Here is a 133,582-nt window from a genome sequence, read left to right as displayed (position 1 = left end):
AGTATAGACGGAATTTCGCCATGTTGGCCAGGCTGGTCCCGAACTCCTGGCCTCAAGCGATCCACCTGTCTTGGCCTCTCAAAGTGTTGAGATTACAGGCGTGAGCCACTGCACCAGGCCTGGGATACTTCTTTCATTGTAACAGAAGGGAAAGAAAATAAGAGGGGTGGAACTACAGGTAAACGTGTAGGTGTGGAGCCACGATTTCTGAAAGTTCCTGGCTGATAACTTCAATTTTCTCTGTAAAGTAGGAGGAACCATCACCTACTCAGAGAAAGAGGAAGGTAAGTGAGATTCAGAAGATCCTGTGAGAGGAGGCAATATTAACAAACCCAATCAGGGCTATTTTATTCTCCTGGTGGAGAAGTGTTCAGCCAGTATGGCCTTTGGCTGAAACAATTCATACCTCTTAGGCATTCAAAAAATGGCAACAGGCAGCCGGGCGTGGTGGCTCACGCCTGTAATCCCAGCACTTGGGGAGGCTGAGGCGGGTGGATCACCTGAGACCAGACTGACCAACATGGTAAAACCCCGTCTCTATTAAAAATATGAAAATTAGCCGGGCATGGTGGTGTGTGCCTGTAATCTCAGCTACTTGGGAGGCTGAGGGAGAAGAATGGCTTGAACCCGGGAGGCAGAGGTTGCAGTGAGCCGAGATTGTGCCACTGCACTCCAGCCTGGGCAACAAGAGTGAAACTCTGTCTCAAAAAAAGAAAAGAAAAAAAAAAAAAAAAAAAGGGCAACAGGCCAGACACTGTGGCTCATGCCTGTAATCCCAGCACTTTGGGAGGCCAAGGCAGGATTGCTTGAAGCCAGGAGTTTGAGACCAGCCTGGGCAGCAAAGCAATACCTATTTTTAAATAAATAATAAATAAATAAATAAATAAATAAATGTCTCTAATTTAAAATATATATATTTAACAGCAGCTCCTTCTCCCTCTTTGCCCTCCTTCTCTGTCTCACCTTCTACATCTTACCTAGTCAAAAAATTTTTTTCATTCATTCAACAAATATTGACTGACCCTTCTCCTCTCTAAGTGTCAGACTCTGCACTGAGGTCAGACAACAAACAAGATGAACTCTCTGGTTTCATGGAGCTTAGCCTGATGGCCAGTAAGCAGTTAATGAGTACATAGACAAATACGTGACCACTAACTGGAATAAGTCACATAGGAACTTACTGGGATGATTAAAAATGGTCTTTTTAATGGTCTAATCATAATTAGGGTAATGGCTATTTGGTTTTACATTTGCGAAAACTGACCTGTGCATTTTACTGTGTGTAAATTATGCCTCAGTTAAAAATAAAATGATTTCAAATTGTGCTTACTGCTACGAAGAAAAAATAAAGAATGCTAGGCTATAATATTGGTTAAAGGATCTGGGAAGGCTTCTCTGAGGAACGGACATTTAAGGTAAGAACCGAAGAATGAGGAGTTACCTATGTAAAGGAGAGAAGGAAGAGCACTCCAGGCAGAGAGAACATTCCAGCGGGAGAAAAGATCAAGGTGTATTTAAAGACCCCAGAAGCCCAGTGTGGTTAAAGTGTAGAGCACATGGGGGTTAGGAGGAGATGAGGATAGAGAAGTAGACCAGGGTTGGCCCATACAGGGCCTTGCAGTCAGTGATTTTAGACTTTTTTTTTTTTTTTTTTGAGACCAAGTTTTACTCTGTTGCCCGGGCTAGAGTGCAGTGGCGCAATCTTGGCTCACTGCAACCTCTACCTCCTAGGTTAAAGCAATTCCCTTGCCTCAGCCTCCTGAGTACTTGGGATTACAGGTGTGTGCCACCACACCTAATTTTTGTATTTCTAGTAGAGACGGGGTTTCACCATGTTGGCCAGGTTGGTCTCGAACTCCTGACCTCAGGTGATCCACCCACCTCAGCCTCCCAAAGTGTCGGGATTACAGGCGTGAGCCACCGCGCCTGGCCATGATTTTAGATTTTATAAGCACATCAGGCACCATTGGTAAGCACCTGGCTAACTCCTCATTTCTCAGGTCTTCTCTTAAATGTATTAGTTCCTCAGAGAAGCCTTCCCAGGTCCTTTAATCAACATCATAGCATCCTTTATATTTTCTTCATAGCAATGAACACAATTTGAAATCATTTTATTTTTAACTGAGGCATCATTTACATACAGTAAAATGCACAGGTCAGTTTTGGCAGATATAAAACTGCCAAAGGATTTTTTTTTTTTTTTTTTTTTTTTGAGACAGAGTCTCACTCTGTCACCCAGGCTGGAGTGCAGTGGCGCGATCTTGGCTCATTGGAAGCTCTGCCTCCCGGGTTCACGCCATTCTCCTGCCTCAGCCTCCCAAGTAGTTGGGACTACAGGCGCCCACCACCATGCTCGGCTAATTTTTTATATTTTTAGTAGAGATGGGTTTCACCGTGTTAGCCAGGATGGTCTCAATCTCCTGACCTCATGATCTGCCTGCCACAGCCTCCCAAAGGGCTGGGATTACAGGCGTGAGCCACTGTGCCTGGCCGTTTTTTGTTGTTGTTGTTGTTTTTGAGACAGAGTCTCACTCTGTCACCCAGGCTGGAGTGCAATGGCACAATCTCGGTTCATTGCAACCTCCGCCTCCCGGGTTCAAGCGATTGTCATGCTTCAGCCTCCCGAGTAGCTGGGATTACAGGTGTGTACCACCACGCCTGGCTAATTTTTTGTATTTTTAGTAGAGATGGAGTTTCATCATGTTTCCCAGGCTGGTCTCAAACTCCTGAGCTCAGGGGATCCACCCGCCTCGGCCTCCCAAACTGCCAGGATTACAGGCGGGAGCCATCATGCCCAGCCTGCTGAAGGTTTTAAATAGGACCTGATTTGCAAATAATACCACTCTGTGGAAAATGGACAAAGGTAAGAGAGGGAACTGCAATGCTGCCTTGAACTGGACAGGAAATAGGTTCAAGACTTACTTTGGAGGTAGGATCAACAAGCCTTGATGGTAGATTACAAGAGGGGGTTAAGGAGCGTTGTTAAAGATAACAAAGGTTTAGGGGCATATGCAGCTGGGGAGATATAAATGGCACTTACTGGAGATGTGGAAGATGGGAGTAGAGTTGGCTTCTGGAGGCAGTGAGAGTGTTAGGATCAAGAGTACTCTTAAGAAGCTTGAAATGTCAATGGGCTACCTAAATAGAGATGTTCAGTAGGTAGTCAGATCTATAGGTCTGTGTTATAGGTAGTCAGATATACAGGTTGTCTAAAGTGGTCTGGACTGGGATATAAAAGAGGGAGTTGTTAGCACACAGCAGACATTTAAAGCTCTAAGAATGGATTATTACCTATTCTTTACCTACGTAGAGAACACAGAGCAGAAAGAGATGCTAGATGTGTCCACTGGATTCAGTCACGAAGGGATTATTAGTGATCTACGCCAAAGTAGGTTCTATAATGTAGTGGGGACAGGGAACAGACTGAAGAGTATTCAAGAGTGAATGGGAGATGAGGAGGTGTAGACAGCTCTCTTGAGGAGGTTGGTTATGAATAGAGAACAAAGTGTAGTAGCTGGAAGGAAATGTGGGCTAGGGAAGTGAATCCAAATTTTCCAGCTCTCTTTGAAAATCCAAGAATCTAACAATGGGCCTGCATTTCCCCCAGGCATCAATGGGCTAAAGGTAGATGATTAATATCTTATATGTGAGGCTTGAGCTTTCCAGTTTGCCATTTTCTATCCCTACCTATCCCCTATAAGTATTTGCAATTCCCCCATTCTAGAACATGTCTGATGGGAAGGATCCAGGAGAGAGGGGGTTGAAACTGCTGATCATACCTCTGAACTACTCTTTCCACTCTTCCTGTCACACTCCCGGCTTAACTCCACATTTTTTCCTCCTTAACATATCCCCAAACTTTCAAAGAGTCCCAGTGTCTCAGATGATACACCAAGCCTCATCACCTTATGTTATTTCATTCTCTAAGACAATAGCTCTTAACTGAGTTTGGGAAGAGTTGATTTTGCCCCCCAGGGAGCATTTGGCAATATCTGGAAATATTTTTGCTTGTCACAACTGTGAAGGGAGGGAGTGCCACTGGCATCTAGTGGGGAGAGGCCAGGGACGCTGCTAAACATTCTACAATGCACAGGACAGCCCCCACCCCCCACCCCCCACAACAATTATCCAGTCCAAGATATCAATAGAGCTGACGCTAGGAAACCCTGCTCTAAAACGTGATCTCCATGAGAACAAGGGCCTTGTCAATCTTGTCCTAGAACAATCTCTGGTAAGTGCTCCATAAATATTCCTTTGAGGAATGAATCTAGCCCCTGCTTATTTCACTCATATCCAACTCTCTTCCCTCCTCTCATGCATTCTAAGCTCCAATCACAGAGAACAGAGGGCTTGTACGTTCTCACATGGGCCAGTCTTTTAGAAATTATGAAAGAGTGACTCGCTGCATCTTTACCATTTCTCCTGCCAAATCCAATGCTATCACATGGCCAGCTCCCACAAATCTCTGTCCATCAATCCCACTACACCCAAATATACTAAAACACTACTCTCACTGCAGCACTTTCCCCTACAGTCTGGTTCAACAAGCCACCCTGGGCAACAACACTTGGCAAACTAGCAGCCAGAAGGTTAAATCAAAAGTATTTTTGGCGGGGCACGGTGGCTCACACTTGTAATCCCAGTGTTTTGGGAGGCTGAGGTGGGAGGATCACTTGAGGCCAGGAGTTCAGAGACCAGCCTGGGCAACATAGCAAGACCCTATCTCTACAAAACAAACAAAAAAGCAGGTTTTTGCTTGGTTGACATACTGTTTTATTAAATTTTACTATTACTATTAAATAATTAAATGCTCTAAAGCAACGCAGGCACTCTCTAGTGGCTCTGAACCCTATCTCTGGCCTAACACATCTGAAGGATCACACTACTTTCCAGAGTCCTGAGGCATGTGAGTCTGTGACTGCTCCACGCATGACGTTCTTAGGCAAAGGTGTCCGAGCGCCACTAGCGCCGGAGGGAGACGTACCTGGACCTCGTCGTCCTTGCGGATGGGCATGGAGCGGACATTGTACTTCTGCCGCAGCTCCTTGGAGAGCGGGGATGACATGATCTTCCTGCGCACGTGTGAGGGGGCATTGAAGTGACGTTTGCGGTTTTTACTGCGGTCCGAGGTAACGAAGGGATTGAACTTCATGGTGACCCTCTACAAAGGGCGGAGAGAGACGGAATGAAGGGGCGCTCAGTGGGTTACAGGGGCCTGTTCTCGACCCAAGACACTCCTCCTCATCCCCCAACAAAGGCTCTACAGGGGAGGTAGCCTCTGAAAAGGCAACTGAGGGAGGACAGAGAGATGCGACTAGTCTGACTATCACATAAAGTGAGACGAGTGTGGAGGTCGCATGCCCGTCTGAAGGGGTCGTGGGGGAGAGGGTGGCACTGGGACCTTGAGGCTGAGGAAGGAATGCTAGGGTTAGGCAGGAATGGGTGGTCGGGAGGTCACTCAAAGAGAGCTGTGGGGTGACATGTGTTCCCGCGACACATAGGGCAGGGTCTCACGGGGCAGTAGGGTTCACTGTCCGAGAAAACTCCAGCCTCCACTCACCCGGCTACTAGATGCCTCAGACCCTGAGTGCGCAGGGCCGGAAGTGAGTTTCCGTGCCGCGCAAGCGCAGAAAGACATCGAAGCCCCATTTCCGTAGGAGCGAAATAGAATGGCGCCCCCAGCGGCTTGGGGTGGGATCTCAGCGCCTCATTCCTAGGGGCCCGGGGAGGGCGATGCCAGTGAGTACAAGGGCCTGCGGTAGAGGCTTACTGGTGTTCTTTTTTTTTTTTTTTTTGAGACGGAGTCTCGCTCTGTCGCCCAGACTGGAGTGCAGTGGTGCAATCTCGGCTCACTGCAAGCTCCGCCTCCCAGGTTCACGCCATTCTCCTGCCTCTGCCTCCCGAGTAGCTGGGACTACAGGCGCCCGCCACCACGCCCGGCTCATTTTTTGTATTTTTAGTAGAGATGGGGTTTCACCGTGTTAGCCAGGATGGTCTCGATTTCCTGACCTCATGATCTGCCCGCCTCGGCCTCCCAAAGTGCTGGGATTACAGGCGTGAGCCGCCGCGCCCTCCTACCTCTACTTTTTTCTATCTCTGGGACTAAACGGCGGCCGGCGGCGTGCCTGCGGGTTTGTGGCCGCCGCCCCGCCCCTCTCCCCTAGACCCCGCCCCTCTCATCCAGTCCCCGCCCACTCCGGCCGCTCCGCGCCCACCTGTGGCCCTCGTGGCCCTTCTGCCCGTGCCTGGCCCCGCCGGGTCGCTCCCGAGCTCCGCGTTTCGTTCGCCGACCCCTGGAAGACTGCCTGGAGGCCCGGGCGCCACCCGACCACTGGCTAGGCCGACACTTTGCGCGGACCCTGGGTGTAAAAGGTCCCCGGGTCTCTGGTCCCGACGGAGCTGTGAGGGAGATCAACCACGTCCCCTCCGTGGGCACCGTGGCGGCAGGGAGGGAAAAGGGCTCTGGGTCTCGACTCTCTTCAGGTTAAGAACCGACGGGGTTTATTCTATGCAAGGTGTTATTAACTCCAACTCTCCCTTTCGTTCATTCATTCCATATATGTTGAATGACAACGTAGTGCCAAATGCCGGCGTGCTGAAACTCAGAGAAGAAGATGTCTTGCAAGTACAGCAGCCACACCCAGGCAGGTCCCGTGCTCTCTCTTAGTTTATCAGTGTTCCCTGACATGTAGTGGTGACATTGTTAAACACCTGCGTTTACTAATACTAGATTTTTTTTTTTTTTTTTTTTTTTTTTTTGAGATAGAGTTTTGCTCTTGTTCCCTGGGCTGGAGTGCAGTGGCACCATCTCGGCTCACCGCAACCTCCGCCTCCCAAGTTCAAGCGATTCTCCTGCCTCAGCCTCCCCAGTATCTGGGATTATAGGTATGCGCCACCACGCCCGGCTAATTTTGTATTTTTAGTAGAGACGGGGTTTCTCCATGTTGGTCAGGCTGGTCTTGAACTCCCGACCTCAGGTGATTCTCCCGCCTCGGCCTCCCAAAGTACTGGGATTACAGGCGTGAGCCACTGCGCCTGGCCTACTAATTCTAAGTTTTATTCCGGGCCCTTCACAGTTAATGTTGGAGGCCTCTGGAGGATGGCCACACCTGGGCTATTTGCAGAAGCCTGGACAGCACAGCAAGCAGAGTTAAAGCAGTTAAGGCAGTATCAGCTGAAGGGCCACCCAGCTGTGCATGTGCCCAGGCTCCAAGAATAAGGAGGTTGGGGGGCGGTCCTAAGAAAGGATGTCATTACCCATCGGCAACCCAGGAGCAGACGCTGGCATAACGGTGCACACACAGTAAAGGTCAGAGGTTCTTCTTAGAATAGTCCTTAGGTGTTAGTCAAACCCATGCCCTGCCCCAAGGAGTTCATTCATTCACTCATTCACTCACTCACTGGTTCTGTTTATTCACTCATTTCTCTATCACATATCCATTTATTGTCATTCACCCACTTATTTACTCATACATTCATTCATTTGCTCATCAATTTATTTGGTACCTACATGGAGCCAGGTACAGGTCTTGATTAAAGAGATCTGGGGAGGAGTGCTCCCAAGAAGTTCAGAGCCTCACTGGTGAAGGAAAGCCATGTAAAGACAGATCTTGAGAACCCAAGATCATCAAGGAGTATCCATGATCAAGCAGAGCAGGGAAGGCTTTTTGTTTTGTTTTGTTTTGTTTTTAACATGCTGTGTGCTTCAGTAAAATTAAAACAGGCACAATGATATCCTGGATGACAAGAGCTGGAGGCTGTCATTCTAACAATGTAGTGGGACTGGCTGTCTTGTCTCATGCCCACCCCTGGAAACATGCGCAGGAACTCAAGCACCTAGCACAGAGGAAGTGTCTGGTGAGTCTTTTTATTTCTCGAGGCAGTGGCTGCATGGGGAAGTGCTTGAGCCCTGGCACCCGAATCGCCTGGGTTTGGATCTCTGCCACTGCCTGGTTCTTTGGCTTTGGAGAAGATATTCAGCCTCTTGGTCACTCACTTTATTCCCATCTGAAAAATGGGAATAATGATAGTACTACCTCATTGGTTTGGTGTCAGGATTTTTTTTTTTTTTCGAGATAGAGTCTCGCTCTGTCGCCCAGGCTGGAGTGCAGTGGCGCAATTTCGGCTCACTGCAACCTCCACCTCCCGGGTTCAAGTGATTCTCCTGCCTCAGCCTCCTGAGTAGCTGGGACTACAGGCGTATGCCACCACGCCTGGCTAATTTTTGTATTTTTAGTAGAGACAGGGTTTCACCATGTTGGTTAGGCTGGTCTTGAGCTCATGACCTCAAGCAATCCACCTGCCTCAGCCTCCCAAAGTGCTGGGATTACACATGTGAGCCACCACACCCGGCCTGGTGTCAGGATTAAATGAACCCTTAGCACAATGGTACAGAGGAAGAACTTAATAAATGTTGGAATTTATTTATTTATTAGATGAATAATAATGGCTCTTCTTAATGGGCTGAGCATTTACTGTCAGGCATTGTGCTAACAGGTTTACAAGCATTACCTCATTTTAGTCCGTTAAATAACAGTATGAATTGTCCCTTTTACAGGTGAGAAAACTGAGGCTCTGAGTGAGATGGGAACAAAGGATGGACATAATCTACCATTAGATGCTCAATATGGTTATTATTTATCTTGCAGCCCATAAAGATAATAATGCGATCCGTATTTATTAATCTAGGAAGATGTCTGTTAAGTGAGGGCTAAGCTATACAATAATATGAACAGTATGATCCCATTTTGCTTATCAAAAGGCATCGCTAAAATGTTATCATTAAATGATCATCTCTGATTAGTGGGATTACGGGTGACTTTCGTTTTTCCCCTTTTACTTTTTTTAGTATTTGATAATTTTCCTCCAGTGGGCTTATGAGCCTGTGTTATTTGTGTAATTAAAATTACATTTTGAAGATTTAAAAAGTTGTAAGAACGCTGTCCCTGCGAATGTTTAATTTAGATTTTCTCTGCACGTTGTTTTAAAGGAAAAACAAAACCAAAAAAAGCACCTCCTGCTCTGACCACCCCTATTTCCAGTTTTCCCTTTTGGCACAGCAAAGATGACCTTGGGACTGAGGTGGAACCATGTAATTCTTCGTAATCCCAGAGTCAGGCAGACCTGGGTATGAATTCCATCTTTACTAACTGCGTGACTCACTGTGTGGCCACGCCAAGTTACGAGGTCTCTCTGTTTCCTCCTTCCTAAAAAGGAGATAACATCCATCTCGAAGGAAGATCTGGCCTGAAGAGCAGTCACTCTTGCCTGGCATGCAGAGAATGCCAAATCATATCAATGACTGGCCAGAATGAAGTGCATGACCTCATCACTCCATAATTGACAGGAAACAACTGCTAGGGCAAGAAAAAAGGGTCTCCAGTGAGTATTCTTGTCCACACACATCCCCACTCACGTTCCTGGACCACTGCATCTAACTGCCGCAGCAGCTAATGAACCTTCTGGAATAAAGGACCAGTTTCTTAAGAAGGGATTGAGACCTCCAGTGGCCTGCCACATTGTTTCCGGCAAGAATTTAAAAATTATTTGTAACATATAGTAATAAAAACTAACCACAGGCTGGGCGCAGTGGCTCACGCCTGTAATCCCAGCACTTTGGGAGGCTGAGGCAGGTGGATCACCTGAGGTCAGGAGTTCGAGACCAGCCTGACCAATATGGTGAAACCCCGTTTCTCCTAAAAATACAAAAATTAGCTGGGCATGGTGGTGGGCGCCTGTAATCCCAGCTACTCAGGAGGCTGAAACAGGAGAACTGCTTGAATCTGGGAGGTAGATGCTGCAGTGAGCCGATGTCGCGCCATTGCACATCAGCCTGGGCAATGACTCCGTCTCAAAAAAAAAAAAAAAAAAAAAACTAACCACAGCTACTATTTATGAACTCTAGTGCCACACCCCATTTCTTCCCAGGTTTCACCCCCTCTTCCCAGGTTTCACCCACCCCAACCAGTGTTGTTTGCAACACTTCAGCTTCTCTCCTCACGAAGCACGTCTCCAGAGACGCCTCTTCCGCAGCACCTTCCCAGGGAAGCCATTTCTGCCTGGACCCACCGCAGCTCCCAACCTGTCACGCACCCCTGGAGGGTTCTGCTCTGTAATCCTGATTTAGAAATCCTCTTACATGAAACCACTGGAATCCACATCTGGTTAGACAATTGGAAAAGTTCATTGAAAGGAGAAATAATAAAAATGGCATCCATCCCTTAAATGTTGTATGCCAATGTCAAACACATTGGACAATGACCCTGGGCTAAGGCTCTACCTTACAGAGAAACCTGTATCGGTGTTCCCCTCCATTTTCCTTACATAAAGCAACCAGAAATCTTCAGTTGTTCCTTTCTCTGTCTCTCTCCCTTTCCACACCCGCCTTCCCTCTCCCTCTCTCCCTCCCTCCCTCTCTCTTTCTCTCTTTTTTGAGACAGAGTTTCACTCTGTCACCCAGGCTGGAGTGCAGCAGCTAGATCTTGGTTCACTGCAGCCTCCACCACTCCCCCCACTTCCCCCCCGCCGCCCCTGCCCCCACCGCAGCCTCCCAGGTGGCTGGGACTACAGGCCACCACGCCCACTAATTTTTGTATTTTTTCTATAGAGACGGGGTTTCATCATGTTGCCCAGACTGGTCTCAAACTCTTGGGCTCAAGCAATCCTCTCACCTCAGCCTCCCGGTGCTGGGATTATAGGCGTGAACCATCACGTCCGGCCTCCCAAATCTTTTACAGTTGTCTTGTTCACTTCTCATTCAGCAGCATTTTGAGTTGGGAGGGGTAACAACTCACCTTAATCAAGTCTCTCTAAAGCATTCAACTTAGTTTTACTAGGTTCATTTCTTGTAGCTCATTGGTTTAACTAATAGTTCCCCAAATCACATCCTACCAGTATAAAAGCACAACTAGTATAAACAGGTTTGGGAACACACATAACTCAAGTATCAGGATGTAAGAGCGAGAGCATGGGGAGAGTTAAGAATTTCTCACAGACTGCTTCCCTCCCACATTCATCCCTGGTGTGTTTATCCGTGTTAGGGCTGTTCTGATGAAAGTCTTGTAGGACTCGGCAGCAAGATGGGAAAGATCCATGGAAGTCCATTGCTCATAGCTGATGATGATCTCTCATTGCTGAGCTTAGGGTTGAAAAAGGAGTGCCAGGTCCTTTGAAATCAAGAAGAATTTATGAATCACCTTTCATTTATGGAGCCCTTAGCTCAAAGCTCTAAAGTTAGTATTTTCTCAAGATTATATCCTATTTGGGAATGCTCATAATGGTCCAATCACCATTTTTGAAAACTTACTGTGTACCAGCAATAAACACTCTTCTACATAGACAATCTCATTCTAATATAATTTCTGTGCACGTTATAGATTCTATTTCTGAAACAGCCCTATGTGGTAGTTTTATTACTGTCCTCATTTTCACCCAACAAATCTGAGGCACTGAGAGGTTAAGGACCTGGACTGAAGCTGCACAGCTAGAAGGTGACAGACCCAAGAACATTCTGTAGGGACTCAATAAAGGAATGACTTAATCTAAGGGGGCTTGACTTACTTTCTTCTTTTCTTTTTTTTTTTTTTTTTGAGACGGAGTCTCGCTTTGTCCCCCAGGCTGGAGTGCAATGGTGCGATCTCAGCTCACTGAAACCTCTGCCTTCCAGGTTCAAGCGATTCTCCTTGCCTTAGCCTCCTGAGTAGCTGGGATTACAGGTGCCTGCCACCACGCCCAGCTATTTTTTGTATTTTTAGTAGAGATGGGGTTTCACCATGTTGGCCAGGCTGGTTTTGAACTCCTGACCTCAGGTGATCCACCCGCCTCTGCCTCCCAAAAGTGTTGGGAATACAGGTGTGAGCCACTGCACCTGGCCAAAGGGGGTTTCACTTTGTTTTTTTTTTGAGATGGAGTCTCGCTCTGTCGCCCAGGCTGGAGTGCAGTGGCACGATCTCGGCTCACTGCAAGCTCTGCCTCCTGGGTTCACGCCATTCTCCTGCCTCAGCCTCCGGAGTAGCTGGGACTACAGGTGCCCACCACCACACCTGGCTCATTTTTTGTATTTTTAGTAGAGACGGGGTTTCTCCATGTTAGCCAGGATGGTCTCGATCTCCTGACCTCCTGATTGGCCCACCTCGGCCTCCCAAAGTGCTGGGATTACAGGCGTGAGCCACCGCGCCTGGCCGGGGTTTGACTTTCTGATCATCCTCACAGATCTCCTTTTCAACTCTTCTACCTTCTCTCCTCTAGAAGTGAATTCCATTCTGGCTGTGATTCCAGCCTTTGGGTCACCCAGCCCCAGTCAAGGTAGAAAGAATCACACCATAATATTTCTGAAAATCAGCCTTTTAATCTAGTTGAACCCAATGAGTGGGGAAAGAACTAAAACATTTTTTTCCCTTCAGATTTTGATTATAAGAATAACGGGTCAGAGGTGTCTCTTCCATAGGAAACTGACATCCCCTATGTCCTCAGAGTTCTTTTTTTTTTTTTTTTCAAAAAAATGCATAAAAGAATTTCAACTCATGTGCATGCCACACATTTCCATCCCCACCCCACCCTGCCCCACCCTCTACAGGCACACATATTCACACACCAAAGGGACTCCTTCCTGTAACTGGGGAACAGAATGTAAAAAAAGAAATCCATCCAAGTGGCCACCGATACCAGAAATAACCAAATGCATTTACACTCACAACATCAGTCAACTCACATGCACAAGGAGAAGCGTCTCCAATCGGAGCTTAGAGCCAAAAATTACAAATGGCAGAGACTTGAGCTATCCATAAGATAATTTTAAAAATCCTTCCACTGGACACTCCCCTTCATTACAAAAGTATGCAAACAATCTTGCTATAAATGGAAAACAGGCGTGTGGCTCTCTCCCTGGGACATGAGGGCATAGCTAAAATTCCCTGGGTGGAATTAATGCCTGGACCATTGCTCCTCCCTTTCAGGACAAAAGGGAAAGGATGAAGAGGAGCAGCAGGGTAGGGACCCACCTCAGGAGCAGGTGGGGCACCCTGGAGCTGCCTCAGGGGCTGGGAACGTGTTGGCATGTGACCAGCTGATGGAGGAGCACAGTGTCAAGTGGGCCACGATGGCTGTAGAGAAACCCAAGTGCTCTGCACCCGTAGGGAGTCCAGAAGGTAGAGGTCCACGGACAGGACAGGGCTGGCCTGCTTTGCTTCCTCCACCTGAGGCCTTGGGACCGATGGCGTCCGTCCGAGAGGCTGCATGATTATTTTAGGGTTGCAGGAAGGATGCTTCCCATCTGGACATAAGTGCACAAACCATGTCTATCTGGATCTCAAAAGATGACTTCCCCGTCACACAACCCCCACTCCCTGCCACTGCAGATCCCAGCAGAGTGGTGGGAGATCTTGGCAGTGGGAACCAGCCCCTTCACCAAGAAATGCTGTTGCCACACAGCACACAGGCTGAGGCACATTGGTGGAGGGTTCAGAGGAACGAGGAGAAGAGAGGAAGAGGAATCTGTGACCCGCCTTGTGACTGGTGGGCAGATTCAAGTCTCTACCGCTGCTGCTGAGCAACTGGGCATCTGCTTCTTGGAAGAACAAGAAAGGGGTGGGGTAAAGACTTGAGGCCTGGGTTCTAGGTTGGGCAGGAAGGGATGGGGCAGAAGTCAGGGTTCCATCTATAGTGACAAATCATAGGGGCTTGCTTGGGAAGTACCATCTTTCGTGGAAGGTGCCGGGTGTATAAAGGAGTACCTTTGGGCAGCCTGGTCCCAAAGCTGAAAGCCCAGGTCTGGTGCCTCTGGGGCAGGTTGGCTGCCCAGGGGAGAAACCAAATCATTAATGTGTCCACATAGTGGGGGCTGCGAGATTGTCGAAGCCTGGCTGAGAGCTGATCGATACGCATTCTGGGATGTTCCCCTGAAGGAAGAGACTGCAGCTCTCCTAGGAGGGGTCCCCAAGATCCCTGGACTCCCCACCCCTTGGCCTGACTCTGTTCTTGGGGCTCCCCAGGGAAAGGGGAACTGCAACTTCAGGCAGTATAATTTGTCTAAAAAGAAACATGGGGAAAAGAGGTAGCTGCAAAACATCGAGCCATCCTCTACTTTCCCCCCATTTCCCACACACCCTTTGGGACACAGCCAGATTTGGGACCAGATTGAGGGCCAAAGGAGACAGGGCACTGGAGGCAAGGCTGGCGATGCCCAGGGTCCTCGGCCTTTAGGCTGGGTGTGGCGTCAATGCATCTTGCCCAGCTGGATCTTCTTCCAGGCCTCGGAGGCTGTGAAGATGCATGAGTCCAGGATGCCGGCGACGGTGAAGGTCCCGCCAATGATGGCACAGATCTGCAAGAGGGCAGGGGTGGGGTGGGAGTGTCAGAAGTCAGTGCTGGAGGATGCACCAGGCCAGACCCCTCCCACATCATGAGATGATGGGCTCTGCAAGGCAGACATTGCCCGTTAAGCCCATAATACCCACTACATAGTCACCAAGTCCGGAACATACTTAGGGCTCAAAGAAAACCAGTTGTTGGATGGTGGATTTAATAATAATAAAATAATTTTCACCATTATGAGCTCCTTTAATTCCCATATTCACCCTCTGAATGAGGAAGGGAATTATTAGACCCATTTCACAGGAGAGGAAACTGAGGCTCATCGGGTAACTTGCCTAAGTTCAACACTAGCAGAGATGCAACTTGAACACAGGTACGTCTTAACCCTGGAGCCTGTGGTCTTAACCTCAACTCTGAACTGATCACATATTTACAATCCCATTTGCAGATGAAGGAAATGGAGGTTCTGAAAGGCAGTCCCAGGGGCCCAAGGTCACACAGCCAAGAAATGGCATCCTGGGACTTGATGGGTAGTAAGCAAATAATCATACCAATAAATGCAAAATTATAACCAAGGCAAGTGCTACAAAGGACAGAGAGGCCTTTGGTGCTACCAGAAAGCTTCTATTAGAGCAAGGTTTCTTTTTCTTTTCTTTTTTTTTTTTTTTTTCTGTCTCCCAGGCTGGAATGCAGTGGTGTGATCTCAGCTCACTGCAAGCTCCGCCTCCCGGGTTCACGCCATTCTCCTGCCTCAGCCTCCCGAGTAGCTGGGACTACAGCTGCCTGCCACCGCGCCTAGCTAATTTTTTGTATTTTTAGTAGAGACGGGGTGGGGGGGGTTTCACCGTGTTAGCCAGGATGGTCTTGATCTCCTGACCTCGTGCTCCACCTGCCTCGGCCTCCCAGAGTGCTGGGATTACAAGCATGAGCCACTGTGCCTGGCCAGGGGAAGGTTTCTAATGGCACCATTGACATTTGGGGCCAGAGAATTTTTTGCCACAGGGGCTGTCCTTTGCAGAAGGATTTAGCATCCCTGGCCTCTACCCAGGAGATGCCAATCATCCCCCCTCCCCCACGCTGTGACAACCACAATGTCTCCAAACATTGCCAAATGTCCCCAGAGGTCAAAATTGCCCCTGGTTGAGAACGGCGGTAGCAGGGGGATAATGAATGTCACCTGTTATGTCTGTACTTCCTAACTGTCTGCCACATCATAATATACTAACCACAACAAAATACACAGTACTTATACAGCACCTTCCCTGGGCCAGGTGGGTTACAGTGCTCCATGCCTACCACCCCAGTGAAACCCCAGCTCAACCCTAGGCAGTAGGTACTATTCTTAGACTATTTCACCGCCAAAGAAACTGAGGCACAGAGACCCTGAATCTCTTGTCCAATGCCACAGCAAGTGGCTGAATAGGGGTTCAAAACTTTGGAGTCTGTGCTCTTAATGTGACACCCTGTTGCTTCTCAGGCACAAAACACCCACCTGATTGAATCACAAAGCTTTGCAGTTGTCAGAACACCATTTGGGACTAATCAAACTAACATTATGTTTTACTCAAAATGTTATGGCCTACAAATTGCCTTCTGATGACTTCAGAGAATCAAAGCATGGATGATGGAAGACAAATGAAGTTCACGGAAGGTTTGCAAGGAAACTTATTTATTTGTAGGGACAGGGTCTCACTCTGTCACCCAGGCTGCAGTGTAGTGGGTGATCATAGCTCACCACAGACCCCAACTCCCAGGCTCAAGTGATTCTCCTGCCTCAGCCTCCGGGGTAGCCAGGATTACAGGTGATGCCACCATGCCTGGCTAATTTTAATTTTTAATTTGTAGAGGTGAGGTCTCGCTATGTTGCCCAGGCTGGTCTCGAACTCCTGGACTCAAGTGATCCACCTGTCTCAGCCCCCCAAAGTGCTGGGATTATAGGCATGAACCACTGTTCCAGACCTTGCAAGAAAACTTTAAACATATTTTCCTCTTGAGCATCTAATTTATGTCATTCATAAGAACCAACACCTCCCATCCTAGGAGCAGCCATAGGCCTCGGAGCAGCAGGAGCCCTACAGCCCATGAAGGAGATGCCTCTTCACTGAGGTACCCATGGGGTACAGAGAGGGAAGTAACTTGTCTGAGGTCACACAGTGCATGTGGCACTCACTCTTTCCCCCATGCCACATTTAAGGGGCATTTAAATGACCACAGGACTCAGAAGAAATAAACAGTTGTGTGGCCCCAGAGGACATTAGCAGCCCCAGAGGCACCACAGGTGGACGGCCAGCCACTGACCTGCAACCTCTGGGGGACTCTGGGAGCCAAGAACACCTTAATAGATGAACTGGTGCTCAGTGGTGGGAGGCTGGGAGACATAGCAAAGGCGAGAGGGAAGTGCGAATCAAACCAGTGTTTATTTTTTTAAATGATATTTCCATGAGATGCGCTAAGCGGGGGCCTGTGAGGCCCAGGATGGACAGACCAGGTCTGTATGGATGGATGGCAGGGGAGCAGCTGGTCCTCCAGTAATAACAGCCCAGGAAACCGGAGCGGCCCCCCAGGGAGTGGAGAGGACCAGGGGCGCTGGGGGGATTATGGTGAAGTGTTTTAAGTGGGCAAGGCCCCTCCCTGCCGGCCTCGGAGCATGACGCAGGGGGACTTTTCAGGGAGGATGACGGCAGGGGAGCTGGTTTATTTCGGTAGAGTGGATCAGATGATGGGAGATTTTATACCACAAAACGCTTTTAGAGCTTGGATCAGAAGATAGGAAAATGTGACTTATGTGCAATGAAGCAAAAAATAAAAAATAACCACACACACACACACACAAAACACATCTGTATTCATCTACACACAATTTGGAACCCAAATGCTTATGACTCACAGACACCTGGCACCCAGTCTCAACTCTCCTTTCATGGGGCTGGCCCAGACCAGAGGGAGACAATGTGTGTATTGAGGTACACAGGAAAGCACATCGCCTGAGGGGAAACTGAGGCCCTGGGGCATGGAAACTGCTATGCAACTGGCTCAGTCACAGGGTGAGTGACTGCAAGCCTGAAGGCTAAGGGGGAACCCTGAGGCAGACTACCTATGAGTATCTACTGATTTCGCTCAACGTGCCCCCATCACCCCGCATCTGTTGAAGGGGCTGGTCACTGTTCACCTGAGGAGGTGAGGGGAGGGGAAATCCTCACACATTCCAGGGGGGTTTCCTCAAAGCTGAGATAACTCAGCTGGGCACAATGGCTCATGCCTGTCATCTCAGCACTTTGGGAGATGGAAGGGTTGCTTGAGTCCAGGAGCTTGAGCCCAGCCTGGGCAAAACAGTGAGATCCCCATCTCTACAAAAAATAAAACAATTGGACAGGTGTGGTGGCTATAGTCCCAGCTACTCTGGAGGCTGAGGCTGAGGATCATTTGAGCCCAGGAGGTCAAGCCTGCAGTGAGCTATGATTGCACCACTGCACTCCAGCCTAGGTGACAGAGCAAGATCATGTCTTTTTTTTTTTTTTTTTTTGAGATTGAGTCTCACTCTTGTCGCCCAGATTGGAGTGCAATGGGGTGACCTCGGCTCACTGCAACCTCCACTCCTGAGTTCAAGCGATTCTCCTGCCTCAGCCTCCCAAGTAGCTGGGATTACAGGTGCCCACCACCATGCCCAGCTAATTTTTGTATTTTTAGTAAAGACTGGGTTTCACCATGTTGGCCAGGATAGTCTCGAACCCCTGACCTCAAGTGATCTGCCTGCCTCGGCCTCCCCAAAGTGGTGGGATTACAGGTGTGAGCCACCATGCCTGGCCCTGTGACTTTAAAGGAAAAAAAATGCTGACAGAACTCTAGTGGCCAGGCCCACATTGCCACGGCCCTGTTTTCATTATTTTATCTTTCATCCCTCAGGCCTCCCTGACACACTGGCAGTCAGTAGGAGGTGACTGGCATGAGGTGACGTAGAGTCACAGGAGAGGGTTCTGGTGCTCCCAGGACTGGCACTTCCTGGATTCTGACATATGGAAAGATTCAGAAATGCCCAGTGTCAGGGCGTTCTCACACCTGAACTCGCTCAGGGAAGTGGCTGGTCATGGCTGTCCCTCGTCTTAGAAGGTCACCATACCTTCTGGAACATGGGGAGATGCAGCCACAAGGCTGTGCCAGGTGGTGTGTCTGCCTTGGAATTCAGGCCCTACATGGGCGGCAGCAAGATGACAGGCTTTGCCATTTAGGATACCTGGGATGATGTGGGAACAATGGGATCCAACAGCAGATATTCTGAACCTGGAGGAGATGCTGGCGGGATCTCAGGAACTCACGGAGGGGAGGGCAGGGGTGCCGCTGGCAGGAGGGAAGACGGTGATTGGCATTTCCCTGGGCTGTGGGGATGGGGCCTGGGAGGAACACTAATGAATGAAACTGAAAACAAAGCAAATTGCAGTCGTGACACTTAGTTCCCACAGCCTGTTGCTGTTCACACAGAGGAGCGAGGAGAGCCGGGCCTCTCCAGGGGAGTCCAGGACAAAGCTGGGGCTGGGAGGTGTGCACCTCCCTGCTGGACATGGTGAGGGTGGCATGAGGTGAGGGCTGGGGAGTCCACCCGCTTTCCTGCCATGGCAGCAGAGAGCACCCAGCCTTTGGAGGCTGCGTTGTGGCATCACTTACTAATTCTAGCCGTGGGAGAGCCTTTCTGGGCCTCAGTTTCTTCATCTATAAAACGGGAAAGCCAGCCGGGTGCAGTGGCTCATGCCTGCAACCCCTGCACTTTGGGAGGCCAAGGTAGGAGGATCACGTGAACTCAGGAGATTGCGACCAACCTGGTCACTTGGTGAAACCCTGTTTCTACTGAAAATACGAAAATTAGCTGGGCATGGTGGCAGGTGCCTGTAATCCCAGCTACTCGGGAGGCTGATGCATGAGAATTGCTTGAACCTGGGAAGTGGAGGTTGCAGTGAGTCGAGATTCAGCCACTGCACTCCAGCCGAGGTAACAGAGCAAGACTCTGTTGCCAAAATATATACATAAAAATAAAAATAAAACGAGAAAACCCCTGCGGCTCTGCTGAAAATACATCTGGAGCACCTAGCACCTAGTAGATGCTCAGTAAATGAAACCTGATCTTAATCTTTCAGTTCACTGGAAGGCTCTAACCTTATGGCTAAGAAATGGGATTGTCTCAACCTGAGACCCACTTTAACCAGAAAAATCAGTAAAATATTACTTATTCCCCAGAGCACGCCTTTGGGTCTCAACTTCCATTCTCTCTCTGGCACTTTTAGCAGAAGGCAAGACGAGTCATACAGGAACAGGACTGCAAGAGTGTCCCAGCACCGCAGGCAGATTCTTTGTGGCCGCCGGGGGCCCACGCACTCTAAGGGCCCTCTGAAGTTACACAGCAACCCATTCAACAGAACAGGTAGCTGAGGCCCAGACAGGGTGTCCTGTTCCCTCAGGCAGTTGCCAAGATGTGTTTGTGATGAAGAACATCCTTGTGGGGCAAAGCACCTTAGGCCAGAGGTGGGTTCCATCCTTTGGCCAGTGAGGGAGCTCCCTGAATCTCACCACCTCAAGCCTATGGGGAAAACTCTCATTTTCCTGAATGCCCAAGGGAGAGAAGATAGCAGACACAACTGACCACATGGGAGGTGCACAAGATGTGTTTGTTGAATAAATAAAGGAGTGAGAGAAAGAATGAGGAGCCGATGGGTGGGTTCCAGAGTGAGGGAATGAATGACTACTCAGGAAAGGCACAGAGTTCCACACCCAAGGCAGCGGCAAAGGTGACTCGCTCAGGGGTGTCAGCCGGGGGTGTGGGGAAGGCAGTGCTGATGAAAAGGTGGGCCTGGAGGGGGAGACCCCGGACGGGGCAGGCAGCAGGTGCCCCTCTCCACTAAGTTGCTGTGCCTGGAGACCCTGCACCTGGAAAGCGATGCCATAGAGGGACTGGGCTTTGGAGGCTGGCAGAATTGGCTTGGACTCCTCCCATCCATGTGCTCTTGTGCCACCCTAGCTCCCAGTGCCTCAGTTTTCTGGCTTTTAAAAATGGGAAGACTGGCTGGGTGCGGCGGCTCATGCCTGTAATCCCAGCACTTTGGGAGGCCGAGGTGGGTGGATTACCTGAGGTCGGGAGTTCGAGACCAGCCTGGCCAACAAGGCGAAACCCTGTCTCTACTAAAAATACAAAAATTAGCTGAGCGTGGTGGCAGGTGCCTGTAATCCTAGCTACTCAGGAGGCTGAGGCAGGAGAATTGCTTGAACTCAGAAGGTGGAGGTTGCAGTGAGCCAAGATCGCGCCACTGCACACCAGCCTGGGCAACAAGAGTGAAACTCCGTCTCAGAAAAAAAAAAAAGGAAGACTAATCCTCACCCCCTAGGACTGTGGTGGCATTGACTGAGAGTGGCTTGGTCCCTTGCCACTGCCACGCTCTTGTATCTCCCAACCAGGCCTCAAGGCTCAGAGACAACCTAGGGTGGGATCTTCCCCGTCGGGGATGAGGGAGCAGGGCCGCTGAGCCAGGGAGGACCACCTCGGCCAGTGCATGCACCACTGCTCTGGGCAGCAGCCACAGCTCCAGAAACAAAAACAAGGACAATACCTGGGCCCCAGTGAGTCTGAGGGCAGTGCAGGAAGTGGCATTCATCAGACGTCATCCGATAATGCCCCTCTGTTCCCACCAGCAACTTCCTCCCAGGGGTCCTGTCAGCTTCTTGGCCTTCCACTGTGACCAGAATGAAGTCAGCTTGTCTACCTTTAAAAGGGGTGCGTGTGTGTTTCCCTTACATTTTCATTATGGTTCTTAATTCCTTATAATATGAGAAGGATGTGTTCCAGCCGCACTGGAGGGGGAGCTAAATGCCTGTTTTTCCACCAGCACGAACGCCTTCCCAGTGCATCATTACTCCCCTCCCCATTACTCTCCCATAGCGTGCAATGGAGAAGCACCATACACACCGCCGTGGGAGGCGAGATTGTGGGCTTTGGAGTAAACACTCCTGCGGTCCAATCCCAGCTCTGTGGCCCTGGCTGGGAAAGCCAGTTTACCTCTCTGAGCCTCAGTTGCCCCATCTGTAGAATGGGGCCCACTGCAGGGACCGGGATGACACTGTCCAGCTGCCTGCTGTACCCTAAGTGCCCAGGAACTGTTCAGTCACTTTCCCCGTTCAGTCAGCACTGCTTTAAAAGCGTGTGGAGGAGGCGCCGCATGAGGAAATAAATAATGAATTGGAGTCTCATCAGGCTCCAGCAGCGGCAGACAGGCTGGAGCCGGGGATGAGAACACCAAAGTCGTGGAGGAGGCAGAAGTGGGGGCTGTAGTCGGGGAAGGGAAGTGGTTGACTGGGCCCTGGAAAGGCTGGGGGTGGGGGAGGAGAGAGTGTGGTATCAGGCCTTCCAGAGCTCCGGGGGCCTGGGGAGAGGCCTCCCGCTGACATTTTTACAATTCCTATGGACTGCAAAATACCCATCCACCCCACCTCGAAAGAACCTCACTTTGGTTGAGCACCTATTATGTGCTGGGTCTGAGATGGCACCTTCTCCTCTTTTCTCATTCAATCCTTGCCACTGCTAGGTGACCCTCATTTCACAGACAAGGACACAGAGGGTCAGAGAGGGAATGACTTGTCCACAGTCACAGGGCTACCGAGTAAGCAAGGATCACTAGAAGCCAGGTTTGGGAGGCTGCAAAGGGCCTGCTTTTTCTGTTAGCCCACCTGGCCTCATTCCCAGCCGGAAGACTCTTCCTAGCCCCTCTCTTCATGTACAGATAGCTTCCATGCAGGGAATCTGTCTTCTCAATTCTGTTAAGGTTTACATAGCAAATATCCTGACGTAAGGGGTCCCCGTCAGCAAAGTGTTGGAAGTCAGAAGCTCTGCAACTATAAAAACCAGCCTGGTGTGCAAAATGGAGCCCACTCGGTCTCACGTTCCTCTTCCGCCTCCGAACCTGCTCTGGGAACGCACGCGCCAGGAGGCCCCTCTCTGTGTACAGACCCAGTTTGGAGCAATCTGTCTCTGGAACACCTTCTTGAAGATCTAGTTCAGCTCGGAATACCACGGAAGGATCTGAACTGAAGCGTTCTGCACATTTCCAGACCTGAATCACCAAGCTCCTAATATGGGTTCTGTTCTGTCCCTCCAATAACAGAAATCTTCTTGGTTGGGGGTGGACCAAGGCGTACACCTCTCCTTCTATGTGCTCATTGTTTGACACCTATTTATTACCCACATTGATGCACTGGATCTGGAGACCAGAGATGACTAAACCTGGAGCTCGTGGAGCTTCCCTGGAGCTCGTGGTCCAGGGAAGAGAGACACCGAGGGAACCCTGAGCAGGGTAGCGGGGGCAGAGAGGAGAGAACCGAGGCGGCATATGGGAGCTGGAAAGGCTCTCCTGCCACCCCAGGGCCAAGATGGTCATTTTTCCAACTCACATCATCTTAGTGGGTAGAACCTTCTCAGTTTGAAATTTGTCTCTTGTCAATTCTTTTTTTTATTTATTATTATTATTATTTTTTGAGACGGAGTCTTGCTCTGTCGCCCAGGCTAGAGTGCAATGGCACGATCTCGGCTCACTGCAACCTCCTGGTTCAAGCGATTCTCCTGCCTCAGCATCCCACGTAGTTGAGATTAAAGGTGTGCACCACCACGCCTGGCTAAGTTTTGTATTTTTAGTAGAGACGGGGTTTCACCATGTTAGGCTGGTCTCAAACTCCTGACCTTGTGATCCGCCCACCTCGGCCTCCCAAAGTGCTGGGATTACAGGCGTGAGCCACTGCGCCCGGCCTTGTCAATTCTTCTTAATGCCCCTGCCCTCTTCCCTGCCCCCAGCACTTGCTGCCTTAGTTTCTGGCAAATGTTTGCAGAAGCCTAAACAGATGAACAAAAGGTGTTAGATATGGGCAGGAAAACTTGCAAACTATCAGCCAATCTGCCTTAGATGGACGTTGGCTTTTTTAATGGTTTGTGTGAAGTTGTGATTTCACCATGCATATTCACAATAAAACTTTGTTTCCTGCTCTAATAGTTCTTCCTGATTCCCAGGATGAAAGTCACTGTATCAAATGATCCTGATATCTGTCCTACCAAGAGTTCTATGACTTCTGGGGGCTTTGTTGCTGCAACACCCCTGACAGCCCTTGTTTTGGAAGATAGAGGCTCCTGAGACAGTGCTGGGGGGTAGGGGATGTTGCAGAGGCAGGCACTGGGGTCAGGTCCGAGCCTTGCCATTTACTGGCTGTGTGATCTTGGATGAGTTTTTTCACCTCTCTGAGCCTCAGTTTAATCCATTTATAAAACAGGAACAAAATCGTCTACCTTGAGAGGTTGCTGGGAGGGCTTAAAGGAGGTAACTATGTAATTACTTGGCACATAGTAGGTGCTTGATAAGGGTAGCTATATGATCACTTTTTTCCCTCATCCTGTCTGGCTAGGGAAAATATGATCACCTTTTTTTTTTTTCTTTTTTGAGACAGAGCTGGAGTGCAGTGGCACGATCTTGGCTCACTGCCAAGATCTCCTGTCTCAGCCTCCACAGTAGCTGGGACTACAGGCGTGCACCACCACACCTGGCTAATTTTTTGTATTTTTAGTAGAGACGAAGTTTCGCCATATTGGCCAGGCTGGTCTTGAACTCTTAGCCTCAGGCGATCTGCCCACCTTGGCCTCCCAAAGTGCTGGAATTACAGGTGTGCGCCACCGCGCCCAGCTGAAAATATGATCACTTCTTTAGGCAGCTGCCTCTTACACATTTCCGAGCACCTGTGTCCAGGCCAGGCCCTTCACTGGATGCTGGGGACACAGGTAAGTCAGACCCGGAGGTCATCATCAGGCCTGACAACCATGCAGGGCAATCTAAAGTCTGGGGGATTAGTCCCCAGGTTAGAAAGCATGAAAGAGGGCAGCAGAGAGGAACGTCTGTGGGTGGGGCTCCCTGTAGCAACTCTCCCTCATACTCAGGTTAAGCCCTGGCCAAGGGCCCTGAGCACCACTTGAGTTAAGTGAGCTGCGCAACTCTTCAAGAATGACAGGTTTTGAGTAGCACGCAATGGGAGGGTGTCATCGCCATCCGGTACTTCTTGGTGGGCAAAAACCATCCCGGCCATACTGGCCCAACTGGCACTTTGTGACTTCTGGCTCTTCCTCCAAATTAAAATAAACCATGCAAGGAAAGAGATCTGACACCTCTGAAGCCATCCAGTCTGTCACCACAACCCACTTGAAGGCAATCTCAATCTCAAAAAGGGAGCTACAGCAAGTGGCAGAGGACAAATGTGTGTGTGGGAGGGGAGCACTTTGGAGGGGATTACTTGCATGTTGTCAAACACGATCTGTTTATTCCCTTGGCGCTGGAATGTTCTGATATAGCACAGAGCATCGCTCTGAGCAAGGTGCCCCACGTGCCGAGAGAGAGAAGCTCCAAGAAGCCTGGCTAAAGACTTCCAGGAGGAAAAACTGCTGTAGGCTAGGGATAAACAAGCCCTTTTGGGACAATGAGATCCTGGAGGGGGCAACCTGGAAGCAGCCAGGTACTAAACACTTGGCAATGCATCTGGGAGGCCCCACCTGCCTCTACCCTCCCTCCAGCCCACCCACAGCTGCCTCCCAGCCCCGCAGCCACCACATGACGACATCCCGACCTAAGCCCCTCTTCATCTGCAGCCCCTCTAAGGAGCTATTTGCAGAGGCCCCCATTTGCCGTTTAGGGGCTTTGCACGCAAGTGTTTGATTTTAAAAAGAGAGAAAGAGAAGCCACAGCAGGTGCCTCCACTTCCATCCCGGCCCCACCCCGCCCTCCGAGGGCTCCCAGGGATCTTTGTGCCGTGTGTGTACGTGTGTGTCTGAGTGCTGGCGTCATCCCCACATCTGCTGCCCTGTGACAAGGGCCTTTGAAGCTCCACAATGACGCCATCTGCCAGGGACAGCCGGCCGGCTGGCTCCTTCAGAGCTGACCCCACGGTTACCATGGCAACCAAGGTGGTGGCACAGGGCCTTCAGAAGAACCACCAGGCTAATGATGTCAGGAGGTTCCCTGCAGCAGTGTGGCCCACAAGCCCAGGGCTTTGCCAGCCCACGCTTGAGCAGAGGTGGATGGGGCAGAAATGGAGGACAGGCTGGTGGCCAAGGATAGGAAGAGAAGGAGGAGTCATAGAGGCATTGGGTCTCTGACGAAGGAAGGGTCTTCCCCGTGGCTTCTTGGAGCCTCCTGCTCTCAGAAGGTCAGCGGCTCACTGGGGAGTTCGTCACCTGCCAAAGGGGGTGGCATGGCCTTCATAGGACATGTTATACTGGGCACCTCTGCGCATAGCATTCCCTTTCCCGGGCCCTTCCTCCTCAGCTCAAGGCCCATCACAGGGTTCCATTCTTAGAGTTCCCAAACAAAGGGGATGGCGCCCTCTTGTTTGCCTGCAGTGTCTGGCGCACATCTCCACTAGAGCCGGTCACAGCTCCCTGTGCTCACTCATCTGCCTCTCCAGCAGGGGGCTCCTTCAAGGCAGGGACTGCGTATGATTCAGCTAACCCTGGTGCCTGCTACAGGGGCCGGAACATAGTGAATTCTAGCAAATGTTAAGTGAATAAATGAAGTCGCTTCATTTCTCAGCCACTTGCCAAGTGATTTCTTTTCTTTTTTCTTTTTTTTTTTGAGATGGAGTCTCACTCTATCTCCCAGACCCGAGTGCAGTGGTGTCATCTCGGCTCACTGCAACCTCTGTCTGCCAGGTTCAAGCAATTCTCCTGCCTCACCGTCCCAAGTAGCTGGGACTGCAAGCATGTGCCACCATGCCCGGCTAATTTTTTGTACTTTTAGTGGAGATGGGGTTTCACAATGTTAGTCAGGCTGGTCTCAAACTCCTGACCTGGTGATCCGCCCACCTCAGCCTCCCAAAGTGCTGGGATTACAGGCATGAGCCACCGTGCCCGGCCGATTTCTTTTTTTTTTTTTTCTTTTTTTTTTTGAGATAGAGTCTCGCTCTGGTACTCAGGCTGGAGTGCAGTGGCATCAGCTCAGCTCACTGCAACGTCCGCCTTCTGGGTTCAAGGGATTCTCCGGCCTCAGCCTCCCGAGTAGCTGGGACTACAAGTGCCCACCCCCCATGCTCAGCTAATTTTTGTATTTTCACTAGAGATGAGGTTTTGCCATGTTGGCCAGGCTGGTCTTGAACTCCTGACCTCAAGTGATCCCCCGCCTCAGCCTCCCAAAGTGCTGGGATTACAGGCATAAGCCACCATGCCCGGCCATTGCCAAATGACTGTAATGCCCAGAGTCTCAGCTGCTTTCCATACAGGAGCAAACAGAAACGGGGACAGAAAAGAGCCTTCTGAACCCTACTGTGAGGCATGGCTGGAGGGGGTTTCTCTGCTATAGTCAATGCTACAGACCCTAGGGCCTCTGAGGAGTGGTCTAGACCTTCATGGAGGCACCAGGGAACCTACTTGTATCTTTGTGTGTGGCTTATCGTGGGTGTGGAGTAGGAGAGCTGCAGTAAGAATCAGCACCAAGACCCACTTGGGGTGTGCTACCCTGTGGGGTCTTGGGTTAAATCATTTGCTCACAAATCCCCTGATTTTTTGGGTCCTGGGGTTTGTGCATCTCCCCTCAGGGTAGCTGTACCCATGTCCTTGCACACCAATAGCACATGTGGGTTCCCAGGGCTTCACATCTTCCCAATCTTTGTAGTAGCAGGTTTTCAATTTCTTTCTTTCTTTCTTTCTTTTGAGACGGAGTCTCACTCTGTTGCCCAGGCTGGAGTGCACTGGAGTGATCCTGGCTCACCGCAACCTCTCCCTCCCAGGTTCAAGTAATTCTCCCACCTCAGCCTCCCAAGTAGCTGGGATTACAGGCGCCCACCACCATGCTCCGCTAATTTTTGTATTTTTAGTAGTGTTTTGCCATGTTGGCTAGGCTGGTCTTGAACTCCTGAACTCAGGTGATCTGCCCGCCTCGGCCTCCCAAAGTGCTGGAATTACAGGTGTGAGCCGGGCAAGTTTTCAATTTCTGTCAGTCCAATAGGATTCAATTGGGTCTTTTAATTTTTTTATTTTTCTGAGACCGGGTCTCACTCTGTTGCCCAGGCTGGAGTGCAGTGGTACCATCATGGCTCACTGCAGTGTCAACCTCCCACGCTCAAGCAATCCTCCCACCTCAGCCTCCCAACTAGCTGAAACTACAGGCATGCGCCACTATGTCTAGCTAATTTTTTAACTTTTCTTTTGTAGGGAGGGGGTCTTGCTGCGGTGACCAGGCTGGTTTCAAACTCCTGGCCTCAAGTCATCCTCCTGCTTCCACCTCCCAGAGTGCTGGGATTACAGGTGTGAGCTACCATGTCTGGCCTGAATTGAGTCTTGTTTTAAATCCCATCCCTCCAATTTCTAGTGAACTTGGCTTTTCACATCTGCAAACAGCTTCTCCTTTCACGATCTCCTCTGAGTCCCACAAGGCCCTGGGAGGTGGCAGGAACAGAGATGATCGTTCTTACTTCACAGATGAGAAGGCAGAGACCCTGTCACAACATCCCACTGTTCTGCCTCCTGGCACCCACTCTTTCCTCTTCCAGTAGCTGGCCCCTGCCTTTTCTCTTGAGAAACCTCATTCCTCACAATCTGTGTCCCTGCGGTTTGGATGGGGTTGACACCAGAGAGGGTACAGGGCCTAAGCCTGGCCAACCAGAGCATTTGATTTCCCAGGCCACAAGGATGGCATGAGGCATGAGCTGGGCCAGTGAGAGCTCTGTCCTATCTAGGACTTGGTTAGAATGACTGAGAAAGAGGCCATTTCTACTGGTAAATTCTACTTGAAGATGAAGCCAGTATAGCGGAAAGCAGATCCGAAGATAGAGACCTACTCCTGGCAATGTTCAAGGCTGGATCCAGCCATGCCTGAAGCCTTCTACTCCTCAGGCCAGCTCAAGGTCTGGTTCTGGATCTTCGGTAACAGAGTCCTGACTAATACTGACCTAGTTATTGCGGGAAATGAAAGAGCCAAGGCCCTTGATCTTGAACCATCATTACAAGCATGAAGAAGTACAGAAGCATAAGGGCCTCCCAATGCCATATTTATCTTTAGGTCTCAGTTTCCAAATCTGTGAAGTAGGGATAGCCACCCTGTCTCTTCCACCTCAGCTAACTCTGGCTTCTTCACTACCTCCTGGGCCTCTTGGGTGAAGAAGGGCACCCTGACCCTCCTGTTCTGACCCCAAGGACCTTCTGAATGGGAGGCCAGGAAACAGTAGACGTGATAGAAATAATCAGCATAAAGGAAAACTAACATCAGCTTGAAGCTGCCCTAGAGAAAACTGGATGTGGTAGAGACCACGGCAAAAAAGAGAACAGAGAGGAAGGAAAGGGAAAAATCGGACCCTATCAGCAGCTGTAACTGGAAATTAGACCTGGAAAAAAGTGAGTTAAATCTTTGGTGCAAAATTTACACATTAAAGGATAAGCTCTGCTAAGAATAATTTCCGTAACAATAAAAAGCTGGAGAAATCCTAAACATCTAGTGGAACCATATGGAGATCTGCTTCAGGAATTAAATGGATTTCAGGGCATTCCCCTCTGGAAAATACTTTCTAGACAAAACGTCATTGATACTGATGTGTTTCTGACAACATTTCTCAGCATCCTTGGGGTCGAAGCCTCCTGTGCCCAGCCAGAGCCCCTAGCCCTGCAGGCTGCCTCCTGTTTCAGCGAGAACAGGTGAGGGGTGCCAAGGAAAGGGGCCCAGAGCAGGCGCGGGGTGGCTGGCTCAGGGCCCCACCCACTGCCCCAGGCCACTCACCGTGGTGATGAATCTGTACAGCGGCTGCCGTCTCTCTGTGTACTTGACCGTGATGGGGCTGAGGTCGTAGCGGAACCAGATTGCAGGGATGATGCGGCCCGTGTGGCTGTAGGCGACGTATTCCTGGGGTAGAGGATATAAGAATCAGAAGTACAAACTGTGTCTCAGGGTGGGCGGGGACTGGATTGCAGAGGGCCCCCCAGCAACCCTCCAGAAAGGACTTTCCTCCCTCTCTGCCCCACGAAGCCAGACTCCCCCACTCCCTCTCTCACATCCCTTCCCCTGGAGGCCCTAAACTCTGCCGTGCACAGCTGGGCATTTTTGACCCCCTTGGTTGTTTAGAAATTGACCATGTGAGCTGCAAGCAGGACCAGAATCAGAAAATACATTAGAAAGCAGAGCTGTAAAAGGAAAAGTGCAATTTTTGGCTATTGCCTCCTTCAACCTCTGGGCCACGCGAAATCCATTCATTTATTCAACAATGGTTTGCTGAACGCCTCCACTGTGGTGGCCCATGGCTGGCTGCTGGGGACCCCGAGGTGAGCAAGTCCTGCCCTTTCCCCAGAGGGAGTCACAGTCTGCAGAAGGAGGAAGACATAAGAATATCCCTAACACTGCGACATCACGCATGTGGGATGGAGGGACATGGAGAGCTGAGGGGAATGAATGAATGACCCATTCTCCCGGGCGGCATCTGGGAGACTGGGGAGGGGACATTCTGAGCCACACATGATGAATAAGCAGGAGTCCCAGTGTGTGTGTGTGTGATGGGTGTAAATGCCGTGTGGGGAGTGGGCTAGCTTCTTCAGAGGAATAGACTGAACTGCAAAGCCAGAAGGCCCCGCCCTGCCACCAACCTTCCTGAGAATGCACACAGCAGGGACTAAGGATACTAAAAGGCTGAGCTAACAGTGCATCCTTGGGCCAGCCCCTCCCTCCCTCAGGGACTTGGCTTCCCCATCTAAACACGGATGGGCCTGGGATGATGACCCCTGGGATCTCTCCAGTTTGGGCACTTCAAGGTGCTAAAGTCTGCAACAACTGGAGGCCAAATCGAACCACTGGGGTACCCCCAACCCCACATGCTGAGCCTGAGGAGCCCAGGCCGCTCCGGGGGTAAGTAACACTGAGCCCTGACCTCCCGCTGGGTCGCTGCTGCCTGCTCCCAGGGCAGAGTGTGGTTGCAGCCACAGAGAAGCTAAGCAAGCTGTATTTGGCTGCTGGGCCTTGCCAAAGCATTGGGAAAAGGAGCTTTGCGCAAGGGAAGACCAGCTTTCTCCAGGAGAGCTGCTGGGGCAGGGTGACTGTCTGGGTCACAACCCAGAGCTGAGGGACAGAGAAAAAGAGTGAAAAATAGCAGCAGTCAGTATCACTTACCTAAAGGCTTTTTTTTTTTTGGTGGGCTAGGCATTTTTGAAAACATTGCCTCATGTGACAGCACTCTTATAAAGTATCATCTCCATTTTATGAATGAGTAAACTGAGGCACACAGTGGCTATGTGACATGTCCGGGGTCAATAGCTAGTGAATGACTGAGCTGGAATTTGAACTGCAGCGTGGTCCTGAGCTTGCATCTGTGCTTTTCCATCTGTTAGCTGCTATGAGCATGTGAGGGTTACAATGAGATGCCCCCTGTGAAACAGTGAATAAAAGAAACAGGGCTCCCGGGAACATCAATTTAGGGTGAGTCAGAACAGAGGGACTATGTCATTGGACAGAGAGCAGCTCGCAGGTGGGCAGACTCACAGCCCCTTCCTCAGACTGAGGCGTGAGGTGATCAAGAAGCCAGGCTCTGGAGCCCAAGGAAAACCTGTTCTAATCCCCACTCAGCCACTTTATAGCTCTACAACCACCTCTCAGTGCCTCAATGGCCAAATCAACAAAATGGGCTCAATAACAGTCTCAATATCAGAGCTGTCAGATGATCGAGAAGACGGAAGAAGAGAGCTTAGCATGTCTAGCCCCCAGGAAGTACTCAATGAGTGACAGCTATGCCTCCTACTATTGTTATAATTAACTGAGCTAAACAGGTATCACTTATAAGGGGTTTGGGCAGCCTTGGAACAGAAGAAAAAGGACAGTCCTGGTGGTAAGTGGGAAAAACCCATCCACCAGGGTCTAGCAGGGGCATTTCAACCAACAGGTTTCAAGTATTCATGTCCCATTGGTGGGATACCCCCGAGGAAGCCCAAGGCTGTCTTGTCTTGAGACCACTAATTGCTGTGTCATCCCACTCTGCAGACTCTGACCATGCTCTGCTGCCCACTAAGGCCTGGCGTCTTCTCCATGACTTTGAGTGTTGGGGTCCTGGGGACACCCCTGTCAATCAACAGCAAATTAATCAACAGCCATCTTGGTGTGACTCAGTAGCCTCATGAGTTTGGGTAAAGTGCCTGTGCCCTGAGAGCAGGAGTGTCTGTCTGTGTTGAGCACCCAGGGGTCTGTGTCTAAAGGACTCGGACCAAATGCAGGGCTGTTTGAGACCTGCAACCCCAGGACCTTTGTAGGACGGAGACTACCTGCTCTTTGTCAAACGCATCACACCCTATCTCCTGGTTAGATCTGTTCTCCTTGACTCTGAGACTGCCACATGGGCAGGGACTGGGCCTTTCAATTTTACCCAGGGACAGCGCCTGGCCCAAGCTAACCCCCAGGAAAGGCCTCCAGAAAGGAACCAGAAGAAAGTGCGTCGGTGCAGCCGCCTGTCATCTCTGCTCTCCGTCAGCAGAGGGCGCCGCCGCACACAGCTCGGCCCAGCCACCGCCCGCGCACCTTGTTGGCCACCGTGTACTGGTAGGAGTACCGCTGCTTGCCACTCTTGTCCTCATAAACCGTGGGCACAATCTTCAGGATGTAGTCGTGGGAGGCCAGGGCTGCGGGAAGGACACAGCAGAATGAAGCAGGGGGACGGGCACTGCCCGCTGACAGCTCTATGTCATTTCAATCCTAAGCCTAAATTCCCTGGGCACGGCAGGGGGCTCATTCCCCAGTTTTACCACCAACCAACTGCTCTTCATCTTCTCCCCTTGGATACCGGGAATTGGGAGACTCTATCCATCAGGATCTTTCCTCCTGCACTGTGCACATTATTAAAATTCTGGAAACAACCCAAATGTCCATCAATAGAGCAACCATGAAAGAGTGAGTGTTGGCCGGGCGTGGTGGCTCACACCTGTAATCCCAGCACTTTGGGAGGCCGAGGCAGGTGGATCATCTGCAGTCAGGAGTTCGAGACCAGCCTGCCCAAGATGGTGAAACCCCGTCTCTACTAAAAATTCAAAAATTAGCCAGGCGTGGTGGCAGGTGCCTGTAATCCCAGCTACTCAGGAGGCTGAGGCAGGAGAATCGCTTGAACCTGGGAGGCGGAGGTTGCAGTGAGCTAAAGTCACGCCACTGCACTCCAGCCTGGGCGACAGAGCAAGACTCTGTCTCAAAAAAAAAAAAAAAAAAAAAAAGTGTGGGTGCTAGCAGCAGCTATTCTCCAACAGGGAAAAGAACCAAGTCATGGGACAGGATACACATGTGTCCATGGATTAGGGGAGGAGGAGACACTCTCTATCCATGTAAATATATAGGAGAATTATCTGGAAAGATGCCCAAGGAACCAAGGGCAGCTTTAGCTTCTGGGGAAGAAGGCAGGATTTGAGAAAGATCCCATTTCATTGTACATCCTCTGACACTGTTTGAATAGTTTTACTTTTAAAACAAACTAGGTTTCAGTATTAAAAAGAAAAGAGCCTATCAACCAGAAAAACTGCACCAATGAAGCACTGATGAACTGAAGATGGGGAAAGAAATCAACGGCAGATCAGTTCTTCCTGGATGGGGGAGCTGCTGAAGGCAGGGATGGAGCCTTACTCATCTCTGTGTCCCCACAGCCCCGTGCAGGGCCTGGTACCAAGTGGACCGCGGCACATGCTTACTGAATGAATGAACGGATGGAATGATGACTGGACAGGGGCATGAATGAAAGCACAGATGAATCAGCTGCTGATAAGCATGAGGTAACTGGAGTCCAATGCTGGGCTGATAGAATGCTGGCCCAGAGCTGCCAAATATCACTCAGGAAAGGTATGAACTCTCCTGGGCCTTCTGGGATGCTTACAGGAAGCTCATGGGCCTTCCAGAATCTCGGGTCACGGAATACAGAGCTAAAATAACACAGAAATTTAGGCCTGTGGGTTCCAAGCCTGGTCGCAGAGTTGAGTCAGTCCTCTTCTGTAAGAAGGCTGGGGATGCAGACAGCATTCACTGCCCTGACACTCCCTCCCTGCCCCTTCCTGCCAAAGCCATATCTCAGTAAGCAAAGGAAGTGCTTCTTGAATTGTTTTGAGTAGGTTCCTCTGAAAACCCGAGAAAAGTCCTGCAGCCGCAGAGCCCAGTCCATGAAGACTCCAACATCCCTCTGTTCAACCCTGTAATGGTTCTCAGACGTCAGAAGCAGTCGAATCATTTGGAATAAAAAGACACCTGGACCTCTTTCCAGGAGCATCCCGCTAAATGGGTCAAGGGTGGAGCTCAGAATTTGCATTTTTAAAACAAGAGCCCAAGACCACGCTTGATAGTGGTGTCCAAACGCCTATTGCCCTAGGTTGAAAACTTGAAGGAATGAAAAAGTGAATGCCTTATCAAAATCACACCTGTAATATTTCTTGTTAAAATTTGTACAAGGCCAGATGTGGTGGCTCATGCCTGTAATCCCAGCACTTAGGGAGGCCGAGGTGGGAGGATCACTTGAGGTGAGGAGTTCAAGACCAACCTGGCCAACATGGTGAAACCCCATCTCTACTAAAAATACAAAAATTAGCCAAGCCTGGTTGCACACACCTGTAGTCTCGGCTACTAGGGAGGCTGAGGCAGGAGAATCGCTTGAACCCAGGAGGTGGAGGTTGCAGTGAGCCGCCACTGCACTCCAGCCTGGGCAACAGAGAGAGACTCCATCTCAAAAAAAAAAAAAAAAAAAAATTGTACAAAACACAGGTGATCACCAAGGACAAAACAAAAAAATCACCATAAATTCACCATCCTCAGAAAACTATGGCTCACATTCTCACATATAAACTGCCAGACATGTTTATACATATATTTATATTTTCCTAAAATAGGACCATACTGTATCTTTTTTTTTTTTTTTTTTGAGACGGAGTTTCACTCTGTCACCCAGGCTGGAGTGCAGTGGCACGATCTCGGCTCACTGCAACCTCCACCCTCCAGGTTCAAGTGATTCTCCTTCCTCAGCCTCCTGAGTAGCTGGGACTACAGGCGCCTGCCACTGCGCCTGGCTAATTTTTTGTATTTTTAGTAGAGATGGGGTTTCACCATCTTGGCCAGGCTGGTCTTGAACTCCTGACCTCGTGATCCACCCGACTCGGCCTCCCAAAGTGCTGGGATTACAGGCGTTAGCCACCGCACCCAGCCATCTTTTTCTAAGAACTGAACATCATGATCAACTTTTCAGGTCTAAGACACAGAACGTAAGGTCCGCAGAGAGTTTGTTTTATTCATCTCTCTATCCCCAGAACCTAGCCCAATGCCCAGCATATAGTAGGTGCTCAATAAATCTTTGCTGCCTGACTGCCAGTAAGGTCCTGACACACCTCGCTCATCTTGGGCAGTTGCCATGCTCAGTCAACCCCCTATGGCTGGACACTGACGTGGCTCCTCATTTTCAATTTTATAAACAATGACCTAATGAACATTATTTTCCTAGATTTTTGTACACTCTCTTAATTATTTCCTTAGCTTACTCTCCTATGAGTACAATTGATGACTCAAAGACAATGACCATTTTTAAGGCCTTTGATACAATTTGCCAAATGCCCACTGGAGACACTGCAGTTAATTACACCCATGTGGATTCCTTGTGAGCTGACCATTCCTAGAGACTGCTGGCTCCAACCTGGTCTAGGCCAGCCCACATTCCCTTCAAGCTCACTCCCTCCTCCCCTACCTGCAAAATCTTCTTACAGAAAAATTCAAACCTAAAACATAGGGAATTGTATAATGGACTCCCACGTACCCATTTCCCAACTTCAGCAATTACCAATGTATGGCCAATCTTGTTTCATCCCTATCCCGCCACTGGAGTGGGGCCCAGAATCTGCATTCTTAAAACCAGCAGCCCACATATATGTATGTGTGTGTATACTTATATACACATACACACACACACACACACACACATATATATATGACAGCCCATATTATGTGTATACATATACATGACAAGCTGGTTTCATCCCAGTTATATCATTCAGGACCAGTTAAACAATTCAGTACCACAATACAAGATACAATTTGATATAGGAAAGGTTCTCCTTAGATTCTGCCCTAGGGGATCTCGTTCCTGAAGTTAGCTGCTGACGATAATGAAGAGAACGGCCAACATTTATTGAGCACTCACAATGTGGCAGGCCGTGTACTAAACTCTGTACACGCATCTCATTAATCCTCATAGCAAGGCTTAAGGTGGAGAGGATTCTTCCCACTTTACAGATGCAGAAACTGAGGCTTAGCAGAGTTAAATGACTTTCCCAAGACCACAGGGCTGGGAAAGAGTGGAGCGAGACACTGGAGGCCGAGGTCCTCATGACCGCACTCCACCACCATGTGGCAGGAGCTCTTCCACAGTGGCCTCCAGGCCTCTTATCATCGATCATATACCCACTATACCTTGGGTACAGGGCTGGGTCCTGGGGACAAAGCAGTGGGCAAGGCAGAGTGCTATGTTATAGCTGGTGCAACAGCCAAGGGCAGCAGATGACTGGGAGAACAAGGTGATTTCAGAGAGTGGTCTATGCTAGGAAGAAAAAACAGGTTTGTCCTTAGGAGTGAGGGTTACTTTAGATAGGGTGACCAGTGAGGGCTTCTTGGAGATGGTGGCATTTGAACTGAGACCTTAATGCCAAGAAACAACCCCCATAGCAAGACCTGGGCACAGAGGGACCTACAAAGGCAAAGGCCCAGTGCCAGGGACTGAGCTTGGGAGCTGAGGAAATAAAAGCCAGCCCTTCCCCAGCTGTCCATTGCTTGATCTCATGCTTTTTTCTCTCCACTTAAGCCAGCCTGAGATAGCTTTCGTCACTAGCCCTGGAGAAGGCAAGGTTTTCTGTCCACACCCTCTCGCTGCTTGCACACTCTGGGCCTTCTTAGCTTGATCCTCTTTCCTGTCCAGCAGCTGAGGGTCCATCGTAGCTGCAGACATTTGTGGACGGCCGACGTCGGATGACATGTTACCATGACACAAAACGACAATGACCACAGCACCACACCAAGAATCATCTACCTCTATTACAACCAGACATTTGCACTCAAATAAGGAGGTGCTGCCGTATACTTATCCGTTGCTGGAGGCAGCATGAATGGGAACCAGACACAGCTGGAAAGCAATCGGGTAACAGAGCGCCAACCCTGTACATATCAGAGGCATTATTGCCACAGTGAAACACAGGAAACGACAGACGCTTTCGGTGAGAAGACAATGACTTAGAAAAGCAGAGCAGAGTGGGGACAGATCACCTGAGGTCAGGAGTTCAAGACCAGCCTGGCCAACATGGTGAAACCCTGTCTCAACTAAAAATACAGAAAATTAGCTGGGCATTGTGGCGGGCACCTGTAATCCCAGCTGCTCGGGAGACTGAGACAGGAGAATTGCTTGAACCCGGGAGGCTGAGGTTGCAGTGAGCCGAGACTGTGCCACTGCACTCCAGCCTGGGTGACACAGTAAGACTCAGTCTCAAAAAAAAAAAAAAAAAAAAAAAGCACAGCAGAGCTGCAAGATGGACAACTGTGCTCCCATTACAACTGGAAAGTAAAGAAAATCGTGGCTATGTAATAAGGTCAAGTACAAAAAGCAGACGGTAAACTGCAATCCATGCCTTGGAAAAAAAGAAAAGTGAGTTCTGCTTATGGACAAGGACTCACAGGGACACAGAAAAATGAGGTTCGATTTGTCGGGGGGGCAGGACACAGAGGGATGTTTTCTTTGCCTTGGATCCCTGACAATGGGAGAGCAAACGCATTTCAGGAAATAATAAGAAAAGATGTGGGTTAAAAGGTGAGCTCAGGTGAGGAAATAAGAAAAATCCAGGTACCCTGTGCAGCAGTGGGTCTGCAGGTCTGCTTGAGCCCCGGGCCCATTCTGTGCATGTGTCTGGGGCCATGTGAGCTCGTGTGTGTTGGTGTGCACGAAAGGTATCCATGCTCTCCTGTCTGCGTGTGGAGATGTGCTGTTCTCTTTGATCTGGGCCAAGGTGCCAGGGAGCTAAGGAGGGCGAGGACTCTAGGAGGAGCCACTGTCGATGGGAGAAGTCTGAGCAGGAGGAGAGTGAGGTGTGGGGGAGGCAGCCATGTGGTCAGAGCTGACTGGGCCACCCACAGACCTGTTCTCACGGTGCGACCTGGAGGCAGAACAGATCCTGGTTCTGCCATAGCTCCCTGTGGGATCTCAGGTAATTAGTTCAACTAAGGATGATGATGTGGCTGTGATGACAGCAACAATAATGGTAATAGCTGGTATCCACTGCGTGCGTGTGTCTGCTGTGCCCCGGGACAAGCCTTCTTCCTTCTCCATCAGGGTCTGGGTCTGGACGGGGCTGGGTCCACCTTCCCACTGGTTAGCTGTGGGAATGGAGTGTGAGCAGCAGCCTCCCTGCCTTGGAGTGGGTGCTGGACAGGCACCCCCCCCCCCCCACCTCTCTGCCATCCCCCCTCCACCTCTCTGCCCTCCCCCTCCCTGCCTGCTGTACTGGGCATCTTGGAGCAGAAGGCTGTTCCCAGCAGGGATACATACGGTTGGAGGTGAGTCTGTCTGCTCCCCCGAGAGCATTGAAAGCTCCGTGGATGTTCTGGACCTGTGGAAAAATGCAGTGAGGGGATGGTCCCCAGGACACCTCCACCTCCAGGCCTGGCCCTGGTTGTGGGGGATGGCCAGGTACCACCTGGTCTAGGAACCCTACCAATGTGTAAAAGGGGGCTCCAGCGGATTTGTGGGGAGCAAGAGGCAGCAAGGGCCTGGCACACAGTAGGCACAAGCTTGTTTCCCATCTCTAGCCCCTACCATGTGCTGCTCCATCCTGGCCCCTTCATATAATTTCATTTCATGCCCCTAATGATGTATTATTGGGCCCATTTTACAGAAGAGCAAATCAAGGCTTGGAAAGACACCAAAACTTGCCCGGCTGGTAAGTGGCTAAGCTAAACTCTGAAATCAGGTCTGTCTGACACTAAGCTGGACTCTTTCCATGAAGTCACACAGAAAATTCAAGTGAACGTGGATTCTGGGTCCCAGAAGATTTCTCCTGAGATCCCAGGGTCCTCTGAAAGGCCCATAGAGGAGTCCAGGCAGGGATGCCCCAGAGCTGTGGGCCCCCCATCATGTCTGCTGCAGAGAAATATAGCAGATGTGAAGAGAACCCTCCTCCGGGCAGTGGGGTGGGCTACTGTAGAGTGGGGCTGAAAACCACATCCCACCTTTTCTCTGAGGACAATGGGAAACCAGGTTGGCCTCAAGGAACATCTAAAGAAGGACAAGGCATACCTGGTAAATGGAGCATGCTACCATGGGCATGGTTAATAGGGGTTATCAAGCTAGACACCCTGGAGGGCTTCCTGGAGGAAATGACATTGACATCAAGATCTGGAGGAAAGTGGGAAGTTAAACTGGCAAGCAGCATGTACAAAGGCTTGAGTATGGAGACAGGCCCACGTGGCCCCCAGGAGGAAGGAGAGTGAGGTGTCTGAATAGAAGGAAGGAGGAGACATCGGAGAGTAGGTGGGGACATGATTCTGTGGCCACTCCAGGAGCAGAGGGCAGCAGCGGGGCGGAGTAATCCCTGATCCTGGTCTCAGGCGGCTGATGTTTACTGAGCACTTAACACACCTGCACGTTCTCAACAAGCAATTCCTCAACAACTGGAAGGAACTGCAATTTCTCAACAAGGAAAAGGAAGTTTGTCTATTTGCTGTCTTGAGACTGACCGTGTGAAGGCTTCATTTCTAACCCATGAGAACGGTGGTTACAGAGACAAGAAGGCTAGAATGTTCTCTTCCATTGTCATGTGACATGGCTTTATCTCACATTTATTTGTACCATTTATTTTTATTTTTATTTTTTATTTTTTTGAGAGGAGTCTTACTCTTTCACCCAGGCTGGAGTGCAGTGGCACGATACCAGCTCACTGCAATCTCCACCTCCCAGGTTCAAGTGATTCTCCTGCCTCAGCCTCCTGAGTAGCTGGGATCACAGGTGCCTGCCACCACGCCCGGCTAATTTTTGTATTTTTAGTAGAGACAGAGTTTCACCATGTTGGCCAGGCTGGTCTCAAACTTCTGACCTCAAGCAGTTCGCCCGCTTCAGCCTCCCAAAGTGCTGGGATTACAGGAGTGAGCCACCGCACCTGGCCTGTACCATTATTTGATCAACATCTGTCTTCCCCCCTAGACTCGAAGCTCCAGGTGGGCAGGGACCATGTTTGTCCTCACCAAGGTATGCAAGGCCTGGACACGGTAGGTACTTTGTAAATATATGTTGAATAGATGGATGGACAGAAAATGAATGGATGGATGGGCCCTAAGCTAAGTTTTGTACATTTTTTTTAAAAATCAGATTTCCACCCCACTAATGACTAAACTTGGGACCGTAGTTTCTGTGTCCTGTTTTGCCCCTGCACGTGGCAACGTGAGACCGCTGCTCCTCTCCCCTCCACCCTGCCTCGGTCTGGGCCCTTCCCTCACCTCCCTGCCTATAGTCTTGCCTCCTGGGTCCATCTTCCTCATTGCAGATGGGTGCTCTGAGTCACCAACCAGACCTTCAGTCTCCACCTTCCTCAATCTAACATGGGTCTCTCGCACCCCACACACCCCACCTGCCGGCTCCCACTTCAGGCAAGTGCTCTGGGCCCTCTCAGCTGCCAAGCGAGCCCTTGTGCCCTGGATCATCTCGGCACAGAACATGCCGTGTCACATACGCTTACTGATCCATTTTTCTGAAAGTAACCTTGAGGGTCTTTCACATGAAAACCACCAGCTGCGTGCTCTAGGAGAGGGGTGATGTTTGAGACGCCCCCTGCCTAGGACCCATTTCCCTGTTCTGTTCCTGGTGAAACCCTTCTTACCCTTCCAGGCTTGGCTTAGATGTCACCTTAAGGGTAACTCTTCCTTGTGCCCAGAGAGGGCAGAGGGCACTGGGTGACAGAGCCCCTGAAGGCCCACCCCCGGCCATGCCATCTCGAGTGTCCCCTGCTCACCTGTAGCGTGTCCCCAAAGGAGAGCTTGTGGATGACATGCGTCATGTCTGGGTTCTGTGGCTGGGCTGTGGCACTGTGTGTGGACACGTGGAAGTTGCCGGGGACCTGGGGGAGAAATGTGAGTTTCAGGAGTTTGGTTGACTTCTCCAGGGGGCGGAACATTGGGGCCTCACCCTGTGTGATCCAGGGAGGACACTGGAATCAGGCAGATCTGGGTTTGGATCCTGCTTGTATCATTTTCAACTGTGCAAAGGAGTCACCCCATCTCTCTGGGCCTCAGGCTCCTCATCTGCAGAATGGGGGCACTACCATAGCTTCCGAGGGGGCTGCCAGGACTATCTGGTGAGAGGGTGCATGTGAAGTGCCCATCTGGGCAACGGGCACAAAGCCAGGACTCATGGCAGCTGCTCCCCCTCCAGCTCTGTGGATTCTGGGCGGCTGACCCCACAGTCAGCTGGGGGATAACCTTTGAGCCTGCAGACTAATGGGGATTCCTCGGACTCCAAACCCCTATCATTTCCTACCCAAGTTTGCCCCAGTGCCCTAGACAGGGGATCCCTGATGGACAGACTGTGGTAGCCTCATCTCTTCCCTGGGTCTCAAGCCCTTGCAGAGCCAAGCCAGCAAGAGGTGCTGGATGAGTATTTACAGAACAAAGGATGCTGGTGACAACCATGTGGCAGGAGCCACTGCAGCTTCTCCTTGTTTCAGCACGAAGTCCCTCCTCCTCCCCCTCCTCCCCCTCCTCCTCCCAGATGCTCAGACTAGAACCCTTGGTATGATCCTGGAACTCTCCTCCTCCTCCCAGATGCTCAGACTAGAACCCTTGGTATGATCCTGGAACCCTCCTCCTCCTCCCAGATGCTCAGACTAGAACCCTTGGTATGATCCTGGAACCCCCCTTTCTCACTCCCGACATCCCATCCATCAGCTGAAACCCTGTCAGCTCCACCTTCCAAACACACCTGGTGCCTGACCTCTTCTCTGCTGCCCTGGTCCAAGGTCATCTCTTCATGGACAAGAATGGCAGGCTCCTCCCTGGGCTCCCAGCTTCCGTGTTCCCCACAGCCTGGGCCTTTTCCCAATAATGACTGTTAAGATCTTTTTAAACCCTACATCAGATCTCATCACTCCTCTGCCCAGAACCCTCCACGGCTTCTATTCTCTCGGAGTCCAGGTCCATGTCCTCGTGGTGGCCCACAGGCCACATCTGGCCACTGGCCAAGCATCGTGTCCCCACCTCTTGGCCTCCTGCTGCTGTGTCCTCTGCTGCTTCCTGTCTGGTCTCCCTGCCGTGCCGGGAACAGCATCCAGTGTGGCCCCATTTTAGGCCTTTGTGCCTGCACCCCTTCCTGGGACCCTCTTCCACATGGCCCTCCCTCGGCCCCTCAGGGCCCAACAGAGAGGCCCTCCACGTCCACCTGTGCAAAAGAGCACCCTGGCCCCCATTCCCCATCCCCTTACCTGCTACAGCCTCTGGGATCACCTGCCATCTCATACCCATCCTGTTCTCGTCTGCCTCCTCCCATTAGCATGTCCACCCCCTGCTGTGCCCCCCAGACTCCGACGCATAGCAGGTGCTCAACAGACACTTATTGAATGAATGAATGACTAAACAAACAACACTGAATCCTTTGACTTTGTCATCTGATAATTCCCATTTTACAGAAAAGAAAATGGAGGCTCAGAGCAGTGAAGAAACTTGCTAAGGTCACATGTCAAGAGCTGCAGTCTCAGCTCACGTCTGTTGGACGCGCTGCTCCCTCCTCTGATGCCTGGATGCCATCTACCTCTGCAGCCTGGGCTGATGGCCACATGGCGCCAGTCCTTCAGGAGATGCCAGGACTGGGGAGATGAGCAGACAAGAATCTGGCCTTGGCCAAGCCCCTGTGACACAGACTTGGAACAGACAATGAGACTCTGTGGGATCCACCCTGGCCCAGAGGAATTTGCAGACCATGGGGGTTACAGGGAAGGCCCCCGGCTCAATTGAGGGTGCAGGCTGTATTCAGGGAGGGCTTCCCAGGGGGACGGACATCCTGTGTTAAGGCTCTGAAGATGAGTCTGCATTACTTAGGAAGAGAGCGAAAGGCATCTGGGCAGAGGGAACAGCATGAACAGGTGCAGAGGACAGAAACTGCCCAGCATGTGGGCTGTCTTAGGAACTAAGAGTCTGGTATTATTGAACTCCAAATGAGACGGAGGTGGCGGTGCTGGCAGCAGCAGGAAACAAAGAGGCACAAGGGAGGAGTTGGGGCTGTTTATCAAAGGTCCCCAAATGCCACACTGAAAAACTCAGGGGTTACCTTATTCCAGCCCAGTGAAGAAGACTGTGCGAGCTGTGTCCGAGGAGGGAATATAGCTTATCGTGCAGCAGCCCATCAAAGTCTGATTTTGTAAGCATGTCTGTTTCAAACACAAAGTGTGGACTTCCTGCAGGAATATTCCTACTTCAGCAGGGCCCGAGCTTGTGACTGACAGGGGAGGCATCAAGCTGACAGCCTGTAGCCTCGGCCTCAGCAAACTCGCAGTGGAGCGAGCTGCAGGCTACAGTGGAGAAGGGACACTTGCTGGGTCAGGAGTGGAGCAGGAACAACGGCGTGGCAGGATCTCCCTCGAGGGGCAGCATCGCCTGCTTCAGGGACCCAATAACCCATAGTAGAGCGGTCGCTCTGAGTTCTACACTTGGCCTCAAGCCCAGCCCCGCTTCCTAGCTGGGGAGCCTTAGGCGAGGTCAGTAACCACTCCATGCCTCAGTTTCTCCATCAGCAAAATGGGCGTAAAGCCAGAAGGTTACTGGGAGGATTCGCTGAGGTGATGCATACAAAGCAGCCCGCAGCTGGCCTCAGATCGGGTTTGTAGGGTGATCACGTCTGTCATCGGAGCCAACAAGAAGGGCCCTCCCGGAAGAGGGAACACTCACAGGCAGGGCGTGAGGAAAAGCCCACTGTGGGTTTTAACATTTATGCCTCATTTTCACCGATAAAAATAATGCCTGGGTACATTTTCATGATAAAACAGTCACGAGACACAGTCAGACTAAAGACCCTGTTGCTGACCGCCCCTGGGAGTAAGAAACCCACAGCCATAAGGCGTGTGTCCTCCCAGAGTTTTTCTACGCAGTGACACAGGGCCTTCCGCAGATCGGGCCACGGCAGAGTTCAGAACTGGGATTGGGGCCTGGGCCGCGTGCTCCTGGAGTGAAGTGAGTCAAGAAGGCTGTCCCCTCAGCACCTGCCACCCCTGCCGGGCCGCGCGAGGCTGTGACTCAGGAACCCACTCCCCCTCCACACCAAATCCATCACAGGTGGCTGACTCATGCCAGCACATGCTGGGCTGAAGAAAGAAACAGCAACGCTTTTAGAGCCTGTGACTTAGGAACCTACGTCAGTGTCTCTGATGGATTTTAAAAACATATAGCTGGAGCCAGGCCCCATACCCCTCACCCCATCCTGTCCTCCTCCTGCGGGGCTGGCTGATGAAACGAGGTCACCGTGGGGTCTCCGGTGGGGCTGCCGCTGCTGCTCAAAACACGCAAACTCTGACATCTGGCTGCTGGTCAACTTCCTGGGGGTCGGATAAAGAGGCCGTGGGACAAGTCTCAGCCTGATGCTGGGAGAGAGGTGCGGGGGCTGGCTGCTGACCTTGCCATCACAGCACACGGACCCCGGTGGCTTCTTTGAGCACCTCTTGATGGGCGGTTCCTCAAAGGGAAAGTGGCTGGGCTGGGGTGGGGGACGGTGTCTACTCCCTCCAGGAGTATGGGGCAGAGGGTGCCCTAGGCTGTGACCTGGGGCACACAGACACAGCTGGTCATGACATGTGTAACCAAGATGTTGGGAGAAGCAGCCCCAGGCAGTGAGCTCAGAGGGCCAGGGCCCTGGTGCTAGGCTGCCTGTGTTAAAATCCTGGCTGCGTGACCTTGACCAGGTCACTTAACCTCCTGTGCCTCAGTTTCCTCCAGGCTACCGTGAAGACTAAAGGAGCTAATATGTGGAAAGGGCTGGGTAAGAACCTAGTATGTGGCAGCCATAACGCAGGTCTAAGAAAGGCTGGTGTGAGCCTTTCAAAGACTCCCTGGCACTCCCCTGACCAGAGAAGGCCCATTTCTTGGACGCCCTCCATGTGCCTTCCACAGGCGCACTTGTAAGGTGGGTGCCAGCTGATGAGGTCATGGAAACTTTGCACTGACGGGAGATAAGGCAGGCCAGGAGGCTTGTCCAGTCTCTACTGCAGAGTTTGTTCATGTTTCACAGCCTGTGAGGTATTATTATCCCCATTCTACAGATGAGGAACCTGAGGCTCAGAGAAGCTAAACTGCCCAGAGTCATTCAACCAGTGACCATGGTAGCCGGGATCCTTGACCACAGGTCTGTCTGACCCCAAAGGACAAGTTCACCCAGAGCTGGCTGGGGGCTCCAGCACAGCCCATTCTAAGGGGAGCAGACTGCAGTCTTGGGCGTGTTTGCCAAGAGGTGGGAGGGCTTGGTGGCAGGGCTGTCTCGTGGGTTGTCACTCCAGGTGCTTGAATAAGCACGATCCCTTCTTGATCACCATCTGGGGCACATATATTTTTTCAGCCCAGGTGGTTGCATCTCCCCGGGGGCGGGGGGCCCACAGTGAGGAGGTGTGTGTGTATGTCTGTTCATCTGTGCATCTTCATCTTCAGTCTTCAGACAGGGCTTCCTTTGTAACCTCAGGGGTCTCCTCCTTCATTCTCCACCACAGCACCCCGTCATTCTCTTCACGCCTGCTTTATCAAAATCACACATTTCCTGTTTACCTGAGCACTGGCTGTCCCCCCGTTATAGACCATGGGCCACCAACGGCGGGGAGCATGGCTGTTTCTCTCCCATTGCAGCCCAGCGCCAAGCACAGAGCCAGGCGTGAGGTGGATGCTCAATAGCACGAAAGCCTGAGTGGAGTGGTCAAAGGGAGAGGCCGAGTCAAGGAGGAGGCACAGGCAGCAGCCGCAGCGTGATGAGGGGCGTGGTGGGGAGTGAATGTGGGCGGGCAGGGAAGGGGAGGGAGGACTTCCCCTGAGGGACCCACATCAGCTGAGGCCTGTGGGTGAGTAGTGGTTCCCCAAGAGGATGAGGTGGGGACAGAGGGAGGGTATGGAGGCCCAGCAGAGGTCCCCCATCAATCCCCCGACCTGCCTGCCGGCACTGTGAACCTCCCCAAGGCCTTAAACCCCCAACTGTGGCCTGCATCTGGCTCCCATTGCTTCGTAAGGACGTGGCTCCTGCAGCCGCCCCTTCTCTCCTCATCATCAGCGTTTTCTGGAGCACTCTCTGCAGCACTTAGATCACCGTCCATTCCAACCCTGCCTTCCTGAGCCTGGCAGCGCCAGCCCTGCTCTTTGATATCTATACATATGTTCTTTTCCAGGCTGCAGGCTCCGCCCAGCCTTTGCTTCCTCCTTCCTGTCCGACTGCCCCTTCTTGCACCTTTTGTTACCCCCGCATCTCCCCACCTCCAAGTGACTGGGGGGGGGGCGCCAGAACTCAGTCCTCAAACTGCAATTCTCTCCAGACCTTAGGTTCTTAAGGCTTTTGGTGCCACGGATGATCCTTTGCCAGTCTAATGATACCTACGTTTTAAATGCTTAAAATGTTTTAATGCGTAAAATGCATAGGATTACAAAGTAAAGAGATATTTAAATAGTAATTAAAATATTTAAAAATCCACATTTGAATATGCTGCTTTACTGATGCATCAAATAAGATGACCTAGTGGTGGGTCTAATAATTACTGTAATTTTTATTGACTGATTGATTAAGGGTTTCACTCTGTCACCCAGGCTGGAGTGTGGTGGTGCGATCTCAGCTCACTGAAGCCTCTACCTCCCTGGGCTCAGAAGACCCTCCCACCTCGGCCTCCTGAGTAGCTGTGACTACAAGCATAGGCTTGGTTAACTTTTGTATTTTTTTGTAGATACAGGGTTTTGACATGTTGACCAGGCTGGTCTTGAACTCCTCAAGTGATCCACCCACCTTGGCCTCCCAAAGCGCTGGGATTACAGGTGTGAGCCACTGCACCTGGCCAATCACCGTAATTTTAAAACAGTGGTGCATATAAACAGTCTCTGGAAATTATCTGCAACAACTGTAACGTGCTATAAATATCGGCAATTTCTGTTGTTGAGGAGGTCCCAGGCACTGCTAATACTATTGTGGTTTGTGGCCTACGTTCATCGCAGATGGAAATGCTAAACTTTAGATCGAGTTTAGCAAAAATAAAGATGTCAATTTTTCCCCCATCCAACTTCATAGATCTCTTGCATTCAATCCGCTCTTCTTGGGGGTGTCTGTGGACCCCAGGTTTAGAACACGGATCTACAGCCTCTCCGTAGGTAATCTTGCTTAAACCAATGCTCCTCAAACTTCAGTGGCATCAGAATCTCTGAGGGGCGCTTGTTCTAGCACAGAGTCGGTGGGTCTTAGGGGGGCCTGAGAATCTGCATTCCTAACAATCTCCCAGGTGATGCTGATGCTGCTGGCCTGGAGGCTTAAGGAGCCCCCACTCTGAGGACCCATGACTTCCAACATCATCTATTCACTGATGACTCCCACCTCAACATCTGTGGTCCAGAACCCTCTCCTGAACTCTCCACACCTCCAACTTCCAATTTCACCTCTCCCTGTAGACACCTAATGGGAACCCCAAAGGAAACCAGAGTGGAATGACCAATGCCCAGCCCTACCTACTTCCCACAGAATCCAGGCTTTTCTAAGCTTCCATGTCTAGAAACAGGACCACCCGGTTGTCAAGACAAAGATGTCAAAGGTTTCTTTGCTTCCACATGTGCCCTTACCCCCACATCCGATTCTTCATTGAGTCTTATTGATTCTACCTCCCTAATCCGACCACATCTCCCCAGCTCCACTGCCACAACCACTGCCTGCCACCCTCTCCAGCCCAGCCCCATCCTTTTTTTGTTTGTTTTGAGATGGAGTCTCACTCTGTCACCCAGACTGGAGTGCAGCGGTGCGATCTTGGCTCACTGCAAGCTCCACCTCCCGGGTTCATGCCATTCTCCCGCCTCAGCCTCCTGAGTAGCTGGGACTACAGGTGCCTGCCACCACGCCCGGATAATTTTGGTTTTTTTGGTATTTTTAGTAGAGGCAGGGTTTCACCATGTTGGCCGGGATGGTCTCGATCTCCTGACCTCGTGATCCACCCACCTCGGCCTCCCAAAGTGCTGGGATTACAGGTTTGAGCCACCGCGCCCGGCCACCAGAGCCATCCTTCTAAGGGTGTGCGGTCCAGCAGAACTTTCCTCAGCGATGGAAGTGCTTTCTCTCTGCACTATCTAACGCTGTGGCCCCTAGCCAGCACGTGGCTTTGAGCACTTGAAATGTGGTTGATGAGAATGAGTGACTGAATTGTACATTTTATTTAATTTGAATTAATTTAAATAGCCTTATGTGGCTGGTGGCAACCTATTGGATAGTCCAGTTCTAAGGCATAAATCTGATTACATTGCCTCCCTGTTCAAAACCCTCAAATGGCTTTCCATCACAACCACCATAAAATCCAAATTACGGGGCATGGCAAAGGTGCTGTGTGGCAGCTCATGGGCAGAGAGAGCCCCCAGTGAACCACGACCCCCAGCATCCCTGCCTCCTGGTATCTCCTCCTCCTGAGGGCCTGGGCTGGTGCGAGACTCCCTTTAACCCACAACATGCAGCAGATTTCTCCCAGCAACACTCGAAACCTTAAGAAAGCCTTGCAGCTTCTGCTTTAGCACTTAAGGGAGCCCTGAACTGTCACGTAAGAAGTCCACCCTGCTTGACAGATGACCAGGCCTGGCCTTCCAGCCGCCTGCCAGGGACTGTGGGAAGGGACAGCACACACCCTCTCTAAAGGGGAACACTGCCCATTGGTGCCAGGTCATTGTCATAGCGGGAACACGGACCCAACGTAGTGAGAGCCTCTGACTTTTAAAAGCCAGAAATCTGGATTCCTGATCTTTTCATACTGGTTCTGATGCAGTTAAATGCTATACTGGACAAACAAAATTTATCTTTGGGCTGGATGTGGCCAGTGACTTTGCAACCCCAACTCAGGTGTCAGGGTCTGGAGGAAGGGCGTTCTGAGCAGAGGCTGCAGGAGGGACAAGGAGAAGCCAGGAGTGGCCAGTGGCTCAGTTTGGCTGGGGCTGGGAAGGGGAGTTGTGGGACATGCGGATAGCTGTGTGACCTCGGGCAAGACACTTAACCTCTCTGGGCCCCAGCATCCTAACCTGTCAAATGGTGCTGCCTCACAGCGTTGTTGAGAGGCTCCACTGTGACAGTACCGAGCTTCGAGGAAGGCCGGCACGTGCTGAGCAAAACCCTGCCAGCTGCCACCGGGTGCCTCGGCCCTCCCAAGGGCACTGCGTTCACCCACTTGACTTAGCATCTGAAGCTCCTGGTTCTGAGGACAAAACAACAGTGAACCTTGAATGGTCCTTCTGAGCAGACAAGGTACTTTCAAGCCCACCTCATCTCACTCCCCTTGGCTTTATTCCTCATCACTGCACTTAGCATCCCTGATGCTTTCTGGTTTGTAGACTGTCTCCCTCCACCAGAATGGGAGCCCCACCAGCCCAGGAACGCTGCCCCAGAGCCTATCACCGACCCTGGAACACAGAACGTGCTCATTCAAAAATTTTTCTGAATGAATGAATCTGCATTAGCTCATTTAATCCCCACACAAACTTTGTGAAGTGGGTGGTATCGTGATACTATTATCGCCATCACACCCTCAGCCTAAGATGGGTCAAGTGACTTGTAGAGGCCAAGAAGGGGTAGAGCTGGGACTTGAACCCAGGGCTGGGGGCTGCAAATCCTCAGGTCTTCTCATCATTGTCTCCCTCATTGGAGAGAAGAGTAGCTCCTTCCTGAACCAGCCATCAGGGGCTTAAAACCCCAGGGAGCCTGGACCACCCATCCAGATTCTCAGCAGGAACGGCCAGGCAGCTGGACACGAACCCTCGCTTGCTGGGGCCTGTGTTGGGGTCAGGTCGAGTGAGTGCCTCCACAACCAGTTTCCAGGGAGCGGGGAGACAGCAGGAAAGGGGAGCAGGTAGAAAGGGCTGAGGCAGAGCTTCCATACCTTGTTGATGCTGAACTGCCCCTCGAAGCGGCAGCCTGCCCCATTGTTCAGCGGGATCTTCATGGAGTTGTCGATGTGGCCCACTTCGTGCCTGCCCATCTCATCCTGAATGTCAAGCCCGACCACTGCAGGAGCCAAAGGGAGACAGCAGTCACAAACCCAGAGACGCGGGAGGATGGGGGCCAGCCTGTTCTCTCTGGGAGCCTTCATTCATCCATTCCAGGGGCAGGCCGGGCTGGGGACCTCCAGGAGCTCATGGTCTGGGGTCCAAAGACTACAGGGGACAGGGCAATGACTCTGCTAAATGTGAGGCCGAGGGGAGCAGTGCATAGTAGGGGTCCTGGGGCCACCCTGGGGTCTGCCATACTGGTCCTCTGAATCTGGGTCCTGCCTCAGGTACTTAACCTCTGGATGCCTCAGTTTCTTTCTCTGTAAGATGGGGGTTGACCATAATTGAACCTTCCTTGAAAGATTATGGGGATCAAATAGTTCATAGATGTAGAAAATGCTTAGGGTCTGATGAACGCTAGGTGGAAAGTGCTTAATAAATGTTAGCTCTTGTATCTCAGATAGTCTTTGTTTTTTTGTTTTTTTTTTTGAGACAGAGTCTCGCTCTGTTGTCCAGGCTGGTGTGCAATGGCAGGATCTCGACTCACTGCAACCTCTGCCTCCTGCGTTTAAGCAATTCTCCTGCCTCAGCCTCCCAAGTAGCTGGGAATATAGGTGCCCGCCTATACAAAAAAATTTTTTTTGTATTTTCAGTAGAGACGGGGTTTCACCATGTTGGCCAGGCTGGTCTTGAACTTCTGACCTCAGGTGATCCACCTGCCTCAGCCTCCCAAAGTGCTGGGATTACAGGTGTAGGCCACCGTTCCTGGCCTTCAGAGAGTTTTTGGGTTTATGGGGTGAATAGGCTCAGGCCCCCCATCCATTCATCCATCATTCACTTATTCATTCATTCACACATTCCTTTACCCATCACCTATGCTACTAGCCCTATGATAAGCACCAGGGATGCACAAAGGGAAAAGATAGGCCCTGCCCTCTGTCACCTCACTGTGACTCAGATGGCTTCCCCATCTGTAAAATGGGCAGGCCAATGCCAACTGCATCCCCAGAGATGGTCCAAGTAGCCAGTGGTGAGATGATCCCTGTGAACTACGGAAATGTAGGAATTTCCCTGGCAGGAGCGCTAGAAAGGAGGTGCCATACAGAGGAAGAACAGCTGGAAGCAATTTTAAAGAGGGACAACCTTAAAAGGGAAAATTGGGAACAACTCTGTGTTCCTCGATGAGGACAGAGAAGTGAGGATCCATCCATAGAAGGGAACGTGCTGGAGCCATTCGAAATGACTCTCACGGGTCCACACGACACGGGAAATGCCAATGGTATAATGTGAAGTTTAGAGAAAACACAAGCAGGTCCGCTTTTCACTCAGCAGTTCCAATGTTGGCAGCCTGTCCTCTAGATCCACAATGTGTGTCCAGATGTGTGTGCAAAGCTGCTCAGGCAAGCTTATCTGAAATAGTGGCAATTGGAAGCAATTCAACTGCTTGTCACTGGAGCCAGTGGAACAGCCCTCTTCCCAGTGCCATGCGGCAGGTACAAAGAATGGGCTAAATGCAGGTGCGTGGAGGAGGCTCGGAGTAGATCAGTGGCTGAGTTACTAGCGCTGAGACCTCAAGCAGGTTGCCTAATCTCTGTGCCTCAGTTTCCTCTCCTATCACAGGCTTGTTGTGAGGGTTAAAGAAAAGTAAAACAGGACTGGGCACAGTGGCTCACGCCGGTAATTGCAGCACTTTGGGAGGCCAAGGTGGGCAGATAACTTGAGGCCAGCAGTTCGAGACCAGCCTGGCCAATATGGCGAACCCCATCTCTACTAAAACCACAAAACATTAGCTGGGCGTGGTGGCAGGTGCCTGTAATCCCAGCTACTCGGGAGGCTGAGGCAGGACAATCGCTTGAACCCGGGAGGTGGAGGTTGCAGTGAGCTGAGATCATGCCACTGTACTCCAGCCTGGGCAACAGAGAAAAACTCTATCTCAAAAAAAAAAAAAAAAAAGAAAGAAAGAAAGAAAGAAAAGAAAAGTAAAATAGCACTTACTATGTGCTAGACTCTCTTCTAAGTGCCTTTTATGTAAGAACACACCTTCTTGGCTGGGCGCGGTGGCTCACGCCTGTAATCCCAGCACTTTGGGAGGCTGAGGCGGGTGGATCACGAGGTCAGGAGTTTGAGACCAACCTGGCCAATGTAGTGAAACCCCATCTCTACTAAAAATACAAAAAATTAGCCGGGCATGGTGGCGGGCACCTGTAATCCCAGCTACTCAGGAGGCTGAGGAAGGAGAATGGCTTGAACCCGGGAGGCGGAGGTTGCAGTGAACTAAGATAGCGTCATCGCACTCCAGCCTGGGTGACAGTGTGAGACTCTGTCTCGAAACAAAACAAAACAAAACAAAAAAAACACCATTTAAACACCCCTGTGGGGAAGATAATATTATCAGTCCCATTCTACATCTAGGGCAACTGAGGCACAGAGACCTCACCGCTAGGAAACAGCAGAGCCTGGAATGAAATCCAGGTGGATTTGCTTCTGAGCCCACACCCTTCAGCCATTCTGCTAAGACACCTCAAATCCCAGTGGATTTAATATAGCCAAAGGACGCAGGACAGGGCCTGGCCTGGAAGAATGGAATAAATGGCAGCTGTTATTATTTTACTCATATTATGAGTAATATGAGAACAGCTCCAAGACACTAGCTAGAAAAAAAAAAAGAAACTCCAGAAGGTTCACATATGGTAGGGTCCCAATTAATTATGTAAAAAGAAAAAACAATAACAACAAAAACAACCCCAAACCCAATATATGTTCACAGACACGCACACACATGTAGGGGTGGGGAACGGGGGCCCCACCTGCTAGCAGAGGTGTCCTTTGGGGAAGATGGCATGCTGGGACAAGAAGGGGGACAGGGGAGGGGTACTTTTGCTTTTTAAAAAACATATTATTTTTGTATTTTTGAATGTATGTCTTTTTTAAGATTAAAATATATTCTATTAGTTGTATAATGAAGAATATTATTTTTAAAAGCAGGATATGAGATCATACATGCAGGACGATCTCAGCTATGTTCAGAAACACAGAAAGGAAGGCCAGCTGGACAGAATGATGTCAAAATGTCACCAACACTGCTGTCAGGTGGCAGAGTTATGGGTGATCTCTTTTGCTTCCCTGTGTTTTCCAGAAGTATAATGATGAGCATGTGTTTTTTCCTATAATAAAAATGTGAAGTTCTTTTAAAGAAAAGCCAGAATGCTGGGCTGTAACAGGGGTGAGGGGGTTGGGGGTTCAGGTTATAGCCCCACAGATCCAGCAGGGCATGGCAGGGAACAGGGTGGAGGTTGCCTGGCCCCTCCTGGAACCACATCTCTTCCCTTTCCTACCACACTTGTCCCAGTCCTCTGGTCTGACTAAGAATTTCCTTGTTCCAGAGATACAGTCACTCCTGAATGAGAATCTGCCAGATGAATTATTTTTCTAAGTGAAAGAAAAAAAATAACAAAAAATAAGACCGACCTATTTCAACAGGTTCCCTGGCTTGGGGCCCAGCGAGGATTCAAAATTGTGACGTAAATCTCACCAAAAGCAATGACAGGGCTGAGACTCTTCCTATCTCTGGCCGGAGATGCACCCAGTGTTCTCTCAGCTGTGTCCTTTAACAGGAAGAGGGGGTGGGGAGAGAAGGGCCTGCAGCAGGCTCTGTGCCAGGCTGGGCAGAGGGACGGCTGGAACCCCAGTCCAGGAGAGGGCGCCCAGTCCACTCGCTGACAAGTCTAGGGACCATGGCATTAGATTCTCCCAAGAACCTCAGACAACAGACATTACTAAGCCCATTTTGCAGATGACGAACCTGAGGCTCGGAGAGGTCACCCTAGCCAAGGTCACAGTTTTAGCCAGCAAAGGAGCCAGGATCTGACTCCAAATCAGACTTCAAATGAGTTTTGTTTTGTAGAAGTAATTCATTCTGGGCCAGGCACGGTGGCTCATGCCTGTAATCTTAGCACTTTGGGAGGCTGAGGTGGGTGGATCACCTGAGGTCAGGAGTTCGAGACCAGCCTGGCCAACATGGTGAAACCCCGTCTCTACTAAAAATACAAAAATTAGCTTGGCATGGTGGTGCACACCTGTAATCCCAGCTACTCGGGAGGCTGAGGCAGAAGAATCGCTTGAACCCAGGAAGCAGAGGTTGCAGTGAGCCGAGATCGTGCCATTGCACTCCAGCCTGGGTGACAGGAGTGAAACTCCGTCTCAAAAAAAAAAAAAAAAAAAAGAAGTAATTCATTCTTTTGGTTAAAACAAAATAGGTGTGAAGTCAAAAAGGGAATCTCTCAGCCCTTCACTGTCGCAGATGCTCTTGAGCCCTGTCCTGCACTCTCTCACGGATGGTGGACCGCTCCAGCTTCTCTAGGTGTCAGCTGCCAATGACTCAGAGCTGCGCCCTTCTCCAGATGAATGCTCTTGGCTGACCGGAGGTCTTCTCGCTTGAGATGCTTGGGAGGTGATATGACCCCCGCCACGCACACCACTCTGCAGCCATTACCCAATGACATGGATAATAACAGCCTGGTCCCATTGCTATTGGGTGTGACAAATGCTATGGTGTCATTCACACCCCACAGCATCCTGTGAGATCAGGCTGAGTTTGGACTTCAGCTGAACACACATCTTTGCTTATCCTGTCGTACTGCCCTATCCTGCGTCCCTAACTCCCTTACAGCTTCCTCCCCTCAACAAGTCACTTGCATGAGACTCTCAGGCTCTGCTGCGAAGCTGTAACATGACCCTAGGAAACACCCCACCTCCCTGCACCAAATCAGCTGCTCTCCAGGGTTAACCCCTATGAGTAGTGTCTTGTGTTTATTATGCCAGAAAACCTCCAAGTGCATGCATACTCAATTATATTCTCCTCCAAAAAAGAGTGGGGAGAACCATATGTTGGCTTGGCTTGTCCTGGAGATCTTGCCATTTCTGCACACACATTTGCCCTAAGGAGGTGTCCTGCTGGAGGGAGGGGCTGCGTGGAGTACTCACACTCGCAGTGCAGATTGGGTAAACTGATGTTCAGACTGACGTCGATCTTGCCACCGCTGTCCTTGTCTGGGTCATCGACATAGAGCTCGTTCACACTAGGGGAAAGACAAGTATAGGAACCTTTGTTGAGATGGCAGCAAAGATCTCAGCTGCAGGGGACAGCCGGGGACCACTTCACTTGGTGACCACAACTTAGATAACCCAGACTCCATCTGGGCAGAGCCTGCACCTCCTGTGCCCTCAGGCACGGGTCTAGGCTGCACTCTTCAAGTGCAGCCTTACCTCTCAGGACAGGAGGGCTGGGCTGGGCGCAGCGGCTCACGCCTGTTATCCCAGCACTTTGGGAGGCCAAGGTGGGTGGGTCACCTGAGGTCAGGAGTTCAAGACTAGCCTGACCAACATGGTGAAACCTCATCTCTACTAAAAATACAAAATTAGCTGGGCGTGGTGGCGCATGCCTGAAATCCCAGCTACTTGGGAGGTTGAAAATCACGAACCCAGGAGGCTGAGGTTGCAGTGAGCCGAGATTGCGCCACTGCACTCCAGCCTGGGCAACAAGAGTGAAACTCCGTCTCAAAAAAAAAAAGAGGGGAGGGCTGGGGCTCAGGAAAGGGAAGGGGTGGGGTGGGATAGCACAGTGGTAAGAGCATATCTTTCAGAGTCAGACCGATTCAAGTTCAAATTCTGGTTCTGGCACTTCCTATGCTCACCTCCGAACACACCTGTTAAGTGGGGATAACACCACCCACTACAAATAAGGTGGTCTGAACACTAAAATGAGAAATAGGGGTCTTATAAGGGATCAGGGCCTGGCACCAACAGGCACAGAGGACCTTACAGCCTCCTCTCTTGAGGTCCCCTCCCCCGAGCTGGGAAGCCAGGAATTCCCTGATGCTCATCCGTAGGGGCAGAACCGGTTCTGAGAAACGACTTGACCGCTGTATTAATTTCCTGTGGCTGCTGTAACAAATTATCACAACGGGAATGGCTTAAACCAACACACATTTATTGTCTTACGCTTTTGGAGGTCAGAAGTCTAAAACGGGCTGTGTTCTTGGGAGAATGCATTTTCTTGCCTTTTTCAGCTTCTAGGCGCTGCCTAGGCTTGTGGCTCCTTCTCCCAGTTCCAAAGCCAGCAGCTTCCCCCTTCTCTGACCTCCACCTCTCTCTTTTTTTATTTTTTGAGACAGAGTCTCACTCTGTTACCCAGGCTGGAGTGCAGTGGCGCGATCTCGGCTCACTCCAATCTCCACCTCCCAGGTTCAAGCAATTCTTCTGCCTCAGCCTCCCGAGTAGCTGTGACTACAGGTGTGTGCCACCACTCCAGCTAATTTTTGTATTTTTAGTAGAGATGGGGTTTCACCATATTTGCAAGGCTGGTCCCGAACTCCTGACCTCGTGATCCATACCCCCCATCCCCCCTCCCCCTCCTCCCCCCCCTTCCCCCTCGCCTCAGCCTCCCAAAGTGCTGGGATTACAGGCGTGAGCCACTGTGCCTGGCCTCCACCTCTCTCTTACAGGAACTCTTGTGATTTCATCCAGTCCACCTGGCTAACCCAGGATCCTCTCCCCATCTCAAGATCCTTAATGTAATCACATTTGCAAAGTTCCTTTTGAATGCAAGGTAACACGGCCACACACATCAGGGACAGGGACCTAGACATCACGGGGGGCAGGGGGTCATTATTCTGTCAACCGCATCGGCCAAATTTAGGGGCAGGTGGCTCCACAGACAGCCATGTCACCTTGCTGTCAGCAGCACAGTGTTGGCATCTGTTAGCAATCCAAATTTGCTCAACAAATACTTTTTGAGTACCTACTACCTGTCAGGAGCCAGAAACAGCAATGAATCAGACAGATGCTGTCTCTGCCTTCTTCAAGCTTATAGACACAAGAACCAGACATCACTCAGCCCCTAAATATGCTGCCACCTCCAACGCTGATTAGTACTTGACAGAAAGCTGCAGGGGGCCGTGACAGGGACTACAGGGCCACTGACCTTTGGGGAGAAGGGGCTGGGAAGACCTCTCTGAGGTGTGATTGAGGTCTGGGGGATGCGTAGGCATCATCCTGGCAGCATGTGCAAAGGCCTGGAGGTTGGGGAGGGCATGGCTGCTTTGTGGAACTGAATGAAGGTCACCGTGGTTGCAGTGTAAGGAGGCTGCACGAGGCCTTTAGACTTTTTTTTTTTTTTTTTTTTTTTTTGACAGAGTCTCGCTCTGTCCCTCAGGCTGGAGTGCAGTGGCGCGATCTCGGCTCACTGCAACCTCCGCCTCCCGGGTTCAAGCGATTCTCCTCCCTCAGCCTCCCAAGTAGCTGGGACTACTGGCATGCACCACCATGCCTGGCTAATTTTTGTATTTTTAGTAGAGGTGGGGTTTCACCAGGTTGGCCAGGCTGGTCTTGAACTCCTGGCCTCAGGTGATCTGCCCGCCTCGGCCTCCCAAAGTGCTGGGATTACAGGCATGAGCCACCGTGCCCGGCCGAGGCCTTTAGACTTGATATGAGCACAGCCGCGGGGTCAGGCTCGCACTCACACGGGCTCCCTCTGGCTGCTGCGAGGAAGACCCACTGGAGGGGCTGCTGTGCAAGAGGGAGACCAGGCGGGGGATGGCGGCGCCTTGGATGGGGTGGGATGGGAATGGAGAGCAGGAGGGCTGTAGGAACCCACGTAGAGCAGGCGGGACTTGCTGATGGATGGGACTGGACGGAGGAGGGTGAGGTGAGGGGGGAATGCAGACACACTGCTGTGTTTCTTCCTGGACCCATTCTTTGGGCTGAGAGCCCTTGGAAGAGGAACAGGAGCAGCAGGAGGGAGAGGTGCTGAGTGCCAGAGGCTGTGCTGAGCCCAGGTGTCTTGGAGGCATCCTCAAGTAGCTGCTGGATGTCTGATGGCCGCATGTGATTCCCAGATAATGCCCCCCACCCAGAGGGAACCAAATCTAAAGGCCTGGTCTAGGGGGCAGCTGGAGGGGGCAGTGCTTCAGGTGGCTGGGCTGTGGTTATTTTAAACATTTATTAGGCCCCTTGGGTCCAGTCCCTAGGCTGTAAAATAAAAGAGAACTGCCCTATCTAAGCAATGAAGACTCCAAGAGAGCTTTGTAAATGGCCACATCTTAGGGAAAGAATGAGTCAGACCAAGGCAAAGGAATTTCGTTTTTACTAAGACCACATCTTTGCGCCCCTAGCACCTGGTGTGATGCTGTTCACAAGGAACGGTGGGCTCTGAAAAGACACCTGGGGCTTCTCTGTGGGGCCCACAAGGATATTCCCAGAGACAAGAGTGCAACAGATGGGCCTCCACTCGTTAAGCTGGGGGAGGCCTACTACGTGCATTCACGCTGTCCCATGTGCGCCTGTGAAATGCCCTGAGCCCCATCTTAAAACCAGGGAACAGGCTCGGAGAGGGTGTGTCCCATCCCCGGGGTCACATGCTAGGAAATGGCCGAGCTAGAATCTCAACCCAGCCTTTCCACAGCTCAGGCTGCCTCCCAGCCGTCTCCTCAGCATCAGGGTCAAGGAAGAAAATGAAGGAGGGCCCTGGTCCTGGGAAGCCTTAGGATGGGAGAGGGGAGACACGGGCCTGCACTTGACCTTGCTTGTAGTGTTGGCCCCAATCAGAGGCCACCAAGAGCAAAGGAGCTGGAGGGAGAGAGGCAAACAGGAGCCCAGGAGGTTATGAGAGACAGGACTAGCTGGATTTCCTAGGCCAAATAAGAATTCCTAACCCTAGCTGGGGAAGGTGACCACTCCCACCTTTAAACACGGGGCTTGTAACTCAGCTCACACCTGACCAATCAGGTAGTAAAGGGAACTCACTGAAATACCAATTAGGCTAAAAGCAGGAGGTAAAGAAAGTCAAATCAGCTATGGCCTGGGAGCACAGGGGGAGGGACAATGATGGGGATACAAACCCAGGCATTCGAGCTGGATTGGGCAACCCCCTTTCAGTCCCTCCTTCGTGTGGGAGCTCTGTTTTCACTCTATTAAGTCTTGCAACTACACACTCTTCTGGTCCGTGTTTGTTCCGGCTCAAGCTGAGCTTTAGCTCGTGGTGCTGATCGCAGTCGTCACAGACCCACCACTGACTTCCACCCCTCTGGATCCGGCAGGGTGTCCGCTGTGCTTATTCAGCGAGGCTCCCATTGCCGCTCCCGATCGGGCTAGAGGCTGGCCATTGTTCCTGCGTGGCTAAGCGCCCGGGTTTGTCCTAAATGAGCTGCACACTAGTCGCTGGGTTCCACAGTTGTCTTCCGTGACCCACGGCTTCCAATAGAGCTGTAACACTCACCGCATGGCCCAACGTTCCATTCCTTGGAATCCGTGAGGCCAAGAACCCCAGGTCTAAGAACAAAGACCCGCTGGTAACAGGCCCGAGGAGGATCGGCCTCCCCACAGCCAAATGCTCTGCCTGGCCTTCAGCACCCAATTTCCACCCCAGCTGTAATGTGCAACTCTGGAGAGCTGTTGAGTAATGAAATTGCTGGGTGATTAACACACAGTCAACTAAGGAGAGCCTGGGCTTCTCTTCCCAGCCAGGAAGCCGCCTGAGACTCTTCCTTGAAGCAACTCACCTTTCCCACCTGGCGAGGCTGGGCCTCCGCACAGCACTGAGGGATTGTGGGATGATGTCATCCACTGGCAACCCTCTGGAGGTGACCTCAGCCAAGAGCAAAGTGAATCCCGGGTGTGGCGCCAAGGTGAGCTCACCCACAAGGCCCCAAGAAGCCTCTCCCAGGCGTGGGTCCCTGTCTTCCTAACCAGAATAAGCAGAGAACAGGCTCTGCAGGGCTAGAGGGCCACCCAGAACAAGGGGGCGGCGGTGCTGGGCAGGGACGGCCTGAGGAGCTCTGGCCAGGCTGGTTATGTAAGGCCAGAACTGGCTGCTCCCAGGCTCCTTCCTGGAGGGCCCCAGGCTGTGGGATAAACACAATTCAATCACCTGGGCCGCCTGATGAGGTCAATAAAGCTGCCTTCGTGTCCAAGGCAAATGTTCCAGGACTGCTGGCTTCCTGCCACCCCAGCCAGCGCCACGAGCTCACCCACAACCACCCCACGGCAGGAGCCTGCCAAGGCTAACTAACTTCATTGGCTAGGGCTGAACTGATTTTAAAAGGCCAACGGGCTGCCACAAATCAACCCACCTGGAAGAAAAGGAAATGTTTTTTGTGGATTCATTGTGGTTTGAGGACTTCCATGGGCCTGACTCCCCTGTCACCAGTGTGGGCAGTGGGAAGGCCTATGGAGGCAGTGGCAGACCGGTGTGGGCTCACCTCCTGGCTCTGCCACTGAGGAGCTGGGAGACCTAGGACACACTGCTTCACCTCTCTGAGCCTCAGTTTCCTCATCTGTAAAACTGGAAAAGCTTTCAATCGGTTCGAAAATCAGCAAAATTAATCTATGGCAATGGAAGTCAGAATAATAGTGGTGGGGGCTACTGACTGGGAGGGGCTCAAGGGACCCTTCTTTGGTGATAGAGTGTATTATGTCTTCATCAGAGTGATGGTTACATGTGTAAACACAGGTGAAAATTCATCGGGCCTCTACCTTAATATTTGTATGCTTTGCTGTATGTAAGTTACACATACCTCACTAAAATAAGAAAATAAGAAAGGAAAGGAAGGAAGGAGAGAGGAAAGGAGAGAAAAAGAGGAAAATAAGGATAAAGATTCCGTCTACTTCACAGGGCTGCTGGACGACTGCCAGGTCAAGCTGTTGGCTGCCCCAGGGCAGGAGAGTGAGTGAGTATGTGTATGTTAGTGTGAGTCAATGTGTGTGTGTGTGTGTGTATGTGTGAGACTCATCTCTCTCTTGAGGGCCGATTCCACACCCTTCTTGGTAAAGAAAATACAGCAGTGCAGGGGAAGCCTAGGCTACCAGGGTTCGAAGCCTAGGCTACCAGGGTTCGAATCCTGGCTCTGCCACCTCTTGGCTGATTGACTTGGGCAAGGGGCTTTCCATCCATCAGTTTCCCCAGATGTAAAATGGGGACAATCATAGGGGTTGCTATGGGGTTGCTGAGAAGATCAAATGAGAACAAGAGCAATGCTAAGTGTGGTCTTAGTAAACAGTAAGTGCTCAATAAATGTCCACGGTTTTTATCATTATTATTAATATCGATGCTCAAGGAGTTGATCCAGTGTTTAATAAGGGTACTGTTCTCCCTTCACGTCGATGAAACCAGGCTCAGAGGAGCACAGCTGGCTGGCCAAGATCATAGGACCAAGAGGAGGCAGAGGCAGGATCCGAGCCCAGGGACAGGGGGCCCAGAGCCCATGCTCTTTCCAAGGCATTGCACTGCCTGGATGGGATGGGAATCGGTGAAAAGCTGAGGGGCCGGTGGCCCTCAGTGGACGTGTGATGCAGGCATCCTAGTCCTTTTTCATAATCTTCAGGTGTGCCCCCTCCCACCAGGGCCCAGGTGCCTGCAGGGTACAGGGGTGCTTAGGGGTCCAGTTGCGTCTGTCCCACAAGCCTCTCCCACTCCCATCAACACCCCCAGGACGAGGGCTCCCTGAGCCTCAGCACAGAGCGTGTGCTCACAAACTTCGGTGGAATGAGCCTGAGTGGAGGAGGGAGTCCTCAGCAGCACTCCCAGGATGCAGGGAAGGCACGCGCTGGTGGAGCAGTCGGGAGCACATTCCAGGTGGGGGACGCCAGATGGCGTCAGGGAGTCAGGCGAGTGCGTGGGAGGGTGGGGGGTGTGGGTGGACAGTGGCCTTGTAGGGAGAGGTACGCAAGGGCCTGGGGAGGTGTGGGTGGGGGGAGTGTAAATGGAATGTGGTGGAGGGCCTTGAAATTCTAGTCTGAGGCATGAGTTCGATGACATCTATACAAAACAATTTTATTTGCTTTTTGAAGAGCCCTTAAATAGTTCAGATTCCTGCCTGAAGTCTCTGACCTCTATGCTTCAAAATTTGATCGAATGGAAACTTAGGCGGCGGTGAGGCCTGCCGCAAGGGCTTGGGGTGGGGTGGAGGGAGGGATGGAGATTCTGCAAGCACGCGCTCCGGAACCCTGAGTTTCAAATCCTGAGTCGTCCAGGTAGAAGTATGTGCATCTATTACCAACCAGGTGGATGTCTAAAATACATCCCTCGACAGCCAGTCACCGGGTTCTGCCCACCCCTGCTCCAAAGCCAAAGTCCCAGCACCCTCGGCCCCTCTGACTTGGGTCATCCCCCAGCTCCCACCAGGGCTTTGGCCTCTGGGTGGCCCCACACCAAACCCATCTTCACAAGGGGTGAGCTGTCTGAGACATAAACCCGTCACTCCACACTCAGACGCCCTCAGGCCTCTTATTGCTAAGAGCAATGTCCTTCATGCTCCTTAATGGGATGCCTGGGGCCCTCTACCCAGCCTGGCTCACAACCCAGGCTCAAGGCAGGCAACCTGGAGACTTCCAGCTCCTCCTCCTGGTTAAGCCACTGCTCCCCACTCCGGGCCTCCTACGGGGAGCCTGTGAGAACACCGTGACCTCCAGGTGACCTCCAACTCCCACCTCCCAGGCTTCCATCTGCCTGTTTGGCCACCTCACCCTAGAAGGGTGCACCCAAGTCCTCCAGTCAACCATTCTGATCAAAAAGCAGTGGCTCCCATGAGGCTGGGGCCCTGAAACGCTGGGGCCAGGGAAGTGGGGTACAACAGAGGGGAGGTGCTGAGTCTGGGCTTTAGCATCACAGACCCGTGTTTGACTCCAGTTACACCACTTACTGCTTCATGTGGTTTTGGCCGCCTGGTGCCTCAGTTTCCCCAGCTGTAACATGGGGTGAACAGTAGTAGTTGCCTCAAGGGGTTCTGCGATGACCAATGAGATGACCATCATGAAGTGCTGACCTGCCGGGGGCAGCCTGCACGCCTATAATCCCAGCACTTTGGGAGGCCAAGGTGGGAGAATTGCTTGAGCCCAGAAGTTTGAGACCAGCCTGGGTAACATACAGGGAGACCCCTGTCTCTACAAAGAATTAAAAAATTAGCCAGGCATGGTGGCTCATGCCTATAGTCCCAGCTACTTGGGAGGCTGAGGCAGAAGGATCGCCCTGGAGGTCGAGGCTACATTAAGCCATAATTGAGCCACTGCCCTCCAGCCCGGGCAACAGAATGAGGCCCTGTTTCAAAAAACAAACAAACAAAAAATAAAAATAAAAATAAAGTGCTGACCTAGGTGTTGGCATGCACACGATAAATCCATGAGTTATAGTATGGAAGGTACCATGAGTTATATTACATTATAAACTATCAATGGAGAGTTCCAGTTACTATATTTTATTAGTATAAATCCTCATGAGGTTAATAATTATTCAGAGCAGTCAGAGGCTGGAACATTCTGTGGCCAGGTTGCCTGAGGAGGGGCCTGCTCCCTGAAAACACGGAGTTTCAGAACACTCTGTGGGGCCTCTTTCCCAAGGATAATTAACGGCCTGTCCAAAGCCAGGTTGGAGCCCAACCACCCAAACAAATGTGCCTCCCCCTCACCCCCCACCAGGCCCAGGCCAGAATAAGCGTCTTATGTCACTGATAACCACAGGCTGGGGCTGGAGCCATGTTGATCCAACCAACGGTGACCTCATTTCCTTAAGTTACAATCTCATGGTGGCGGGAGGGGGCACTGACCCCACTGTGGCCACAAACCTGCCACAGAGGGCCAGCCACCCAGAAAACGAGAACCGTGACCTTCAGTTGTTCCCAAACCTGTAGGGCTTCCTGGGGGTCACAAGCTTCTGACAACTGGAAGACCCCAAAGATGTGATGCTTTCTCCTCTCGATTGCTCTGTAAGTCTTAGGGCTCATCCTGCGGAGGCCCTTCGGGCAACTCCTATACCTTAGTCAGGAGGGAAGGGGACATTAGGGTCACTGCATCTTCATAGCTGGAGCATCTGGCCTCAGCTCCGGACAGATCTCTCTATTCATCTCTGCCTCCCTCCCTCTCTCCAGCCGCTGACTTAGCACAGGGTTGGACTCAAGGCAAATGCTCAAAAAATGTCCTCATGTTTTGTTTTTTTTTTTTGAGATAGGGTCTCGCTCTGTCTCCCAGGCTGGAGTGCCGTGGCGCAATCATGGCTCACTGCAGCCTGGATCTCTTGAGCTCAAGTGATCCTCCCACCTCAGCCTCCCAAGTAGCTGGGACTACAGGTGTGTGTGTCCACGGCCAACTAATGTTTTTAAAATTTTTTTGCAGAGACAGGATCTCACTGTGTTGTCCAGGCTGGTCTCCAACTCCTGGGCTCAAGTGATCCTCTGGCCTTGGCTTTTCAAAGTGCTGGGATTACAGGTGTGCGCCACTGCGCCTGGCCCCCTTCCTCCCCTCATCCCTAAGCTTTGTACCTCTCCAGGGACTCGGTGGGATCAGAGCATCCGGGGTGCCGCTGGGAGAGAGGGAGAGGAAGTCCTGGCACAGGAGAATGGGGAGCAGTGGGAACACACTGTGCTCTTCAGAAAGAAGCAGCCCTGCCCTTGGGAAGCTGCATGAGTTGTCTGGGCTTGCTGGAAGGGCCCTTCCCCAGTGCTCCCGGGCATTCTGCGGGTGGGGCCCCACCTGCTCGAGCCTCAAGCTGTGACGTCAAAACTCACTTGTTGGCAGCCCATTGCCTCAGTGCCCCACCTCATGTGGGATGAGCTGGGAATGCCACCCCACACGCTGTCAGCCGCAGGCAAGAGAGGCGTCTTCTTAACTCAAAGCGGAAGAGGGGACAAGGAATTCACATTCCCTGAGTACTTATATGCCTGGTGCGGAGCGGCCTTAAAACCTTTTTAGAGTTAGATGCAGACTATGTAGGAAATGAATAAATGCACGAAGAGATACGGACCTTATGATATTAAAGTATAGCCGGCACTATATTAAGTTAGCTTTCAGCTAAATAATCTTGTTTGATCCTCATAAAATGTCATGTACCTGCAGCCATCTCATTTTCTACCTCCTGCCCTGCTTTAGTTCTTGTCTTTGGAGTACTTGCCCCTGATCGATATAGTCTAGTTTTGTTTGCTTGTTGACTGTGTCTACCACTGGCGTTTTCAGCTCCTCCATGTGTGGAGCCACAGAGCAGTGAGTGTGCAGGTCCATTCCTGGGCTCCACGAGCTCATCATCAAGAAGCGAGTCCCAGGCCGGGTGCAGTGGCTTACGCCTGTAATCCCAGCCTGGGATTACAGGCTGAGGCGGGTGGATCATTTGAGGTCAGGAGTTCGAGACCAGCCTCACCAAAATGGTGAAACGCTGCCTCTACTAAAAATACAAAAATTAGCTGGACATGGTGGCGCTCGCCTGTAATTCCAGCTACTCAGGAGGCTAAAGCACGAGAATCTCTTGAACTCGGGAGGCGGAGCTTGCAGTGAGCCGAGATCACGCCACTGCACTACAGCCTGGGCGACAGAGCGAGACTCCGTCTCAAAAAAAAAAAAAAAAAAAAAAAAGAAGAAGTAACTCCCAATTCTCCCTGGCAGCTCAGAAGGCCTGGCCCCTCTCCGTCCTGCCTGCTCTACCTCCTACCCTCTCCGCTTGCTCACTTTGTCCTGGCTGATTGGCCTTCTTCCTGCCTTCACATACACCAGGTCATCCCTGCCTGAGGCCCTTTGCACCTGCTGGTGTCCTGCCCACAGCACATAAAGCCACCTGCCTGGTGCCTGGTCTCAGCAGATGACACATGTGTGCCTCTGTCACCTTGCTCAGAACATGACAGGCCTGCCAAGCCAAGCAGGTCCCCTCCTAGAGGGTGGGGTACAGCCTGCAGAGGCCAGTGGGTGCCTGGCATACAACAGGTACCTCATAACATCAGCAAGTCTCAACCTCTTGCCGCTCTCCCTGCTTCGAGCTCTGATTCATGATAGGGTGATCCTAAGATGTCCAGTGACTGAGTTGTACAGAGGGGAAGATGCTTGACTTGGACATGGCCATCTCCCATTAGAGGCCTGGGGGGAATAAAAGCCCTTCTTCGAACCCTGCATGGCCACAGGGTCATGTCTTGGGAAGCAGACCAACCTCTCCCAGAGCTGGAAGGGAGCTCTGACTCTGGTCTACTCTCCTTCATTTGGCTACCAATACTGAGACCCAGAGGGGTTCGGCAACTTGCATAGGGTCACACAGCAAAGTAGTAATTAAGCAGAGACCTGGCCCTGGGTCTCCCAATGCCTTATCTTGTACTCTTCCCACCACTGTAAAAGGTCCCCTGGGCTTTGGCACCATCAGGGTTAAAACAGGATCAGAGTGACCAGGAAAGGCAAACTCTCCCATGCCAGGGGAGGGCTGAAAGGTATACCCAGAAACAAGGTGAGACCAGCCCTCCTGTCTCATAGGCCTTTCAGTGTGCTGGTCAAACACACGTGGGCTAGGGAGACAGGCAGGGCTGGGAGCCAGCTCCTAACTGTATGGCTGTGGGCAGGTCCCTCCACCTCCCTGGGCCTCAATTTCCTCTTTGTAAAGAGGGGGCAGCTCCCTCCTGAGGCTGTTTGAGAACTAAAGGTGGTAATGCTTGTATAATGAGAGTCTTCTTGGGCTAAGCAGCTATGTATTTAGTTTCCTATTGTCTTGTGGCTGAGTGGAGGCAAAGGAAACCAAGAAATCCCATTAGTGAAAAAGAAAATTCCAGTGCTGAGCAGGAGAGTGGGTGGCCAGGGCCCAGCTCCGTGATGACTTTCCGGGCTGTAAACACAGAAACGAAGAGGCTTTGAAGCCTCAAGCCAGTGCCAAAGGCAGGAAGCTCCCGGGTCTAATTCCATCACAGAGGGGCGTCCGATGAGGTCGTGACTGCATAATTCTAATGGCATTCTGTTACACACACCCCAGAGCGTTTACTAGGTTATCCAGACAACAGATAATTCTAGGAATCAGGAATGGATTAACTCTGCGTCAGCCACTGCCAGGAAGCCTGCACCGATTCCTCACCAAGTGTGGGCCTGAGAAATGGGAAGGGGGTTAGTCCAGGGGGCCGGGCGCTGATGTCAGCAACCTCGCCCCCTCCGGTAGGAAGCTGTACCCATTAGTTTCACTGAACTCTTCGGCTCTCACATCAAATGACCCTGTGATGATTCAGAGGGAAAAAAAGCCCACTGGCCAAACAAAGGGATGGCAGAGATGAGCAAATTATTCCTGTTCATCTTTGAGCCCAGGAGAACCCCCACGGAATGGAACCAAAATGTTCCCTTCAGCTTTAACAAGGCAATATTCACTTTTGCTCTCACTTTAAAGTCCTTTTAAGAAACAGAAGAGCAACCGATGCCACAGGCTTGGAGACAGAAGTTGGAAGGTTTGGAACTTGCTCTCCTTTTTAAGACTCCTCTCTCTCTCTCTTTTTTTTTTTTTTTTTTTTTTGAAACAGGGTCTTGCTTTGTCACTCAGGCTGGAGTGCAGTGGCGCACTCTTGGTTCACTGCAACCTCTGCCTCCCAGGGTCAAGCAATTCTCCTGCCTCAGCCTCCCCAGTAGCTGGGATTATAGGTGCCCGCCACCACGCCCAGCTAATTTTTGTATTTTTAGTGTAGACAGGGTATCAGCATGTTGGCCAGGCTGGTCTCCAACTCCTGACCTCAGGTGATCCGCCCGCCTCGGCCTCCCAAAGTGTTGGGATTACAGGTGTGAGGCACCAAACCTGGCCAAAGACCCCTCCCTCTTCTTGTCTGGGGTCCCAGAACATCCTGGAATGCCCCATCGGGAAAGTATGACTTACACTTCTGTCGTTATAAATCCGGTGAGCTCCGAGAGGAAGAGGAAGAGGATGAAGAGGCAGCAGCAGATGGAGACTGGAAGAAACAACAGAAATGCAAACTGTTAAGGGTGGTGGGCACTGACGAAGGGAGACCAGCCTACAGGGAAGAGGAAAGAGGCCCCAGGACAAGGGTGTGGGGGTGTGCCCACAGACCCTCCAGAGCCCCTTCTGACTGGAGCCTCAATATGAAGCAGCCCCACCCCCTGCCTTTGGGGTACTGGTCTGGCCTCCAGGTGTGGATCAACCTGCCGACATGAGCAATCCTCCTGGGGCTGGCCCCGCTTCCTTCCAGGAGAGCTCTTTAATGCAGAGGCCAGCCAAAAGTAGAGGCTGCAAACCGGTGGCCCACAAATGTGTTCTGTTTGGCTCGAGTGACAACATATTTCACAATCTGGAGTCCACCTTGAACAGTCAGCAGATTTCACATAAAAGGCCAGCGTTCTGGCTTCTCCAGAACATCTCACCCTTGTTCCCACAGAGGGTCCAAGCCCATGAGTTTGCCACACGCCCCACCACTCCCTTCTGCCTCTCTGGTTCTGAGGCTGAGGCAGAGTCTGTGGCTGTTTCTCACCACCCTCTGTGGTGCCATCCACACGGTGCCCCTGTCCTTAGAAGGGGCTATAGACAGCGGTGCTTCAAGAGAAGAAATAATTCTTTATGGAAGTGAAGAATGGTCCAATATGCTTATTATTTCTTTACTTTTGAGACTCTGTTGCCCAGGCTGGAGTGCAGTGGCGCAATCTCGGCTCACTGCAACTTCCACCTCCTGGGTTCAAATGATTCTTCTGCCTCAGCCTCCCAAGTAGCTGGGATTACAGGTGCCTGCTACGACACCCAGCTAATTTTTTTATTTTTAGTAGAGACGGGGTTTCACCATGTTGGCCGGGCTGGTCTTGAACTCCTGATCTCAAGTGAACCGCCCGCCTCAGCCTCCCAAAGTGCTGGGATTACAGGCGTGAGCCACTACACCCGGCCGGTCCAATATGTTTAAAATGCAGAGTGTAGAACAGAGTTCTGGGGTCGGCCATGTGTTATCCTTCTCTCATCTGCCTGGCACCTAAAGACACTGGGGTTTGTGGACCTTGGAGTCACTCCTTGGGGGCAGGACATAACAAGTGCCCCAGAGGCCGGCCCTCAACTCCACTCACCAGCCCCATCTCCTGAGACTCCCCACAATGTCTAACCACCCACCCACAGCGAGCGGCATGCTATTCCCTAAATATGCCTTTCATTTCTGCTCCTTTGCCTGGACTCATCATCCCTCCTCCTCCATGGTTATCCTCTCTGCTTGCTGAACTCCTACTCATCTTCCCAGGCCCGACTCAAATGTCCCTTTTGATGGGAAGCTTCCCCTACTCCCAGAGGTGGAGCTGGTCACTCTTTCGTCTGTGTTCCCAGCCTCTACTTGAACATGTCCCACATTTTATCGGTTATCTGTGGCTGTTTCTCCCACTAGACTGATATCCAGAAAGACAAATACTCTGGAGTTTCAGTGCCTGGCCTGGGGCTGGGGACTAACAGGTATTGTGTACGGCAGAGAGTCAGCTCCCAGGATACAAAATGAGGGCTGAATACGCCACACCGGAGTTTATCCCAGAGGCACTTAGTGGGCAAGGGCTCACTCAGGACCACGCTGGGGCCCCACTGCTCCCGGGCATTCTGCGGGTGGGGCCCCACCTGCTCGAGCCTCAAGCTGTGACGTCAAAACTCACTTGTTGGCAGCCCATTGCCTCAGTGCCCCACCTCATGTGGGATGAGCTGGGAATGCCACCCCACACGCTGTCAGCAACAGGCAAGAGAGGCGTCTTCTTAACTCAAAGCGGAAGAGGGGACAAGGAATTCACATTCCCTGAGTACTTATATGCCTGGTGCGGAGCGGCCTTAAAACCTTTTTAGAGTTAGATGCAGACTATGTAGGAAATGAATAAATGCACGAAGAGATATGGACCTTATGATATTAAAGTGAAGCCGGCACTATATTAAGTTAGCTTTCAGCTAAATAATCTTGTTTGATCCTCATAAAATATCATGTACCTGCAGCCATCTCATTTTCTACCGCCTGCCCTGCTTTAGTTCTTGTCTGCTCACTGGCCCTAAGTGAGTTACTTAACCTCTTTGTGCCTCCACTTCCTCACCTGCTCACCTGTAAATGGCAGCAATGGTAGTACCTGCCTTATAGGGCTTCTCTGAGGATCTCAACAACACAAGGATTGAGCTTGAAACAGAGCCCGGCAGGTAATAATTACCTGAGCGTCAGCTCATGAGTAGGACTTACATCAGAGAGATGTGGGAAGGGTTTGGTGATCCGGGGAAAGTGATTCAACACATTGGTTGACCCTTAGTTTCCTGCAAAGAAGACTTCCCAATCCCTCTTGCTGATTCTGCTGCATTCTCCGCAGCCTGCACCTGGACTGGCAGAGCCAGCGTCACGGATGTGACAGCCAGTTATCTCTATTATTTTTCTTAGTCTGTATCTATTTACATATATCGATCTGCCTATCTACCTATCTAAAACAAACAGCCAAACATTGATCGACTGATCGATCTATCTTCAAAGCAAATAGCCATCTATCTGTCTTCAAAACAAACAGCCAAAGATGCATTCCGAGGGAAGGGGGAAGAAAGAGAGTGTTTGCTGGGCACTTACTATGTGCCCTGTTGTGACTGCATTAACAGATGTCCTGTCACCTCACACTCCCACCGCCTTGAGGGGGGCGGTGCCCATGTTAAGGGTGTGGAAATGGAGGCACAGTGAGACAAGGAGGCTGGCCCATGGCTTCACTGTGTGGGGGCAGGAGAGGCAGGACTGGAAGCCATATGTTTTAGAGGCAAAGCCCTGAGAAAAGGAACCTCAAGAACTTAGGCTCCGAGTGAAGGGCAGGATGTCCCCAGACTGCTCACTGAGTCTCTCCAACCACCCTGAGACATGGGGGATACTAGAATTACTCCCAATTTCTCCCAAACTTTCAAAAAGTTGGCCAGGCGCGGTAGCTCATGCCTGTAACCCCAGCACTTTGGGAGGCTGAGGCGGGCGGATCACGAAGTCAAGAGTTCGAGACCAGCCTGACCAACACGGTGAAACCCCGTCCCTACTAAAAATACAAAAATTAGCCGGGTGTTGTGGCAGGCGCCTGTAGTCCCAGCTACTCCAGAGGCTGAGGCAGGAGAATCACTTGAACCCAGGAGGCAGAGGTTGCAGTGAGCCGAGATCGTGCCACTGCACTCCAGCCTGGGTAAAAGGCAAGACTCCGTCTCAAAAAAAAAAAAAAAAAAAAAAGTTGTACCGGGGAAGCATTCAAAGGTTTTACTTAAAAAAAAAAAAAAAAAAAAAAAAAAAGTATCATCAGCACCATAAGACAGAGTGAGAAAAAAAATTTTTTTAAAGAAAAAAATAGTTAACAATGCGTATTATTAAAAAAAAAAAATCCAGCTGTATAAAAAAAGTGAGTCTGTCTCTCCTGATCTGCAGCCCCCGATTCCCTGTTACAGTTTCATGTGTCCATCCATGGACATTTAAATATATATATATATATATATATACACACACCCCTAAGCGAACAGCAGCGTAATGAGCACACTCTTTTCCACCGTGCTTTGCTCACTCAGCAATCTATGTCGAAACAGGTTCCACATCAGTTTACTGAGTGGCTGTGTTTTCCTTCATTTTCGAACGGCAGAGAGATAAATTTCAAATTGTTTTCTCCAGCTGCTGAACAAATCCACTGGAAGAGATCAGCTATCAGTCCAAATTTCCTGGCTCCTGTTCTTCCCTTTCTCACCCGCAAACTGAGGCTATTAAACCTCTTGGAAAACTGAGCAGGCAAAACATCCTTGCTTTGGAAGCTTGTAACTTTCTGACCAGGATCATATAGGACCCACATTTCAGAATCTTTTACACCCTCCTCCCCCAAGCCCCGACAACCCATTGGATGCTGTAATGATGAACAGGCACAAAATAGGGAGTGTTGCCGGGCATGGTGGCTCATGCCTATAATCCCAGCACTTTGGGAGGCCGAGGCAGACGGATCACTTGAGGTCAGGAGTTTGAGAACAGCCTGGCCAACACGGTGAAAACCCATCTCTACTAAAAATACAAAAATTAGCCAGGTGCGGTGGCAGGCGCCTGTAATCCCAACCACTTGGGAGGCTGAGACAGGAGAACCACTTGAACCTGAGAGGCGGAGGTTGTAGTGAGCCGAGATCACACCATTGCACTTCAGGCTGGGCAACAAGAGTGAAATTCTGTCTCAAAAAAACAAAACAAAACAGGATGTGTTTATGAAGGTCGGTGCTAACTTGGATGGGTTCAGGTCTCCTAGCTACTTTCCGTGTTCATGCTTGTAGACGTGTGTCCCAGGGTTCTAATTCTATCCACACCAGAGCCGGGGGGATGGGATGGAAAGGCCTCCTGAAATCTGTGTGCTTTTTCAAGGCTCGGACTAAGCCTGGTCAGCCCAGCAGGTGGACACAATAAGTGCTAAGTCTACTCAGCAGAGACTCAAGTGGTCCAAAGGTCCCGATCACACGCATTCATGGCGTGTGTTACCCTTACCCCAGACAGAGGAGGAGGACAGAGACCAGGTCACAATGCCACTGTGGCCTCAGAGACTAGCACAGTGCCTGGCTCAGAGAAGGTATAAAATAAATATTTATTGAATGAATGAATAAAAAACACAACAGGAGGTAAAAACTGTTTCAACCAGAAAGGCCTTCTGATACTGAAGGCTTGATGAAGGTTTTTCAGTCCATGTTTGGGCAAGACTCTAAGGCTCTCTAACTCCAGACTTCTTCTGAAACTGACTCAGTCATCGGACAGTAGGAATGTGACCCCAGGAGAAGGCTTGACGGTAGGAAACCTGGTGCGGCCAGCCAAAGGGGGCACTGGACCTGAGACCCAAGGCTCCGAAAGGCCAAGGAGTTTGTCCAAGGTCACACAGTCACGTAAGTGGAGGAGGCAAAATTTAAACCCTGAGCTGTAAGTCTCCAATGCCCTGATCTTTCTTCAGTTATTAATAGCACCCATCACAAAGTAATGAAATGGTGTGTGTCCAAGTCAGCCCGCCCTGCCCAGTCGTGTGCTCCTCAAGGACAAAGATGGAAGCCCCGTTCATCAGCACAGTCCCAGGGCTTGGCATGGCGCCTGGCCCAAGGACCTGGTTAATAAATATTTATTCACTAAATGGTAGCTAAGGGCTGGCTTCCTATGCCTCACGCCTTTCCTCTTGTGTAAGGAAATTTGCTGTCTCCTGTGCTGTGGCTGAAACTGTCTATCAGACCATGTCCCTGGAGGGCCCTTTGGCAGGACCTTGTAAGTTTCAAAAAAAAAAAAAAAAAAAAAAACACATACTCTTTAACCCAGTAATTCTTCTTCTAGGGAAGTTACCTTACAGAAATAACTGTACAAGGATACAAAAAGATATGGACAAGGATGTCCAACAAACCAGAATGGGGAATGTCTACCCTCAGGGGCTGGCCACAGGCCCCGTAGGTCAGCCAGATAACAGAATGTGACACAGCTGGAAAGAAGAATGTGGTGGCTGTTTATCCGCTGGCAGGAAAGGTGCCCAGGATGTATCAGCAGAAGAAAGGCAGGGGAAGAACAGTGTGCAGAGTATGCTCCCTTTTGTGTTTCAAACAGTGATATAGGTATATCAAAGCCTAAATAGGCCGGGCGCGGTGGCTCATGCCTGGAATCCCAGCACTTTGGGAGGCCGAGGCAGGCGGATCACTTGAGGTCAGGAGTTCGAGACCAGCCTGGCCAACATGGTGAAGCCTCGTCTCTACTAAAAATACAAAAATTAGCTTGGCATGGTGGTGGGCGTCCGTAGTCCCAGCTACTCGGGGAGGCTGAGGCACAAGAATTGCTTGAACCCGGGAGGCAGAAGTTGCAGTGAACCAAGATCCCGCCACTGTACTCCAGCCTGGGGGACAGAGCGAGACTCCATCTCAAAAAAAAAAACAGCCTAAATATATTTTTAAAAACTCTAGAAAAATACACACCTGACTGTTAAACATACCAGACAAGGGAGAGACTGCAGAGATGGAGAAGAGGGAAGAGGATGGAGCCACTGGTGGACGGTAGGAATGGGGCAGGAAGCCTCATTTGATTTTTTTGGATCAGGTTCATAAACTACCAAGGCTCTTTCCTCTCATGGTCCCCTCCATATCCTTTCCTCGGAGGTCAAGGCACAAAGCTGCACAGCTTCTCAGGCCACAGGCCCTCATGGGTTGCAGGCTCCGGGAGGACAGTGAGAAGAAAAGGAGAGTCATCCATGCACTGAGGGGTTAGTACGTGCCCTGCACAAGACACATCCCGGGACACATTTAATCCCCAGATCAGGAAACTGAGGCTCAGAGAGGGGAGTGACTTGCTCAGTCACACTGCTGCTAAATGGGAGGATGAACCTTGCTCTGCCCGAACACAGAGCCTGTGTGACATGCATCCTGCCACGCGGCTGTGCTGTCCCTTCCTCAGGGCTCTCAAAGGCATCTTGCAGCTTCAGCAAGCCCAGCCGGATCCCCAAGGTCCTCTCCCAACTGAGAATGGCCTGACCTGGGAGAAGTGGACTCCAATATGACCGACTGCCCGGCCCAGGACCCTGCTCAGGCAGCAGGGCTGGGACCATCAGGGGGGCAGTTCCCTCTCCCACACCAGGCACTAGGGGGGCTTGTGGGGTGCAAGGAGGCCCACCTGAGTATGAGTCGTGGCTCCATCTTCTGTGAGCTGTGAAATTTCAGCTCACCTCTCTCAGCTCATTTTCTCATTGGGAAAATGAGGCGAAAGCATCCCCTGTTTGCAAGGTGGCTTTGGTTTGTTTTTAAAACTTTTTACTGTAGAATAATCATAGATGCAAAGGTAGTACAGACAGTTCCCATACGCCCTTCACTGGGCTTCCCCTTATGTTAGCATCTTACATTTGTCAAAATGAAGAACTGAACATTAGTACAGTACCATGAACTTGGCTACGGACTTTATTTGGGCTTCACCAGTTTTCCCACAAACTCCAGATTTCTGTTCCAGGAACTGATCTGGGAGTCCACTTTGCATTTTCATCCTGGGTCCTTAGTCTCTTATCAGTGACAGTTCCTCGGTCTTTTGTGTTTTTCAAGGCCTTGCCACGTTTGAAGAGTACTGGCCAAGTATCCTATAGAATGTCCCCTGACCTGGGATTGTGAGTTTTCCTATGATTAGACTGAACTGTGGTTTTTTGGTACGATCCCATGGAGGCAAGATGCCTCCATGCATCCTATCAGGGGCTCATGATATGCACGTGGCTTATCACTGGTGATGCCAACTTTTCTCACTTGGTTCCTCACTGGCACTTGCCATATTTCCTCAGTAAAGGCCTTATTTTTCCTTCCCATTCTCTATTCTTTGAAATAGAGTTACTAAGTCCACACTCAAGAGAGGGGAATTAAACTCCACCACCTGGATGGGAGAATAGCTACATACACGTTGAGTATCCCAAATCTGAAAACCCGAAATCCTAAGTGCTCCAAAATTTGAAATGTTTTCAGTGCCAACATGTTGCTCAAAGGAAATGCTCACTGAAGCATTTTGGATTTCAGGTTTTTGGATGTGGGATGCTCAACTGATAAGTATAATGCAAATATTCTAAAATCTGATATCCAAAATCTGAGACACTTGTCCTAAGCATTTTGGATAAGAGATACTCAGCCTGTATATTATTTGGAATTCTTCTGAATGGATTTGTCTCTTCTCCCCCATTTATTGATATCAATTAGGACCCACAGAACTCTTTCTTAATTCTCTGGCTTCTAAGCCAATAATGTCATTATTTATTTTATTACTCAAACTGCCGCAGGCTGACTTTCAAGTTGGCTCCTAGGTCCTGCTGACACCAGGCGCTCCAGGCTCCTCTATCTTTACCCTGCCTAGCCCTGAAATCAGCCATTTCTCCAAGGAGCCATGGTTCCTTTTATTAAGGAATGGTCTTTAGAACCCAAAGTCTGGATGAGATTGTGATTTTTTTTTTTTAATGGATAAAAACATGCTTTGGTGGAAAATTCAAATCATTTTTAAGGTATAAAGAGAAAAGTAAATCTCCTTCCTACCCCTGGGCCCAATTCCTCTCCCAGGGGCAGCTACTGTTTTTTTTTAGATGGAGTCTCGCTCTTGTTGCCCAGGCTGAAGTGCAATGGTGTGATCTCGGCTCACTGCAACCTCCACCTCCCTGGTTCAAGCGATTCTCCTGCCTCAGCCTCCCGAGTAGATGGGACTACAGGCATGTACCACCATGCCTGGCTAATTTTGTATTTTTAATAGAGACGGGGTTTCAGCATGTTGGTCAGCCTGGTCTCGAACTCCTGATGTCAATTGATCCACCTGCCTTGGCCTCCCAAAGTGTTGGGATTACAGGCGTGAGCCACCGTGCCCAGCCTGGCAGCTACTCTTGACAATTTCTTTCATGTCTTTCCAGATGGTGCCTGTGCCTTGCGAGGTTACAGTGAGGATAGAGAGTAAGTGAGGAAATGCTTGAAGGGCTCCCGCAAGATGCTCAGCATTTCTTTCCTCCCTCCTGTCTTTCCTTCTTTCCTCCCTGGCCCAGATGATCTGCACAGAGAGAGCAGGCACAGGCAGTGGAGATGGGGCAGAGGGCATGGCCGGAGGGTGGCTACTCACTAATGGCCCCGGTGTACGTTGGCTGCGTAAGGTCCTTGGGCACCTTCCTGTAGATGTCAAACCTGTGGAGAGCAAATGGAACAGGAGTGAGGTGGGCACAAAGGGTGGGTCTCAAGGCAGCAGGCAGTGGTGCTGGCTTGTGTGACACATGGTTCAACAAACCATGGTTCTTCCCACAGTTTTTCTGCTCTTTCAGGACACTTTCTCCAAGATGCTTCTCTGATGGAACCCCTGCTCCCCACAACACCCTTAGATCACATCCCCTTGTCATCTCTTCTTCATAACATTTTTTTTTTTTTAAACAGGGTCTCGCTCTGTCACCCAGGCTGGAGTGCAGTTGTGCAATCTTGGCTCACTGCAACCTCTGCCTCCCAGGTTCAAGTGAGTCTCGTGTCTCAGCCTCCCAAGTAGCTGGGACTACGGGCATGTGCCACCATGCCTGGCTAATTTTTGTATTTTTGGTAGAGACGGGGTTTTGCCGTGTTGCCCAGGCTGGTCTCGAACTCCTGAGCTCAAGCGATCTGTCCACCTTGGCCTCCCAAAGTGCTGGGATTACAGGCGTGAACCACCAGATGACCTTCCCACTCATCGGTGGGTCTTCCATCAGAGTGTAACTTCTGCGAGAGCAGGGGCCTAGTTAGGTTTTGTTCCCTGCCACGTTCCCAAACCCTAGCATGGGCCTGGTGCATAGTAGGCACTGGATAATTATGGAATGTATGGAACCCCTGAATCGGGGGTGACTCTGACGCTAGAGGAAGCAAGGAAACGCACAGCCCTGCTCGAGTTATGTGACGATGCTGCATTCTTGCTCCACGTCACCTCTCCTCCCCCTCTTCCCTTTCCTGCCTCCTCCTGTTTCCACTCCTGCTGCACCCCCCAGCTCCTGCTGTCTGCCTCATGGAGATTCTTCTTAAGAATGCTAAGGCATGAGGTTAACAGAAAGTCCTGCCAGGAGCCCACGGTCTCAGCATCAGCTCGTGATGGCTCTGGTTCCTGTCTTGTGTGATTTCTTTCCGTCACAGAAGCAGACAGATGTCTTTCTTTCCTATGGATCCCACCAGAGCACAGGGAAATCGTGTGGTGTAGTGGGAGAATTCAGGGTTTTGGAAATCAGACAGACACAGGTTTAATTCTGGCTCTGCTTCAGCTATTTAAGAGTTAAGACCCTGGAATCAGACTACCCTGGTTCAAATCTCGGCTGGTCCTCTCGTTCACCATGTGACCTTCAGCAAACGACTTCACCTCTCGGAGCCTGTTTCCTCCTTTGTAAAAATGGGACCATTACTACTAGACCCTGCGAGGCCACGGAAAGGAGTGAGGGAAAGAAGTGTCTGTAAAGGATGTGACGCAGAGAGCTCGCAGGGGAGGCTCCCCACGCACTTGGCTTCGTTTCCTTCACTTGAACCTGCGTAGCAGACAGTTCTCCCACAGCAGAGTTTGATCGACAGAACCCTCCTCAGTCCACACGGCATCCCAGCTCTCAGACAGAACTTGACTTGCTGGAGAGGCCGGCGGCTCCAGCCCTTGGGGGTGACAGGCTGGTGTGCGGTTCCTCTTTGGTGATTGGGAAACAAGAGTATGCCCAGCTAAACCCGACGCAATGCCTTGGAAACCTTGCGTAAGGGCTGATGCTTGAATCAGTGTGCTCACCCTAATTACACGTGAAACATGCTCAGTTTCCTAAGACCTCAGGGGAGAAAAATTCCTGCGGGCTGCCAAGTTAAAAGGTACCACTTTCTCTGCCGCCTGCTTAGCTCCCAGTCACCTGTGCTTGTGCCCCTGAGGGTACTAGAAGCTGGGGCTGGGGTGTGGTCGGGAGGTTGGGGGTCTCTGCGACTCACCTGTCCATATTTACTCATATCCCTTAGTCAGAAAGTGGGGGCCACTTTAACACTGAGAGGTGTGTGAGAGCTAAGAGCATGTGCTGTGGAATCAGGTGCCTGGGCTCAACTATGACCACTACTGTACCACCCTGGGACCATCACTTAACCTCTCTGTGCCTCAGTTTCTTTGTCTATAAAGTGGGGGCAACAACAGTAACTATCTCACAGCATGGTGGTGAGGCTCAAATGACTGAGCACACATAAAGTACTTAGGCGGAGCCTGGCACCCCAGATCCACACCAGTGGATATTTGTGGTTACTATCATTATTAATGCTTGTTTGACAAACATTTACGCAGTGCCTACTAACACAGCCCCTCTTTTAGGCCCTTAGGCAAGGAGATAAAAATCAACCCTTGGCCCAGTGAGTTTGTAGTTTAGCAGTAGAGGCAAAGAAAGGGAAGGAGAAGGTAGTGGCATCCTCATCACGAGGTGCTGGATTAACTCAGGAGGGGGTACCTGACTTGGCCTGGGGTCCTCGGTGAAGCTTCCTACAGGGGGTGATGGGTGCACAGAGCAGGAGGGGGAGAAGATGGGTGGGTGGAGGGAAAGAGCAGCCCAGGCAAGGAGAGGAGCAGAAGCAAAGACAGAGTAGGACCGAATCTGGGAAGCTGGGCGCTGTCCTCTCTCCTGCACGGGGTACAGCCCGATGTGGAGGGAGAGGAGGATGGAAAACTGGGGCGGGGCTGGAGGAGAGGGTCCTGAGGCCAGGCTGTGGCTAGGGAGTCTCACACCAAGTGTCGATGGGGGCCGGCGGGCGGTCTACTGTGGGAGACTGTGAGAGGTCAGCAAATTTGGGAGGTGGGGGTGGGGAGAGGGAATGGAGAGAAAACAAACCAGCAGGGGGCCATCACTGAGCCCCAGCTGACACCTGCCAGGCAGAGATGCGGGCTCAGGAGGCCAGATCTTCTGATTGTCCAAGAGAAGCCAAAAATATGGAATTTTACATGGAAGTTCACCATTCTCAAATGCTGGGCCAACACTCTACAGGACAAATGAGACGTGTCTGCAGATGACATGAGGCCTGGGGCCTAGGCGGTGACCATTTGAGCGGAGAGGCCTTGCGGAGCTGGAAGAGGATGTGGTCCACCTCGTGTCACAGGAAGGCCAACCTGGGCCAGTGGGGAGGGCACGTGGGTTCTCCTAAGAAGACTGGAGAAATGAGCAACAGGTAGCGAGGCAGCGGGAAAGGGCTGCAGCGGGAGGGGTCTCGTCCTCACTCCACCCCAACTTTGTCTTAGACCTTCAGAAAATCCCTGGCCCTTGCTGGGCCTCAGCTTCTCTGAGTATGAAATGAGGGGTGCACAGGGGATCTAAAAGTTCCCATGCAGATTAAAGCTGAATTGACAGCCGTGTCCTGGGGCTCGATACCCCAGGTGGCTAACAGCCCAGCTTTTGTCCAGGTCACCATCAGGGACCGACAAGCAGAAACTGGGCCTTGCAGTTTAAAAAATACAGAAATTGCTGTACACAATGGCTCTTGCCTGTAATCCCAGCACTTTGGGAGGCTGAGGTGGGAGGACTGCTTGAGAATAGGAGTTTGAGACCAGCCTGGGCAGCATAGAGAGACCTCATCTCCATAAAAAAAATGAACAAAATTAGCTGGGCATGGTGGTGTGCGCCTGTAGTCCCAGCTAGTCAGGAGGCTGAGGTGGGAGGATCACTTGAGCCTGGGAGGTTGAGGCTGCAGTGAGCTAAGATGGTGCCAATGTACTCCAGCCTGGGTCACACAGTGAGACCCTATCTCAAAAATATACATAAAATAAAAATTAAAAAAATAAAAAATATAAGAACCATTGTTTCAAAACTGGAAGTCAGAGGCTGCTCTGGGTGAGGAGGCAGCGGTGGCTAGGGGCAGAGTGTCTAAGTTCAGTCAGGATGAGGAAGAGAGAGATAGGAGATTGTTACATACAGAGAGACTGGTCAAACATGTACATGTACAAGGATAGTGGGGCCAGGTGCCTCACTGTCAGGGAAGGGAGGTGAAAACATGGTATTATAGTGGTAATGGAAATATCAGTATGAATTGATCATTTTCAATATACCCAAATACTGAAATATGCACATGTATATATACATATCATATATACATACATTTCCTAGCTCTTTCCATAGAGAAGATCCAGCAACAGCAACAGCCCAATAGCAGTGAGTGTAACAAGCACTCAAACCTTGGCTTCTAATCACTATTCTCTACTTAAAGCAGTCAGAGCTCCTTGGAATGGCTGATTCTAGGCTGGGCAGGAAAAATACAAGATGGGCCTGGAGCACCTTCTTATGTCAGAAACCAAGAAAGTTTTCAAAGAATGAAAAGGACATGTCAAAAGGACAAGAAGAGGCCAGACACAGTCAGTGGCTCATGCTTGTAATTCCAGCAGTTTGGGAGGCCCAGGTGGGGGGATCGCTTGAGGCCAGGAGTTCAAGAAAAGCCTGGGCAACATAACAAGACCTCATCTCTACAAACAACAACAACAAAAAACAACAACAAAAGTTGGGCGTGGTGGTGTGTGCCTATAGTCCTAGCTACTCAAGAGGCTGAGGTGGGAGGATCATTTGAATCCAGGAGTTTAATGCTATGGTGAGCCTTGCACTCCAGCCTGGGCTACAGGGTGAGGCCCTGTCTTTAAAAAAAAAAAAAAACTTGGGGTTCCCACTGGCCGAAGAATAGACAATGTGAGCATCAAAATAAATAACAGTCATCACAGATTATAAGCCATTGGATAAAACAGAAAGGATAAAACATAGATAGAAATAAAGAAATGAACAAATCAAAACTTTGATAAAGATAGGATACTGACATACCTTCAAAGCACTTCCCCCAGAAAATGCTTATTAATTACAAAATGGAAAGAGTAACTGTGCAGTGGAGAAATTTGGCAGACATCGTCTTTTTGATGGGGCCTGGAGGGACAGGGTCTCACTGTGACCCAGGCTGGAGTGCAGTGATGTGAGGACTCACTGCAGCCTCAACCTCCCAAGGCTCAGGTGATCCTCCCACCTCAGCCTTCCGAGTAGCTGGGACTACAGGGATGCACCATCATGCCTGGCTAATTTTTTAATTTTTTTGTAGAGATGGGGTTTTGCCATGTTGCCCAGGCTGGTCTTCAACTACAGGGCTCAAGTGATCTGCCCGCCTCGGCCTCCCAAAGTATTGGGATTACAGGCATGAGCCACTGTGCCTGGCCCAGGCATCATCTTAACCAGGTGAAGACAGTGGGCACCGGAAGCATGGAGACACATTGGCACCCCGTGCCTCCTGATATGCCGCACTGAGGAGGGCACAGCACCACTTCTGGGGGATCCTGCCTAAAAGGTACAGCTTCAATCTAACAATGAGAAAACATCAAACAAATCCAAAGTGAGGGGCAGTCTACAAAAAAACAAAACAAAACAAAACAAAACAAAAACTGGCTGGCATTTGTCAAGAGCACTCAGGTCATAAAGCACAAGAAAAGATGGGGAAACTGTCACAGATTGAAGGAGACTAAAGAGAGATGACAACTAAATCCGATGAGATCCTGGATCAGAAAAAGGCCATCAGTGGGACACCTGAAGAAAGTTGAGTACGATCTGCAGATTGGCCGGCAGCACTGTCTAATGGATTTTCCTGCTCTTAATCATGGTATTGTGATTATGTAAGATGTTAACATCTGGGGATGCTTGGGTAAAGGGCATACAGGAACTCTGTACTATTTTTGCAGTTCAGCGGAAAAGTCTGAAATTATTTCAAAACAAAAAGTTAAAAAAGTATTTCAAATGGAAATTTAAAAAAACATGAAAGACAGAGATGCCACTTAATCACACTTAGAGCATGCCTATAATCCCAGTTACTCAGGAGGCTGAGGTGGGAGGATCACTTGAGACCAGAGATTGAGGCTACAGTGAGCTATGACCACTCCACTGTACTCCAGCCTGAGCAAAAGAAACCACCATCTCTAATAGTAATCATCATCATCATCATCATCACCACCCCACTTAGCCTGTTGTCTTCACATATGGCTGGTCCTTGTAGGCACCTGAATTTGAGGTGCTGAATTTTAGGTGCTGGTTTAACCCTGACTCCTGGGTGTCAGGCAGAGTAAGTCTTTGCTGGGCATGGGGACAGGGGTAGGGAGGCAGGCTGGGCGATGATGACGCTCTAAGAGGGAGGTGAGATTTGGACCAAAACTACAGAAGGCAATCAAAGGAAAGAGTAAATGATGCTTAACCATAATCACTTCCATTCTATGCTGGGCACTTTGACATACATATTTGCATGTATTTCTCACAAAACCCTGGAAAATACTGATATCTCATTTTTCCAGGGAGAAAATGGAAGCTCAGAGTCACCAAGCCAGTGAGTGGCAGAGCTAGGATTCAAACCCAAGTCTGAGTCCACAGGGCATGGTCCTTCCACTGCCCATACTCTGGGAATTACCAGTTTAGAGCTCATTTTTTGGTAAATCAGATGAAGGTCTCATGGTTTTGCTCATCTGCTTTTCCAAGGATGCTGCCCCAGAGCAGATGAGAGTCACCTGGAAGACAGAGACCAGTTCAAAATTCGTTAATTCATTCAACAGCCATTTGCTAAGCACCTACTATATCAGGCAGTGTTCTAGACAGTGGGGAAATGAAAGTGATCAAGGCAGACACCACCCCATGAAGCTGCCAATCTAGCAAAGCTTCTGGCTCCTTGGAAGTGGCCACCTCAACACTACGTACTGTAATACTGACTCCATTCCCACGCCACAGAGCCACGCTGGGCAGCAGTGGTGGGGTAAAGGGAGAGCTCAAAAAGACCCTGGTTTCAGAACTGACCACAAGCCAAGTGAGTCAGCATGAATGTCACTAAGAAAATGGGTTATCAGGAGGCTGGTGAGAACCCCAGGCATGTGACAGACCAGGAAGTGAGCCGTCCTCCCTGGCTGACATTAGTCAGTCCCTTGCTGCGGTGATGTGACCAGTTGTGACCAGCTCTCCGTCAAGAGAATGTGGAGGAAAGGGTGAAGAGAATGGAGGAGGGAAAGGGGTGCTTACAGCAAACCTGCTGTATACTAGGGCCACAGAGGCCTTCGACCAGCATGTTCACATCTAATTGTCTTGACTGACTTGCAAATTAGGGATTATTGTTCCATTTTACAGATGAGGCTCAGAGAGGCTGGAGACTTGGCTAGGCTCACACACCTATGAAGTGCCACGGCAGAGATCTGAATCCAGATCTAATTTATGGTCCTGTTGCTTTTCCCCCACAGTGTGGGGACAAATCAGGCCCATTTGGGTGGAAAATATTTGGAAGAAAAGTTAAAGATTTGGACTGCTTAGCCTCAAACACAGAAAGCTAAAGGACGGATTATAATAAATATTTATTATTTAAGAAACACTCCCTCCCAGCCCTCCCCGGCCACTGGAGTATGAGTTCTCAAGGGCAGGTCCCAGACCTTTCCTCTACTGCCCTCCTCGCTACCCAGTCTAGGCCCTTGGGGAACTGAGTCCATGAATGGATCTGCACAAGCAGAAGGCCCACTGGATAGCCTTAAACATGAGACTAAGATAAGATGGGCAGTGGTGAAGCTGGGCGGTGAGTACACCGTGGTCCCTGTACTGTTTCCTCTACTTTTGTGGATACTTAGACAGTTTCACTTTTTTTTTTTCTTTTTTTGAGAAAGAGTTTCGCTCTTGTTGCCCAGGCTGGAGTGCAATGGCGTGATCTCAGCTCATCGCAACCTCTGCCTCCGAGGTTCAAGCGATTCTCCTGCCTCAGCCTCCCGAGTAGCTGGGATTACAGGCATGTGCCACCATGCCCAGCTAATTTTGTATTTTTATAGAGACGAGGTTTCTCCATGTTGGTCAGGCTGGTCTCGAACTCCCAACCTCAGGTGATCTGCCTGCCTCAGCCTCCCAAAGTGCTGGGATTACAGGCGTGAGCCACCGCGTCCAGCCATATTTTCACTTTTTAAAAAGGAAAATGGGCCAAAATTAAAGCAAGAGAGGAACCAACTGGACTTAAGAAAAACTAACCTGGATGCCAGGGGTCAAGGGAATGGGAGTGGGGACTGGGGCTAGCTGGGCACGCGGTTTATCCCCTGCTGGGGCAGAACCCAAACAGAGACCCCATAGGGCCCCCTGCCCTCAACGCTCCTCACGGTCAGCTCTCTCAGGGACTCTGAGATCACTGTGTCCAACCCGTTCGCTTTACAGAAGAGAAAACCAAAGCCTCAAGAAGAGGTGTGCCTTGCTCAGTTGAAGGTGCAATTAAACTCAGAGTATTGAAAACAAAAACAAAGCCGGGTGTGGTGCTCACGCCTGTCATCCCAGCACTCTGGGAGGCTGAAGTGGGTGGGTCACTTGAGGTCAGGAGTTTGAGATCAGCCTGGCAACATGGTGAAACCCTGTCTCTACAAAAAAATACAAAAATTAGTTGGGTGTGGTGGTGGTCGCCTGTAGTCCCAGCTACTTGGGAGGCTGAGGTGGGAGGATTGCTTGAGCCCAGGGAGGTCCAGGCTGCAGTGAGCTGAGATCATGCCTCTGCACTCCAGCCTGGGAGACAGAGTAAGACCCTGTCTCAAGAATAAGTAAATAAAATAATAATAATAATTTTAAAAAATAAAAACAAGCCCCAGAGCGGGCAGATCACCTGAGATCAGGAGTTCGAGACCATCCTAGCCAACATGGCGAAACCCTGTCTCTACTAAAAATACAAAAATTAGCCGAGCATGGTGGCAGGTGCCTGTAATCCCAGCTACTGGGGAGGCTGAGGCAGGAAAATTGCTTGAATCTGGGAGGTGGAGGTTGCAGTGAGCCAAGATCGCGGCTCTGCAGTACTCCAGCCTGGGAGATAGAGCAAGACTTTGCCTCCGAAAAATAAGTAAATAATAAAGTAAATAAATAAACACAAGCCACTAAAAAGCTTTCCAATCAATCCTTGATAGTGCTCACGTAAGGAGAGGTTTTGCCTCTCAGTGGACATTTGTCTTTTGGGCCGTCGCTGGGTGTGGGGTGCTACTGACATCTCATAGGTAGAGGCCAGGGGTACTGCTAAACATTCCATGGCACACAAGAAGGTCCCCCCACGACAAAGAATGACCAGCCCCAAGTGTCAATAGGGTTGAGGCTGGGAAGCTCTGTTGTGTGTGGAATAAAACCTCCCACATAGAAGGTTTCCCATTGATCCCATGCTCTCTCTGAGGGACCTCCAGCTGCTCCTGCCCCCGATGGGTGATGTCACAGCCACCGCCTTGATGGCCTCCATGAAGACCAAGAATCTGGAGTTAGGCAGTGTTTCCCTCTCCCTTTTTGCTCTGTGCCTGAGAAGGCAGCGCTCACTTGGGAAAAAAACAAAGCAAAGGAACCCACAGGGAAAAGATGAAGTCCATCTGAATTTACTTTGTGACTTACTGTAAGGGTGTGGTAAGTACAAGTGTCACTATGTTAATCAAAAAGGTGCCAAATCCACGTCTCTAGCTTCCTCGCGCCTTAGGATACAGCAAATTCCATGAGAATGTACAGGAAGGTCAGTGCTAAAAGTCAATGAGAACATAGGATTTCCTTAAGAGAAACCCACTTTCCGGGCCACATCTAGCCTACAGAGTGAGGAATGGCTGCAGAGCCCAACCCCGAATAAACACGTCTTCCCCTGCTCCCAAGCAAGGAAACTGCCGCTGGAAATGTCTGACTAATGGATTTCATCTGTAATTTCTTTTCATAGCAGAATGCCTCAGCTTTGCTATTTTAACTTTTGCTGCTTGGGACCTTAGTTCTCCCCTGTTCTTGCAGACGAATCTCGGATCACTCTGTGGTTCGCCATATGTGGGCGGCTACCGGGCAGGCACTTGTGATGTCACTGTTTCCAAGGCTTAATTAAATTAGATGCCATTTCGGAGCAAGTCATTGGAAGTGGTGGGTCATTTGTCCCAAAAATAGCCATCGAGGCTTTTAGATGAAACTCTGGCTGGTCAGCCCTGGCCACCAGCCTGTCGGAGCCCTTGGTGCCGAGTGCCAGGGAGTGAGGCGAAAAACTCACTCGTTTGTTCACCTACTCATTCCCTCCACCTTACTGAGAACCACTGGCCCGGGGGCTGTGCTAGTGTATGTGTGTGCATGCATGTATGTGTGTTGGGGGGCACGAAGGCAAATGAACACACCAGAGCCAAGTGGAGGCAGGCGGGAGGGAGCCCTAGAATCATTCTCATCGCCCCCCTCAAATCCTGACCTTGACATTCATACTACTAAGATGAGTTCATACCACTCTCTCCCTCTGTCCAAAGGAAAAAAGGTCCATCTCTGTCTCCAGCCCAGATGGAGCAACTTTGAGGGAGGAATAATAATAATATAATAGTAACAATCACAGCTATGACTGCTGCTACCCCCCTTGCGAGGGCTTACTGTGCACGAAGCCTCGGCTTACACTTTGTGTTCAGTATCTCGGATCACTTTCATAACCCTGTATGGTAGACAGTAGCATTCTTTCTGTTTTACTTGCCCAAGATGCAGGGCCAGGACTTGAACTGGCACAGTCTGGCAGTAGAACACTTCTTCTCACCCCTGGGCCACATGCCTGCCTGGAAGAGGGAAACAGGCTGGCAGGTGAAGGAGTGAAGGCCTGGATTTATGAGAAATCTGGGTGACGACTCCTGGTCTACATAGCACATAATGCTGATGTCACCAACGCATATAAGGTTTTCTCCCTGCAGCTCTCTCCCTAGACCTTGGTGCCCATGGCATGGCCTCCCAGCTCCAGCAGCCTCCACTTCTACCCCAATCATCTCCACATGTGACCTCTCCCATCCGTGATAACCCTTTCTGGCCACAAAATCTTGGCCTTTCCCCTCCCCTCCTTCCCACAAGACCAAGTCTGGACAAAGAGGAAGAAGAGTAAATCTGACTGCTTGACTTCCGGAAGGCCAGACAAACCACACTCCCCATCCCAAGGCAGCTCCCCAGTCTCCACAGGCTCTGGGGACTATACCCGGCCCAGCCCCAGGCTGGCTGCAGGGCCTTCCACTCTTGCTGGGCTGGGTCAGATTTGTCCTTGAATCTCCTGTGGGTCACGCAGGGCCTGGCCCATTAATAGCACTCAGTGAACTCCAGGTGAAAATATAAATTGACGTCTACACAAGGCTATGTACCACAGCACCAGCTGTAATAGCAAATGACGGGAGGTCATCCAAACATCCAGCCAAAGGGGACACTACAGATCACCCATAAGGCAGAGGATGATACAGCTGGATGGGAGAATGACACTGTCACAGGGGAGTCTCCAGGATACAGTAAGAGGAAAAGGCCAAGGCAGAACGCTGCATTCTGTTACATTTTATGTGTGTGTCCCTGTGTCAGGGGGGTGGTGCTTGAACCTGGGAGGTGGAGGTTGCAGTGAGCCAAGATCGTGCCATTGTACTCCAGCCTGGGCAACAAGAGCAAAACTCCATCTCAAAAAAAAAAAAAAAAAAAAAAATATATGTATATATATATACACACACACACACACACACACACATATATATATAATATTTAGAGATAAATTTGAGAAAAAAGTACAAGACCCATATACTGAAAATACTGCTGAGGGAAATTAAAGAAGACATGAAAGCAAAAGTAAATGTGGAAATATAGACATGTTAGTGGGTCAGAAGATTCAACATTGTAAGGATGGCATTTCTTCCCAAATTTATCCATAGATTCAACTCAATTCCAATCAAAATCCCAGCAAGTATTTTTGTAGAAATTGACAAGCTGGTTCTAAGATTCATATGGAAATACAAAGGACTTAGAACAGCCAAAGCAACTGTGAAAAAGAACAAATTTGGATCTGATGTCCAGACTTACTATAAACCTTCTAGAGGAAAACATAAGGGAATATCTTTGTAAGTTTAGGTTAGGCAAAGATTATCTTTTTAGATGAGACACCAAAAAGCTCAAGTAATAAAAGAAAAATGATAAATTAGGCTTCATTAAATTTTTTGAGACAGAATTTCACTCCTGTCGCCCAGGCTGGAGTGCAATGGCGCGATTTCGGCTCACTGCAACAACATGGATGATTCTCAAGATAATTATGCTGAATGGCAGGCAAACTAGGGTCCATATGGTATGGTTCTGTCTATATAAAATGCTAGAACATGCCAACTAATCTAGAGTGACAGCAGATCATCAGCTGCCCAGGGAGAGCGGAAAGGACAGGGAGGAGCAAGCTTTGGGGTGTGGTGTAGATATCCATGATCTTGGCTGTGATGATGGTTTCATGGACGTATACATACGTCACATTTTTCACATTGTACACTTTAGACATGTGACATTTATTGTAAGTCGATTATACCTCAATAAAGCTGTCTGAATAAAACATTTTAATAACAGCCGTGATTGAAATACATCCCATACATTAAGTGATCCATGAGTTCATAAAGATACTTCCTAAAAACAAGTAACAAGCCTTGTTGGACACCTTTAAGATCCTACACCACCAACTCATTATTCTGAAAATTGGTAAATAAAGAGAATGCACTTACTCTGACTTTTTTTCTTGGTATAAAATGTATTTCTAGCTAGCCAAATAGTTGATGAGGGCAACGTTCTGTTTTATAGAATAACTTCAAAGACTGTATGCAGAAAGACTAAGAGAATTAGAAAAATCCTCTTTGTGCATCCGCTGATGAAATCCTGGCTCTAGACAATAATCAGCAATGACAGGAAACTTCCTAACAGATAGACCAGGCTGCCCCTGCCTGAACGCAGTGATCCATCTGCCTGCCTGAACGCAGTGATCCATCTGAGCATCTCAAAGAGAAGAAAGCCAGTTGTTCTGTACGTCTCAATGTGACACAATACAAAGCACACAGCAGTACCCAGGAATGCTTCTTGCCCAGAGAACTGACCCTGAGTCTAATCAAGGCTCCAGATCTAACCACCAGTTTATAGAAAATACCAGGAACAGGTTACATGATTCAATAAGCCCAATCCATAATGCGGACATTCTACAGAATAAATGACCTAGTTTCTTCAATAAATAAAGGACGTGGCCAGGCATGGTGGCTCATGCCTGTTATCCCAAGGCAGGAAAATCTCTTGAGCTCAGGAGTTCCCTGGGCAACATAGCGAGATCCCGTCTCCACAAAATATTAAAAAATTAGTCAGGTGTGGTAGCTCATGACTGTAATCTGTTACTTAGGAGGCTGAGGTGGGAGGATCACTTGAGCACAGGAGTTTGAGCTTTAGTGAGCCATGACTGCACCACTGCACTCCAGCCTGGGCAACAGGATGAGATCCTGTCTCAAGAAAGCCCACAGGCAATAGGTAGACCTTGTTGGATTCTGATTCCCTTTAACCCTAACCACTTACTTTCACTTTCCCAGCCTCCTTTGTGGCATGGGGTGGCCATATACCATTGCTCTGACTGATGATAATAAGCAGAAGCCTGCTGGGGGTAGGGGGCTTTTGGTTTTATAATCAAAGGGTCACACATCACCGGCACTAACACTTCTACCCCAACCCCATCTTCCTGTCCTGGGTGCAGACATAACATCTGGAGCTGGGGGAGCTCCTCTGAGACCATAAGAGAAAAGTGCAGTTGAGAGCAGAGATAAAAACTCTGGCATCCTTGAGATGCTGAGCCAACACCAGGAGCAAGCTACCTCCAGTCTTCTTGTTACATGAGAAAAAAAATGAAAACAAAAAAACTCTTATTTAAACCTCTTCTAGTCCACTTTTCTGCTACTTCAGCTAAAAAAGCACCCTTATAGATAGCATGTAAAAGAAAAAGCAGAGGAGGTATGGAAAGGCCTTGACTTTCTGCCACTCAACAGCTAGAGAACTTGAATGAATTACCGTTCTACCTGGAAGATTCTGCCTTTGCATCTCTGTATGGCTTGCTCCCTTACTTAAGTCTACTTTCAAATGTCATCTCCTCGGGGGAGCCTGTGCTTACTCTGCCCTCTTCTTTTAATTTTTTTTTTTTTTTTTTGAGACAGGGTCTCACTCTTGCCCAGGCTGGAGTGCAGTGGCGCGATCATGGCTCACTGCTGCCCCAACCTCCCTAGGCTCAGGTGATCCTCCCACCTTGGCCTTTCAAGGAGCTAGGACAAGCGCACACCACTGCACCTGGCTAATTTTTGTATTTTTTTGTAGAGACGGGGTTTTGCCATGTTGCCCTGGCTGTCTCAAACTCCTGGGCTCAAGCAATCCGCCTGCCTCAGCCTCCCAGTGTTGGGATTACAGGTGTGAGCCACCACGCCCAGCCTCTGCCCTCTTCTTTCTTCTCAGCACTTAAAATCACTCCCTGATGTTGAGTTATGTGTATCTGCTCACTGCCTGACTCCATCAGAATATAAGTCACCAGAGAGCTGGAACCCCATCTGTCTACATCACCAGGGCCTAGAAAAGTGTCCGGCATAGAGTAGGTTCAGGAGAAGCACTTGTGCAATGGATGAAGAAGGCAGCATTTCTCAAAATGTGGTCCAAGGACCACTGCCTCAGAATCTGTGGGAAGCTGGTTACACTTAGATTCCAGCCAGGCATGGTGGCTCATGCCTGTAATCCCAGCACTTTGGGAGGCCGAGGCAGGTGGATCATCTGACATCAGGAGTTCAAGACCAGCCTGGCCAACACGGTAAAACCCCGTCTCTACTAAAAATACAAAAAAAGTAGCCAGGCGTGGTGGCGTGCGCCTGTAATCCCAGCTACTTGGGAGGCTGAGGCAGGAGAATCGCTTGAACCCGGGAGGCAGAGGTTGCAGTGAGCCAAGATCACGCCACTGCACTCCAGCCTGGGGGACAGAGCAAGGCTCCATCTCAAAAAAAAAAAAAAAAAAAAAAAAAAAATTTTGCAGATTCCAGGGCCCCACTGTAGAATGAACTAAACTGGTGAGGGGTGAGGTGGGCAGGGCAGGAATCTGCTTTGCTGAAAAGCACAGTTCAGGAGATGCCCATGCATGCTAGAATTCCTAAGGTGTAAGGCATGTGTTTATATCTAACTTCAAGCAGATTTCCTAAGACTTTTAGCCTGCACCCACCTGAGTTACCACAGGTCAACAGAGGGACGGGAAAGGGGACTGGCATTTCCTGGACTCCCACCCTATGGGCCAAGCACTGCTTAGACACTTGGCCTACTCTGTTCACAGAATCTTCCCTACTACTCCTGAGGTTCCTTCAACAAATGCAGAAACTGAGGCTCAGAGAGGCCAAGCCACTTGCCTAAGCTCACACAGCTAACAAGAAGCAGAGTCAGGACTGGAACCCTGGCCAGCCTCATCCTGGAGACTGAACACTGATCCTCCCTGGCCTCCCAAAAGCTCCCCAGTGGGCCCTGGGAGCCTTGGCTCTCTGTCCTCATCGCTGCTCTCCTGTGCCATGCAGGGCCCATGCTGACAGCAGGCCGTGGCACTGGGTGAGTGAGTGAAGGATGCAGGGTCCACGGAGCTAAGGAACTGTGGTGCTGTGCCACCTGGAGGCCCTGGCTGGGCAAGGCTGGAGAGGGGCCCCTCACCCCCACTCGCCTCCCCAACCTGCGACAGACAGATGAGCTCAGGCTTGCACAGGAAGAGGAAAGGCAGCCAGGGCTTGGCCGGGAGTCAGGCTTCCCGCTTGACAAGGCCACAGGGAGTGCTGGGCTGGGGGGAGCAAGGGCCCCCCAAGTGTTTCCAACTCACTGGAAACAGGACACGGCCTCCTGGCCCCACACCGGGATAGAACAACATCCTGTGTGCAGATGCTATAAATGGAAATGTATTCTTAGAGGGGCAGAGCATGAGCGGGGTTTTTCAAAAGTGGCCCATCATCGGATAAAAATACAGACGGCGTTTAAACGCTGAGCGGCAGGAGCTATTCCGGGGACTGGATTCTCATGCCCGTGGCTCCCCGCCAGGCATGGCCTTTCACAGAGATTTAAAAAGAATAAACTGTTGGTGTCAGTGTTTTTAAGTTTAGGAGGGGAGTATTTAGGGGAAGGAGCCATGCCAAGATGCCTGCGAAAGGTGCCCCTTTTGGGGACCCCAAGTGTCCCCTGACCTCCACCTGCCCAATTGATTCAGCTTTGCTTTGTGCTATGAGACCACCTTTTTTTTCTTTTCTTTTCTTTTTTTTTTTTTTTTGAGATAGAGTTTTGCTCTTGTTACCTAGGCTGGAATGCAGTGGTGTGATCTTGGCTCACTGCAAGCTCCCCCTCCCGGGCTCAAGCAATTCTCCTGCCTCAGCCTCCTGAGTAGCTGAGATTACAGGCATGTGCCACCACACCAGGCTAATTTTGGAATTTTTACTAGAGGCAGGGTTTCATCATGTTGGCCAGGCTGGTCTCGAACTCCTGGCCTCAAGTGATCCACCTGCCTCGGCCTCCCAAAGTGCTGGGATTACGGGTGTGAGCTACCAAGCCTGGCCTGAGACCACCTTTTGACAACACTCTCAGTGACCTTGAGAAATAAGTCAAGGCTGAGTTCTGGTGAGGCCTGGGGTAAAAGCACAGTGCAGGATTAAGATTTTAAGAGGGGAAGGAGAATGATATTTACTGAGCACCTCCCATGAACCCAAGTAGTAACTCATATTGTCTCATCTGATCCTCAAATCTGATCCTCAAAACCATTCAAGGTATAAACACTAGCTTCATCCCCATTTTTACAGAAAAATAAAACTGAGGTTCAGGAAAGACTGTGTAGAGACAGTGACTCAGACTGAGGCCTTGAGTACAGGCAGACACGTGGGGACGAGGCTGGAGGAGAAAGGGTGGAGGTTCCTGCAAAGCTTCATGGCCCCCTGAGGCCCGAGGTTACTCTATCTCGTGGCCAAGCTGGGGTACATGTCCTCGCCCATCTGAACACAAGGTTACTGCACTGGGCTGGGAGCACAGCGAAGAGACCTGAAGGGGCAGGCAGCTGTGCACTTAGAAAGCAAGATCTGGCTCACAAATGAAAAGGTGAAACTCTCCACACAATCCCAGGCAAAAGGGCCTTAGGAAAGGGGTCAGAATGTTTTCCTTGTGGGCCTGGCTGAGAGGCTAGTTGGTGATCACTTCCACTTCGGCACATCTCAGTGTTGTCACTTTTTCTATAATAAGCAGGTTATAAATGAAAAGAGAGACACAGTCAGGGCCTGTCTTAGCAGATCTGTCTTTGGCTGTGTGTTATCTGCCCCTCCTTCCCACCCCACTGCCCGCCAACATTCTTTGTTCCCCAAAGACCACTGCTATTCCAGCTTGGTGCCATCTGTCTGCATCACCCCCTCTCTCTCCTTCATCAGCTCACAGTACTTTGCATCCTCTAGTGCTTACTGTGGACCACGCACTGATCTAGGTGCTGGGAGCACATCGGAGGTCAGACACAAATCTCCCAGTCTTCACCTAGATTATCTCCTAGTGGGAGAGACCAACAGTGAATGAACTCATATATGTCAGTGCTGATAAGCGTTATGAAGAAAAATAAAACAGGTTAAGGAAATAGTGTAATGCCAGGGCCCTTTGGATGGGGCTCATCAGACAAGGAGATCATGACATGCAAATGGAGATCGGAATTAAGTGAGACAACAGCCACAGGGATAGCCAGGGAAGAGCATTCCAGGCAGAAGGGACAGCAAGTGCAAAGGCCTCGAGGCAGGGAGCATATCTGGCAGGTTCCTGGAACAGCAGCGAGGCTGATACAGCTGGAGTGGCCAGTGAGGTCAGAGGTCTCGGGCAATTGAAAACTCAGCTCACGCATCCCTTTCTCTGAGAAGTCATCTCCAATCAGCCTTAGGCCGGATGAAGTGCCCCCACGGGGACCTCTGCAGCCCCTGAGGTCTCCCTGTTACTACCGGGCCACATGCGATGATTGATGTCACTGAGCATGCGTGGACTGCATTCACAAACAACAGCACGGCCCACACTGCCTCATTAATACTATTGGTGTCTTCCCCTCAAAGCTGTGAATTCCTCAAGGGCAGGAGGTTGTCTTACGCATCTTGGGGTTCCCCAGGGGCTGGCACTGTGATCTGAAGTGGCGAGCATCATCTTTAAGCAGCAAAAGGCCTGCTGAGCCAGGGAAGACTGTGAGTCTTTCCTGAGCCAAGAGCTCACCTGAGCTGTGCAGGCAAGTACCCTCGGGGAGCCACTTGGCTTCCTCACCACCCACCAGCAATGAGGCTTCACAGAGGAGATCCAGGCAGGCAGGCAGGGAGGAAGGGAGTGGCTGCGAGAGGGAGGGAAGGGCTCTGCTCCCCGCTCCGCCTGCTAAATTTCCCATATCTGCCTCAACTTGTGCTTTCTTCAACAGTTTATGGCATAACTGAGCCCCTGCTTTGAGGAAAGCCCACATGAGAAAATAAAAATGTAAAACTAATTCATCAGGCAGTTATTATTCATAGAGAGGAAACACCTTTCCCTCTGAAAGAGATTCCAGGAAACGTCAGCATCCCAAGTGAATGAACAGACCCAAGCATTGGTCATCTAGCAGCTCACATCAGCCAATGAGAGACAGCCAGGCCTTACATGTGGGACAGAAGTATACTTCTCTGGAGTGGAAAAATGCCTACTGAGAATAGGCAGGAACTGGAAATTAGAGAAGTGGGCTGGGTGTGGCCTGTGGCAAACTGTGGAGTCCATAGAAAGCCTCCCAGCTTGGCACATGGCTGGAACCAAGGGGTCCGAGGGCAGCCCGTTAAGTGAAACCAGAAATCTGGGGAATTAGGTAAAATCACCAATTAAAAAATGATGGCAAGTGTTTCAAAAATAAAATAATACGCAAAGCAAAGGAAACACTTCTGTGGGTCAGATTTGGCCTGAGTATTATCAGTTTGTGAACTTGGCCTTAAATCTTGAACGTGAAGTATTTTTCTATCAGAATAGTCAGTAGAATGAAAAATACAGCAAGAAGAGAGAGAGAGACATAAAAGTTATAGAGCCAGAAGGGAGCTTCAAGATCATGGAGTTCCTGTGTGGTCAAGAGGTTTCATCTCAGGGATCAAGTCTAGTGGCTGCCAGGCTGGTAAGGCTGAGACCCAACTCTGTTGGAGCCCTGAGATAGATTAGCAATGTCTGCCAAGGACATGGGAATAGGAACATTTGCTCTACACTTTCTGGGTTTGATGAGTCCAGATGCATCTTAAAGGCAAAAACTGATCCAGAAAGCTGTACCAAATTCCCTAATGTCACAAGGAAGAACGGGTGTCCCATCTGGGGCTCTTCTCATGACACCCCCAGATGCCCCTAAACATTTTGATCTGCAGTCTACCAAAAACTTATCTTGGAGAGAAGCCATCTCTAAACCAATAATGCAAGTGGATAAGAAAATGTGATTTTTACAGTGATTCATTTTCTCCATGACTTCTTAGAGACAACATCTTTTCTAAACAGCAAGGAGAGTCTGAACCCTGACAAAGCCATCTGAGGCTGCTGCCTCTGGCACACGAAATATCCCAGCTGAGGGACCTGAGCCCAGCCGAGGGGTCTGGCGCCAGAGGGAGCCTGGACCCACCAGAGAGCCATGGCTTGCCTCCCAGCTTGGCCCTCCCCATCCCACTCGGTGTGAGTCATGGCTAGCGACTTCAGTGTGCTGGCTGCAGAGTCCTCAGTTTTACTTGGCTCCTGAGCAAAATGTACTTTTCCAAAGGACACTCATTCAACTGAAGCTGAATTTTGCAATTCCCTGGCAGGGGTGAGGCCAGCCTCCCCTGAGCACACGCTGTCCTGGGGAATGGGGACCAAAGAATGTTGTTGTCACCCCCCTCACCTCCTCCTTCCTCCTCCCCAGGGGGGAAGATCTGTCTATACACTGGCAGAGCCCTGGCATGCCTGCCATTCCCTCAGCCTCTGCTAGTCACCCAACAGCAACCATTGCCTCCCTCCAGCTCCCCACGCAAGGTGCACTCCTGAACTGGATTTCAAACTACACCTGACAGCAGGCCTGGAAGAACCACTGGAGAAGATGATCCCACAGCTAAGCCAGCCCGGGAAGCCCCCCCAGAGTGCAGAGCCACGCCCCGCTGCACATCACTGCTGGGGGTTGTGGTGGCTCAAGCACCAAGTGCATCGTGAACCTGTTTTTCTTTTTTCCCTCTTTTAAAACATAGGCTATTTTTTTTAGAGCAGTTTTAGGTTTACAGCAAAATTGAGCAGAAGATAGCGATTTCCCATATCCTGCCTGTCCCCACACATGCACAGCCTCCCTCACTATCAACATCCTGTACCACAGGGTACATCTGTTATGATTGATGAATGAACACTGACTCATCATTGTCTCCCAAAGTCCATACTTGACATCAGGGGTCACTCTTGGTGTCGTACATTCCTTGGGTTTAGACAAATGTCTAATGACACGTATCAATCACTACAGCATCACACACAGTTTCACTGCCCTAAAAATCCTCCGTGCTCCGCCTATTCATCCCTCCCTCCCCGCAACCCCTGGCAACCGCTGATCTTTTACGGTCTCCATAGTTTTGCCTTTTCCAGAATGTCACAGAGTGAGAATCATATGGTACAGAACCTTTTCGGATTGGCTTCTTTCATTTAGTAAGAGGCATGTAAGGTTCCTCCATGTCTTTTCACATTTTTCTAGCTCATTACCTTTCAATCCTGAACAATATCCCATTGTCTGGATGAACCAGGGTGCTTGGTATTTCAATCCCCACGGATTTTCAGAGCCAGGGGCTCTGCTGTCTCATGCATTAGCTGCATGACTTTGGACAGATTTTTCTCTGAACCGCCAGTGTTTTTCATCTGTAAAATGGGGTTAAAATACTGCTTACCTCACAGGAGTAAGGATTAAATGCAGAAACGCATGTAAGGCATGAATGGCAGCTCCGAGCACGTAGCAAGCACATGGTGGATGTGAGCTGTGATTATCATCATCACTAGCACTGCGACTGTCACTACATTCCTGAGCTTTCTATGGCTTCTCTCTTCTGCAGAGCAGCATGGAGGGGAGTAGAGACAACCCAGCTTTCGGCTCAAATCCTGACTCTGCTAAGCAACTGGCTGAATCTCTTGGAGCCTCAGTTTACTCATCTGTAAAATGGGGAGGGGCATTACGTCTCCCTCCTAGGGAGATTTTGAGAAACAAATGAGATCACAAATTGAAATGTAGAAAAAACCCTTGGCATTCAGTAGGTGCTCAAAAAAGGTCAACTGCTCGCTGTGAAGGAGAGGTCCTCTGTGCTTCCTGTGAATAGCCCTGCTGAGCGCAGAATGCAGGGAAGGGAAATCGTGGGTATATTTGCAGATGGAGAGGGAAATCTAGACCCACTGCCCAACACCAGGATTGAGAGCCCCTCTGCTGGTTCATGCTAGGGCAGAGAGAGAAGGGAGAGAGGTGAGTGCCCTCCTGCCCAGCCCAGCCAGGACCCAGAGGACAGGGGGCGGCTAGGACTCGGGGGTGGAGTAACACCTCTGCAGTGAGCCAAGGCCTGCCTGGCTGTCTTCTTGGTGTCAAATGACGGCAGAGGCTGGAACACTGAGGCAGTGGCCAAGGCCAGCCAGCAGTTGTTCTTGCGGCCTCCAAGGAGTGGAAATAGGGACAGGGAAAAGTTACGGGCAGCAGCCAGCAGTTCACAGCAGGTTCTGTGGAATTGCTGGGGCTAAGCAAGGACTCCTGTGCTCTCCTATGAATCGTCCTTGGCCTTTCATCCAAACTGGACCTGCCCACCTGGGAGGTCCATCACCCCCGCCTGTACCCAAAGGGATCACACCCTGACCATGCAGTGTCAGTGATGCCAGGAGGGAGGGGCTGCCAGCATCCCCACTCTCCAGGTAGCACGATAAAGGTCACCCAAGGTGGCATTGCTGGCAAGCACTGGAGGTGGAACTCAAACCCTTGGCTTGCAGAGCCCCCACAGCCTGAAGCCAAGCCAAGGTCTGCAAAGACTCTGCATGGCCACTGCTCTCCATCTGCATCATCTCCATCTGCATCCCCTTTCATTTCCACATTCATGCATTTGTTCATGCATTCATTCAGCACCTGTTCCGCAAATATCACTAGCACCTGCTCTGCTAATGATAAAAATGGGAGCCAAACAAAGGCAGTCTCTGCCTGCCTGGAGCTAAAGTCAAGAAAACCTCCACTGAGAATGCAGAGTTACAGAATGAGATAAGCATCGGGGAAGGCCCCTGGGCCGCCCGTGCCTCCACTAGACAATAGACTGGAGAGTATACGGGTGGTGAGCCTGGAGCTGTCCTTTCTGGGTTCAAGTCCCAGCTCTGCCACTTGCTAGCTGTGGCCTCGGGGAATTCACTTCACTGCCCTGTGCTTCAGTTTCTCAGGCTGTCAAATAGTGCTCACTTCGCTGGCTTGCTCAGAGGGGGTTCACATGTTAGTACAGGGAAAAGGCTTAGCACAGCGCCTGGCCCCCATGGGGGAGTGCTTCCCCTGTGACGCAGCTGCAGGGTGTAGGGTACATGGAGGACCACAAGCATTTTCTTCCCAAAGGAGAAGCTCCTTCTCCCCCACAAATCCCTCTGAAGGCTGCCTCTGCAAAGAGGTGGCACCAGTGGACACAGGAAATTAGGCCAGAAAGAGGGGCACGGTGCATTCCCCATGGGTCCAAGATGAGAGAAAAACCAGGGCAGCAGCAGGGGCCCCCACCAGATCATGGCTGCTGAGGGCTGTGAGCATCTCCCTCCCACACCCACCTCCCTGTGCTTCTCTCCCCACTCTGCTCTCCTCCTGCCTCTGCCCAGTTGGCCTTTCCTTCTGGACTTTGCTCCAACTGTCTTGACCTCTAGAGCATGGAGCTGAGGTTCTGAATCCCAGAAACACTTGGAACATTTAAATTAAAATTTAATTGGACTCGGCAATACCAAATAAGAAAAAGAGAGTTTATACTCACTCAAAGGATCTGTTAAGAAATTGTACATAGGTAGTACAAATTTACCAACTTGCATGGGAAGGATAAATACCACATTTAGGAGAGTATTTCTCCTGGGATGGGATGGAGATGGGTCAAAATGGAAAGTGCAGACAGAAGAGGAATATAGGGGCTTAAGGTTTGCTTCTTAGGATGGGAGGTGGGTGTGATTCTATATGATTCTATATGTCCAAAATAGTCTATGAAATAAAAAATAAGCTCAAAAGTACCCCAATCAGGTATATAACAATAAAAAAGAATGAAGCACTGATCCGACCACATGAATGAATCCCACAGATGGGACATGGGATGAAAGAAGTCCAACACACACAGATCAGATCATATGATTCCACGTGTGTGACCTGAAGAACAGGCAAGACTAAAGCAAGGGGAGGGAAGTCAGGAGATAGGTCACCCCGCGGTGGGGGTGCTGGCTGGGAAGAGGCATATGTAGGAGCTTTCTGGGGTACTGAAAGTGGTGTGCACCTTGATCTGGGGGTGGCCACATGGGGGTATCAGGTAAAAAAGCCATTGAGCTGTATACTTAAGATAAGAACACTTTACAATCTGCAATACCTCAATTTAAAAATTCCTTAAACATTTAGAAAGAAAGAAAACCAAGTCATCAGCCACATTTGGGAACCCTTTGCACTGGCTTATGTTAATATTAAAGAGACTGTTTTAGAATTTCTTTCTATAGGCCAGGTGCGGTGGCTCACGCCTATAATCCCAGCACTTTGGGAGGCCAAGGCGGGTGGATCACCTGAGGTCAAGAGTTCGAGACCAGCCTGGCCAACATGGTGAAACCCAGTCTCTACTAAAAATACAAAATATTAGCCAGGCATAGTGGCGGGCGCCTGTAATCCCAGCTACTTGGGAAACTGAGGCAAGAGAATTGCTTGAACCCAGAAAGTAGAGGTTGCCGTGAGCCGAGATCGTGCCATTGCACTCCAGCCTGGGTGACAGAGTGAGACTGTCTCAAAAAAAAAAAAAAAAAAAAAAAAAAAAAGAATTTCTTTCTATAGCAATTTGATATTTGATTCCTTCATTCGATCACTTCCTCTGGGAAGAGCGTTGAGCAAGGCTTTGCAGCAGATACACAAGGGAACTGCTCCAAGGCCTCAAGGACATGAAAATATGTCAGGCTGACCCAGGCTGGAATCTTAATTTGCTCTTACTTGCTGTGTGAGCCGGGCTTAAGTGATGTCCCTCTCTGAGACTCAGTGGCCTGATACGCAAAACGTGGTTAGGACAAAATGAGACAGTGTTCAGCACTGTGCCCGGCATATAATAGGTGCTCAAAAAAAAAAAGGGGGGGGACCTGTTAATATGGTTCATGCTTTAACCCTCTACAGCAATGTTTTTACCAACTGCAGATGACGATGACTAGTGAGTTAAAAAATCAAAGTAGTAGATTGCAACCAGCATTTAAAAAAAAAAGACGGCCCCTATATTCCTCTTCTGTCTGCACTTTCCATTTTGACCCATCTCCATCCCATCCCAGGAGAAATACTCTCTAAATGTGGTATTTATCCTTCTCTTGCCTGTAATCACTTGAGGCCAAGAGTTTGAGACCCAGCCTGGCCAACAGGGTGAAACCCCGTCTCTACTGAAAATACAAAAATCAGCCAGGTGTGGTGGTACGTGCCTGTAATCCCAGCTACTGAGTCTGAGGCACGAGAATCGTTTGAACCCTGGAGGCAGGTGGAGGTTGCAGTGAGCTGAGATCATGCCATTGCACTCTGGCCTGGGTGACAGAGCAAGACTCCAAAAAAAAAAAAAAAAAAAAGACTATAAAATATTTATTGTCATTGTGTGTAGTAACAGAAGCACTGTTGAGGTGTTTGTTTGTTTGTGTTTTGAGATGGAGTTTCCCTCTGTGGCCCAAGCTAGAGTGCAGTGGCGTGATCTCAGCTCACTACAACCTCCACCTCCCGGGTTCAAGCGATTCTCCTGCCTCAGCCTCTTGAGTAGCTAGGACTACAGGTATGCACCACCATGCCCAGCTAATTTTTTTGTATTTCTAGTAGAGAGAAGTTTCAGCATGTTGGTCACGCTAGTCTCAACCTCCTGACCGCAAGTGATCCGCCCGCCTCTGCCTCCCAAAGTGCTGGGATTACAGGCGTGAGCCACCGCGCCCGGCCATGTTGAGTTTTCATGTATTGTACACCAGGTTGTGATATAAAAGGTATTTCCTGGTCTGTTGAGCCACATGCAGTGCTGTGACACAGTAGGTACCAGCTCCATGTGACAAAGCCCTGCTCTCGGAATTAAGTCAGAATAACAACATACCAGGAGGATAATTCTAACACCTCTAAGAAAGTCACACGTTTGGTTTTTTTCTTTCTTTTTTTTTAAAGAGCCAAAATGCTATGAAGTTGAGAGATCAGGGGCAGCTGCCTGGAAGAAGCGGCTTCAGATCTGGACCAACAAAAACGCTGACTTGAATTCCTGAAAGAGAGAGGTGGGCTGGGCCACGGGAGGACTCCTGGCCACTCAGCCTGAAGGTGCGGCTGATCACGCCCAAGGGTCCTTTGTCTCCTGGCCGCCAGGAAGGAGGTGGGTGGTTCTGGGAGGCTGCGCAGTGGTGTACCTGAGACGGTTTTAGGTGGAACCCAGATTGGGCAGCAAATAACACAAATCACCCACAGAAGAAGTGATTATTTTTCCACTTTTCTTTCAATTCTCATAATCGAGTTTAGAAAAAAATCTCATTTGGTGCTAGTAGGTCTTTTTACACTTAATAATCTCACTTTTTAATAAAAAGAAGACTAGGCCAAGCACGATGGCTCACGCCTGTAATCCCAGCACTATGGGAGGCCGAGGTGGGCGGATCACTTGAGGTCAGGAGTTCGACACCAGCCTGGCCAATATGACGAAATCCTGTCTCTACTAAAAATACAAAAATTAGCCAGGTGTGATGGCGTGCTACCTGTAGTCCCTGCTAATGGGGAGGCTGAGGTTGCAGTGAGCTGGGATTGCACCACTGCACTCCAGCCTGGGTGACAGAGGGAGAGTTCGTATGTACGTATATATGTGCGTATAAATAAATAGAAGGCTCCGCTTCAGGCACAGAACTGTCTACCAGCAATAGCTCTATGCTCGAACTTTCATCTCACTGCTTTGACTTTCACAGGTACCTTGGACTCATGGCAGGTGATCCTGGTCTTCCATTTTTAGAGAGAAGGTAAACTGTTTGCCTTTTAAAACTCATCTATGCAAGCTTTTTAAAATGTGAGTCCATTTAAATAAGATACAAAGCATATAACAGTAGGAGTAGATGTAGGTGTGGCACAAACTGTGACAGTGGCCCTAGAGTGATTGAAATTTGAGAAACACTGGTAAGGATGTCCCAAATTTGAGGTTGGGGAAGTTTTTCATATCCTGACATCAATAAGTGGCACTAAAGGACACATTCCCTGCTGAGTCAGTAGAGAACCAGGCTCCCTTCAGGAAGAGAAAAGTCAAGGCTGGCCAGCCAGCTTGCTGCGGAGAATTCTTCAAGGAAAAGGGATCTTACAGCTGAAGGGCATCCACCTTTGTGCTCGGGAGTGCTTACCACCATTGCCGTCCTCACCACTGGGCCTTTCTATAAACACATGCCCATTTGTGTGGTCTCGATGGTGTAAGGAAGTCTCCACCTACATTTTCCTCTACTGCACTTCCTTATCTCCCCCCTTATCTTGTGCCATCTTTTTTTTTTTTTTTGAGATGTAGTCTCACTCAGTTGCCCAGGCAAGGTGGCTCACGCCTGTAATCCAGCACTTTGGGAGGCTGCGGTGGGCAGATCATTTGAGGTCAGGAGTTGGAGACCAGCCTGGCCAACATGGTGAAACCCTGCCTCTACTAAAAATATAAAAATGAGCAGGTGCAGTGGCATGCACCTGTAATCCCAGCTACTCGGGAGGCTGAGGCAGGAGAATCGCTTGAACCCGGGAGGCGGAGGTTGCAGCGAGCCGAGATCATGCCATTGCACTCTAGCCTGGGTGACAAGAGCAAAACTTCATCTAAAAATAATAATAATAAAATTTAAAAATAAATAAATAAATAAAAGTTCTTGGCAGGAATTTATAAACTTTCCAGTGGGCAAAGCGAGGCCTTGAGGTAAACTATGTCTTTCTACGTTTCTACTGAAAAGTAGTCCACACTGCAAAGGGCTTCTTCCTTTTCACTTCCTCCTCTTTTCTTTTCTGCCCTTACCTTATTCTGCCCCACCGATCACCCTGAGTTTTAGAGCTGGGGAGCACCAGGCTGTCCTGGCAATGTCACAAAATAGAGCTATGCCGTGTACACTTTGTCTAAACAAGGCCAGTAATTCACACTTGGGCTGACACACGCATTACTTACCACTTCCTAAGTACCTACTATGTGTCAGGCACGGTGCTGGGTGTCTTGACCCAAATAACATGCCTTTCATCTTTACACCAACGTTAGTAGATCAGTGTGATGCTTCCCATTTTACAAATAAGGCAACTGAGGTTCATTCATTCAGCCAACGAGTAGTCAGCATCCACAAGTGCCAGGCTCCATTGATGGCACTGGGGCAACAGGCGTGAACAAGACAGGCAAAGCCTGCGCCTCTGAGGAACCGAGGTTCCCATGGAGGGGACAGATAATAAACAAGCCAAAGGGAGATGGGACTGTTCCAGAGGGTGGGAGGAGCTATGAAAGAGAACACGTGGGTCTGACAGAGCTGGACAGAGGGCACTGCAGGCTGGGTGAGGTCAGGGCAGAGACCCGAGGGAAGGGAGGGAGCCACTAAGCCAAGTGCCTGGGAAGAGCATTCTGAGCAGAGGGAATGGCCAGTGCTTGGCCAAGGCTCTGAGGTGGGTGTGTGGCTGGCCTGTGTCAGCAGCAGCGGTGGCCACTGCGGCTGGCACGCAGGGAGGGGCAGGTGGCACGGGACGAGGTCAGCGAGGCGGATGGAGGACACATCCCACAGGCCCTGTAGGCTGGGGCAGGACTCGGCTTGTTTTCGGCAGTGGATTTGAAGCAGAGCGCAGAGTGCCCAGGAGGGTGGATGAGTTTCACCCAGAGTGACCCCAGGCAGTCAGTGCCAGGGCCAGTCTCCGGCCGAGGCTGGCTCAGCCTACATCCGCTCTCGCCGGCCCTTCCTCCCCACACAGCCCCAGCCTAGGTTCTCAGGCAGAGCTCCAAACACTGTGGAACTCTGGCTATGGAATATGTTTTTGTGCTCACAAAGAAACACAGGCGTGGCTAACACCCTGGACTCCTTCCTCACACAAGATCATTCAGAAGCCCCACCGTGGATCTGCAGCTCCAAAAGGACTCAAGCACCAGTCCCTCTCCTTGTCCTGACCCCGGGACCCATGCTTGGCCCCAGCCCAAGGGTGGCTTCCTCCCAGACACCTGCTGGCCCAGATTCTGCAGCAAAGCCTCAGAGCAGTCTGTTTCTTTCACGGTCACAGCTCTGAGGCTTGCACACACCGCTCCCATCCCTGCATCCAAAGAGCTCCCGTGCATGCAGTGAGGTGCAGTGGTGAGGGGGGCAGATGCAGGAGCCAGGAGGCCTGGGTTCAAACCCCAGCTCTGTCCTGGCTCAGGCAATGCTGGGCAGGTTAATTAACTTCTCTGTGCCTCGGCTTCCCAATGTGTAAGTTGTTCCTAATGACTGGTTGTGGGGATGAAGCATGTTAACAGATGTGAGGGGGTAGAATGGTGCAGGCATAAAGAGAACCCTATTCAGGGCTGCCTATGATCATCATCATCACCAAAGTCCTTCAAGGTTGCCACACCTCTCCACGCCCTCCTGCCCTCCTCTGCTAGTTCCCCGTCAGGGAACTGATGAGCCCACTTGAGCGCACTGCCTCACACACCTGAGCTACCTGAGGCTGGAGACATGTCTTGTTCACCTCTGTCCCTGCCCCTCCCTGGCACTGAATCAATGCTGTTCGGTGAAAGAATGAATAAGAAATGAACAAACATATAGGAGCATGGGATGGTTAAATATTTCTTCAAAGGTAAGATTAAAAGCTTGAAATTACTCAGGACAAGTACTTTCTACAGAAGCACCTCTGGCAGAGCTGAATAATTAAGAAAAGGCCTGTAGGCAAAGCACAGCTTAAAGGCAAGAAACAGCTGGAAAAACAGAACAGAGCTAACCCAGCCGACAAACAATCCAGAACCCCAAAGTACTGACTGTGGAGTTTGGAGTTAGAGAAACCGGGCTTCCAAATCCTGAAGCCACCACCTATGGGCCATGCTGTGGTCTTGGCAAGGCCACTGTGTACAGCTGGGCAGGCTGTCCCCTGTCCAAGGGCACCTGCGGAGGATAGCAGCAAGGGCTGCAATCCAGCCCAGGCCCAGCACAGGAGGTGTGAGGGCTACGGAGGGCTCCAGGGGCCCCTTTAAGGTGATTCCCTCAGAGGTGGCAAAGAAGTGACCAGCAGCACCAGGCACCTGCGGCAGCTCTCTGAGTCCCAGTTTCATCCTGCTAAGTGGAGCCAATGAGAGCAGCCACACTTCAAAGGCTTGGGACGGCACTGTGACCTTTAGGACATTTTTTTCCCCACCCTTCAGTCTGGAAGCAAACAGAAATGGGGGAAAGCTAATTCCAGGATGGAATATGGCCTTTTCCGTCAGCTGGGAAGGGTGATAAGGAGGCGGCCATGGGAGTTGGGGGTGGGTGGGACATGCCCCATTCACACGGAGCTCAAAGGTTCTGGCCCTAGTGGAATGTGGCTGGGTGTGGGGCTGGGCCTAGGAGCAAAGTTCCTGAATGACCGGCTGGCCAGGCCGGGGCCTGGTCCCCTCTTGGGAACCAGCACGGCCAAGAGCAGTGTCTCATCAAAACAGGAAAAATCATAGAGGAAAAATGTGCATGTAAGGGGACTGGCATGCACAGGGAACGACATGACCCAAGCACCAGGAGGAGGGAAGGGGCTGGGGCAGGTGCACAGGGGCATTTAGGGGAGCAGAGCCCTCCCCGGTAAGGGCGCCGATGACGACCCAGACCTGGGAGGTCCCAGGAAGCTATGAAGGTAAGTCTGGGCTAAGAAAGCCTCAAAATCACGTCCTCAGCACAGCTCCCCCAGCCACAGGCCTTGTAGCTTTTGACCACACAGACCTTTTGACCTGGTGTGACTGTCCAAAGTACTTCAAACAGGAATCTCCCCCGTGTTACCCACAGGGCAGGGAAGCATGGACTTTGGCCCCAAACATCTGGCTGGCAGGGGCCTTGGAATCTTGGGCAGGGCCCTCACAAGCTCCCAGCCCTGTTTTCTTTCTGTGGACAACAGCGGACCCCCACCCATGCCAGCGGGGGGCTGGTAAGGTCAGCTGCGATGATGAACTTGGGTCTGCCAGGTACGCAGTAGGGCCTATGCTAACAGCCTTTTCCTCGCGTCCTCAGAAGCGGCCTGGATTAGAATCAATCATCAGGGCTGCATGACGGCAGAGGACTCAGTGAGGGCCCCTCTGCCCCACCCCGAGTGTCTATGACTTTCTTCTGTGTCACCGCCCGGATTCAGGACTAGGTGCAAATTGTGAGTTGTTCCTCTAGTGTGTGACTGAAGAGGAAGGGCCTAGTGTGCAGATGCGCAGACCACCGGCCCCTTGCTCAGACACTGCCCGACACCCGGAATGGGTCCGCCCTTCCCTTCGCATCAAGAGTTCGTGAGGATCTGCTCACCACCCTGTAAGGGCTGAAGCTTCTTAGGATAAACTCCTTACGGTGTTTTATGCAGCTTTCATGGTCTGGCCAGCTGAGTCCTCCAGTCCTGGCACTCCCCAGCTCTCTGTCCGGCAGCCGCTTCAGTCGGCCAACCTGTGACCTCCCACCTCAGGGCCTTTGCCCATGCTCTCCCTCCAGCTGGGCCTCCCTGCCTCTCAGTGGCCCAGTGAACCCCAAGCACCTTTCAGACAGCCGTCAAATACCACTGCAGTCAGGTTCCCCCGATCCCCTAGAAGACGCAGGCCTCACAGCCCCCTGCTTTTCTCCTTTATAGTCACATGTCACCTGAGAATTATACATTTAATTGGATGTTTAATTGCTGAAGCCCAAGACTCCATGAGGGCAGGGGCTATATCCCTGCCATTCACCACCAGGTCTCGCAGTGCCTGGCACAGTGACCAGTATAAATATTTGTAAATGTGTCAGTGAGTGAATGTATGAATGAATGAGCGAATGAACAGCCTGGGGAGATGAAAAGTGAAAAGGAAGGCAAAGCAGAGAGCAGATGGGGAGACCGATTTTACTCCTCTCACTCCAAGAACCATAACGTAAGCTGTAAGACAAGAACCCAGGGAAGAAGCCAAGTTCCATGGAAGAGGGGTGCCTGGGGTCCTGGGGCCACGTGAGACCCCAGGAGGAGGGGTTCCATGACCACGTGGCCATGGCTGAGCCCTTATTGGCAGGTGCACTATTCTCATTTTGGCCTCACACAATGCTTAAGGGTGGGTGGGGGGGCACCATTATTAGCCCATTGTTACAGGTGAGGAAACTGAGTCCCAGGGTGGTGAAGGACCTGCCCAAGGTCCCAAAGCCAGCAAAGGGTGGGGCCAGAGCTGTGACTGTTCATTGCTGCACACAAGGCAGTGAGTCCCAGGCTCAAGAGAAGTCTCCTCCCCCAGGCAAGTCTGCAAGGAAGGAACGCATATTTATAAGCATCTCCTTGAAACTACTGGAGCAGAAATGTGTACTCCTCTACTGAGGAAGGATGGTACATGGCAATGAATCGAACCATTCCAGGGATATCACCTGAGACCCTACCTCAGCCACGTCCAATGCCAAGCGTCTCAGCCCCATTCATTTCATCCTTACAACAGCCCTGTGAAGCAGTCACTAGCCCCATTTTACAAATGAGGAAACTGAGGCTTCAAGAAGTTCCCCTTATTCCTAATTTAAGATACATAAAACATGGTGGCTAGTCTCTTTACCGTGTTATTTGAATGAACTTCAGCGTACATCATGTTCCTAAGGTCTACTGGTGGCCTTGGGGCCCCAACACTGTTTTTTCAAAAAGCTCTTAAATTCCCCAGCTGTGAATTTCTTGTAGTGGGGTTTCCAGGGGCCCCAACCCTTGGCTACCCCAGTGCTGTCTACAGGCCTGCAGTATGCTTCAGGCATTTTGTATGCACGGCTTAATTACGTTTCGCACAACCGTGAGGCAGATTACTGCTTCTCCCACCTCATAAATAGGGATACTGAGGTGCAAGGGTAGGAGGGTAAGGCTACAATCCAGTCTCAGGTTGGTCTCCACAGTCTGTCTTCCGTCTCCATGAAGGTCTGATAAGGTGCAGTCATCTCAGCAGGGAGAACCCTCCCCTCACAGCCTTTGGGAACCGTTCTAACCCATACCAAAAGACTTTCGGTGCTCCCTCCTCTAAGCTGTAGGGAGCTTTTACATTCACTTGATCTTATTTTTCTTCCTGAGCAACACGCATGCTCAAAAACCTGCTAGGGCTCCCCAGTGCCTGAGGCAGCACATGCAGCCCCATCTCACCTGCCCGTTGTATCCCCCGCTCTTTCCCACCTCCTAGCCTCTCATCAGGCCGCAGAGCCCTTGGCTAGAATCCCTTCACCTCTACTGACTTCACTCCAACTCATCTCTCAAGTGTCCCTCCTCCAGGAAGCCCCCTGATTCACTCCCTGCCTGTACACATTTTGCCATTTGCTTCTCTTCCAGTCAAGCACTGTTGCATGCATGGCCTTGACTCCTCTCTGGCCTGACTGACCAAACCTCACCTTTCCAACAGGGCTCTTTGCTTCTTGTGAGTAAGTTTCAAGTCCACCTGCCTGGGCCTGGCGTTCCAGGCTGGTCACAGCTTCTCCAGCCTGGTTGCCAACCCAGTCTCTCTCTCCAGTCCAGCCTCTCACAGGAATGACGTGCTGCCCACCCCTAGGGATGCAGGGATCACTGACAAGGCGCATGTCTTCCTCTGGCCTCAAGTGCTTCAGGGTCTCTCCTGCCAAGAGACCATACACTGAGTCACCAGTCCATTGTCTTTTTTTAATTGAATGGGATGTGACTTATGATTTAATAAGTGACATTTGATGAACTAAAGGTCGACATTTTCAAAACATCAAGTCGATGTGGAAAATGTGAATTAAAGAGGCCTCTTGGCAAAAAGACTGGACGCCACAGGAGCTGACAGTCGCTGGCCTGGCCCCCGCCGGGCTGCACCCAGTCCAGCCTCTGAAGCACAGGCTGAGTGGGCCGCTCACAGCCCACATGGAACCCGGCTCCCCAACACAAGGCGTGGCCTCTCTATGCTGAGGATAGGGCACACTCCTCACCATGCCCGAAGGCTCTGCCTGCCTGGTGCATTCCCTCATCAGTGTACCACGTGCTGGACGGGCCTGGCTCCCTGCCCCAGCACCAAACCAGCTCTGCTCCTCACTTAAGGCCTTGAGTTGAACATGGTGGGGAGGACCTCCTTGCACCCCACGCAAGGCTGGATCAGAACATCCCCAGAGTTCCCTGGATATTCTTGCTGGGAAAACTCTTGATCCTCCAACTGTCCATCTTCCCTGTTTAAGTGTAAGCCCCATGACAGTGGGGACCATGTCTGTGGGGTCAGCCAGATACTCCAGCCTCAGCACAGGGCGCAGCACATAGTAAACATGCAACAGACATCTCTTACATGACTGAGTGAGCAAATGGGCCAGCGAGGTCCTGGTTAGGCCCGAGACCATCTCAGCAGAAGGGCTGTGGGTGGAGCCCCCAGCAGAGAGGTATGGGGTGTGGAGCACCTCAGGGCCGTGTTCGCTGGGTCCAGATCAGGTATGGAAGACAGGTAGGCATGCTTCTTTTCCCACCCCCACTGCTCTCCTGGAAACCAGCGTCATTGTTCCCACTTGGCAGTGTGTCCTGGTGTTCTGGGAAATGCCACTCCAGGGAGGTGGTAGGTGGTGCAGTGACCTGTGACATCCCAACCCACATCCACCACTGTCCATTGGGGGAACACAGCCCAGGTAGGTGTCTGAAGGAGAGCTGAGTCCATTTCAGGAGCCCCAGAACCCTGGTAGCTAAAAACCTGTGTGAGTCCCAGGTGGCCCCTCAGTACAGCAAGGCCTCACTTAAGGTTGTTGGTAGGTTCTTGGAAACCATGACTTTGAGGGAAACAGCAGAAGATGAAAAACAATTTCCCCACAGGCTAATGGATATAAACAAGACTTAAGTTCCTAAGGCATATTTCTGGTCACAAAAACAACACCAAACTTCCAAATAAAGATCAAAACACTTCTACTATTAGACATTAAAATACATGTGAGCTGTACATACACTTAAGAAAGATTTGTCAAAACAAGTAAGATCACTGTTTACTCACTTATTCCAGTTCCAAGTCATGGGTGGCCAGAGCCCATCCCAGCTGCTCAGGGAACAAGGCGGGAACCGGCCCTGGCCAGCATACCCTCCCATCGCAGGGCACACACGCCCACACACCCACACTCACCCACACCGGGACCATGCGGACGTGCTGATGAACCTGACAGGCACAGGTTTGGGATGTGGGTAGGTGGGTGGGGGTGCCTGCAGAAGAGCCACGCAGACGTGGGTAGAACGTGCAAACCCAACACAGACAGTGGCCCCAGCCGGGAAATACTTTTTTTCTCATCAATGTTTTATAACAAAACATTATTCGAGGGTCTGCTGTAGTTTCTTTTTTTGTTTTTTGAGACAGTCTCACTCTGTTGTCCAGGCTGAAGTGGAAGTGGCGTGATCACAGCTCACTGCAGCCTCAACCTCCCGGGCTCAAGTGATCCTCCCGCCTCAGCCTCCTGAGTAGCTGAGACCACAGGTGCAGGCCACCATGCCCAGCTAATTTTTTTTTTTTTGTAGAGATGGAGTCTCACTATGTTGCCCAGGCTGGTCTCGAACTCCTGGACTCAGGTGATCCTCCTGTCCTGGTCTCCCAAAGTGCTGGGATTACAGGCGTGAGCCACCGTGCCCTGCCTGCAGTAGTTTAATCTCTAAAATGGGGGTAGAGCAACCCTGATTCACCATCCTGTGAAACTCCCACTTCGAAGGAGATGAGCAGATACACTACTGTCAATTATGCACATGGATATCTTTTTGGATGTTTCTGAAATTGCTTTTGTAGTAAATCCCATGTGGAATAATAGCAACAAACCATTTTACTGAACTCTCCAGGAATTCCACTATCCCAAGTGAGATAAACGAACTGATCATGGAATTTTCACCAGGCCCCTTGGAGGTGGGCACCACTGTCTCCAGCTCACAGCTGAGAAAGCTGAAGGAAGCCCAGGAAGCTGATGCAATTGCCCCAAGTGAGCAAACAGCAGGGCCAGAGCACACTCCCAGAACTGTAAGGCCCAAGGCTCCTGCTTCTGCTTCCCACTCTCCTGACAACGCAGCTCCTTGGAGAGGCTGCTTAGAACACCAAGGCCTGGACCCTGATTCCCACATCCCATCCTCCGGGGCGGGGGGAGATGGGAATCTGCATTTTAACCAGCACATTGCCCCCAGCCCCAGTTGCGCAGACTGACTCTGTAAGCCTCGAGTTTCTCATCTGTGAAATGGGCCACTCCTTCCCTACAGGGCTGCTGTGGGGATCGAGGCAGGGAAATGCTAAGTAGTCATTTGGAAAACAGCTGAGAGGTACCTGGCAGAAGGCTCCACTGAGGAAGATGCCTCTGGGTGGCCTGACCAGCTCCTCCACCTCCACCCCCACCACGGGAGCCGTTGCGGGTATGCAGGGATTTCCAAAAGCCAGCACCCAGCACGATGGGGGCCGCAATGGGGGCTGTGGCCAGGACTCCTGTGGCTGCTTCTACTGCAGGCAGGAGCAGACCCAGGAGCCGCTCACCAGTCACTGGGGCTGCTGGGGCCAGGGACATCATATCACACGGCATCCTGCGCAATACCTTTCCAGGCAACAACAGCATGTGGTAAACCACCTTGTGGGCCTGCAGCAAAGGCATGAACACACAGTTTCACACATTTGCACACTCATATCTACACGTACACACAGGCGCTTCTTGGACAAACAGGGCGACTTTCCCCAGAGATCCCCTCCCTTGGCCAAACCCACATGCCCTCTCTCCCCTGGGCTATTACTGCCAGGGAGTTTAGGTGAGGTGAAGATTCCAAAAGGACAGCTGTGACACCGTCACCCATGGGGCCAGAGTCCTGTGTGGGAACCTGTGTCAAGGTCCACACATAGAAATGCCTGTGCAAACCAAACAGTCATCACAGCCACATGTGCTGAGCACGTCGCATGGCTGCGTGCCACGCTGAGTGATGTACACGTTATCTCACCGAAACTCTACTGTCCCCCAGGAGGAAGGTACCATTACCATCCCCGCTGATGACACGGTAAGTTGTTGGCAAGTCAAGAGAGGCTTCAAGTAGGAGAGCTGAGGTTCAGACCCAAGAGGAAGACCCTGCTCATTTACTATTCAACACTTTTTTTAAAAAGGGCTTTCAGGGTCCTTGGCCCTGGGGACCTGGTAGAGAACAAGGCTGAGCTGGTCTCTGCTCTCATGTCACTGACGGCCTATGAGGGGCTCTGGAGATCAAGCTCTTAATCACTGGTCTCTACTATTTCCCAAAGGCCAGTGGCCCCTTTCAAAAGGGAGACCTCCCTGCCTGGGTCCCTGGCATCCACTGTCAGCAGGAAGCCCACTAAGAAGACTGTATGAGGAATTGTCTGAGTTAGAGCCAGGAGACCTCTTTGACTTAACATCAGCCAGCAGAAACCAGCTCCTGCAGGCTAACAAGCCCACAGAGGGCACCTGGGCAGACCCTGCCTGCGTTTTGGAAAACGAAAAGCTGCCTCTGGGACTCACTCTTTTCAGCTCTATCCATTCCCAAGACCATCAGGGGGTGGCCTTGATGGTGCCTTTAAGCACAGGGCTCAAAGTGGGGGTAAAAAAAATGCAACACTGACACTCCCTCCCAATCAAATCATGGCAATGCCCCTGGCAATGCACCTGATGCTTTGGCGGTCTCCTTTTGGCTGGTTCACCCATTGACAGGTGGAGGCCTGATCACAGTCAGAGTCCCTGCCTGGGATTTCCAGACACAGGCCTGTCTCTCCAGGAACCTTTAGAAAGACATCTCTCAAAGACGATCTCGGGCAAATCTCCTACTTGGGATGGACTCATATGAGCTGCTGACACGAGCGGAGTGCTTACCATGGTGCTTACTAACAACCCATTACTCTTGTTTTGCAAATGAGAAAGTGGCACAGACAAGTCAGTGACTGGCCCAAGGGGCTGGTAAGTGGAGCCCTTTTACCCAGGGGCATCCAGACTCTAAAAGCCACCTCCTCACTAGGTGGAATTAAGTCAGTCACACTGGAAGACTGTCCTCATGTCTCAGAGGGGTCCTCGGGCACCTGAAGCCCCTGAGGTGACCATACCCCCCCACCTCCCTGTCTAGGCCCTGCAGCCTGATCCTGGCTCTCACATCTCCCGCTTTAAGGTCCCAGAGGTCTGCCCAGCAACAGCCCTGGGCTGCCATGTGGCCACTGAGGTCCATTTTTCCAGATGCATTGGAAATCCAATTTTTTTATTTTTTATTGAAATGGAGTCTTGCTCTGTCACCCAGGCTGGAGTGCAGTGGCGCAATCTCAGCTCACTGCAACCTCTGCCTCCGGGGTTGAAGCGATTCTCCTGTCTCAGCCTCCTGAGTAGCTGGGACTACTGGTGCATGCCACCATGCCCGGCTAATTTTTATATTTTTAGTAGAAACGGGATCTCACCATATTGGTCAGGCTGGTCTTGAACTCCTGACCTCAGGTGATCCGCCCGCCTCGGCCTCCCAAAGTGCTGGCTTCACAGATGTGAGCCACTGTGCCTGAATTTTTAATTTTTTTTTTTTTGAGACAGAGTCTTGCTGTGTTGCCCAGGCTGGAGTGCAGTTGTGCAATCTCAGCTCACTGCAAGCTCCACCTCCCAGGTTCAAGGGATTCTCCTGCCTAAGCCTCCTGAGTAGCTGGGATTACATGCACATGCCATCACGCCCGGCTAATTTTTTGTATTTTTAGTAGAGATGGAGTTTCACCATGTTGGCCAGGCTGGTCTCGAACTCCTGGCCTCAAGTGATCCGCTCACCTCAGCCTCCCAAAGTGCTGGGATTACAAGTGTGAGCCACCGTGTCCGGCTGGAAATCCAAATTTTTATGTGAAATATTTTCATTCAAAAATGCTGACATAAAATTCAATTTTTTAAAAATGTGAGGGCCAAATAATCACATTTGTGGGCAAAACTCACCCTCTGATGCCACCAGTTTGCAACCTCCGCTTTAGAAGACCAAATGTGTCAGGAAGTTTCATAAATGCAGGAAGAAAAGAGGGGTTCGACACTGAAATAAGACCTAGGGCTATATGAGGCTCTTGTTAACTCTACACAGCAGCTGCTTGGGGTCAGGGTTATATCCCCATTTGTAGCAGAAAACAGACTCAGAGAGGTGAAGTGAGCTGCCCAAGGACACACAGCGAGTGGGTAGGAGCACTAGGATCAGCACCCAGGTCCACCAGACTCCAAAGCCCTAGGCCTCTCCGCACTACACTGTGCCCACCTCCCTCTACTCCCCCGAGCCCTCAGCCCAGCTGTCCCAGGTCTGCCTGGCAGCATGGAACAGTGCCTCTAGAACAGCCAAATCCCGGGTGGCTGACTTGTCATGCTCTGGTGAGTGTGGGGCAGGCGGAGGCCCAAGCAGGATGACGTGCCTGTGTGGCTCCACTGTGAGGGGCCTGGCCCGGGGTGGGGTGGGGTGGGGTGGGGCAGGGAGGGGGCGGGTAGGCGAACCTTCTCATGCCCTCCTTTGACTCAGGGTTAACTCAGCTCTGACCAATCACCTGGCTTCAAGTGTGACCCAGTTTTGCAGCTTGGCCAATGGAAGCTGAATTGGGGAAAGTCAGGCAGGCCCGAAAGGTGGAACCAGCTCCTGCCACCTGGCTTGTTGGGTACATCAGGGCGACACTGAACCCATCCTGGGACCCTTCCAGCTTCCGTGTTTACTAATTCTAATCAGCACACGACGTTGACACACCCAACACTAGATCAGATCACGCCACCTCGGTTCTCTCACCTGTAAAATGAGGCAAATAAAAGCTCCAACTTGATGGGTAAGAACAGAAGAAGATGATATTTATAGTTTGTAGCACTGCTCCTGATACCCCAGAGATGCTCAGTGAATGTTTTTACTTCTACTATCACCACCTACCCACCCCTGTTCCCCTGCAAATGTCTAGCACTGACAGCTTCCTTCCTCCCTGCCTTCCAGAAACAAGTTGAGTGCAGACAGCGTGGGTGAGCCCTTGTGCTATGCACCAGGACAGAGAGGAGACCCACAGCTGCTGTCACTGGGGGTATGTGAGGACCTAACATTCACCAAGGCACATATGACTCCTGCCATCCACTGGAAAACGTAAGGGATTCAAATTCAGAAGAGCTGCATTCCTGCAGGTGTGACCCCCAACTCTCAACCCCCCAAAGCCTCAGCTTCCTCATCTGCAGAGAAAACAATGATCCCTAGAGCACACACATCTTCAAGGGCTTTCTGAAGTCTTAGTCCCATCACTCGCTTTTGTGATGGTCATTACTAGGTTAACAAAGATTTGTGGTACCCAGTTCCAGAGTTATGCTGGGAACATAATGGGGGAACCCTTATTCAGGGTCTCCCCAGCTTGCCTGACCCTAAGAATCACTGAAGACACTGGTGAAAATGCAGATTCCCAGGCCACCTGAATCTGACTCTCCCGGATCCGCACAGGGCCCCAGGTGATTAGGGAAACTGGCCAGTTTGCTAGAGAGAGCACAGTTGCTCAACTCAAAAACAGGCAACTAAGATTTCCAGGGTTAGGTGATCTAACTGAAAGCATTACTTTCTGGGGGTCGGAAAGTAGAGCTAGGGCTTGGGTTTGTTACTTTGCCAGAGGTATGACCCTGAGCCAGGTCTTCAACTTCTCTCGGTCTCCATTTCCTCAAAATGGGAATGATTACAATGAATCCTAATGCCCAGGCAGGAGTGAAGGTGGAATGTCAGGTGTCTTCTCCCGGCTGCCTTACTCCTGTTCTGGGGACTAACATGGCTTCACGCAAGAGGAGCTGGCACATGGTGGCCTCCCATCAGGATAGGTAGTGGGCCACCCACCCCTCCTTCAGGCAGGGCCTCAGTAATGTCTGACTTCCCAATTCCTCAGGACTCGGTCAAAACAAATTCTTTCAGATGCACTTAGGAAAACTAGAAACATTTTCCAAACACAAAGAGATATAGCAATGAAGTCCTCCGTTCTTGCGGAGGTGAACCCCTCTGCCACATTGCAGGAGGGTCTCAGCCGGACCCTTCCTCCCTGTCTCTCTACTTCCTTCATTCAGTCAATATTTACTGACCACCCACAGGGTGCAGACCCTGGCTCAGCACCAGGATCCAGTGATGAACACATAGATATGGCCCCTGCTCTCGAGGACTTAGACTCCATAAGGAAGACAGACACAAGATGACAAACTGCACAAACAAATCACTGCAACTGTGCTAATTGTGCCAAGGGATCTGAAGGACCTGTCTAGGTGTCATAAAAAGGTGTGGCCAGAAAAGGGGTGGCAGATGACCCAAGTTAGGTTGAAGAGGCAGTCTGGGAAGATCTTTTTTGAGGAAGAGTACTCGTTAGCCAAGCTAATCCAGTGAGCTCCTTCTCTATAAACTCTCTATCACCCCATCTACTTTGCCTTCCTTCTCAGCACTCATCACAATGGAAAATAACCACTTGTGCAATGATTTGTTCCCTGCTGTTCTGCCCATCTTCCCCAATAGCCTGGAATCATCATGAAGGTGGAAACAGTGCCTGTCTTGTTTTCCCCAGAATCCCTCCAATAAATTTTTGATGGAGGGAAAAAAGGAATGAACCCAACTTCCCTGGTGGTTAAATGACATCAGACCCCACCATGAAAAAAGTTATTCCCTGTTCAGCTCTCTTTTAAGTATGCTCAGAATATCAACGAGAAAGCCTCAGGGTGGTACTACTATGTCTTCAGCATCTCCTCTCTCTAGCACTTGCTAATATCTCTTTTTTAACAAACCCAGCAACTTCACCAGGCACCAGATGCTCGTGAGAACCAAACACATTGCAATTATCTGTATCAATTTACAGCAGGAGCTATTCCTTTTCCATTTTCAAAGATGTTATAAGGTCACCTTTCATCAGTAAAAGTGTTAAGTTCAAAACCTGATTAATTCAAAGAAAAAATATTAAGTAAATAACACGTGGCCGGGCGCGGTGGCACATGCCTGTAATCCCAGCACTTTGGGAGGCCAAGGCGGGTGGACCACGAGGTCAACGGATCGAGACCATCCTGGTCAACACGGCGAAACCCTGTCTCTACTAAAAATACAAAAATTAGCTGGGTGTGGTGGCGCGCACCTGTAGTCCCAGCTAACTTGGGAGGCTGAGGCAGAAGAATTACTTGAACCCGGGAGGCAGAGGTTGCAGTGAGCCGAGATCATGCCACTGCACTCCAGCCTGGCGACAGAGCAAGACTCCCTCTCAACAGCAACAACAACAACAAAATATATATATATATCACATGCTGTTTAGGAATCTGCCAAAAATTATGATGATAGTAGCAGAATAGTGGAAGGGTAAAAACCACTGATTTCAGTTGCCATGGTAGAGACATGCTTATTAACATGCTTATGAAAGCACTTTCTTTCCTCTTCCTCTGGGCACACTGCTAGACTGTATTTGCTGACCTCTCCTGCAGTTAGGTGTGACCAGGTCTCTGAGTTCTGGACAAAGGAGTGTGAGCAGAAGTGATGGCCCCACATCTTGACCTGCCACCCAATTGTCCCCATCCTCCTTTCTCTCCCCACCACTGCCAGGCCAAGGAGAGGATCCAGCACACCCTAGAGGAGGACAGAGCCAGAAGACGCAAGGAGTCAAGGCCTCTGAGTACCCAGGGGGAGCGGAGCACCCCATCTTCTGCTGGGACTTCATAAGCAGTCATCAAGTCCCAGCATAAGTTACACTGAGCAAAAAATAAACGTGTGTTGCATTACAGCACTGAGATCTGCAGGTTGTTTATAGGAATTAGCTGACTTAGGCTAACACAAAGGAGGCATCTCTAGTCCAATTTCCTGCCCATCCATAAATCTTCTCTGACAGCCTGGATATCCTGGTGCTTTTTTCTGTAACGAATAGATATCAAGCACCTAACAGATGCCAGGCACAGTTCTAAGGGCTTTACAGAGGCAAACTTATTTAGTCCTCACGGCAGTCAAGAGTCACATCCTGAATCCACAGCAATGAGCTCCAGACAGGCCCACCACTGTCTACTGTAAGGGACTTAAAAGACTCTGGGTCAAGTCTCATGCTCACCTCTTAAAACACTTCCCTGCGCCAGGAGAAACCTTCCTATTCCTTTGAAGGTTACTCTTATGACATGGTTCCTATAGCCCTTCTTATTGGCTCTTCTTACAAAGGGCACAGGGCATAATCCAAAGACTGTGGAGTGGGGACCCAGAGCAGCTGCAATCCTAGCTCTGCTGTCTCCCAACTCAGAGCCAAGACAGTTCCTCCTACCATGCAGGTGTGTAATGATGGTGAAATGAGATCATGACTATAAACCACCTGACATCAGCCTGGCACAAGGGGCAGGCCAGGGAGGACAATGGGTTCTTACAAGCTCCTTCTCCTGCCCCATCTTACGCTGCTGGGCTCAGAAGTGACTCAAAGTGCCCAGTGCTGGGCGTCCTGCACAGACAGCGCAGAAAGAGGCGCTGTTAAGTCACGTAGCATCACACAAGGGATTCTAGATGCTGGGAGTCAGTCCACTTCCCTCCAGGAGGGTCACTTTACAGGAAAGATGGGTGCAGGGGATTGGGGGAGGGGGAGAAAGACCACCAACCCAAATGAGGACTTAACCAGGTACTGAAGGCCGACATCGCCAGAGAGATCAAATGGATGCCATGGACCCCCATGGGATGTGCTGAGAAGGGCGCTTCACCTCTGGGGATGCTTCCCCAAAACCATAACCCTGTCCACTTAGGAAGAAACATCAGACAAACCCAGGCTGGGGACATTCTACAGGATGCCTGGCCTGTCTTCCTCAAGGCTGCTGAGGTCATAGAAAACAGGGACCGACCGAGAAACTGCCCCCACCCAGAGGAGCCTGGGGACACACAGGCTCTGAATGCAAATGTGCGACCTTCGATGGGATCCTGGGGTGCCATGAGGACATCAGTGGAAAATGGGCAAAATCCAAATAAAGCCCAGAGTTTAGAGAATAGTCATGAGCAAAGGTCAGTTTCTTAGTGGTGAGAATGTGGTAATGGAAGGTGGGGACCCTCGCGGAATGGATGTAGGGTGTCTGTACTAGCTTTGCAGCTTTTCTGCAAATCTCAGCTATTCCAAAATAAAAAGTGTATTTAGTTAAAAGAGAGAGAGAAGCAAAATACCAGAATTAAAACATGAATTTTAAATCATGAGTTGCAGGGCAGGGGTTGTCTGTTTGGCTCAGCACTATGTCCCCAGTTTCTAGAATGATACCTGGCACACAGGCCCTCAATCAATGTGTTCAACCAACAGATGACTCTGTGGCCCAGCTGCTCCTGGTCTGTGGACAGGGGCCCTGGGGACTGGCCAGAGCATCCTCCGGCAAGAGGACCAGCCCTGCCCGCTGCCCACAGGAAGTGCTGCACGCCTTCCTGGCTCCCCCGGCAGGGGCTCAGCATAATCTCTCGCCCACAGATGCACAGGGTGGTAGGAAATGGTCACCAGGCCCGGCCTCCTCTCCAGCAACCAGGGCCCCCCAAGGCTTCCACTTCTACAGTCTGTTGCCCCCAAGGCAACAGACTGTAAACACAGCTGAGTAGATGGGGGGTATCCACGGAGGGGTTGCAAGAAAATCAAGGTAACAACACTACCCTCCTGGGGCACGATACTGGCTAAGAAAGCCAGCTTTGGCACAGAGACAGGCACTTGGGACTTAGCGGCATCACCTGCTGTTTGTGTGACCTCGGCCAAGTCCTGTCCCCCCTCTATACCCCTGCGTCCTCCTCAAGAAGATGGGAATGGGAAATGGCTCCTACCTGACTTGAGGATGGACTGAGGGAATCCAAGAAAAGCCTTTAGTCTAGCACTTGATAAGCAGTGACTATTGTGGGCACTACTGTTGTCACAGCATAGCCCTGGGAAGTCACCTGAAAGACACCCCGGGGACAAAGGTATTGAAGGATCTGCAGAAAGGGTGTGCCACTCCAAAGGGACCTGGGCCAGCCCTAGGATCACCAAAGAGGACAGCAGGTCCAATGGCAGGGGCTGGTGGTGCCATTCCCACACCATCAGAGGAGGGGAGCCCCAGCTGACACCTGAAGGAATCAAGGTCCTAGGGCCAGGCCAGGCCCCGGGTGGGAGGAGGCTTAGCGTGGGATGGGGCCCCGAGGCTGCCTGTGCCCAAAGAAATTGACTTGTGGGTCCCTCACTCCTCTGCCTCCAGCCTCAAGTCCATGCCCACCAGGCCACCTCCCACGAACCCAAGGTCCTGCCCACCCCGAGCTTGTCCTGGTCACACTGCCATGTGCGACACAGAGGCGGCACCCTGCCTGTCATAGGCTATCGTCAGCCCTCAGAAGGATTTGTTTGGTGTTTAACAGAAATAAAATTGAGATCAGTGGCCAACCATTTTCACGCAATTTATCAGATTTTCATTGTCTCTTGAAAAATCAGGGCATCTGTAGGCAGTAAGCAACAGAGCTGCATGTCAGCTGTCCCTTCCCCACAGGGCCTCGCGCTCCAGGTGGCCACGGCCCACATCTTGCCCAATCACCAACTGAGGTACTTGCTGATAGGTAGGGGCGCCTGAGTGTGTGACCCTCTGGCCACTTTCTCCCTTACCACAGACTGGTGTTTGACGTCTATGGCTGTGTGGGTACCACAAAGGGAGAGGGGTCTAACTCTGGGTCTGACCATCTCAGGTGTTCCCATGTGATTGCATCTGTGCCCTGCAAACCCCGGAGGCCCTGGTTTTACCACGTCCACCTACCAGAAGACCCACTACTGCCACCTATCACGGCTCGGCGAGGTGCACAGGACTATGCCACCAGGAAAGGCAGAGGAGAGGGAAATGTCCTCCCGTCTCCAAGTACACTTGTCTCACATTCCACATGAGCTCATCTCACCCTCACAAAATCCCCGCAAAGAAAGTATGAGCACCCCAATTTGCAGATGAGGAAAACTGAGGCTTGCAGAGGCAAAGTGTCTTGTCCTGGGCCCCACAGCTGGTAAACACTGAGGAAGGGATTTCAATCCAGAGAGTTCTGCCGAATGAGTGCAATGTAAGGGTCAGTTCCAAGGGCACTTCACAGCATTCCCCAGGGGACCTGTGGTCAGTCCCCAGAGGGGTTTGCAAGGGCGAAGACCATTCAGAAAGGGTGGCCAGGGTTGGACCGCTACATACCACTTTCCCCTGAAGACTTGGAGGCTCTTTCTGCACACCATGAACATACTCTCGGACCCAGCAAGACATCAAAACACGCCAAATATCACCAGGGTTTCCCAAAGTTCTCAAAGGATACTTTAGGTAATTCTATATGTTGGTGTGAAAGTGGGAGGGGAGAGAAGATCTAGTGAAGAATAATAAAAATCAACAAGAAAAATCAGCAAAGCAGGATAGCACCATGTGAGGTGCCAGGCTCTGGGACCCCAGCTCCGCACCTCACCAGCTGTGTCCTGGGCCATTCCCATTCCAGCTCTGTGCCTTGGCTTACCATTTTAAAACTGAATAAAGAAAACATTAACAGAGTGAAAACGCAACTACAGAATGGAAGAAAACATTTGCAAACCGCACACCTGATAAGGGGCTAATATCCAGAATATATAAGCAACTCCTTAAACTCAGTGGCAAAAATAAACTCCTATTTTATTTTATTTAATTTTTGAGACGGAGTTTCACTCTGTCACCCAGGCTGGAGTGCAGTGGCACAATCTCGGCTCACTGCAACCTCCGTCTCCCGGAGGTTCAAGCAATTCTCCTGCCTCAGCCTCCCAACTAGCTGGGACTACAGGTGCATACCACCATGCCCAGCTAATTTTTGTATTTTTAGTAGAGATGGGGTTTCTCCATGTTGGCTAGGTTGGTCTTGAACTCCTGACCTCAGGTGATCCACCCACCTTGGCCTCCCAAAGTGCTGGGATTACAAGTGTGAGTCACCATGCCTGGCCAAAAACCCTCCAATTTTAAAAAGCACAAAAAATGTGAATGGATATTTCTCCAAACAAGACATACAAATGGCCAAGATCTTGAAAAGATGCTCAAAATCTCTATTCATCAGGGAAATGCAAATAAAAATCACAATGAAATGGCACCTCATACCTGTTAGGATGGCTATTACCAGAAAAACAAAAGACATGTTGGCAAGATGTGGGGAGAGGGAATGCTTGTACACTGTTGGTGGGAAGGAAAGATAGTGCAGCCACTATGGAAAACAGGAGGAAGATTTCTCAACAAATTAAAAATAGAGCTACCATAGGATCCAGCAGTCCCACTTTGGGGTATTTATCCAAAAGAATTGAAATCAGGATCTCAGAGACCTCTGCACTCCCATGCCCACTGCAGCATTATTCATAACTGCCAAGATGTGGAAACAACCTAAATGTCTATTAATGGGTAAATATTGGTATATATACACCTTGAAATATTACTCAGCCTTAAAAAAGGAAATTCTGTCATTTGTGACACCATTGATGAAACTGGTGGACATTACGTTATGTGAAATAAGGCAGACACAGAATGAAGACTGCATGATTCCACTTACATGAAATATCTAAAATAGGCAAATATGGTGAAACCCCATCTCCACTAAAAATACAAAATTAGCTGGGCTTGATGGTGCATGCCTGTAATCCCAGCTACTTGGGAGGCTGAGGCAGAATTGCTTGAACCTGGGAAGTGGAGGTTGCAGTGAGCCGAGATTGCGCCATTGCACTCCAGCCTGAGCAACAAGAATGAATCTCCGTCTCAAAAAAGAGGGTGCTCTGATGTTAGGTATTCTTACCACACAAAAAATAACCAAATTAATGGTATGACTATAAAGTGACAGCATGAGATGTGAGGGGTGATAGAGATGGAGCTGTCCTGTATCTGGATGGTGGTGATTACATGATAAACAAGCCTTAACTTTCATAGAAGAGTGCACAAACACACATTAATTTTATCATATGCTAACTTTAAAAATAAAACAAAGAAAATAAATCATGAATCATTGTATCTGTCTGTAAGGCCAGTGTGATTTTGTAAGTCCAATGACATGCCTAGCCCAGTGCTCAAGACATTACAAGCTGAAGGGCCGTGAGGTATTGCTAATAAGATGAGCATTACTTCTCCTCCTCCAAAGATATTCAAGACCCAGACCAGAATCTGAGAAAGGAAAGCTAATGTATGGAGGGGCTATCACAACGCCAGTCCCCAGTACATCAGGGACATCTGGGTCCTCTGACTATACTAACTGTAATTACAGCCAGGCCTCTCATCTCGAATAGGGTTTCCACCTTTTGGAGAAACAGAATGGTTTGTCCATTTCAAGCGGATCTGCCTTCCTGTGTAGCTGTGCTGCCTGACAGGTGCCAGGAGGAAGGCTAATTGTCAAGGGCATGAGGATTACGCTGTCAGAGGCACCAGCTGTGACCCAGCATTTCTGAGGGTCGGTTTCCCTGGACATAAAACAGGAAGGATCATGACCACTCAGAGGGAGAAGAGGACCCCACATGTCCCCTGGCTCTTGGCTGTATGGAGAACCCTGAGTTCACCCTGCCTCTCCCATGGGTCAAGATTTTTTTTAAACAAAGACAGCCAGCATTGGAGGTTTTTTTCCTGTCCTATACTTTTCCCACATATACAATCAATGTAATTAAGTTAATAGACCTAAAAGTTAAAGCTGACAACAGACAATTAGGCTAATTGCCACTTCCTTAAAGGATCAATTAGGGCTGTGTTTCCCAAACTGTGTTTTGAGAAATGGTACTAGCTGCTCCATAAACAACAGGGCGTCTGAGACTATACATGCGGCAAATGCTGGGCTGAACCAAATAACTCTGGTTCGCTCAGTGCCGGACTCTTCAGAGCCCTCAGTGAGGCAGCCAGTGCGGCATGGAGGGACACAGACTGGAGGACACTGAGTCAAATCAATCATACAGACCAGGGCTTTATACATGTTAATGAATACATGAATCACCTGGGGATCTTGTTAAAATACAAATTCAGATTCCAGGTGGGCACTGAGATTCTCCACTTCCAACAAGCTCCAAGGTGCTGCTGAAGCTGGCATCTGGGACTGCACTTTGAAGAGCAAGGTTATTAGTAGAAAGTTACGACCCCTTACTGTCCACTTCACTGGTGGGGTAACAGATTTGCCGAAGGTCATGCAGGAGTGATGGGTGGGACGGGAACTCCACGCCCCAGCCTCCCGAGGCAAGGCTCTCCACCGCCACCCGACCTGGCTCCCCTGCTGCTCTCAGCCCTGCTTGCTATTGCTTCTCCCAATTCAGAGCACTTCTCCTCCGTCTTGACTGTGCATTAGAATCACATGAGAGACTTTAATATACAGCCAGGGTTGAGGCTCACTGATTTAGATGTACCGGGTAAGCCTCACCCCAAATGCCCTCTTCACACCCTGCCTGTCTCTCCCACGCCTGATGAAAACTGGCTAGGAGTAACTCCAAATAAAATATGAAAGGATTACCAGAAGGGGAATGTAACTTAACCAGGACACAGCCGGCTAAAGCCCTGTCTCCTGCTACTACAGCACCACAGTCAGGAATCCAAACTGCCTTGGGAGGAGAGGACATTCCTTCTCATTCCATGTCCCCGCGAGCCGGTAAACATGATGCTCTAAGCTGGAAAACCCCCACTGGTCAGCGTGGGAAAACTGAGCCCCTCGAGGGTGATGCCATTAGCTGGTGTGAGGGTCTTTAAAGACCATTTCAGAATCAGGTATCAGGCTACATGAGGCTAGGGGGAAAAAAGTTGATGGCTTTAAGCTTCTTAATGAGCACTGTTGGGTGAGGATTAGTGAAGAGAAATCCAATGAATCCAATTAGAAGAGTTCTCAGTTCTCTCTGAATTTAGTGAATGGAAAAGAGAAAGCTTTAGAGATGAGCCTACAGGACACAGTGGAGCGCTGGTGCCAAATGGCAGTGTTCCAATCCCAGCTCCAGGAACAGGAACGACCATGTTTCCGAACTCTGTGGCACCTCCACTGGCTCACCTGTAAAGTGGGGTAACAACAGCACCTCCCTTGTAGGACTGTGGAGAATTAAAGGGGCTGATACAGTAAGATCCTTACAACAGTGCCTGGCACTAGCAAATGTTCAATAAACCTGAAATACTGGCCTTTTCACATAATTTTCTCTCTGGTGTAATTTTTATTTTCTTTTTGCCCTGATTTTTAAGGCTATATGTGTATGTGTGTGTATGTGTGTGTGTGTGTATGTGTGTGTGTGTTTTGAGATAGGGTCTTGCTCTGTTACCCAGTGTGGAATGCAATGGCATGAACATGGCTCACTGAAGCCTCCACCTCCTGGGCTCAAGAGATCCTTCCACCTCAGCCTCCCAAGAAGCTGGGACCACAGGCGCACATCACCATACCTGGCCATTTTTTTTTCCCCATAGAGATGCGGTCTTGCTATGTTGACCAGCTTGGTCTTGAACTCCTGCAATCCTCAAGCAATCCTCCCACTTCGGCCTCCCAAAGTGCTGGGATTACAGGTGTGAGCTACCACACCTGGCCCATATATATACACTTTTTTTTTTTTTTTTTTTTTGAGACAGAGTCTCGCTCTGTTGGCCAGGCTGGAGTACAGTGGCAAGATCTCAGTTCACTGCAACCTCCGTCTCCCAGGCTCAAGCAAGTCTCCTGCCTCAGCCTCCCAAGTAGCTGGGATTACAGGTGTGTACCATCAAGCCCGGCTAATTTTTGTATTTTTATTAGAGACGGGGTTTCACCATGTTGGCCAGGCTGGTCTCAAACTCCTGACCTCAGGTAATCCGCCCACCTCAGCCTCCCAAAGTGCTCGGATTACAGGCATGAGCCACAGCGCTCATTTTATATTTTTAAAAACTTGCTGTAAAGTATATGTTCTTGTCAGCTTCCTTGGAATTCTTTCTGGAAGAAACAGCAGGGTAGAAACACAGGCATTCATGTCAGCTACTCTCTGCTGAATGTTAACTCTGTGCTCAGAGGTCCCTGTGGTGGCTGGGGCTTAGCTTGGTGTAGGAACTGATGGGGCTACCAGGGTCCCATTCCCTACTGGGGCCTAAGGAATTAAGACTGGGCCAGGCGCAGTGGCTCATGCCTGTGATCTTAGCACTTTGGGAGGCCAAGGAAGGAGGATTACTTGAGGCCAGGAGTTTAAGAACAACCTGGCCAACATGGCAAGACCCCATCTCTATATAATTTTTTTTTAAAAAGGAATTCACACTGGATCCTTAGAGCAATGAGACCCATTTGAAGGTTGAAATCAGGACATGAAAATATCAGATCAACTTTGGAAGGCTCACTAGGGAGTCCTGAGGAGGTCTGGGGTATCCTGGAGGGGGAAAGACCACTCAGAAGGCCAAAGTGAAAAATGGTAGAGGCCAAACCAAGGCCCTGCAGCAGGGCCAGCCCCATCAGGGCCGCATGACCAGTGCAGGCACACAGGGTCACACACTCAGAGGGGTCCATGCTTGGCTGAATGCGCTGCTGCTGCCGTCCTGAAATTCTTAATACTTTTTCAACAAGGGACTCCACATTTTCATTTTGCACTGGGCCCCACAAATTATGGGCCTGATCCTGCATTGCAAGTTGCATTGCACATTGATCCTGCAAGTATGCATTGATCACACTTGCCCCTACATCTACTCTACCAGGTGAGGCAGCGAAGTTTACATCCCCTCCTTAAAATGAAGAAATGGAGGCTCTGAGAGGGGAAGTCAATGGTCCCAGAGCACATCTGGTCAGTGCCAGTGCAGCGGCACCCCCTAGGCCTTGGGGTTTCAACATGGGGGCTGTCACTGTGGGACAGCAGCCACCTGCACCTCCCGGAAGGCAGTGCTCAGGCACCACTGGGCCTGGGCACAGGGCTTCCGGATGCTGTTATCTTCCCTCCTCACCCACCCTGGGCTGGTGTGCAGAAGGCAGCAGGTGCTACTGGCCCCAGGCCAGCCGGAACTCGAAACAACACACACGGATGTGGGTCATAAGGCCAGTTCCACAACTGCAACATCCAGCCATTAGTGAAACAATTTAACAAAAGCAAAGCAAACACAATAAATCATCGAAAGCTCAGCCTCCCTCCCCTGCGTTCTGCCTCCTTCCTTAACCCCAAAAACAACCTAGGAACGGCAGATTCAAGGGTGGAGAGGGGAGATTTCTCCACTAATGGCTGAAAATCTGCCCACTGAAGCTGGCATATCAAGTCACGTCATGTCTATGGCTTCCTTGACAGATTTCAAGAGGCATCTCCAAGGATCGAGTTTGGCTCAAGCACAGTTCTAGGTGCTGGAGATGCAACCTTGAAGAAGCCAGATAAAAACTTCTTGCCCTCAGGAGCTCATGTACTAATGGGAGGGAGAGAGAAGCAGCATGATAATTAAGTGAATTATATAATGTGTTAGGAGATGATGGGTGCTTAAATAAAATGACACAAATAAATATGGCGGCCAAAATGGATGGGGCGCTTACTCTGTGTCTAAATGCTTTCCGCACTGCCTCATCCCTCAACTGTTCTACTTCGGTGAGTACTCTCCTCATTCCCATTTCACAGACAGGAAAACACAGAACTCAGTTGCACCAGGCTCTACAGGCAGTAAGAAAATCAGAAGTATCCGTAGGGAAGGGCAAGAGTGCACTATTTTTCCTGCTTCTGATTTTAAGAAAAGGAACACGAGCAGGAAGGCTGGTTTTCTCCCTGGCCTTGAACTGGGGGAGGAGGTCTAATCATGGTATACCCCTCTCCACTCCCCACAATTCTTAAAAGAGCTGACAGGATGGTGGGCCCCTCCGATCTCTCCCTTTTCTCCCAGATCTAAGGCTTTGGAGCTAACAGCCCCAAGTTCAAATCCCAGATCCACCAGCTCATGCACTGCATGGCCAGAGCAAACGGCTTCTACTCAGTGGAGCTCCCCTCTCCTTTGATTTAAAATGAAGATTAAAACTCCCTCTCTCAGGTGACAAGGGAATCGATGTCTGGACCCCAAAGTGTGTATACAGTGGTAGATGCTCCTTGCGTGCCAGTTCACGCACACCCCCACTCCTGGGACCCCATAAGCCCTCCTCCCTTCTCTTGGAATGCAAAGAGAGCCGGACCACATGCCACCCACCTCCTCACGGTGGGGCCTGTGGCAGAGGGCTGAGCATGGACTGGACACTTGATGAATGCTTGATGAATGCACACTGAAGCGGAGGAAGGCGCATGGGGATGGTCGAACCCTCGGTAGAACCCAGGTCCTGGAGCCTTGAAGTTCACAGAGCTTAAAGAGTGCAGGTTTGCTGGGCACACATGGCTCGTCCTCCAAGGTGCAAATGTGAAGCACTGAATCCATTCTCACCATTCCGCAGTGAGCCCAAGCCCTGAGAGTATTTCCTAGTTAAGCTGGGCCCCCTGACACCTGGGCACTCAGGGACCTGAAGTATGCCAAGGGAGCCCCAGACTAGCCAGCTTCTCAGAGCTGAGCATTTCTCTCTTGAAATATCAATGCCTGACACAGGGCCCTTCCAAGGCCAAAGGCTAGAGCTGGCCTTACCCATTTTCCTTACTTCCCTTACCTGCCCCCACAAGCCACCAATTCAAGGAGCACAAGGTTGGGAGCCATGTGTGACCTGAGACCTAAGTCTACCCTTCCCATTTAGCACCCATAAAGTCCAAGATAAGGCCCTCATCCCTGGAGCCTCATTTCCTCCTTGGTAAGACGGAAGGGTGAGGTGCAGGGAGAAAGGATTAAAAGATCAAAAACAGCAATTTCCCCAGCAAGCTCAAAATCACCGGAACCTACTGAATCACACAGGGGCGGGGGGCGGCGGTGGCACGAATCCCTATGGTTGGCCTGGGTAAGGGGAGGCTTTGTGGAACCAGAAATTGATGTGCCGACCACAGCTCTTATGGCCCAGACTTAACTGATGCTATTAGGACTGACGTTGAATTCCATCAGAAGGGCTCTTCTTGTTCAAAACTGCCTAGGTCTGCTAGCCTCAGGGCTGCCCGGCAGGGGCAAGAAGCCGGCAAACATTTGCTAGCTGGTATCAGGGACCCGGACAGGCTGGAAAACCATGTCAACCAATCAAGAGGTCCAAGGCCAGTGTCCTCTTTGGGCCTAAACCCCAATATATCCCATGCTATGGGGGTCATGGCAGGCTAAGGGCCTTTCTCTCTGGGTAGGCTGTCACTTTACACTGCCTTCACATGTAAGAAGAGGGGAAGAAATACCTCCTGTGGCACAGGCATCTGAATCACTATTTTGTGGATGTGGAAAACCCCTCTTGGAGAACACCCCCCATCCACTAATGCCCTATTTCTGAGCTCTAAATCATGCCAGACTCTGCTAAGGGTGTTTCACGCACTCAGTCGTCACAAGCGGAGACCTTATTTTTAGCCCCAATTTGCAGGTGGTGAAACTGAGAGCGCTCGGAGACTTGCTGAGGTCAGTCAGCCGAGCAGCGACAGGGAGTTCTGAACCCAGAGCCTTTGCCCCTAACTTCTAGAATATACCGAGCTGTTCAGTAGAAAGGGCAGAGCCAGGATTCTAATCCAGCTCCTCCCTGCATTAAAGCCCTGCTCTTTTCCCAGCCAGACACCAAGTGTGGCTGCCTCAGGCCAGGACATCCCCTGGGGCTCCACACCTCAAGGGAACCTCTGGTGGAGATCTCTTCCCCCGCAGGCTTCCAGAATGCCCCATGCAACCTAGACCATGAGGCAGCTGGACCCCACAAAGGACCCATTGTGGTGACTGCAGAAAGCCAAGGCCAGACCCCGGTGGCCCTTCTGCAGAGTCCTGCCCAAGGCGCCTCCTCCCCTTCCCATGGTGCCCCCATACCCAGCGGACAGGGCTGGGGCTGAGGGAGGGAGGGGCGGGGGCAGGCCTCCTGATCTGCCCGGCCTGGGGGAGCCTCAGGCTATAGAAACTTAAAACCCTCCAGCTGCCGGCAGGCTGCATGGGGCCCCAGGCCCCTCCGGACTCATTCCAGGTGCCCTGCCCCACCTGTCAGCTGGGGTGGGGTCCACCAAGGAGGCTCAGTAGAGGGAGGAGAGGGATGCTGGGGTGTTAAGGGCTGTTCCCATCTGGGAGGAGGGAGGAAATGTTTCCTAGTGTGGGGGAGGGGAATGCAAGGTATCCGGGCAGGCTGGGGAGGGGGCTCGGCGGAGGGAAGGTGGGTGGATTTATCTCCCGCTGCACGAGGGGGCCTCCGCGGCTCTGGCTGGCTTCGTGTGCGGCAGGGGGGCTCGTCTGGGGTCCCTAGGGGCCTGTGGAGGCATGCACAGGGCGGGGAGCCGCTTTTGCATGCAGGGCGGGAGGGGTCCGCGGCGTGCCGGGGCGCTCCCTCTGCCCGCTGAGGGAACTCCCGACTGGCCGGGGTCGCCACACTCACCTCCTGAAGTCAAAGGGCATCGTGCCGCCGCCGGGGGTGGGAGCGCTGCAGGCCAGGCGGGCCGCGGCGCCGCGTGGGTCCGAGCCCGCTGCCAACGCCTCCTCCGGCCGCCCCGCCCCCGCCGGCCGCCCCGCCCCCGCCGGCCGCCCCCCTGACACTCGCCACTCGCCACTCGCCTCCCGCTGCCGGGAAGTGACGCTCCGCGCAGCCCATTGGGCGCCGCCCGCCCGGCCGCCCCTTCCGCCACCCGGTTAAAGGGGCCCGCGGGCAGGCAGGGAAGGGGCGGAGAGTCGAGGCTGTCGGAAGGGAAGGGAGTCCCCCAAAGACTCCAGTACTCATTCCTTCAAGCCTCCCACTTAGATTTCCTTCTCCATGTCTTTGGATGACCTCGGACAAATTCTCTGCTTCTCCGAGCCCAGTTTTTTGCATTTGTAAACAGTTTCACTGAACTGTGATTGAGTTGGGGGCGGCGGGGGGGGGGGTGATACAGACTTTGGCCGTGCACAGCGTCTAGCTCTGAGTGAGGGCCTAATACTGTGGGGGAAGGGAAGAGGTCGGCCATCCTAGGCTGTTAAGGTGGACTCACCTCTGCCCCTGCCGTGCCTCTCTGGGAAAGCCACTGGGCTTCTCAGAGCGCCCCCCCGCCCCGCCCCTTTTGCATATCTGCACAAAGAGGACGATGACACCTACTTGAGGGGGTTTTCCTGGGGATCAGCTGAGAAACAGGAGACTGGCTTAGCACAGTGCCAGGCACCTGAAACTATTGAGGCTGGCAGTGGCTGTCCCTGCTTCCATCTGCCCCTGTGGTTCACTCCAGTGGGCATTCATAGAGCATCTGCTCTGAACCAGGTCCATCGAGAACATGCAGGGTTGTGGCAGAGGCAGATGGGACCTGCACTGTGACTTGGCCAACGTGGACTGTGCCGATTGTCTCCTTCTTAGAGCCTCAGTTTCCTCCTCAGGAATACAGAGCAGCTGCCTCCGTGACTGCTGGATTAGAGGAGATGGTAGTTGAGGTCACACAAGACCTGAGTAGGGGAAACTCACTCTGAACTTCCCCCAGGTTCTGTCACTGGCCCTTTCTCCAAGGTTGTGGTGGCACAGGGCTTGAAAAAACCCAGGGGAGAATGGTGAGGGCTCGAGTTCAAAAAGCAGAGTCAATGGACAGTTACCCCCTGTGTAAATAGAGGGGAACCGCAGTGCTGGTTCCTCCGGGAGGATTCAGAAGGGACAGAACCAGCACGGGGTCTGGGGTAGGGTGGCGTGGTGAACCAAAGCCTTCCCCTAGAGCATATGCCGGGACCTGACCTCTGCGTTCCCTTTTCATTCATTCACTCATTCATTCATTCATTCATTCAGTGTCAGTGGTCTGACACTGTTGGGGGAGAAAAGGAAATCTCAGCCTGAACTGGAAACCTAGGGACAGCAGGGAGAGTTAAGGGGCCTTGAGCAGCCACTGCTTCCAAACAGCCATTCGTTGGCCCTGTGTGGGAGGAAACATGCAGTGATGGATCTTTGACCTCGAATCCTCCCTCCTCAAACTGTGGTCCACAGACCAGCCACATGGCCATCACAGGACAGACTCTTGTCCCCAGGCCAGACCTACTGAATCAAGTGTGCATTTGGGATGATATCCAAGGTCAGCAAATGCCTGGCACAGAGTAAATGCAAGACAGGGTTGACTATCATTGCTCTTTTCGAGTGGGGATAGAGCTCCCAACTTTTGGCTGGGCATGTGGGTGCTCACAGTGAAAATTGCATTTCCCCAGCTTCCTTTGTAGCTAGATGTGGCATTGAGAAGTAAAGGGAAGTGTCTTGTGGGGCATCTGGGATAGTTGGTATGTCTGCTTTACCCTCTGTGTCCCTTTCTCCATCTGGCTGCCGGGAATGTAGGTGTCACCATCCTGGACCATAAGGTGGAGGCCACCACAGAGCAGAGCAACAAGACAAAAAGAGCCTAAGTTCCTGCCGGGCACAGTGGCTCACACCTGTAATTGCAGCACTTTGGGAGGCCGAGGCGGGAGGATCACCTGAGGTCAGGAGTTCGAGACCAGCCTGACCAACATATGGTGAAATCCTTTCTCTACTAAAAATACAAAAATTACCCGGGCGTGGTGCCGCGCACCTGTAATCCCAGCTACTCAGGAGGCTGAGGCAGGAGAATCGCCTGAACCTGGGAGGCAGAGGTTGCAGTGAGCCCAGATCGCACCACTGCACTCCAGCCTGCGCGACAGAGCGAGACTCTGTCTCAAAAAAAAAAAAAAAAAAAAATACCTGAGTTCCTGTCTCTAAGTGGCAAAATACCTGTCCTCAAACACCTGCCCAAGAGAAACAAACATCTATCTTATTTAAGCTATTGTTATTCTGTATTTTCAGACACTTACACCTAAACCCAATGCTGATACACCTATGCAGCCTGGCTAGCTACTTGACTGCCGCAATGCTCATGGACTAGGCCAGTCCCCTATTATATAATCGCATGGTACCTTGTAGGTTTCCTTGGGAGAACTGGGCATGACGTGTGATTAGGTTATTATTAATTCACTAGTAACTACTACTACCCCATCTGAGTGAAAGTTCCCTGAGAGGGGCCTGTTGGGGGGTAGGGGGCTAGGGGAGGGATAGCATTAGGAGAAATACCTAATGTAGATGACGGGTTGATGGGTACACAAACGATGATGTCATACACAAATGGCACGTGTATGCCTGTGTGACAAAACTGCACGTTCTGCACATGTATCCCAGAACCTAAAGTATAATTAAAAAAAAAAAAAGGAAAGTTCCCTGAGACAAGGTGGTATCACCATCATATCCTAGCATCCAGCCAGACCCTGCACATGCTGGGGATGCACTAACTATGCGTTGAAGTTTGAATAGAGGCTTCCCAGGGAGCCAGGCCTTCCCACGGAGGCAGGCCTTACCAACAGAACAGCGGATGGGAGGGGAGGTATCAACATGGGCCTCCACTGTGGGACTGGTGAGGTCTGTGAGCAGACCAGGCTGTCAGTCCCAGATGGTCCATCCACTCAGGAGCCAGTGGGAGATGGAGCTAAGAAAATCAGATTGTGTCTGCAGTACGTGGGAAGGCTCTGGGTCTCTTTGAGCAGGGAACAACAATACAAGTTAAGTTTTCGGATTATCAATCTTGTGGAAGCCTGTGGTAGGTAGCCAGCCTCCAGTGACCCTGATCTCCTGGTATTCCCATGCCCTTCTAGAATCACCTCCCACAATGAATAGGGCTGACCTATCCTGTGTAATCAACAGGATATTGCAGAAACGACAGTTATGACTCCTGTGGCTACGTCACAAAAGACTGAGGCTCTGCTTAGCCACTCTTGAATCACTCGTTCTGAGGGAAGCCAACAGCCTGTCCTAAAGAGGCTCAAGCACGATTATAAAGGGGCCTGGTCGGTGAGGAATGAGGCCTCCCACCAACAGCCATGTGAGTGGGCTCTCTTGGAAGTAGCGGCTCAGCCCTGGTCAGGTCCTCAAAGCTGCATCCCCAGCCCACAGCTTAACCACAGGTTCTTGA

At 50.7% G+C, this 133,582-nt stretch overlaps 2 protein-coding genes and 1 long non-coding RNA gene across 8 annotated transcripts in view; 1 reads left to right on the top strand and 2 right to left on the bottom strand.

Annotated features, from left to right (window-relative positions):
• RPL26L1 (ribosomal protein L26 like 1) overlaps positions 1-6,289 on the bottom strand; it is an 11,017-nt gene extending 4,728 nt beyond the window's left edge. The window contains exons 1-2 of one of the 4 annotated variants that reach the window (XM_009450132.2): positions 6,216-6,289; positions 4,985-5,161 (exon numbers count right to left, since the gene is read on the bottom strand). In XM_009450132.2, coding sequence (XP_009448407.1) covers positions 4,985-5,152 — 168 coding nt within the window. In that variant the 5' untranslated portion in view covers positions 5,153-5,161; positions 6,216-6,289. Of the gene's footprint in view, positions 1-4,984; positions 5,162-5,401; positions 6,109-6,215 lie in introns of those variants that run through there. The other 3 variants (XM_527121.9, XM_001154101.5, XM_009450133.4) reach the window with 3 other exon arrangements.
• Positions 6,290-6,766: 477 nt separating this feature from the next.
• On the top strand, positions 6,767-10,225 carry LOC104006643 (uncharacterized). The gene is made up of 3 exons (XR_010157049.1): positions 6,767-6,885; positions 7,710-7,857; positions 9,928-10,225. It is a non-coding gene; the product is annotated as an uncharacterized LOC104006643 (long non-coding RNA).
• A 2,101-nt stretch (positions 10,226-12,326) lies between these two features.
• ERGIC1 (endoplasmic reticulum-golgi intermediate compartment 1) lies at positions 12,327-130,244 on the bottom strand. 3 transcript variants are annotated; one of them, XM_016954211.4, is made up of 10 exons: positions 130,051-130,244; positions 75,854-75,915; positions 67,171-67,243; positions 54,516-54,610; positions 49,424-49,548; positions 40,322-40,426; positions 37,867-37,927; positions 31,848-31,948; positions 29,076-29,198; positions 12,327-14,320 (listed from the first exon to the last, which is right to left on the bottom strand). In XM_016954211.4, exons 1-10 carry the CDS (start codon positions 130,068-130,070, stop codon positions 14,213-14,215), a joined length of 873 nt encoding a protein of 290 aa, XP_016809700.1. In that variant the 5' UTR covers positions 130,071-130,244; the 3' UTR covers positions 12,327-14,212. The 3 variants fall into 3 exon arrangements, with proteins under 3 accessions (XP_016809700.1, XP_063666929.1, XP_063666928.1); XM_063810859.1 differs by lacking the exons at positions 12,327-14,320; positions 29,076-29,198; positions 31,848-31,948 and adding an exon at positions 36,346-37,694 and having other exon boundaries at positions 130,051-130,176; XM_063810858.1 differs by lacking the exons at positions 12,327-14,320; positions 29,076-29,198; positions 31,848-31,948; positions 37,867-37,927; positions 40,322-40,426 and adding an exon at positions 46,261-48,742 and having other exon boundaries at positions 130,051-130,176.
• Between the last annotated feature and the right edge of the window lie 3,338 nt (positions 130,245-133,582).

Source organism: Pan troglodytes, chromosome 4, assembly GCF_028858775.2.
Source record: "Pan troglodytes isolate AG18354 chromosome 4, NHGRI_mPanTro3-v2.0_pri, whole genome shotgun sequence".
Taxonomy (NCBI): domain Eukaryota; kingdom Metazoa; phylum Chordata; class Mammalia; order Primates; family Hominidae; genus Pan; species Pan troglodytes.
Note: the sequence above shows the minus strand (reverse complement) of the source record. Positions and strands in the feature narration are given on the sequence as shown.

What these genes read in the sequence shown, in the direction of transcription:
- ERGIC1 (XM_016954211.4), bottom strand. Translation starts at nt 130,070, where the DNA reads ATGCCCTTTGACTTCAGGAG. An exon ending in ACCCAATCTGCACTGCGAGT is followed by an intron (nt 49,549 to 54,515) that starts GTGAGTACTCCA and finishes TGGCTCCTGCAG; the next exon opens with TGGTCGGGCTTGACATTCAG. An exon ending in CCTTTGGGGACACGCTACAG is followed by an intron (nt 37,928 to 40,321) that starts GTGAGCAGGGGA and finishes ATTTTTCCACAG; the next exon opens with GTCCAGAACATCCACGGAGC.